The sequence below is a fragment of the Lemur catta genome, chromosome 18, assembly GCF_020740605.2.
Source record: "Lemur catta isolate mLemCat1 chromosome 18, mLemCat1.pri, whole genome shotgun sequence".
NCBI classification, from domain to species: Eukaryota; Metazoa; Chordata; class Mammalia; order Primates; family Lemuridae; genus Lemur; species Lemur catta.
Window position 1 is genome coordinate 42,458,390 of NC_059145.1, and position 120,821 is coordinate 42,579,210.

Below are 120,821 nucleotides of genomic sequence, written 5' to 3' on the forward strand. Positions count from 1 at the left end.
TACTTATATTTCGTCTCCAAATCTGGGTTTCCACAAACCAGTACCCAGGTCCAGGACCTCTGATCCTGCATAAATCAGGTGAGACAAGTGGACTGCTTGACAGAACAGATCCTTCCCCAGCTAATGACAGTCCTCTCTCTCAGTTCAATTCTAGCCCTCAAAATAAATCACAGCCCACTGTTTTCTTTATGACTTCTAATAAGGGAGGAGTGGCCACCCTTTGTCAGAGTTGGCTGTTTTGGGCCATCTCCCAGTCTCCCTTGGCTGGTCTTGCTAGGAGTGGTTGGGAACTGCAAAACCCCACTTTCCTAAGTTGCCAAGAGCTGTCAGACATAGCCATCAGACAAAGAGCTCTGTGCCAGCCCTAGTGATTGACATTAACAGTAAGGGCCAGGAAATCTGTCCTCACCTTCAAATGACATCAACAAATAAGTATTTAAGTGGAGCACAGTGATGCAGAACTGATAATGAAATCATGTACAGTTGCTTTGGGAACACAGGACATCATCAGCCCCTGACACATACACACACAACCCCCCTACCTCCCACCAACTTACATTCTCACTCTTAAACATGATTAGCCATGAATTCCTCCAGACTCAAGAAGTAACTTTGGGCAAAGCTAATTCTTCCTCTGTGCTCTGGTTCCCCTCCCTCCCTAACCCAGGCAGTTGTCCCTCTCTCACATCTATCAGTTCTCCACTTGCTCCTCCATCCGGTGTGCTTAACCTTTCTGGGGTTGCAGCCCCTTTGAGAATGAGATGGAGATTGTGGATCCTCTCCCTGAAAAATGTACATCACACATTTAATTTTGGGCTCATTTGGGGAGGTCATGCAGGCTCCCTGAAGCCAATCCATGGATCTTCTAGGGCCTAAAGTCTCACCTGGGGATGCACTACATGATCAACAGTGACATTTTTTAAAAAATGAAGTCAGACTATGGAATCTCTAAGAATGTTGCCTAGACATACAACCTAATACATTTTGCTTTTCCTGGATTCTGTCCCTCACCAAATGATGGCATTATTCCCACCACCTGGGATACCCAGATTGGCTACCCAGGAGGCATTTCTGGCTTCCTAAGCATCATTCATTATGAAAAGATTATGTGTTCCCTTTGTGGCAAACATCATGCTAGATTCTGAAGTCCCAGAGCAAACAAGGTCTGCTAACCCTATTCTCATGTCTGTCATGGGAAAAATGTCTGGATCCCTTAATGTGATTTACCAAGCTCTTCATAATCTCTTTGCAGCCTTATCTCTTCACTTTCCATGCACCTTTTACACTTGCCTAGAGGCATGTGCATGCTTTTCTACCATGCCTTTGCTCACACCTTCTTCAGTGCCAATAGTACCTCACCACCACTCCCCACCCCTCCTACTTTCCTAACCCTTGGATTCTTTTGCGATTTGGTTCAAGTCCCATCTGTGGGAAACCTCTGACTGCCCTATGTCCAAGGGCATACTGAAAAGTATATTTAGATGTATACAAGAGCATGATATGCCGTGTATCCAGAGTTTTACTTTGTGCTTTAAAGTGAAAAAAATCTGGATTAAAAATTGTGTATATAATATAGTTTTCATATAATGTTTCTGTTTCACGTAGTATATACTATTAAAAAGTATATAGATAAGTTTCCTGAAGGAGATAAAAGAAAATATAAGTGGTTAATGACTTGTTCACAGCCATATAGATGGTAAATTCCAGAACTTAGACTCAAACCCAGGTCCTCTGGGTAATAGAATTATGGGTGATTAAAAGAGTTTTTGTTTTTTAGTCATTTTCATATTTTCTATAAGGAGCAAAAATTTTATAATCAAATAGTAAATTATTATATTTACATATCTGCTTCTATTGTATTAACTATAACAGTATCTCAGTTCCCCCTTTTGTAAGATGTTGGATACACCTTCCCGTCCTTTCTCTTCTCCCTTTTCACCTCCCTGCTTCTGACATTGTCAAGTCTGATAATTCTTAAATTCTATCCTGTAACCAGTTAGTCTTTTATGGAGTCATTGTGAAAGCTGAAAATAAACAGGATGAACATTATTATGACCATGTGAATATTATTCACAGCAGATCTTAGCTTGATGTGTTTATATTTCCTTTTTGGAATAGCTTTTTGTTTTTACTGAAGTTTCTAGTTGCCTTTCTTTTCACCTTGTACTGGTTGCTTTTAACACACCCTTAATCATTTTCAAATTCTCCATCCAATTAGATACTCTGTTAAGTCCCCTTCTTTTTTCCTGCATATTTTCCTTCCAGGGACTTCCATCCTCCTGTACTAGTCTGTCTTTGATGCCGTTTCTGCCTACCATTCTGTTATACTGGGCTTCATTGCTTCCTGAATTCTGTATCGTCCTCTTTCTTTACTTCCTCATTGTACTGCAGCACATCTTCAAGTCATTTGCCAGGAAAGAGTATATGGAAGGCAAGATTGTTGAGGCTTATATATCTAAAACATCTTTCTCTGACCTCACACTTGATTGGCAATTTGACTGGCTCTGGAATTGTAGGTTGAAAATTTCCCCAGAAGGTCATAGCCATTGCTTCAGTGACTTACAGCATCTGCTGTTGGTAATGAGATGTGATTCCAGTCTGACTTTTACTTCTTTGTCACTCAATAAATAGTATTTACATTATGGTGATCTATTCTCCTACCTCTACATCTGGAAGCTTTTAAAGTTTCCTCTTCATCCTTGGTGTATTCACTTCCGTAATGCACTCAGTGGAACTTTTCAATGTAGAGACTCAGGTACTTCCACTCTTGCAAATGTTCTTGTTATTTATTTGACGATTTCCACATCCCATATATATTTTTTTTTTCTGTTTTTACTCTTTCTGGAATTCCTGCCAATCAAATGCTGGACATTTTGGATTGATGCTCCACTGCTTTCTTTATTTCCATTTCTTTGTCTTGTGCCACTTCTGGGAGAGTACCTTGATTATTTTCTAATGAACTTATTTTAACAGTAGCTAGTTTAATTTCTAAGAGGCCTTTCTTAAAAGTCTCTTCTCTAACATGAATTATCTCACTCCCTTCATGCCCCTTCCTCTGGGTTCTTTTTCTCTCTGTTTATCTCCTTTACTCTCATTAGACACCTTCCTCAAATACGTTGTGATTCTTCCTCACACACACACATATATATATATATACACATGTATATCAATTAAAAGCCCATTGAGACCTCTGTGTGTGGGAGTGCGATTTGCCCACTCAAAGGCTTCTTTCTAGAGTGATTGGTAGGGAGCAGGCTATTTCCCTGGAGACCTCTAAAAGCCAGAATGCAGAATCTTTTGCCTGGGGCTCTTATATTTCTTTAGTGAAAAATCATCTGATATTTTTGTTTGGGGTTTGGATGCTGTTAAGCGCTTCTCTAGAAGTGGGAGAGAAGGGATTCAAGTGTTATTACAGACTTTCAGTTAATGCCCCTATTTTTAGCCTCCCTTATGCCTCTCACCCTTCATTGTACCTGGCATTTCTAAGCCCCACGTCTGTGGGGTTTGGCAGGGTACATCAGCTACCTCCTTTCATTGTATCACCCTCAGCAAGTGTCCCAAGCTGTTACTCCCTCCACCCAACATTCTCAGTCATCACATCATCCATTTCCATCTTCTAGAAATTTGTTCCCTTTTTCCCATCTCATTGTTATTTACCCTTTGATATAGTAGTGCCACTTTTAGAAAGCTATCTTGAAAATGAATATTTGGACAATGATTTATATACATGTCAATGTTACTTTACAAAAAATAAGTGACTAACAATAAAAGAATGATTAGAATAACAATAAAAGAAAGAATAAAAGAATGATATAGAATATTATGCAACCCCTAAAAATCATAATTGAAAGAGGAATATTAAATGAATAATGCGAAGTACAAAATAAAACTGTGTATAGAGAGCCCAGTTTTCTAAAATGTACATGCGTAGAACAGACTGGAAGGAAATAAACTGAGTGTTAAAAGTTAAATTTTAACAGTTAAACAGTTATATTTTTCTGCATTGTGTACAATTTTCTACAATGAGCCTGAATTTTATGATCAGGAAAGGGAAAGTTAATAAAAGAAAGGTCATGGTTTGTTCAGAGTGGTGAGACTTTCTTATGGAGTATGGGTTGGGTAATGGGGAACAACAGAATAAGGGTCTGGAGGAATAAGCGTGAAGGAGTTCAGTGGAGGAACATATGTTTGTGACATTGCTGTTGCTGGAGTATGGAGGCACAGCTGGTGAGGGGAGAAGGGAATCCTGAAGACCATATTTGACAGCTTTTTTCAGAGTCCGAGAGAGACCATGTGATTCTGACATCCGGCCACTGGCAGGGGACCAGAAGGGAAGGGACAGATGTTACATTTATTTTTATTTTTATTTATTATTATTATTTTTTTTATTTTTTGGAGACAGAGTCTCACTCTGTTGCCTGGGCTAGAGTGACATGGCGTCAGCTTAGCTCACAACAACCTCAAACTCCTGGGCTTAAGCAATCCTCCTGCCTCAGCCTCCCGAGTAGCTGGGACTACAGGCACGCGCCACCATGCCTGGCTAATTTTTTTCTATATATTTTTAGTTGTCCAGATAATTTCTTTCTATTTTTTAGTAGAGATGGGGTCTGCTCTTGTTCAGGCTGGTCTCTAACTCCTGACCTTGAGCCATCCTCCTGCCTCAGCCTCCCAGAGTGCTAGGATTACAGGTGTGAGCCACCACGCCTGGCCAGATGTTACATTTAGAAGATAAAATGAGCAGATCTTAAGGTACATGGACGATGAAGCCGCAAATAACCAAGCCAGGAGCCTGGGCCTCTACACTCTGGTGAGACCTGTGATGGGACAAATGGGGACTGGTTGCCTTGCGGCTCCCTGGAACTACCCTGTGTTCATGGTGGCTAATGCCTCTCTGGTGTTGGGGAGGGGTGAGGGCAAGGAGGACAGAGAAGGCAACCCTAGCAAGCTAGCTGGCTACCCAAGGCCACCTCAGTATGGATTAGGTTCCCCACTTGGACCATGTGTGATTTTCCTGGATGTCTGCGATCTCATTCGTATTTTTCCTCCAAGGACTTGGGTTCCCTCAAGGCAAGTCCCTGTCCTGGACCAATAACAAGATTTTAATCATCACCACTACTGAGAGGTTCCTGTGTGCCAGGGACCATACTAAATGCCAAGTGTGTTCTATCTCATTTAATGCTCACCTGAGGAGGGAAATTCTCTTATTATCCTCATTTTCAAAGCTAGTAATCACAGACAGGGTTTGAACAACTCTGATGCTAAAGCCTATGCCCCTTTCTTTCAGCTACTTTCTCAGTGAATCTCCAGGGGTACCTCTTCTCATCTAGTAGTTAAATTGATGGAACAAAGATGGAACAGTGGCTCATCATTGTTGAGCCACTGTTCCATCTCATCTTTGTTAAATTGAAAGAGTAGTGCTTGCCTGTGGTAAAAAGGTCAATGGTACAAAAGCATGCAAAGAAAAGTTAAGACTCCCCCACCACGGTCCAGACCACCAGTCTCCTACCCTAGAGGTAAGCATTGTTAAATTTCTTGAGAGTCCTTTCAGAGATAGTCCATGCATTTACAATCTTGTGTATACTCCTTTTAAAAAAACAAACGAGAGCTTAGGATACACACTATCTATATCTTGCTTTTTTCACTTAGTGTGTCCTGGAGATGGTTCTGTATAAGCCTGTAAGATCTACCTCATTATTTTTTTCACTACTGTGTGATATTCCATTGTATGAATGTACCATAATTCATATAGCGAGTGCCCTGTTGGTGGGCCTATAGTTTCTTTTCTGTCTTTTGCTGTTACAAACAATGCTGCGCTGAGTATCCCTGCACACTGTCCTTAGTATGTGTGCTACTTTATCTGCAGGGTAAATTGATAAAATCAAGGGGTAGGTGCATTTAATATTTTGATAGAAATTGGAAATGCAGTTCCCAGTATGTGTATGAAAATGCCCATTCCCCTGAATCTTCTATGAAATTATTTTGTCTTTTCTGATCTCACAAATAAAAAAATCTCTCATGTTTTAACTTGCATTCAGTTATGAGTGAAACTAGATATCGTATCCCGTGATTAAAAGCCATGTGTATTTCTTTCCTATGAATTGCTTACTCATGTTCTATAGCGGTATTTCTGTTGATCCTTTCTAAAATCCATTTGTACAAATTCTCTATAAAGAAATTTTGCTTATCTGCCATATGTGTTGCAAATATTTTCCCCAGTTTATTGTCTTATTACTTTAAATTTTGCTGTTCGGATATTTAAGATTTAATCAAGAACTTCCCCTTTTTAAGGTGATACGTTTTCCGATGATTTCTAGCCCTTTGAGATGGGCCCACTTGAAATTCATTGTGGAGGAAGGACTGAGTTGCATCTGGGCCTGCCTCTCACCCCTTTCCTCGGGGATCCAGCTGAGGGAACCAGGCTGGAGAACCACAAAGATGAAGACACTTCCGACTTCCCAGAGCTGCCGGGCAAGAACTTTGCAGTAGAAGCCTTCTGCCCCAGCCAGGTTTACTGAGCAGCAGATAGATGCAGAGGGGCAGGGTTGGGGGGTGGGGGTATGTCCAGGCTCCACATGGTGAGCCTGGTGGGGAACAGCCTGAAGGAGGGAGAGCTGGAGGGGCAGGGCTAAGGGGAAGGGCTTGTTGGAGATGGAGGAGACTGCAGTATGGAGGCTGGGGACTGGGAGGGGTATGTCAGAGGAGGGGAAGAAGAAGGGCTACAGCTTCAGGCCTGGGAAGGGAGGGAGGAGGCTGCAACTGGGGCTGGGGGTAGGGGCTAGTTTGGGGACAGCAGTGGTAGAATCAGGAATGGGCAAGGGGAAGAGTGATACATGAAGGCAGACAATAGGGGTGGAGGTTGGGAGGTGGGGGGTCAGAGTCAGATGTGGTGGATTGGAGAAGGAGGGGCCCAGTCCAGGGGAAGGGCCAGGGAGGAAAAGGGCATCTTCCTCCAGGACCTGGGGCCCTGGTCCTGCCCAGCTGCTTTCTCTGGCCTTGGGTGTGCAGAGCATGAACATGGCCGTACTGCTGAGGGCAGGTGGGGAAGAGAGCGTTCAAGGCCCCCCACTTACCTCCAGCCCGGGACAAATCCCTAACCTCTCTGAACATCAGTCCTCTCTTGCCTGCCTTGGCCCCCAGAGTGAGGCCGGCATAAAACAAGGGCTGTGAAATGGCTTTGTAACCTTTGAAAGGCTGCCTGGTTGCAGTCCTTCCGTTTCCTGCTGGAGGTCAGGGTAGTCATGGATAAAAAAAAAACCAAGCCTTACTTGACTGGGAATACATTTTAACTCTCACAGTTTAACATGGGGTGCCCTTCCTTGACTGCCTTACACATGGACCTAGAAGTCATTGAAAGGAGCTGTTGAGCCACTGTTTCCAAACCTTGTACGTTTTTTATAGCCTTGTCCTGTCACAGAAGCTTACAGAATAATAGGCAGAGGCCTTGACTGATGAGGGGACAAGAATCAATTTGGGGAGGAGAGATGTGAAGTCGTGACTCAGGTCCCAAGAAGTAGAATCTGTTTAGAATAGAGTTTAAGGGGCCATTGTGCTGAGGAAAGGAGCCAGATAGTTCTGTGACCCCATGGGCCAGAAGAAGCCATGAGGGGATGTCTCAGGAAGAAAGAGTCTCTGGCAGGGTCTGAACCATTCCTGATACCTCCACCCAAGCCCTTCCTGAGGAAGGAGCAGGCTGAATGGTATCTGGTCCCAGAGAGCAATAGGGGCTGGAGTGCTTTTCCTTCCTTCCACCCTTCTGGCACTGCTAGGCCTTTGGAACACCAGGTGCCCACTGTCATGAGTTACATTCACAGGGGGTCCATTCCCAAGGCGGCCCTGCCTCCTCAAGTTGCTGATGACCCTCCTGGGATGGGCCAGGTCTCTGGCAAACAGTATTTACTGTCCCTTCAGGTGACAATGAGCCCAAAGAACCCACCATCAGGAACATATCAGGGCTTCCTCTCCTCTATCACTTAGGGTCGAATGACAATGAGACACACACAAATCAGGGTGAGCCCTGTGAACCTGAAGGGGGAAGAGCCCCAGCCAGTGGCTCTGGCCTTGGAAATACTCTTACCAGGGCTGAGGGCTGGCATTTCACATGAGCACTTGGTGGGCCACAACTGAAGGTGAGAAGTGGGAATATGGCTGGCCCTAGAAGAGGGCGTGAAAGGACCAGGGGTTGCCTGGGTAGGTCTGGGCCTCATTTTCTGGTCCTCTCATAAACATTCTTTGTTCCCTGATAGGGCTGGGCCCTCAGAAGTGAGAGATGCACCAGGTCCTCTCTCTCTCACTGACTTCATGTCCAGGTGTCCAGCTGCTACCAAGTGCCAAGTACCAGGCAGCCATGAGAGGCTGTTAAAGACCTGCTGTGCCTCTGACTGGTTAGGTCATTTTATAGAAGTCACAAACCTCACCACCTGTCAAGGGAATCAGCATTTCCTGCCCCATGAGCTTCACTGGGTGGTATGCATTGAAGGAGCCTGGGGACAGGACAGTGGTGTCCTGTTCTGTCACATGACATGTCTGTGGTTATGAACCAGGCTGGGCTCACTGTCCAAGAAGAGGAGGGATGCTCTTTGGGAGGGATGTTTCTGTGGGCTGTATGGAGCCAGCATCCTCTCCTAGAGATGAGTCTTCAGTATATGTCTTTTTTGCCCTCAAATGCCAGACCTTTCCAGAGACTTTACCTTCATTTATTATGTGCTCTCCCCACTGCGCACCAGCAAAAGGAGGGGGAGAAGGTAGGACCAGCACTTTGACCTTCTTTCGTTTCCAGCAAAAATAGCATGACCTCTGGGATGACGAAGCCACCCTAAGAGCCGGGCCAGGGCTTCCTCGGACTTTAGTCCTCTGAGGCCCTGCCTGGAACCCAAGTTTCCTGCCCTGAGCACCGCTGCTGGGAAAGTGCTGCTGGGACTGAATCCAGAGGCCTCAGCCAGACTGGGTAAGGCAACTTTCCACTGGGCCTTGGTCTCCACCCCTCAGAAATGTGGGTCTCTGATGCTCTCAGCAAAATATGCCTCTTGGAAACCAGGCTTCAGGGCCTGGCCTCCACCAAGGCTGCCAAACCAGATTTGTGTGTCTCAGGAAAGGCCATATTTGCTAAGGTCACTTAGTAAATATTTCTTTGTAAATTACACAAAGGTGCTAAGCTGTCTGTGGAGGGAAGCACCAGAGAAAATGTGTCCCAGATGAACAGATCTGGCTGCAGATGCCAAACGTTCTGTCTACCAGACACTACCAGTTCTTCGTGGCACCATGATTTCACATTGATTAACTTGCAAGGTTGCTTTCCTGGGCCATGATCCCAAGTCCTTTGTAATAACCCCCAAACAAAGAACCAACCCCCCAAAATTTTCACCCTTGGTTAGCTGTGGCTGTCTGGCAGGCATAGTGGTCCTGAGGATGACCTGCTCTCCAAAACCAGTCATCCAGATCCTTCCCAAGCACTTAGCCAGATGTGCACTAATACTAGGATTTCTGGGGCCCAAAGGAGGCAGGACAGAAACATATTTCACTTCTTGGCAGATAGGAGGGCAGGAACTGTGCCAATCAGCATTGTGCCTGCACAGAGACTAGCACAAGTGCACAATGTTAAGAATGCTGCAGGGCATGATAGGATTCAGCTGTTGCCCTGGTGAAACTCACAGCCTAGTTGGGAAGATAAGATGGACACATGGGAAATAGAAACCTAATTTGCCAAAAAATATGAGATCGTTGCCAAAGAAATGGGGATGGATGGCAGAGGTGGTCGAGGACAGAGAAGGGAGCAGTCATTGAGAGCTATGGGAGGGATGGAGGAAGTCTTCTTGAGGGGATATGACCTGAGCCAGGCCTGGATGGATGGGTAGAGGGACAGGTGGAAGGATGGATGGGTGGATGAGCAGTTTTGGTAAGTAGGAGGACAAGGATTGGGTGTTCCAGGCCGTGCAGAAGATAAGAGGAAAGACACAGAGACAGGAAATATTTGTTGAGGAGCGTGAGTATGAACAGAAAGCTTAGGGAAGCCAAGAATGGGGTTGGGGGATGGGAGATAAGACCAGACTGGATCTGCTTATTTGTGGATGGAAAACCAACAACAACAACAAAATAAAAACAAACTGGGCCCAACTATAGTGGACAGTGGCTATCTCTGCCCTGGGCACAGTACTCCACTAATTAGCATTTCCACACTCCCCCACATCTTCAGCCCTCTTGGGAGCAAAAGCCTGCACCCTCTCTCCTGAATCTCCTAGAACAGGGATCTTTCCTGCTTTATTTCCTATAGCTTCTCAGGAGAAAGGGACCTGCATGGGTCCTTCTCCATGCTTTGGAAGGTTGGCTTGCCCTGTTTCATTGTGCTAGTGCTTCCGCTTCCTGCCTGGACTGAGCTTCTGGATTGTGAACCATACCTCTCTCCCCACAGCCAAACCCAGCACTGGGCCTTGGCCGCACCAGGCCTCCCCACTCTTCCCTCCAGGCAGTGCCCTTGTTCTCCCCTTCTCCACTTTACCTGATGGAGCCCTAAGTTCTTTCTCAAGAGTGGTGAGTTTTCATCCTGCCTCTCCCCAGGCAGGAAGGGGACTTGGTTAAGCTTTATAAGTCCCAGGATCCCACTATCCAGAGCCCAGCCCTTCTCTAACCACCACTTGCTATCTTGGCTAGTTTCCAAGACGCCTCTGTCTTTCCCCTCTCAGCTTGGTGGTGTTCACATGTGCAGGCATTGCTTTTCTTGGACAAATGTTTGGTGAATTGCCATCTCTGGCTTTTTTCCAGAATACATGCTGTCCCTTCTGCCTTTTTTTTTTTCCGTTTTTTTTTCCCCCCTCTGCATGTGCTCTGAAGCCCTGGTACACATACAGAAAGATTGTAAAATAAGTCTGCTGCTCCCCACCCTGATGTTTTAGGAAGTGAGCTTCCTGGGACCTCTCTCTGATCCTTACTCTTGCCACAGGATGAAAAAGGATTAGATTTATTTGATTGTTGAGTTTCCTTTTCTCTTGCCTCCTCTTCAGCTCTGCGTTCCTGTTCCATTTCCAACAACTCATTAGTCAATTCCTCCGGAATCACCTCTAGGAACCCCTCAATATCATCCTCACCTACACCCAGGTTAAAGTCATTTGCCATCTCAACCACAGCCTTGTTGATTTTTGCAACCTCCTTGTCCTTGGCAAATCCTTTGAAGCCATGGATGAACCTCCTGAGTGTTTTCTCCCAGGTGCCATTCATACTCCTTGGTGACGTCCCAAGCCCAAGCAAGGTTATTGATGCAGTCATAGATGTAATCCTTCCAGAATTGCTTCAGTGTCTTAGTGTCTTCCTCAGTTGCAGCAGTAGCCTGGGCAAAGGTCCTCGTCAGGTAATAGGTCTTAAAACTGCTATACCTCCTTGATCCATTGGTTGGATCGATGAGGTGGTGTTTAGAGAGAGAAACGCCACTTTGTTATTGGGATGAAGATCGCCAATAAAAGGATTGTAGGAGCATTATCAAAAATAAGCAAAATTTTGAAAGGTATGTTATTCTCAAACTACTTCTCCATTTCATTGGCATAGCAATTCAGGAGGGCATCTTGGAAGAGGAGCTGTGTCATCCATGACTGCTTATTGCTCCTGTAGTGCACTGGCAGTGTGTGTTAATTGATATGTTTGAAGCCCTGGGGTCCTCACTGTGCCAGATCACAGAGGGTTTCCATTTGTAGCCTGCAACATTGCCCTCAAGCAAGACTGTTACCCTGTTCTTAAAAGCCTTGAAGCCTGGCGTTGACTTGGCCTCCTTATGGATAAAAGTCCTTTGAAGCATCCTATGCTTTTAGGCCTAGGTTTGATATCCCCTCAAGTAAGCAAATCATGAGTTTATTTTTTTTCCAGGCAAGGAAACATACACTAGTAAAAAAATTCTCTGAGTAGTTTCCTGAGAGATTTTCTACGTTAGGTTCATGGTGGAGGTTCATGGTGATTATGCTAATTAAGGATTGAAGCTTGCAACCTAGATAGGGCTGAATGAGCCCATAAATGGGTACATGATTAGTTGAAACAAATCCCATTGTTCAGAAAAAATCTTCATGGAGGTAGGTGAATATCTGGACTGGTGAACTGCAGTTGCTCAAATTTCCTAGTCGTTCATCGGCTTTGACAGGAAGGTGATTGAAACTTATGATTGTTTATCAGCTTCCATTGCAGTGAAACACAGCAGTCAGTATTGTGTTAACATGCCCTAGGTAGGGGCTATTGCAAATGGAAAGTTTAGAGAATATTTGTGTCTTTGAGAAATAGAAGGCCCAACTCAAGATGGCTTAATCAATAAGGAAATGTTTTGGCATGGGTTACTGGGTAACCGAAGGTAGAGTGGGCTTCAGGGTTGACTTAGGGTAGTAACTCTGACTCTGTTTCACTTTGAATTCCTTGCTTTTCCATCTTCTGTGTATTGGCTTCATCCTCAGGCAGAGATCAAGATGACTGTGATGTTCTGGTTCTTACAGGTACTCACAACTTTGTCTTCCACAAAGAGAGAACTGCTTCTGGATGCTTACTCAGAATGCTAAAGCCTCCTTTCTCTCTCCATAGCCTAAAATTGGTCATATGTCCTGGATAGATTACAAACATGGCTATGTATTCTTCCCACCTCTGTATGCACCTATGCAACATGACTTGCAGGCCTTCCTATTAAGTGGTAGAGTCTGTTTCTCTACTCCCTGAACATGTGAGTTGTTTTGTTTTGTTTTGTTTTGTTTTGTTTTTGAGACAGAGTCTCGCTGTGTTGCCCGGGCTAGAGTGAGTGCCGTGGCATCAGCCTAGCTCACAGCAACCTCAAACTCCTGGGATTAAGCGATCCTACTGCCTCAGCCTCCCCAGTAGCTGTGACTACAGGCATGTGCCACCATGCCTGGCTAATTTTTTCTATATATATTTTTTTGTTGGCCAGATAATTTCTTTCTATTTTTAGTAGAGACAGGGTCTTGCTCTTGCTGAGGCTGGTCTCGAACTCCTGACCTCGAGCAATCCACCCGCCTCGGCCTCCCAGAGTGCTAGGATTACAGGCGTGAGCCACCGCGCCCGGCCCATGTGAGTTGTTTTGGTCAGTGAAATATTAGCAAACCTGATGCAAGGGGAAGGCTTAAAGAATGTTTGCACATTGGGACTTGCCCTCCTCTGCTGCTCTTTGGAACTCTAAGGCTACCATGTTGAGAAGCCCATGATAGATTGCGGGAGTATGAGAGGCCATGTGGAGTACAAACAAGCCATCCCAGCCAAGCCACTGCCTTCTCTCCTCCAAACCAGCCTGCCAGTGACAGGACATGTGAGTTAGGCCATCCCATCCAAAACCCACCCTGAGCTTGCTCAGATAGGAAAACCACTTAGATGACCCATAGAATTATGAGTAATAATGAATGTTTGTCATTTGAAGCCACTAAGTTTTGGAGTGGTTTGTTAAGAAGCAAAAGCTAACTGATATATGCACATTCCTGAGGCAGTCATAGGCAACGGGAATTATATTACTCTTAAGTGAATCAAGAGATCCCTTTGGAATTGAGATTAGGGTCTGTTTTCATGATATCCATGGCTGTATGGAAGAGGGGTGTATACCTAAACAAAACCAAGTTTTAACAGAAGTAAAAGATAAGAAAATGCATGATGAGTTTAGCAACTAAAAGTGTCTACTAAGTACTCTATACCAAGCTTTGTGTTGTTTCTCTATATAAGAAGGAAACCAAGTTACCCCTGGAAGTACCACCCATAGGAAGCAGCATATATCTCTGTGCAGTGTGTGACGTAGCATGATTTGGGAGAGCAGCTGAGTTATCAAAACTTGAATTTCACTATAGTGGGTGGGAGTGGGGATTGGCAAACTTTTTCTGTTTGCCAGAGAGTAAATTTTATAGGTTTTGTGAGCCATGTGATCTCTGTCACAGCTACTGAACTCTGCTGTTACAGTGTGGAAGTAGCCACAGACAGAAGGTAAATGAATGGGTATGATTGTGTTCCAGTAAAACTTTATTTTAAAAAACAAGCAATGGGCCATATGTATATGGCCTATAAGCCATATTTTGCCAACCCTTCAACTGGAGAAGCCATATACAGTGCTGTATACAGTGTGTATTTCATGTGATCTGGTGTCACTCAAAGTACACATTTATATTGTATATTTCATATAGCTTTGTTGGGGAGGAAAGCTGAGTTACTACCAGTTCTATTTCCTGGAGAAAAGTAATAATACAGTGTCATGCATTGAGCATTACACTGATATGGGAAGACAAGTGTGTTAATAGTTGCTTAGTTTTCAGAGATAAACATACAACTCTGTGTCCTGCTTTCTTACATAACCCTTTGAGGGGAATAAAGTTAGTTGTATTTCTGGCTCATGTTAGAGTAGCAACAAACATCTTTGTGGATTATGTAGTTCTCATAACTTTCTTGGAATGAATGCTGAGTTATCAATAATGATATTTCACCCAGAAAAGTAATATTCTTCTCTGTGCATTGTGTTCAGTGCTTGATTGTCAACCCAAAAAGTAGATCAAACATGTTTTTAGGAGATAAGCAAAGCATGAGCCCAAAAGAAAAAGAAAAGAATGAAAAATATTTTAATATTTCAAAAAAATTCATTGAAGTAGTTAGGAGAAAATGCAAAACTTGATTGAATTCCTTACATTTATGGTTATTATTTTTAAAATTATGTCTTGAGGTTGGGGTGGCTCAGTATATCTTTTAATTCATAAAGCCTCAAAAAATCTTAATCTAGCACTGACTGTGTATACTATGTTAACTTCTTGGAGAAGAGAGCTGAGTTACCAGCATGGATTGATCACTTATATGAATACTGTGTATTTCTAAACAGTGTTTTCTTGATTGTTATTAGGATTCTTAAAAATACCAACCAACCAGTGTTTTCTTCACATAACCTGCTTTGGTGAAAAACTGTTTCCAGTAGTTATACATAAAAGAAAATGAAAATTTACCTCTGTGGACTTTGTATTTCCTATAATCTGGCTAGATTGAGAAGATGAATTACTAGCAGTAGATTGTACTTTTTCATACATTCTTTTTGGAGAGGTGAGTCAGCTGGGAAAGCATTTGTATGCATGCAACAAAAACAAGCTAAGGTGGATGCTCCAAAGGTTGTTTATTTTTTATTATTTAGCAAGGTGTCCAGGGGAGGCAGTCCAGGGCTGGTATAGCAGTACCAGAACCAGGCTCCTTCTTTGCTCTAGTCATGCCATCTTTATTATGTGGTCAGCATCTTTGTGTTTGACACCTCATGTTACAAGATGGCTGCTACAACACCAGCCTCATCATTGTGGTCTAGAAAGAGAGAAGGAGGAAATGCAAAGGACAAAAAGAATTTTCCAACTAAGCCTGTACTTTTAATTTAGAAAAACAGCAGCATTCCTGGAAGCCTCATCTATAAGCTCTAGGCCAGAGCTGTATCATATGGCCAACCTTAGCCACAAATGAACTTAAGAAATCTGGACACAGTGTATCTAAATTTGGTTTGGTTAGTAAGAAGGATGAGGAGAATTTTTTGGACAACTTGCAGTGTTTGCCATGATATCCTTGCAAAACTGGTGGACACTGGATCTAAAATTTATGTGTATAGTTCTGGCCCCCCTAGAGATGGTGTAAGGAAAAAGGAGAAAATCTAGACAAGGGCAACTGAAATGTTGGAAAGGGAAGAGGGGATGATCTGTTGCTGCAGCCTACAAAGGGTATTGTGTGTGGAAATCAAAGTTCCAGCTTTCTGACCTGATTCTTTACCTTATTATACAAACTGTGTGACATTGGTTTAGTCAAACTCTATAAACCTGTTTGCCTTGTCTATAAATGGGGACAGAGTGTTAGAAAGAAAGGGAGAAGTGGATTCAGGGAAAGCCAACGTGGATGTACTAGGAGCTGCATCTTGCACAGAACAACAACAGACTTCCCTCTGGCATTTTCTTCATGTAATCTCTTTTGGGGAGGATGGGTAAATATTATTTACCAGTTTTTATTTCCTGCAGGAAAGCAACATTCATCTCTCGAGTATGTACTTTAGGTAATATGGGGGGAGAAAGATGATTTCTGAACAGTCTTAGCTCTCATATAGAAGCAATAAACATCTATGTGGAGTAACTACATGATGTAACTTCTTGGAACATAAACTATCACCAGCTGTCATATCTCCTATAACTCTAGGTATGTTGAATTTGAAACTCTCTCATGTTTTTGAGTTCCTCAAAATTTGTATGATTTTTAGTGATATATTTAGAGAGGAGACTCTAGTTGGATCAGTGTCAACAATGAAAGTGAAATTCCTTGGCTCAAGACATAATTCTGATCCTGGTGACTTAGTCATTCACCAAATGTCTATTGAGTGCCTACCATACATCAGCCAGTGCTCTGGGTGCTGGGGATACAGTATGAACAAGACAGAGAAGGCCCCTGCCTTTTTACAGTTTACATTCTACTGAGGGAGCGAGCAGTTGCATAGAGTGAGCCAGGGAGATAGGAATATGCTAGCTAGGTGGTACTACCTTTCAGATATGCAGAGAGCTTGTTTTCTGGATTTAATCTATGGCATCTGCATTTTTCAATTTATCAAAAATGCAAATGGTCTGAACTTTACTTTTGTGTCTGATTAATGAATCCAGAAAGTATTTATTGAATATCTTTTCTGCCAGATACTGTGCTAAACATTGGTATATAATGGTAAATAATAGCTCCATATAACTGGATAGAATCATATAGAGATGAATTTGGTCCTTCACAGTTGCCCTTGGGTGGGATGTTACTTGTGTATATCTTTGAAAGTGGACACGTGTGTATTTAGGGGGCCATTGAATAGAAAGTCAGCTGGAGCTGGAATTACTCATAAGGAGTGATAATGGAGTGTAAAGACCAGTGGTCGGATCTTGACTAACAGTCAAGGTGGTCAAGTGAGAGTTGGCACTGAGTTTTAAAGAACCAGTATATATTGGATGGCCAAAGTCTGCAGAAGTAGGTAGAGGGGAGGGAGAATATTCGAGAGGGAAAATCCTGGAAAAAATATTCAGGGTCAGGAATGGGTAAGGGATTTCGGGAGGCCATTGGGAATTCAGTAATGTTAGAGCAGAATGTACATCACAGCACAATAAGAGATGCTTATGTAGAGGGTCAGTTTGTGTGGGCCTAGGTTGGGAGTTTGTCCTTTATTCTAACATGACAGAATGGTTCAAAATTCCTAATGGGGGCTACTTTAAGTAGATGGAATATGTTAGTTTCTTGCTGAGACGGCCCATTCCGACTCCTATCCAGCACCCTTTCCATCCCTAACGTTCCTCTCTACAGTCCTCCTAAGGAAGGTGGTAGCCACGGTGTTCCGGACACAGGTAGCGTCACGGGACACGAGGAACGCGGCTGGGCTTCGAGGGAAACAGGGCTGGGCTGCGAGCTGGGCTCGGAGGGGGCGCCTTGCTTTGCGGCCCCATAGAGATGCTCCTCCCGCTTCCTAGAGAGTCCGCGGGTCCCGCGGGAGCCCGCCGTGACGCGCTACCGGCCGCGCCGCCGTTTCCCCGGCGCCATAGGTTAAGGCCTGTGTCGTGGGCTTCCGCGCACCTCCGGGACCGAAGGCCCGCCCGCGGGGAGACCCCAGATCTCACGGTGAGCTGCTGGGCCCCAGGGCGGGGAAAAGACAGGTTCGCCGCGCACCTTGGCCGAGGCGGCGGGCCGGAGGCCTATTTGGGAAGTCAGCCCTGGCCTTGCTTCCCCCCCGAATTGCCGCCTGCTTGAGCCGCCGGGCATCGGGGCCACTACTGTGGGTCCAGCAGGGCCCAGCTTGCAGCCTCAGCACTGCAGACCCCAGAGCCCAGCACAGGGCCATTCTTCAGTGGCGGAGTGAATGAATTAACGAGTGAGTGATGGATGGATGATCAAAAGCTAAGACCCGTGTCCAGAAACGCAATCCTGGGGCTCTGAATTCTCGGTCCCGATACCAGCTACTTTCCCCATCGGATACTGTAGCTCAGAAATTTGTTTACGGACTGTCTTAATAGAAGACAACAAATAGTGTAAAAGTACACTAGTTGGGGAGTCTTGAGATTGGAGTTACAATTCTGGAGGGTTAGAGGCTGTTTCTTGATCTCTAAAATTGTACTAATAGTCTGTACCTTGCCTTCTTCAGAAGGCTCAGTTAACAGCATGTATGTGACAGCTGGTTTGCAAACCTTAGTGTCTCCCAACAAAATGTTGGTATCCATTACATGCCACGGAGTTCAGGGGTGAGGCTACAGAGCGAGTGACATTGGAGCCTGCCACATGGGAAGATGCTTCCAGTCTAGTGCTGGGAGATAATGTGGGCAGATTTTAGTGATGATATTTTAAGCTACATTTACTTAGCACTTACTGTATACCAGGCACTGTTTGAAACATTTGTGTTAATTTATCTGTAGTTTTGAAGTGAGGAAGTTGAGGAATAGAATAGATAACTTTTCCAAGGGTACATTACTACGAAGTGACCCCAGGCTGCAGAAGAGATAGAGACTGTATTCTGCTGCAGCCTGGGTGAATGGGTTATCTGGTGCCCACAGGCAAGCCAAGAAGGGCTTCAGAGGGGAGTACATTTCTATGTAATCTTACTGAAGGAAGAGTGGTTTCAGGTTCTTGAACAACCCCAGCTAGCTTGCCCAGACCCCTTTAGCTAATTGAAGGGTAAGGAGGTGGCATCAGGGAGAAAGCTTAGAAGGTCTGAGGAGGAAGCCCACTCTCAGTTAGGTTAGCAAGATGAGGCTATTAAGAGCCTTTTTCTTTTTACCCTTCATTATAATACCCATCTCCCCCTAGATCTGCAGAAGAATCCTTTTAACATCTTAAAATAACTAATAGTCAGATTATTCTACAATAGGCATTTGTAGAAGCACCTACATTCTTTTCTGGGCAACTTATAGACCTGAGGGTCAGCAAACTATGGGCCAAATTTGGTCTACCACTTTTTATTTTTCAAAACTGTTTTACTGAAACATAACCAAGCTCATTTGTTTACATATCATGTATTTCTGTTTTCAAACTACAAAGCAAAGTTGAATAGTTATAGCCCATTTAGCCCAGGAGAACTAAAATAATTACTTTCTGGCCCCTTACAGAAAAAGTTTGCTGAGAGTTCAGATGATCCATGATTGGAGCAGAGTGGGCATCACCAAAGATGCCTTTGCTTTTCCATAAGTTGTAGCATCAAACATGATAGCATCTAGGCTGGGCGTGGTGGCTCACACCTGTAATCCTGGCACTCTGGGAGGCCAAGGCAGGTGGATCGTTTGAGCTCAGGAGTTCAAGACCAACCTGAGCAAGAGTGAGACCCCGTCTCTGTCAAAAATAGAAAGAAATTATATGGACAGCTAAACAATATATATATAGAAAAAATTAGCTGGGCATGGACTACACATACCTGTAGTCCCAGCTACTTGGGAGGCTGAGGCAGAAGGATCGCTTGAGCCCAGGAGTTTGAGGTTGCTGTGAGCTAGGCTGATGCCAGGGCATTCTAGCCAGGGTGACAGAGCAGGACTCTGCCTCAAAAAAAAAAAAAAAAAAAAAAATAGATGGCATCTCACTTTGTTGCCCAAGCTGGAGTGCAGTGGTTCAATCATAGCTCACTGCAGCCTCAAACTCCTGGGCTCAAGTGATTCTCGTGCTTCAGCCTCCCAAGTAGCTGGGACTACAGGTGTGTGTCAACCTAATTTTTGTATTTTTGTCTTGCTATGTTGCTCAGGCTGGTCTTGAACTCCTGGCCTCAAGCGATCCTCCCACCTCAGCCTCCCAGAGTGCTGGGATGACAGGCATGAGCCACCGTGCCCGGCTAATTTATTCTATATATTTTTAGTTGTCTAGCTAATAGGTGGACAAAATAGGTGCTAAAGCAAAAGTTTACCATTATTAGATTTCTCAGAGATGATCACAATTAATAATTTGATATATATTCTTATAGATTTAAATTTGTCTTTTTAAAAGTAAGGCAAAATATGGATAATAGAGGAAGTTGGGGAAAATCATTCATAATTCATTGTATCTCCACAGTGATGATTAGTTTTTCTTTTTGATCTTACATACATATTTTAACAGCTATATATGATATTATGTTATACTTGAAATTTTAATATCCTGGGTTTTTTTCCCACTTACATGTAGCATAAATCTTTTCCCAAATAGTCACATATTTTCATTTTAGTTTGTCTTTCAAACAAGGTCTCTGTTGCCAGGAGTAGAGTGCAGTGACATTGTGATAGCTTACTGCAGCCTCAAACTCCCATGCTGAAGCGATCCTCCTGCCTCAGCCTCCTGAGTAGCTGGAACTACAGGTGAGTGCCACCACACCTGGCTAATTTTTCTATTTTTTATAGCGATGAGATCTTGCTATGTTGCCCAGGCTGGTCTTGAACTGCTGGCCTCAAGTGATCCTCCCACCTTGGCCTCCCAAAGTGCTAGGATTGTAGGTGTGAGCCACCATGCCTGCCCCATGTTTTCATTGTTAATTATCTTTATGTCTGTATAATTTCCACCAAATGGAAGTACCATAATTTGCTAAGCCTCAGTGTCCACCAGTAATAAAATTGTTATTTCCAACAACAAACAGAGGATATTTTTTATAGGTAACAAAAGAATTGCATTTTTTTTTCCTCTCTGGGAAGTTACTTCTTTATGAGAAAGTTCTAATAGTAGAATTACTATGTCAAAGAATATAGGCATTTACTGATGGCTTTGAGGAGCTTCTGAGATACCCTGCAGGTGCTGTATATACGGAATGAATATTCTGTTCTGAGTTCCTGTATCCAGAAAATGGTGATTACAACATTCTAACTACAACTGAAGCTACAACTTTCAGACCTGATGTATATTGCCAGATTAACTACAGAAAGATGGTACCAGTTGACATTCCCACCAGTGTGTATGAGAGCTCTGTTTTCTTGCACCTTTGCCAGTCTTAAGTGTTAAAAATAGATTTTCCTATTTGATGTGAAAATTTATTCTTCATTCTTTCAGTGTCAATTTCCTTGGTTACCACAGAGATGGAACTTTGTTTTCATATGTTTATTAGCTTTTTGTAATTTTTGCTATATTTGTTATATGATCTATTTTTCTCTTAGTTCATGTTTTTTCCTTACTCATTTGTAAGAAATCTTTGTATATTAGGTTTATCTATCCCTTAGTACATAAATCAAGAATACTTTTTTTTTTAGCCTGTTTGTCTTTTAATTTTATTTGTACTTTGGATATAGAGAATATTGCTTTTCTGTGGCCATATTTTCCCATTTTTGTCACATGGCTAAAAATTTATCCATTTTTTTCCTATCCATTTTTGTATCGTGCTTAGAAAAGTCTAACCCTAAAATCAATCATTTGTCAATATTTTATTTTGTAGGGTTTTTTTTTTTTTTTTTTTTTTTGACAAGATCTATTGCCTGGGCTTGAGTGCAGTGGTGTCATCATAGCTCACCACAGCCTTGAACCCCTCAGCTCAAGCAATCCTTCTGCCTCAACCACCTGTGTACCTGGGACTACAGGCATGTGCCATCATGCCTGGCTGATTTTTCTATTTTTTTATAAAGACGGAGTCTGGCTATTACCCAGGCTGATCTTGAACTCCTGGCCTCAAGCAATCCTGCCTTGGCCTCCCAAAGTGCTGGGAGCCATGCCAATTTTGTGGTTTGACTTTTTATATTTAACCTTTAATCAGTTTATGTTTATTTTTGTGTGTAGTATGATATAGGAATCTCACTAAATGTTTTTTTCCAGGTAGTTAGCAATAGCCCTAATATAATTTACAAATAATCTATTTTTTATGATTAGAAATGTTATTTTTGTCATATATTTAACTATTTTTATATCTCTTAGAGTGTTAGAGGTCTTTTGTAAAAAAAATTGTTTAAAAAATAGCGATATGGTCACACTGTGTTGCCCAGGCTGGTCTCACTCTCCTGGCCTCACACAATCCTCCTGCCTCAGCCTCCCAAGTACCTGGTATTACAGGCGCAAGCCACCATGCCTGGCTTAGGGATCTTTTAAATGTATAGGCCTACTGTTGAGATCTTCTTAGCCACATTCCCATGATTTCAATTACTCTTTTTATGTTAAAAACTCTGAAAATGTTTTCAGCTCACACTTCTCTCCTCTATTCCAGATATGTATGTTGTACTGTTTGGATATTTTGAGACTGAATGTATCTTCTTCCTCTCCAGACCAATGTTCTTATTCTCACTAAAGGTCATTGTCATCATTCAAGCCAAAAGCTGGCCAATTATACTTGACTTCTCGCCCTTTCATCCCTCCCCCCATCTTCCTCCAATCCTGTTGATTCTGTCTCTTAGTTAGTCCAGCCCCCTTACTGGCTGTTGAAACAGGCTCACAAGGAATCTTATAGCTGTCACCTTGAACTCCCACCCTGTACCGCTACATACACTCTCTCTCTGCACTGTGGGCAGAGGGGTATGTTTTTTTTAAAAGAGCAGATCTAATCATGTCACGTCTTTTATCAAACCTTTTCAAATTCATTTTATGGCTTTCTGCTCACTGTAGTATAAAGTCCTTAAAATGGTTTACAAGGTTCTGATGATCTGGCCTTTGCGTACCTCAGCCTTTATGTCTCATTTCTCATACTTAATACCTTGACCTTACTAGTTTTTCTTCATTCTTCTAAACTACTGAGCTTGATTTCTTTCGTATGTTTTGTTTCATCTCACTGGTATATTCTTTTCCCTTTTCACTTGTCTAGTTCCTGTTTATCTCTTCTTCATAGAGGCTATTTTCCCAGACTAGATTAGGTCTCCTCCGCTCTACATTCCACAGCACAGTAACTCCCATACTTGAAATTATTGGTTTAATGTCTTTGTCCAGGTATTACATAATCTCCAGTCAGGTGAGGGGCATTGTCTGACATTTTTTTCCAGCATTTAGCACTGATTACACCCAATCCCGACTCTGTTGCATAAGTCTCTGTGGGACTGTGTGATAGCTGAAACGGTCTCCTTAGTACCCCTCCTGTGAAAAAGGAGGAGGAAAACCCAGATAGGATCATCTTAACCCCTCAAAACCCAATGCAGAGGGCACAGACCGCGATGAAAAGCCCATAGGACCAACTTTGTTATGTACTTCAGCAGACTTATTCTGTCCTTTCATACCTCTGGAGCTCTTCACGCTGGTAAAACCAACTCTCCATCCTTTTTTCCTTGAAATAATGCTGCCAGTTCTGTTTCTCACTTGAGGATTATGTGGAGAGAGATTTTTTGGGTGAACAGTTGTGATCTTCACATTTCAAACTGCAGGGTATAACAAAACTCTACTATTTTTATAATCTTTTTTTAAGTCAAAACCTATTTTACAACATTTTTTTGTTTATTTTTAAACTGGAGGCTATGCTCTTATATTGAGGTGTGCCTAGAGAAAAAACTGTTTAATTGATATGACATCTAGAAGAAAGGAAAGTGTATCTCTAGTTTGTATCAAGTTAGCATTTTCTAACTATATCCAGGCTCTTTGACATATGGTAGAAGTTTCATGAATCTGTTTTAATACGTTAGCCATTCTATGAGGTCATTTTCCCCATGCAACTTTTTTTTTGAGACAGGGTCCCGCTTTGTTGCCCAGGGTAGCCTACAGTGGCACAATCATAGCTCACTGCAGCCTCTAACTCCTGGGCTCAAGGAATCCTCCTGCCTCAGCCTCCCAAGTAGCTGGGACTACAGTCATGCATCACAATGCCTGGCTAATTTTTTAATTTTTTGTAGAGCTGAGGTCTTGCTATTGCCAAGGCTGCTCTCGAACTCCTAAGGTCAAGCAATCCTCCTGCCTTGGCCTTTTAAAGTGTTAGGATTATAAGCATGAGCCACCATGTCTGGCCCCATGCAACTTTTGCTTATATTAACTGACTTTTTATGTCGATTGGGGTAGGATGAACAGAGAGTACTAATTAACTTGGGTTTTCCTATTCATTTAATCTTTGTCTTTATCATTATAAAGCAATAAATAGCATTCTGATTTATTCATCAAGTGCTTGAATGTTTGTCAGTATGTATGTTACTTCTTAGACAGCTGATAAATGGGGTTTCTGAATCTGGAAGTCTGCAGCCAGTGCTGATTTTTGCTGATACAGCCACATTGATACCCTGAAGAGGTATCGTGTGAGTTATTAGATAGTATCCCTAGGCAACAGCTGCTCTTTCTAGTTTGTTTGCTTGGCCAGTGATATCCATTCCCCCACCTTTTTTTCCCCTCTATGAGCAGGGCTCCCAGTTTTCCAAACCTGAGTGTTTTCCATTCAAAGCAAAGAGAAGATTTGTGGATGTTGAATATGCAAGGACATGAAGAGAGAGAGATTGGAAGAGAGACTTGTCCAGGTGAGTGAGCAAGGGAAACCAGTGGAATAAATAGGCAGGCAGTAGGAAGCCTTTGAAAATTTTAAAAGAGAAACTAAGTGAAGCTCAGAAGATCAAATTACTGTTATCTTATGGGGGTGGTTGGCGCAGGTGTGGGTGAATATCTCTGGGGCCTACTTATCCCCAGTATGTATTTTATCTTTCTCTTTTCTAGCATTTGTCTTTTTACATTCTCCCACGTTTCTGAATACAAATTATTCATGTTTCCTGTCTTGCCTTAATCTTAACCTGTGTGTTTTTTGTTGTTTTCCATTTACCTCAGTTGTCTGTCATTCTCTCACTCCCTGAATATCTATAGCTGCCCTTTTCATGGGGGTTGCTCATTAACAGTGGTAAAATTACTGTGATGCACATCTCTTCTACCACTTGCAGCTATGAATTGCTTGCCATGCTTGATTTTATTGGCCCTAACTCATAGGCTATTACTGAGTCCTGTTAGTGTTAGGGTTCTACATTGTCAGGGGCTTCAACTCTGTCTTACATAAGAGATATTCACTCTGCTGTTTTCTTTCAGGATGGACGAACAAGCCTGTTCTAGAGCAGGATGTCTATGATATTGACTCACCAGGAACAGTAGCAAAGAGATTCCATGAGGGTGAATACCAAGATTGTACTCTTGGAAAAAAATATGCATGTGAGGGCATGAAGGAAAACTCTCCTGGACAAGTTCCTGGGCCATGCCTTTTCCAGGAAGGAAGTTTTGGGGGAATAACTTTCATCCACAAGAAAGCACCCCCTGAAATGATTAGTCAAGAATACAGTTTTGAGAAAAGCTTGCTTTTGACCTCAAGACTTGTTACACATCTCAGAGTTTCTACAGAAGAGAGCCTGCATCAGTGGGAAACAAGTAATATACACACCAATGAGATTTCAGACGAGAGTAAATGTTCAACTCTCTCCACACAGAAAAAATCTTGGAAATGTAATGAATGTGGAAAAATCTTTACTCAGAGCTCATCCCTTACACAACATCAGAGAACTCATACTGGAGAGAAGCCCTATGCATGTGAAGAATGTGGGAAAGCCTTTAGTCGAAGCTCATTCCTTGTTCAACATCAAAGAATTCACACTGGAGTGAAACCATATGGATGTGAGCAGTGTGGGAAAACATTTCGATGTCGATCATTTCTTACTCAGCATCAGAGAATCCACACTGGAGAGAAACCTTATAGATGTAATAAATGTGGCCATTCCTTCCGCAATCACTCACATCTCACTGAACATCAGAGAATTCACACTGGAGAGAAACCTTATAAATGCAATAGATGTGAGAAGGCATTCAATCAGAACACACACCTTATTCATCATCAGAGAATTCACACTGGTGAGAAGCCTTATCTATGTAATGAGTGTGGCTCTTCTTTTCGCAAACACTCAAATCTTACACAACATCAGAGAATTCACACCGGGGAAAAACCTCATAAATGTGATGAATGTGGGAAAACCTTCCAGACAAAGGCAAACCTCTCTCAGCATCAGAGGATTCATACTGGAGAGAAACCCTATAAATGTAAGGAATGTGGCAAAGCGTTTTGTCAGAGCCCATCTCTTATAAAACACCAGCGAATTCATACTGGAGAAAAACCCTATAAGTGTAAGGAATGTGGCAAAGCTTTTACTCAGAGCACTCCACTCACTAAACATCAAAGAATTCATACAGGGGAGAGACCCTACAAATGCAGTGAATGTGGTAAAGCCTTCATTCAGAGCATTTGCCTTATTCGGCATCAGAGAAGTCACACTGGAGAAAAACCCTATAAGTGTAATGAATGTGGAAAGGGTTTTAATCAGAATACCTGCCTCACTCAGCATATGAGAATTCATACTGGTGAGAAGCCTTATAAATGTAAAGAATGTGGGAAAGCCTTTGCTCATAGTTCATCTCTTACTGAACACCATAGAACTCACACTGGTGAGAAACTCTATAAATGTAGTGAGTGTGAGAAAACCTTTCGGAAGTATGCACACCTTAGTGAACATTACAGAATTCACACTGGTGAGAAGCCTTATGAATGCATAGAATGTGGAAAGTTCTTCAGGCATAGTTCAGTCCTTTTCAGGCATCAGAAACTTCACAGTGCTGAATAATGCTGGCATTTAGGTTATGACAGTTTATAGAGTGACTAGGAATTTGGCTGGAAGGAGAGGAGCAGTTAGAGTTCCTGGAGGGAAGGATGAAGGAGCCTTGGCTACTGCATTCTTAGAAGAGTGTTTCCAGAAATGGAAGTGGGAGCTTGGAGAATCCAGAACCTACTAGTCCAGGTGGGCATCTGGGAATATAGGGTAGAATGGAAGTCCTGCTTTTCAGATAAAGCCTACAGGTTGCCACTCCTTCACCCCTGTGTGACTCCTACACTTTGAGGAGGCATTTGTTAAGTTAGCACTGTGTTTCCTTTACTACACCCCACCCCACCTTCTGACCTCGTCACACTTGTTCACTGGCTTGTAGGTTCACGTGGTATTCCCAACACTGCCTGTCAGTGTGGAAGTGGCACAGTTCTGATATAGTGCTAAGTTTAAGTAGCCTCCAGACGTTTGACGCATCTCTGACCATGCTACTGTGGGGAGGCTCTCTGATCTGTGCAAGTGGTCCTGTGAAGGGAAGACACAAACAAGTGAAAAAGAATCCATATTCATTCATTCAAAAAATAGGAAATTAAGTGGCAAGAACTAAGCTGATCCCTACAATGTGCTGGTGAAGAAGGCTTTTATCAGGGAAAAGGTTTTTCCTGACTCTTTCAAGCTTTTGGGAAACTTGGGCTAAGAAGGAACTAGGAGATCTGTAGAGACTTCGTGATGCCAGTTTGTGGGAAAGCAGCCAAATGTGCTGAGAGAGCCAGGGACAGGAAGACCCAATCTCTGTCCCAGAGGAATATTGGTTTACCTAGGAGAGAAATGGTCTGTGCTAGATTACTGGTGATACGAGGCCTCAGAGAGGGGAGCCTGCATTGTGACTGTCAAGTCACCTACAAAACCCTGCCTGGACTAAGGTGTACACCTGTCTTGTAAGTTTGACTGGGCCACTGGTTCACAGGGACCATGGAAGAGGGACCCACTAGGAGTGATAGTGACCTAACAAAATGGGACTTCTTTGGGAGAAAGCATTAGTGAAGGAAGACAGCTTTTTAGGTTGGCTGGAGTTTGGGGCTACTGGTCTAGTTAGTCCTTAAGAGTGTTAACATTTGTAATGGAATGACTTTGGAAAGAGCTTGAAAGGGAATAACCTTTTTTACAAATACCCTGAAAATCAAAATTACACAGTTTTCCACTGACTGTGATGGTATTTTATTCTTTTGAGAGAAACAACATAGTTTTCCCTTTTCTCCCCAATCCCTTTCCTTTTCTCTTTCTGTTTTTTTTTTTTTTTTTTTTTAGACAGAGTCTCGCTCTGTTGCCTGGGCTAGGGTACCGTGGTGTCAGCCTAGTTCACAGCAACTTCAAACTCCTGGGCTCAAGCAATCCTCCTGCCTCAGCCTCCCAAGTAGCTGGGACTACGGGTGCATGCTACTACATCCAGCTAATTTCCCTTTCGTATTCTTAACTGCTGCCCAGAAATTGAGCTCCAAAAGATTGAGGATAGGTTTTGACTGGTACATAGTTTCTAAGCTCTGAAGCTTATATATTTAAAAAATATGACTATTAAAAACAACTGAAGTAAGTTGATTCTGGAATGCTTGATTATTTGGAACTCATCATTGATTTTTGCAGAGCAACCATCTTGTAAACATCTGTTTGGGCCATGAATTGCCATTAATGGGAATGTAGTGGAAATATCACATATGCTCTTCCCTCTCTAGCAGTGAAGAATATTTTTTTAAAACCTACCACAGGGGATTTCATAATTGAGGATCTTACCCATGATTTTATGGGTAAAAATAACTCTATGAAAGCTTTCTAAATATTTTATGCTCATGGAAAAATACATATTTTACCAAGAGCTAATGTCAATGTATTTATACTTCCTAAATGAAAAATAACACTTTAGATTTAATTGTTGGTACATAGTAAATGTTCAATAAATATATATTGGGTGAATTAATATATTTTAATGAAACTTTGCCCACTAGAACTACAAAATTCCTGGTGTGTAGATATTTATAGTAATATTTGTATATTGCTATCTTTCGAATCTTGAGTGGACAGTAGAGAATAGAGAGAGTTTTCTTGGAAAAAAATGAGAAAACCATAGGGTGAAAGATACCTCTGAATTCTTGTGAGGAAGGTTTTCTTTCTTTCTTCAAAGACAAGTCTCACTCTGTTGCCCAGGCTGGAATGCAGAGGTGGGATCGTAGATCATAGCTCACTGTATGTAACCTTGAACTCCTGGGCTCAATTGATCCTCCCCAGCTAATTTTCAAATTTTTTTGTAGAGATGGGGTCTTGTGATGTGCAGACTGCTCTTCAACTGCTGGCTTTAAGCAATCCTTCTGCCTTTGCCTCCCAAGGCACTGGGATTACAGGCATGAGCCACCATGCCCAGCTAAGAAAGGTTTTCTAAAATGGAATGGCCATGACCCTGGATTGTTAATCCTCAAGCTAACACTCTGGTACATTTTCACTTTCTGGAGATACAAAAAGGAAAGGAACTTATTACCTTTCCACTACCCTCACCCCATATTCTCACATTTACACACACTTGCTCCTGATTTTCAGTTGCTGGCCCATGATGTGTCTGAGCACTCCAGTATGACACCAAACCTAGCAATTGCCCTCTCTCTCCATTTTCCCTCTTTTTCAATCTTCATATCCATCCAACCACTATATTCTGTTGAAATTATCTTCTAAATCTGGAAGCCATCTCCACTGCTATTGCTATAGTCCAGTCCCCAGTTTATTTCGTAGACTATTTTAAATTTTTCAGTTTGCCAGTATGTTGCCCCTCTAGGCCATCTTTCACACTTCTGGATGATCTTTGTAATAAAGTCCTAGCCCTTTAAAGTGGCATCTCTTTAAAGGCCCCTCATCTGGCCCATGCCTACCTACATTGCCATCCTCAGCCACTATTCCTTGCCTGGCACGTTCTGTTTTATAGAGCAGATTCTTGTGATTATACAGTATCACCATTGGACCATTTGGCACCTTTGCACATTCTGTTTTATTGTCCCAATTCTCTTCCCTGCTTCTGCTTTCCTGGAAAACTCCCATTTGTCATTTATGAATATGTTTAGGCAATGTCTTAAAGCTGTCTCTAACCTCGTGTTTTTGTTTTTTTCCATTGAGCCTTGCTCTGTTGCCTGGGCTAGAGTGCACCATGCACATCATAGCTCATTGCAGCTTCAAACTCCTGGGGTCAAGCAGTCCTCCTGCCCCAACCTCCCAAGTGGCTGGAATTACAGACGCACATCACCATGCTGGCTAGTTTTTCTATTATCTTGTAGAGACAGGGTCTAGCTATGTTCCTCAGGTTGGTCTTGAACTGGCATCAAGCAATCCTCCCACCATAGCCTCCCAAAGTGTTAGGATTACAGCCATGAGCCACCACACCCGGCCCAACCTCATGCATTTATTTTTATTGTCTTTATATTTTGTATTTTTCATCATTTTATATGTTACATTATAATGGTTTATTTGCAAATCTTTCTCTTCCCACTGAACTGTCAACTCTACCAGAGCAGGAGGAATTTGACATTTTTTATTTTATTTTTTACTACGATTTTTTTTAGATATGAGGTCTCACTATGTTGCATAGGCTGGCCTTGAACTCCTGGGCTCAAGTGATCCTCCCCACTTAGTCCCTGATTATCTGGGACTACAGGCACACACCACAGTGCCCAGCTTGGAGAAATGTGATATTTATTCATCTTTATGTCTGCAGTACCTGATACTTAGGAGGTGCTCAATAAATATTTGTTGAACTCAAATATTGAGTCAAACATGCCAGACTGCAGGTTGTGACTTAGGTCCCTAGTTACCAGCAGAAAGGAGGCATAGTGTGTGTGTCTGTGTAGTGTTTGTCACGAGCAAGAATTCTGAACCTTTCCCCAAGATACAGAGTGTGTAGTTGTATTAAACAGAGGATCCCATAAGAAAAAGTAATATTTTGTGGCTAAAGAAGTTTTACAAATTAGGTATTTTAAGAGTCCCATCGCTGTTTAATAAAGTACTTTCAATTATATTGGTGTCAGACTTGACAGAAAGAGGACTATGCATGTGCTGCAGAGGCACACCTATGTCAACTGGAATATCCATGAAATACTAAGATAGGTAGGAACTGAAGAGCAATGCTGGCCTGACAGAAGAGCACTTGGAGCTTAGAAATCCCAAAGTGGAAGCACTTCCTGGGCTCATAGCCTCCTTTGGGCTCTGGGATGATGAATTGGAATTTCTTGCCTATGTTCAGTGTCCTGAAATTTAACTCATAATTTCAGAAGGACATGGTGAGATGGAGCTACATCAGGTCCTCAAGGCAACAAAAAACAGGTGATTGTAGTTGCCCAAGGCCACGGAAGCAGTATGCATTAGGTGAAGTTTAAACCATGATGTCTTTGCATTTCATTCACTTTTCTCTTTGTTAGTCTCACCTCTGTTCCATACACCTCTTTACTTTGTCTCTTATAGAATTGACCACTTAAGCCTCCAACCTTTCCATCTTGAGGATAAGAGAAACTCACTTCATAAGATGAAGAAGCTTTTTGCCCTCAGAATATCAAACTTTCTTGGGTGTGAGGATAAGAAATAAGTTGATTTTGCATTTTGACCACACTTCCTACATAATGTGGAAACCTAACTTTGACCCTAGGTGGCTCCAGTATCACTTCCCTTCGTGTACCAGCCACATCAGGGCTAAGGTCGTATTTGTTTTACGGAATGTTCTTGGTGGCCCTACCATCCATTTTCCACCTCATTGAAAGAAGCTCAGCCTAAATCGCTGTCAAAGCGCAAGTTACTGTTTCTAGTAATCTGCTGTACCTAGGGTACCCTACTCCAGGCTTAATTTTCACACGACAAAGCCTGCCAATTTAAAGAATCTTTGAAGCCTAAAAGGGGGAAAAATGATTAGGCATAGGCTTTCTAGCCTGTGGGACATCTTAGGGTTGGGGACAGAAGTTGTTACTTGATTCCAAAGGAGTTCTGAGAATGTGATAACTGGTAAGTAAGGGGAGCTCAACATTATCATTACCTGGCATGTCAGCTGACAGTTTTAGAAAGGGTCCCTTTTTAGCTGAAGACGGTTAGTGATGGCCTCAGTGCGTGGCACCTCTATGCCTGATTTCAGTCTCTTAAAGGGAGTCCCTTTGGGGAAAACAGCCAATCTGGAAGTTTGAACAGATAATTTTTCTGCTGCATGGCATTCATTTATTCAACACGTGTTTACTGAGTGCCTCCTATGTGTTGCACACTAGGGATGTGATGGTAAGCACAATCCCATTGTCCTGAGCTTGCAGATCAGGAGGAATGCCTAGAAGTGGATCATTGCCCTGCTACCCATTCTTTTGTCCCTGGAATACACCTGTCAGGATGAGCCATGTGTGGAAATATTTCCTGACTGACGACCAGCAATATCTCAAGTTTTGCAGAATGTGGGTGAGGGTACTACTTTGCTGGAAAGGTCACTGAAGCCAAGGCAGAACAATAGGGACTGCAGCTGGGATGAGGAATGGATAACACTCTTAACATTTACTGAACATTTTAAAAGTGCCAGACATTCTTAGTAATTTATATGTGTTAACTTCATTTAATCCTCACAACAGCGTTATGAAATTTGGTACCATTATTATCTCTGTTTGATAAATGAGGAAGCAGGCACAGAGAGGTAAAGTAACTTGCCCAAATTCACACGCTAACAATCTGGGATTTAAGCCCAAAGCAGAGCTCTTGTTCTTTTGGCTACTTGTTGAACAAAGATCTTAAAAAGCTAAGGTGTTTGAGGTTCCTGTGACGAGGTGAGTTTTCTTGCAGGTGAGAATGTGTGTGAGGAAGTTTGAAGCCAGCAAATAGTTGCAAAGGAAGATAAATGTGGCAGGGTTGCAGGATGAATTGACACATCCCCTTCCCCTCCGTTCGGCTTCCTTATACCGAGAAGATGCATTTTGAGGTGGGTTTGCGGGCTGTTTCTGGGGCCGGCACCCCCGGACAGAGCACAGAACCCCGCCATTGTGAGGCTGGGGGAACCACCGAAATGACGCCGCTCCCGCCTTCCTAGAGAGGACTGGTTGTCCCTGTTGGCCCTGGCGCGGGCTGGTGACGTCATGCCGGCGGGGAGCGTCTGGGATTTGCACCCAGCGGCCTGGGAGCGACCAGGAGTCTAGGGCGGGGAGACGGATGGGGTGTCGCTGCTGCGGGGAGCGCCCGGTGAGCGGTTTCTGCTGTGCCCGGCTGCGGCGGGGTCTAATCCAGCGCCTCCCGGGGACCCGGGGCCGGGCCAGCCGCAGAGCCGCTTCCCTCCCGGGAGCCTTTGCGGCGGAGGCCGGGGTCTGAGGCCAGCTTGCCCGGAAGAGAGGAGGGCGGGGCTGCCCGGGAGCTCAGGGCTGGGAGCTCGAATCCTGGGACCAGGATTTCGTTTGTATGTACTTGGGCGACTCAGCGAACTTCTGAGCGCTTCAGTTTTCTGATTTCCTGAAGTGAGTACTGTTCCTTGCTTGGCCGCTTCACAGAGTTGTGTGGGTTGAATATGGGAGAGTTACTTCCTTCATTTCATTAAGTACTTTTTCTTCTCTTTCAGCAACAAAATAAGTACTCTATGAAGACACAGACTCAATAATTTAACAGCAGGTACTGTTTACTGAATGCTTACTAGCTGGCACTCTTCTAAATACGTCCCATATATTAACTCATTTACTCATCACCACAACCCTGTGGAGTAGTTATTGTTATTATCATTTCCATTTAACAGTTGAAAAAGCTGGAACACTGAAACTCACCGATCACTTAGCTAATAAATGGTGGTACAGGTATTCAAACCCAGAAAATCATAGCCCCGGAGCCCATGCCGTACTGGTCTTCAAGGTTAGTGGAGGAAGACAGTGTAATCAGAGTAGAAAGTGCTATAGTAGAAGCATATGTGAAATTCTTTAAGAATGTAGAAGAGAAAATGCCTTGGAAAAGTCAAGAAAATTTTTCCACAAGTGATTCACATTTGAACTGAATATTAAAGTTTGACCAGAAGTTCAAAAATGATTAAATAATTTGTTCAGTGTTAGGTAAGAGGTGCTAGTGGATTAAAATGAATTAGACTGGAAACCAGGCCTCTGCCTTTTAATAAAGTGTTCTTTCTATTAGGAGGGGTTCTTAAAACCCTTCCCTTAGGAGGAGTCCATAACATCTTACCTGTCTTTGGAGATTCTGCGTCACACAGAGGCAATCATTATTTTCCAGAAATGCCTCCATTTCTGATTGTGAGAGGACAACTGACAGGAAGTTTCCCTGATGTTGACTCAGCCTGTTATTAACAAGAGCTTCTCCTCTCACTGCTTGCTCAGTTACTAAAATGAATAAGCAGCCCCAATCAAAGATGGACTGGAAGGGCTTAACATGAGGTTTTTGCTCTTTTCCCATCTGTTTTTGGAATCAGAGAATCACTGAATGTTGGTACTAGAAGGTTTAGATACGATCTAGCTTCTCACTTTGATTTCACAGACAAAAAAATAAATCATGGATGAGATTGTATGATTTTCTTCAAGTCACTGAATAAGTTTATTAATGTTTATTAATTGGCAGAGCCAACACTAGAATCCAGACCTCTTAACACAGTCTGTTCCTTGTCTTCATGCCCTCTACTTTAGCCCCACTGTCTTTGATTTTCGAAGGCAATGGCTTTTCCATTAGGCTTGGGGGCCTTTGGGCTCCAACCTTATCTCCTATAGAGGAATTTCTGTGCCTCAATGCTTAGTTCTTAGGAGCACCTGCCCTTGTTCTTTGAGCTTCACCGTGTCTCTCTAAAGTCTACTCACTTACTTTTGTCATAGGTGATACTCTTCTAGGATAATGATGATACTGTTTCATTTAGACTTAAAATAGCTATTTGGTTAGGGATGGCTTGTTCCTGAGTTCCCTTGAATCTGGAGTATGAAGGAAGTAGGCTGACAATTTATAGATGGCTCTTTTTCCTCCCTCAGTGCCTCAGATTCTTGCATTTCCTCAAGAACAGAGTCCCTAGGAGACAAACCAATATCGCTTGTGTTCCTAACAGCTTGTCTCTAGGTAAGTGAAATCTAACTAGAGAACCCAGGATTGGTTATTATGGGGGCACTCATTCAGAAGTGGTGACAGACCTGTAGTGGGACCTACCAGTGACCACTATACCTGGATCCAGCAGACTGGAAACACAGAGCCACTCAGAAATGGGTACAATTTTACTCAAGTCAGGGAGAGTGGCCCATTGTGAAAGACAACTGTGGAATAATTGGTTATAGGACAGATGAGAGAGTGCACCAATTTCTTATCAAATGTACCTGAACTATAGCAAGACTAGTTATCCCTTCGGCAGTCATCTGGTGGCACATCTTGAAACCACTTGTTGAACTACTAAATATGATATCTTAATAGTATAATGATCAGATCTAGGAAAACTGATAGTAAATTATTGGAAGACTCATTGGAAAGGTGATTGTTTCCTCAGAGAATATAGAATGGGCCTCTAGCCCTGTTCAAGAGCTTAGGTAATTGCAACTGCCATTGTTACTGGCTGTCAGAAGGCAACATGGAGCCAGCCTGTCTGTCAAACCCAGTAAAAAGAATACTGGGTGAACTGCATATTCTTAGGTTATGGGAACTGTGTGAATAGATCATGACTATTTATGTTCTGAAGAATTTGGTCTAGTCTAATATGTGTGTGTAATATATGTACACTTATGTGTCTATATATGTTTATATGTGTGTATGCATTGACAGATACCTATAAGAAAGTTCATCAAAATACCAACAGTATTTTCTGTGGGTGAAAGGATGTCAGGTGATTTCTGTTTTGTACTAACTGAGCGTTTTATAGAATGAGCATGTATTCTTTGTATGATAAAACCTTTTTATTTAGGGAGAATAAGAGTAAAGGAAATAAAAATGTGGTTAGTGCTTTAGTTTTGCGTTTAGCTGCTTAAACCACTTGGAGTTTATTTTTGTATATAGTATATCTATACTGGAAGTTAGTGCAGCAAATAAAAATAGATAGGTACAAGAAAGATAGTAATATATTTAACAACCAGTGTGGTACAGGCATTGTCCAATCATATCAACCTCCGGCCATAAACAATTTGTGCAGGTATACAAGTGTGTACCAGCTGACTCTCAACCCCATTAGATCCATATATACCAACATGAAATGATCTCTAAGATACATTCTTTAGTGAAAATAAAAAGCAAACTTCAGAGCAGAACCTATAGAAGAATTGTATTTATATAAATAGAATCAAATGCTATATGTGTGTAGAAAATTATGTAGAAAAAAGGACTGAAAAATTATACTCCAAACTTGATAATCTCTGAGGAAGGGAATGGGTTTGTTTGAGTAGGGTGAAGTAATGATGGCTATAACAATGACTATTTTATCCTATATACATCTATATTATCTAAATATTTTAAAGTGAGGATATATTCATGAGTAACTTGTATGATAAGAAAAGTAAAATAAAAAGGGGTTTCAGAGACTAAAAATGTCTCTGATTCTTTATACCCTTATTCAGGGCATCAGGGCTTCAAAGTTTGATGCCATTATTATCACCATATTCCTCTCTTTCTCCAATTCTTTGCTTCCCAAGGAGTGTCCTGATGACAATGATTTGGTTTCCATACAGTTTTTCTGTATGAAGAGAATGTGTTAATCAGCTGGACATTGAGCACAAAAATTTTTCATTGTAAATTAGCAAAATGACTTTGTTTTTTACATCATTCCCCTTGTAAATTTTATTAACATACTTCAGATTCCAAAGCATTTCTTTGGCCACAAAGGTAGGGCCAGATCCTGGACTATGATGCTAGAGTCAAGTTACTGTCCAATGAACACTTCTTCCCTAACGACCACCTCTAACTTATTTTTCTGAAACCAAATAGTGATATCTTGTTATCTTTCAGTAAGCAGAACTGCAGTTTTCAAACCTATAGATTTTCCAGTTGGACCTAGGGGGAGAGCTATTAATGCTAAATATTTTGGAGAAAAAGAGAGGTTGAAAGAGACACTCATAAAGATGACTGAATAAGGAAGGATTGGTGAGATGGGCCTAGTGAAAGTTACAGCCTGGATCACCTTTGAAATGTTGGAAGGGACACTCTTGAATTATCACTAGTCTGCCAAGATATTGCTTACAGGCAACTTAAGGAAATATAATTACTATGCACCTATTTTTTGAGGAGTAGAGACTATAGGTGAACAGTAAATTTCCCTAATACTTAATTTACTCAAGTCTAGGATACTTAATTCTTTCACTTTTTCCTGTTTTTTTTTTTTTTTGAGACAGAGTCTCGCTCTGTCACCCCAGGGAAGAGCGCAGTGGCATCCTCATAGCTCACTGCAACCTCAAACTCCTGGGATCAAGCAATCCTCCTGCCTCAGCCTCCTGAGTAGCTGGGACTACAGGCATGTGCCACCACACCCAGCTAATTTTTCTATTTTTAGTAGGGACAGGGTCTTGCTCTTGCTCAGGCTGGTCTCAAACTCTTGAGCTCAAGTGATCTTCCTGCCTCGGCCTCCCAGAGTACTAGGATTATAGTACTAGTGAGCCAACACACCCGGCCTCACATTTTCCTGTTATTTATGGATCATCTATGGATGAGCCCAAATTCCCTGGATTAGGTTTTAGTATTTGTTTATTTCAGAATCAGTCATGATAAGGAATTTTATAGAATTCCTAAGACCTGTCACTATTTAATCTCATTCTTCAGAGAGCCTGGTCATTGGGGGTTTCCTTTTGGAGAAGATGAAAATGCAAGCTGCGCAAGGAAAAGGAGTAGAAATCCTGCAGAATGATTGAGAGGATGGCACATACACACACATGTGCAGTCACACACACACACAAACCTTCCCAGGAGAACACTGTTACTTTAATGATAATCATCTTTGAGAAAATACCTCATAAGTATGAATTTGAGAAAAGGTTTCATCTCAACTTGAACCTATTGGACAGAAGCCACTTCAGTGTGTTACAAGCAGCATGAGCCAGATTTCACTCCAAATGAAACTTCGGAGAGTTTACATACAGAAGAAACCTTCAAAGTGTAGTGAATGTGGAAAATTCTTCACTCAGAGATCATCTCTTACCCAGCATCAGAGGATTCACAGAGGAGAGAAGCCCTATGTGTGCAGTGAATGTGGAAGTTGTTTCCGTAAACAGTCAAATCTTACTCAACATCTGAGAATTCATACAGGGGAGAAACCTTTTAAATGTCATGAATGTGAGAAAGCCTTTCAAACAAAAGCAGTCCTTGTCCAGCATCTGAGAATTCATACGGGAGAGAAACCCTATAAATGCAATGAATGTGGAAAAGCCTTTTGTCAGAACCCATCCCTCATTAAACACCAGCGAATTCATACTGGAGAGAAACCTTATAAATGTGCGGAATGTGGCAAAGCCTTCAGTCAGAGTATATGCCTCACTCGTCATCAGAGAAGTCATTCTGGAGATAAACCTTATAAGTGTAATGAATGTGGGAAAGCCTTTAATCAGAGTGCTTGCCTCATGCAGCATCGGAGAATTCATTCAGGAGAGAAGCCCTACACATGTGCGGAATGTGGTAAAGCCTTCACTCAGAACTCTTGCCGTGTTGAACATGAAAGAACTCACACTGGAGAGAAATGTTATAAGTGTAGTGAGTGTGAAAAAACTTTCCGTAAGCAAGCACACCTTAGTGAGCATTACAGAATTCATACTGGAGAAAAACCTTATGAATGTGTTGAATGTGGGAAATCCTTTAGGCACAGTTCAGCACTTGTTAGACATCAGAAACTTCATGCTGGAAAGTAAAATTTGGAATATAACAAGTATGGAAAGGTTTTTATGAAAATACCCTTTTCCCGCCCTAAATTCTTGGGAGTTTAAGACTCAATCTGCAGCTGGGATGAACATTTTGTATTTTGAACAGGCATTGTGTTCTAAAAGTAAATAGACCTCAAAACTAGTTAGTCTTAAGTTTAATGCCTTCTCTGACACTTAATAGGTGTGACCTTATTATTTCCGAGCCTCAGTTTCCCCATCCTCCCCCAAAAGAATAATAGGGATATTTCTTAGATTTGTCTTGAGAATAAAATGAATTGTATATGACAGTTAACTTCCACTAGTCAGCTGTTTTAAACGTTTATAAAAATATCTAAATCTGGCATTAAAAACAAGCAAACAAGCATTTGGTTTTTTTGGTTTTCATAGTGCATTTTTTTCTTAAAAACATTCTTGTAATCAGGTTATGATTTTTTGCTTAATTTACAGAAGCCTATTTAAACTATAATGTCTAGGTTTAAGAGGAGAATACAATTGAAGACTGATTTATCCTTCAGAAACTTCAGATTTAATCAGAGAAAAAACAAATGATTGGGATATTAGTGGACATTGTGAAGTGTACTTCTGGATACCCCCAAAATCTTTATTTAGATTTTGATACTTCCCATTATTGGCTCTAATTTGACTTTAAACTCTAGGTTTTGTTTTTCCATGCAAAAGGAAGCCTCACTGACAGTGGATAAAACCTCGTATTGTGATACTTTTGTGTGTTTTGGGGGAAGCAGTGGGGAGGTGGCAGTTAGGTAGCACATGATGGTAGAGGGCGTGGAATATAGAGAATATAGCATGTTGGTGAGGATGTGACTATACTAGTTTTGAATTCCAGAAGCACAGCACTAAAGATGGTCTCCGGGAAGAGGAGAGTAGGAGATCTTGAGTCTTCAAGTGCCAGCATGTGATGCCACTGACCAACAGCAAAGGAAGGTGAGAACAGCATCCTGGGGATGTGTATGGGTCAGGGGTGCCTCACCTGCTACAAAGAATGACTTGTTAACGCTATAAAGAAGCAAAGAAATCAAAGGATACTTTTGATGGTGCTTTATGCAATGCCAAGCCCTTTAATGTAAAGCACATCTAATGCTAAAAGTACCATTGCAAGAAAGGTAGGAGTTATTCACATTTCAGAGTCAAATAAAAGGAGAACATATTTGACTTGCTCAAAGTCAAACAGGTAATGTCAGAGTTGAACTTCAAATGTAGATATTTTTACTCCAAGTGTAGTCCTGGATTTGTAGTACCAAACTCACATACAGGTAATTATTGAACCTTTCCATTGAAGTGTGAGATGCCAAATTTGCAAAAGCCATTTTTTAAAAAATAAATTTTTTCAACTTAATTTGTGCTCATTGAAATGCATTTATAAAATTAGAATTGAAAAATTAAAATTATGTGCTTTCACTATTCAAATATAGTCATGTTAGTATGTTTATTCTAGCCTTTCTTCTCTTCATAGCTTTTCTTCTCTTTTAAAAATAGTTATAATTGTACCACATACAGTACCATATCCTGCTTTTTGGTTTAACATAACGTTTTAGCAATATATTATAAACTTTCTATATATTTCATTTTAATGGTTGCCTAACATTACATTGGCCTGTTCATAACTTATTGACCTATTCCCTAGTGTATATTTACATTAGTACCATTATTTCCTTATAAATCAGATAATCCACTTAATGCAGTTACATGGTATGTGCTTCTGTTAGTGATTAAGATTATTAACTCAGCAATGAAACATCTTTGTATATAAAGCTTTTATCATTTTAAATTATTGCCCTAGGATTTTCAGAGAGTATGATATTTTTATCTTATGTTTTAAATTTCATTTAATCTTGTTGACATGATAATACAAACTTATGGTTTAAAATTCTAAAAGTACAAGAATTGGCTCACGCCTATAATCTCAGCACTTTAGGAGGCTGAGGTGGGAGGATTGCTTGAGCCCAGGAGTTAGAGACCAGCCTGGGCCACATGGTGAGACCTGGTCTCTACAAAAAAATTAAAAAAATTAGCTGGGGATAGTGTCACACACTTGTAGTCCCAGTTACTTGGGAGGCTGAGGCGGGAAGCTCACTTGAGCCCAGGCATTAGAGGTTGCAGTGAGCTACGATCATGCCACTGCACTCCAGTATGGGTGACAGAGCGAGACCCTGTCTCAAAAATATAAAAATAAATTAAAATAAAAGTACAAGAAGTAAACAGAAGTCTTTCTCCCAGCCACCCAGTTGTCCCCCTAGTCCACTCCAGACAACCAATATTATCAGTTTCTTGTTTTTCTTCCAGAGATAAGTATAAGCAAGGAAACATGTTTCCCTTCCTTAAAAAAATAAAGACTTTTTAAGAGCAGTTTTGAGTTCACAACAAAATTGAGTGGAAACAACAGAATTCCTATATACATCCTGTCACCATACAGGCACAGCCTTCCCTATTATTAACATCCTACACCAGGGCGGTACAACGTACATTGATACATCATTATCACCCAGAGTCACAGTTTACATTAGGGTTCACTTTTGGTTTTGTATGTTCTATGGATTTTTTTTGTTTGTTTGTTTGAGACAGAGTCTCACTCTGTTGCCCAGGCTAGAGTGCCCTGGCATCAGCCTAGCTCACAACAACCTCAAACTCCTGGGCTCAAGCAATCCTTCTGCCTTAGCCTCCCAAGTAGTTGGGACTACAAGCATGCACCACCATGCCCAGCTAACTTTTTCATATATTTTTAGTTGTCTGGTTAATTTCTTTCTATTTTTTAGTAGAAACGGGGTCTCGCTCTTGCTCAGGCTGGTCTCGAACTCCAGACCTTGAGCGATCCTTCCACCTCGGATTCCCAGAGTGCTAGGATTACAGGCGTGAGCCAACATGCCCGGCCTGTTCTATGGATTTTGACAAATGTATAATGACATGTTTCCATCATTATAGTATCATAAAGAGTATTTTCACACCTCTAAAAAGTTTCTGTGCTCCACCTAGTCCTCCCTCCCTCTCTGCTAACCCCTCGCAACCACTGGTCTTTTTTACTGTCTCCATAATTTTGTCTTTTCTAGAATGTCATATAGTCGGACTCATGCAGTATGTAGTCTTTTCAGATTGGCTTCTTTCACTTAGTAGTCTGCATTTACAGTTCCTCCTTGTCTTTTCATGGCTTGATAGCTCATGCCTAATAATATTCCATTGTATGGATATACCACAGTTTATTTACCCCTTCTTCTACTAAAGAACATTTTGGTTGCTTCTATGTTTTGCCAATCATGAATAAAGCTGCTATAAACATCTGCGTGCAGTTTTTGTGTGGACATAGTTTTCAACTCATTTTGGTAAATTACTAAGGAGGGAAATTGCTGGATCATATGGTAGAAGTATGTTTAATTTTGTAAGAAAGTACCAAACTGTCTTCCAAAGCATCTGTACAATTTTGCGTTCCCACCAGTGATCCATTATAGTTCCCACTGTTCCACATCCTTGCCAGAATTTGGTGTTATTAGTGTTTGGGATTTTAAATATTCTAATAGGTATATAGTGGTATTCATTGCTTTACTTTGCAATTCACTAATGATATATGATGTTGAGCAGCTTTTCTTACGCTTATGCCGTCTGTGTATCTTTGGTGAGCTGTCTGTTCAGCAGCTGTTTAACCCATTTTTTAATGGGATTTTTCATTTTCTTACTGCTGAGTTTTAAAGGTTCTTTGTATATTTTGTATAACAAACCTTTATCAGATAGGTCTTTTGCAAATATTTTCTCCTATTCTGTAGCTTGTCTTCTCATACTCCTTGATTTCATCCGTTTTCTTTTTTCCTTTTTTTAAACAAATGGTAGTATAATATACAATTGTCTATTTTGCTTTTTACTTATAAGGATTGTTCTATATTGGTAAATAAAGATCTTCCCTCTACCCCTGCCCAATGTTCTGAATAGACCATTATTTATTTAATTAGTGCCTTACTGATGGACATTTAATAGCTTCCATTTATTTTCTATTATAAGTAATAATGCCTCTTGATTTCATCCCTTTTCTTTTTTCCTTTTTTTAAACAAATGGTAGTATAATATACAATTGTCTATTTTGCTTTTTACTTATAAGGATTGTTCTATATTGGTAAATAAAGATCTTCCCTCTACCCCTGCCCAATGTTCTGAATAGACCATTATTTATTTAATTAGTGCCTTACTGATGGACATTTAATAGCTTCCATTTATTTTCTATTATAAGTAATAATGCCTTTTGATTTCATCCCTTTTCTTTTTTCCTTTTTTTAAACAAATGGTAGTATAATATACAATTGTCTATTTTGCTTTTTACTTATAAGGATTGTTCTATATTGGTAAATAAAGATCTTCCCTCTACCCCTGCCCAATGTTCTGAATAGACCATTATTTATTTAATTAGTGCCTTACAGATGGACATTTAATAGCTTCCATTTATTTTCTATTATAAGTAATAATGCATATACAACATCCATGTCTTTAGGTACATGTGCAAGATATTAGAGGATAATTCCCAGAAGTGACATTGCTGGTTAAAAAGAAGTGTATGCCTTCGTAGTTTTGATAGATACTCTGACCTTTCATAGAGATTGAACCATTTAATCCTCCCACCAGCAATGTATGAGAGATGTGATCATTTAAAGAGCTATCAAAAAAATAAAGCATATTAACAACTGTTCAACAATTCTGTTTTACAAAAAAAATTTTTTTAAATTTCCAAGTCACCCCATGTTGCTGACAGAATTTCCACCTGTGCTTTTAAGTAACCAACACAACACACTTGAATCCTTCCACAGTGTAGTTGTCACATTCCTAATGATTCTGCATAGGAGCAAGGATTTTACTGCCTACATATTCCACTGCAGTCGTACCCAAGCCATAGGGAAATATATATTGTTTTGTTATAAATTATATTATCTAAGTTCTCCTTTATATTTAGGTGACTTATTGATTTTTAAAAACGTGTAGGTAGTGTGTACTTCCTAGGACTGTCATTTCAGGGTAGTAAAGGTGGTGTTATAAAAATATCCGTGTAGCATGAGGGCACTGGATTTGATGGGGTCTTAGTAAAAGCTGCATGTCATATATTAGAAAATGCAGATTTGCTGTCATAAGACTAGAGTTTAAGTGCCAGAAGTATGGCCTTAGGTGAGGTACTAAACCTTGCCTCCTATTTATTTGAAATATGGAAATCATACTAATACTCCAGGACTTCTGTAAAAAAAGAAATACACAATAATAAATTTGAGATGGACCACAGACCTATACATAACATCCAGAATCATAAACCTTCTAGAAGAAATTTTAGAAGAATATCTTTAAGAACAGTAGTTAGGCAAAAATTTATTGGACACGATACAAAAAGCATTAACCATAAAAGAAAAAAGTTGATAATATTTTCCTAAAACTGATAAATTAACGAGAATGAAGAATATCTGGTCATCAAAAGAAACCTTTAAGAAAATTAGTAGACAGGACACAGACTTGGAAAAATATTTATAACACATTTTGAGAAAGGATTTGCATCCATGATTTATTCTGATGCTGTTGGCCCAGGGTCCACACTGTGAGAACCACTGGTCTATAAAAAGAAAATTAGGGACAACACTCTCATTCATATAACTATATTTATTGTGCACTTAATATGCCAGGTACTTTTCTAGGTACTGAGGATACAGTGGTGAATAAAACAAATTCCCTGCCTTCAAGATTCCCACCTCCAGATACTAAGACATATTAAAATTTAGAGTAATTAAAACAGTGTACTTTGGTACAAGAATAGATATAGTAATGATATAAATTAGGGAAAAAAATCCCTTGGCTTATGTAACAAGTAAGTATATATTAAAAACAGTACTGCAGCATGGCTTCAGGACTAGTTTAAGTGATTTAGAAAGAGCCTATTTTAATGCTCCCTAGCCCACACACATACATCACATTTGAGTATTATTTATACTGGGTACTTAAAATGGGGGAAACATAGATGTGGCACCAAATTTATGACAAGATGATCTGAAATTCATAATTTCAGGTGGATGTGGCTGGTGAAGGATGGGATTTTAACAAGCCCCCAGTTTTGGTTCACTTTTACTAATGAGGAAAATTGTTAGGATTAAGCAGGGTCTGGAGGAATCACCTGGAAAGGCTCAGACTTTACGGCACTTCCCTTCCTTACCCCAACACCTGGCAAACTCTCTCATTCAGATGGCCTTTCAAATGAGTGAGAAACAGATATGGTTCTAGGACAATTGATTATTCAGAAAAAAGTATGCCAAAATAAATTCCAGATGGAATAAAATTTAAAATGTAAGAAATAAAAACAAAGAACAAGGGAATATAGGTGATTATCTGATACAGAGGTTGGGAAACAGAACAAAAATAATTGATTAACTAACTTACAAGTTAGAAAAACGTGATTATACTAATGGAAAATGAACACGTTAATTCAGAAAAGAAATATAAATGGTCTCTTAACATTTGAAAACCAGTTTAGCTTCCCTGGTAGATCAAAGAAAATCCCAATTAAATTTAACCACTAAACACCATTTTCAATACATCAAATTGACAAAAATTAAAAGCCTGGTGCCACCCCGAGGCTGGTGCACTATTATCATGCATGAGGTGACGTGGACTCTTATAGATGGTAAATGAAATGCTAAAAGTCTCTCTAGAAAACAATTTGAAAGTAAATATCAACAGCTTTAAAAATATTCAAATACTTTGATCCAGTAATTCTGCTTCCAGCAATTCATTCTAAGGAAATCATCACATATACTCAGAGATGCCTATACAAGCATGTTTGACCAGTTATTGTTATTACTTAGGCCTGCATTTGGCAGAGAGAAACCTGACAGAGGCTTAAATAAGCATAGTGTTTATTCCTCTCATGTCTCAAGAAGTTTAGAGGTCAGCAGTCCAAGGCTGGTACAGCAGCTCAAGGCATGCCATCAAGGATCCAGGCTCCTTCAGTCTCTCCACTTAAACCACCCAAAGCAAATAGCTGCCTTCCTTATGCCTAAAAATGGCTCTGGTCCTTAGGTTTCATGTCTGCACTTCAAGCAGGATGAAGAGATAAGGGTAAATGTTCATGCTTGCCAAGTCTGTCCTTTTGCATCAAAAAACTCAGCAGCTTTATTAAGCAGAATTCCACTTGCTAACTCTTAACTCGCCAGAGCTGAGTCATGGCCACCCTTAGCAGGAGCTGGGTAGGTATTTTTAACTAGACACATTATCATCTCCCCCACCCAAAGTGGGGTTCTCCTAATGAGGAAGATACAACAGGGGATCTGTTTAATTGTAAAATTCTCTGCAGCTAAGAATGTCAGGTTTTTGAAATTTACTGACCTGGACAAATGCTCACAATGTAATGTCAAGTGAGAAGCAGGACAGAGAACATATACAATTGTATTTATACAATTTTGTTTATACAAACAAGATGTAGTTTGTTTAAAAATATATAATTTACATACACACCCAAACACAGGAAATAACAAAATGGTAATAGTAGTTAACTTTTACCAAGTTGGCATTTCAAGTCAGACAGGTATTGATGGACAGATGTAGTTTATTTTATTAAATTTTTTCCTGTATTTTCTAAATAATGAACTCCTTATAATAGGAAAAAAATGTTATTTTAAAAAACACCCCATATATTTTCCAAGGAGACTACGTCCAAAATGTTTACACTTACTCATTTTCATCTTCATTGTCAAAAGAAAGGAGGCTACTGTTTTTGATTTGCTTCTGTGAGTTCTTTCTAACTGAGTCCCGATTTATTTCATCTTCATTTGGCTTTTTCTTTTTTGAGCTTGCTGTTAAACCTGAATATTTTTCATCTGAGGGTCGCTTGACTGGTTTTCGATACATGATTCTTCCATCAGCTGAAGCTGGTTCTTCCTCTGAGCAAAAACAAATTTTTAATAACTTTCTTCTCTCCTCATTATTTTGTCTTTATCAAAGAGTCAAATAGCAAGAAAATCTCATATTGTATTTAAGGATCTCCTTGAGTCAATTCAGTCTGGTCTCCACTGCCTCTAGCTATAGGCCCTATAAGGCCCTACAGGCAGTCACTCAAAAACTCACTTACTGAAGTATTCCATAATACTGCCAGTCCCAATTAATTACAATTAGGTTGTATTTTTAAGTACTTTGAAAAGTGATTGTTTGGAACTGCAGCATTTCCCCCTAAAACAATGTAATAAATGTTTAGCATACCACACTTTAGGCACTAATTAAACAGACCTTTGTTGACTGGTTATAAACCTAAGCACTTATTTTTTTTAAACTGGATATTTTTACTCAAATTAACACTTAATCCTCATAACAATCTAATAAGGTAGGTACAATTATTGTCCCTATTTTTTTGATGAAGAAATTGAGACTGAGAAATGAAATAACTTGCTGAAGGTTACACATATGGTAAGTGTCAAAGCCAAGCCCTGAACCTAGAAATGTCTCCTTCAAACATACCATACTATTACATAAAATAAAACAACTTCATACTCCAGCCTCCTTAAATTGTTAGAAAAACCAGATTACTTTCAAATATACCTGCTTTGGCAGCCTTTATTTCTGCTTTAATTTTCATGACTTCTTCAGCTGATAGATCTCCTTTTTTAACAACCACCACTTGGGGCTGTTCATCTTCTTTGTCACTGTAATCACCATCTTCATCTGGGAGCTGAGGCTGGATTCTCTAGGGGAAAACACAAATATGTTAGGGCAGTGACTTTGAATGAAATACAACGACTGCCTCTGTGAAAAACTGTATCATTGAAATGGGAAGGGTAACTTTATTAACTAAATGTGTTTGGCCATGAATTTTTAAGTAACTCCAAAGAGACTAACCTTACCATGTGAGGGAACAGGTCTGCCTGCCTGTCATGCTGGGGTGCCTGTCCAGTGGGATTTGTTTCTATCTCTGTAGGACCCAGCTTGCAGTTGCTGGTACCTGGGGCCCTCTGCTTTGGCTACTGCTGTCATTCCTAGCCTACTCAGGGCAGCACTGAACCACACCTGTTCTCGTTGCTCATCAACACGTTTCACCTTCGTCTCTTCTCAAATATGCAAAAGTACAGATGTGGCAAGCATAAGCCTTTGCCTGTATCCCTTTATCCTGCTGGAGTGCAGACGTGAAGCCTGAGCACCAGAGCCATTTTTAGGCATAAGGAAGACAGCCACCTGCTTTGGGTGGCATTAATGGAAAGACTCAAGGAGCTTGGATCCTTGCTGGCATGCCTTGAGCTGCTGTACCAGCCTTGGACTGCTGACCTCAAACACCACCAAAGTATAGAAAGAAGGAAGTAAAAGGTACTTTCTCTCACCTCTGCTCATCACTTTGCCCTTCTAACAGCTTCAGTTTGGTGGATATCCTATCAGCTATTTTCCAAGTGTATACAAATGTGTAGGTACAGAAAACATTTTGTATACAAAATACTGTACATATTACTCTGTGACTTGGTTTCTTTTTTCTTATTAGTTCAAATTATGAAATTTCTGAAGCATAAATTGCAGAGAATAACAGAAACCACATACTACTCACTGTATACATATAACAAATGGTAACATTTTGCCAGTTGATTCAGATTTTTTAAAAATGTCAGGCACCATAAAAGTCTCACTCTGCCAAATTTTGTTCTCAAAAATAGCTTTGTACAGTACTTTGCGATACATCTAAAATTATCTGACTTTTAAAAATCACTGCCTTATATTTAATTATACATAAGGTTATCTAATGATTTATTTGACCACTACCCTGTAAATAAAACCCTGCATGACCCGGCCTCAGCCTATAACCACAGCTTTATCCCATATCACTCTCTCATGGTGTCCACAATCCAGCTGGGTTTGAGTATTTGGAGCCAATGAACAACATAGCAGCTCCTTTGCCTTCCCTGTCTCTGAACAAGTTCCTAGTGCCTAGAAAACCCCATTGTCCCTGGCCAACTCCTACTTAAGCTGCCTTCAAGACTTAGATCCTCTAGAACTGTTTAACTAACTTCACCTCCTCTTCTTTCTTAAATGCACAGGTAGCATGTATTACACTGTCTTCTCAATGCTTTTCTGTTTGTCACCACTAGGCAAGCTCCTTTTTAGAGAGGTACTGTATGTTTCATCTCTGTATCTAAAGGCAAAGAACCTAGAAAGTATCAGGGAATCAAAAATTATTTGTTGATCAACTCATGAATGACCAACAGGATGAAAAATGATGAACTACCCAGAGCCTTGGCAAGTTACTCACAAACATATTCATCCATTTTGTTTATATCTCCAGTTCCCAAGTCTGCTCTGTCACTCAACAAGTGAATTCTCTTTAATGATATCCATGTTAGTTCACTGATTATTCATCAGTTCCTGCCTGTTTTTCTCTGAAATTTTCCAATAAATGACCACAAACAGTAAGTATTTTTATGTAATTAATAATTATTTTTAGCCAAGGATATGGCAAAGTGAAATATAATCATTCCTGGTGTTCATTAGCTTAAGAAATATTAATTCTGACTCTCTTCTCTTTTTTTATGTGACTGGCTGGAAGAGAAGCAGTCTAGGGACAGTGGCAGTAGCCACTGAGGACTGTTCAAAGCCATTCATGAATTAACTCTCAAGAAGGTGAATGAGATGAGCTTAATTATATAATGATTTCCCATGAAACTCTTTTCTTTTTGTTAATAGATCACTAAAATGCTGATTACAGTAGTCCCCCCTTATCCTCGGTTTTGCTCTCCATGGTTTCAGTTGCCTGCAGGCCACCTCAGTCTGAAAGAAGGGCAAGTACAATATTTAGAGAGACAGCATGTTCACATAACTTTTTTTACAGTATACTGTTATAATCATTCTATTTTATTATTAGTTATTGTTAATCTTTTACTGTGTCTAATTTATAAATTAAACTTTATCATAGGTATGTTATGTATAGGAAAAAAACAGTATATATAGGGTTCGGTACTATCTGTGGTTTCAGGCATCCCCAGGTGGTCTTGGAACCTTTACTCCATGGATAAGTGGGGGATACTGTATATTGCCAAACTGATTAAGAATGAAGTGGGTCTCTCAAACTGGAACATGGGGTACCCAAGGAAAACTCTCTTGATTAAATAAATAAGCCAGAATCACTGATATTGATTAACTGGAAAACTTTCTCCGAGTTCTCCTAAGATAGCATTATAAGCTATAACCCTCAAGGTGTCAACTATGTGCATATGATCATCACCAGAACCTCAAGCAATGTAAAGTTAGGTCTCATATTCTCCTCATTACTGAATCCATGACCCTTTTCTCAAACCTCATCCTCTTTGTCATTATCACTATTTTTGGTCATGGGGAATAGTCACTTCCTGATCATGTTTCCATTTCTAGGAAAAATGGCTCCTTTTTAACTACTGAGTAGCCATATATGGCCTCATCTCTATAGATAGAGATGAGGGACCTCTATCACTTCTACACAAAGTCCATGACTCCCATCTCTACACCTTTACCCATGCTGTTCCCTCCATCTCTACCTGCTGACCTACCCATGCTCAAGACTCAATCTAAGTATCTCCTCCTCCATGAATCCTTACACAGACAAGCATAGTCATCCAACCAATATAAATGTCACCCAATACTTACTGCCAGGCACTGTGTTAGGTGCTGGGAAAACGGCCGGGTGTGGTGGTTCACACCTGTAATCCTAGCACTCTGGGAGGCTGACGCAGGAGGATCACTTGAGCTCAGGAGTTCAAGACCAGCCTGAGCAACAGTGAGACCCTGTCTCTAATAAATATACAGGAGAGCAAGTAGTTGCAATGCAAAATGAGTATTATAGATGAGATATGGATAAAGTGAAGAACAGAGGAGTAATCGTTTGGGGAGCTTCAAAGGGGTTGAGAAAGGTGGTGACCTGTGAAAGCAGAGAAGAGGTGGGGCAGGAAGGTGTTAAAGAACGTGGCATTTTGGAGATCCATCTCTTTGTCCTTTCAGAGCCTTACACAATGTCTGGAATTAGTACGTCATACTCATTGTACTGGTATACCTTGGAGATACTGTGGGTTTGGTTCCAGACTACCTCAATAAAGCAAATATCGATAACAGTGAGTCACACAAATTTTTTGCCTTCCCAGAGCATATAAAAGTTATGTTTATACTACATTGTAGTCTATTAAGTGTGTAATAGCATTATGTCTAAAAAGCAATGTATATATCTTAATTTAAAAATTCTTTGATTAAAAAATGCTAATGATCATCTGAGCCTTCAGGGAGTTGGAATTGTTTTTCTAGTGGAGGGTCTTGCCTTGATCTTGATGGCTGCTGACTGATCAGGGTGGTGGTTGCTGAAGGTTGGGGTGGCTGTGGCAATATCTTTTTTTTTTTTTTTTTTTGAGACAGTCTTGCTCTATTGCCTGGGCTAGAGTGCTGGGATTATAGGCGTGAGCCACCGCACCCAGACCAATTTCTTAAAATAAGACAACAATAAAGTTTGCCTCATCTATTGTGTCTTCCTTTAGTAAAAGATTTCTCTGTGGCATGTGATGCTGTTTGATAGCATTTTACCCACAGTAGAACTTCTTTCAAAATTGGAGTCAGTTTCCTCAAACCCTGCTGCTGTTTTACCAACTAAGTTTATGTAATATTCTAAGTCTTTTTTTTTTAAATCTTTCTTCTTAGCCCATTTTCTACAGGAAGACCTAAGTCTTTTGTTGTCATTTCAACAATGTTCACAGAATGAAAGAATTGGGGGCAGGAAGAAAAAAATAAAAAGAAAACAATGCTTACAGAAGCCACTCCTCATCCATTCAGGTTTGATGAGATTGCAGCAATTCAGCCACATCTTCAGGCTCCACTTCTAGTTCTAGTTGTTTTGCTATTGGTACCACATCTGCAGTTATTTCTTTCACTGAAGGCTGAACTCCTCAAAATCATCCATGAGAGTTGGAACCAACTTCTTTCAAATTCCTAGTAATGTTGATATTTTGACCTCCTCCCATCAATCACAAATGTTCTTCATGGCATCTAAAATGGTGAATCCCTCCCAGAAAGTTTTCAATTTATTTTACCCAGATCCATCAGAGGAATCACTAAGCATGGGAGCTGTAGCCTTACGAAACATATTTCTTAAATAATAGGACATGAAAGTAGAAATTACTCCTTGATCCATGGGCTATAGAATCCATATTGTGTTAGCAGACATAAAAACAACATTCATCTCCTTGTACAACTCCATCAGAGCATAAAAACAACATTCATCTCCTTGTACAACTCTATCAGAGCATAAAAATAACATTCATCTCCTTGTACAACTCCATCAGAGCTTAAAAACAACATTCATCTCCTTGTACAACTCTATCAGAGCATAAAAATAACATTCATCTCCTTGTACAACTCCATCAGAGCTTTTGGGTGACCAGGTGCATTGTCAAGGAGCCGTAATATTTTGAAAGGAATCTTTTTTTCTGAGCAGGTCTCAAAGGTGGTCCTAAAATATTCAGTAAATCATACTATAAACATATATGCTATCATCCAGGCTTTGTTGTTCCATTTACAAAACACAGAGTAAATTTAGCATAATTCTGCAGGGCCCTAGGATTTTCAGAATGGTAAATGAGCATTGGCTTCAGCTGCATTAGTCACCAGCTGCATTAGTCCCTAAGAAGAGTCAGCCTGTTCTTTGAAGCCAGGCACTGACTTCTCTTTTCTAGCTATAAAAGTCCTAGAGGGCATCTTCTTCCAATACAAGGCAATTTCGTCTACATTGAAAATCTATTGTTTTGCATAGCCACCTTCATTGACTATCTTAGCTAGAGCTTCTGGATAACTTGCTGCAGCTTCTCCATCAGCATTTGTTGCTTCACCTCACACTTTTATGTTATGGAATCCAGCTTCTTTCCTTAAATCTCATGAACCAACCTCTGCTAGCTTCAAATTTTTCTCATGAAGCTTCTTCACCGCTCTCAGACTTCATAGAATTGAAGAGAGTTAGTACCTTGCTCTGGATTAAGGCTTTGGCTTAAGGGAATGTGGCAGGTGGTTTGATCTTCTACCCAAACTACTAAAGCTTTTTCCCTATCAACAATAAGCCTGTTTCACTTTCTTATCATTTGTGTATTCACTGGAGTAGCACTTCTAATTTCCTTTAAGAACTTTTCCTTTGCTTTCACAACTTGGCTGTTTGGCACAAGAGTCCTAACTTTTGGTTTCTCTTGGCCTTTGACATGCCTTCTTCACTAAGCTTAATCATTTCTAGCCTTTGATTTAAAGTGAGAGACATACGACTCTTCCTTCCACTTGAACATTTAGAAGCCATTGTAGGGTTAATTAGCCTAATTTCAATATTGTGTCTCAGGGAATAACACAAGAAGAGGAAGAGAGACAAGAGAATGGCTGGTTGGTAGAGCAGCAAGAATACACAATATTTATCGATTAAGTTCATCATCTTATATGGGTGTGGTTCATGGCACCCCAAAACAATTAGAATAGTAACATCAAAGATCACTGATCACAGATCACCATAACAGATAATAGTGAAAAAGTATGAAATATTGTGAGGATTACCAACGTGACAACAGAGTCACGAAGTGAGCACATGCTGTTGGAAAAATGGTGCCAGGAGACTTGATGAAACAGGGTTGCCACAAACCCTCAATTCATAAAAAAATGCAATATCTGGGAAGCTCAGTAAAGCAAAGCACAATAAAACAAGTTATGCCTGCACTGAATAATTTCATGTAAGTCAATCTTGTCTCTTCTACTAAGTGCTACTTGAGTGGTAGTTCTTAGTGCAAGCACTAGACAGTGATAAATAAATTTATTTCTCCACACATCATCTAAACATAATGGTCTGTTCCTATTGAAAGAGGGAGGGCAAATTTTGGTGTGAACCAGTCAGGATTGAAGCCTAGGAGGCTCAGAAGTTGATTCCCACTGATCCCCAGTCCCCAAACTACAGTAGTCAGGTTTTGGATCTTTCCTGAAGCTCCTGTTCTGTTTAGATCCAAGATATTTAACCCTTTTGCCTACTCTTTTTCTTTTTAAATTTGCTTGCTTTTTTTTGTAAAAACAAAGCATAGAAATAGATCCAGACATTCCTCCAAAGACGTTCCAGACTCCGGTCCTAGGACACTGGGTCATTTGATGAGTGGCCTGTTTCCTTATCTGGAAAGCAGGACGTAGCCACCACTTACCCTGCTAACTCACAGGTTTCGAGAAAAACAAGTGGAAAGAACAGACAGGAAAGTTATCTTGCTTTACCATTTACCAGAGACGAGGAGCTTTACCTACATCAGGTCATTTTCACAAACCCAGCGGCGCTCTGATAAACGACACAGAGCGAGGTTACTGGGCGCAAACGTCTGCAGTCGCTTGAAGAGGACCAGCTTGGAGTCAGCGCTCCATGCGAACCGGGGGTCGGGAGCGTTGGCACCTGGCTTCCAGGTCACGGCAGAAGCCGGAAGTGGCGGGTCCCTAACGCCACTGCCCCGGGCTCACCTTGGTCTCTACGGTGGGCCCTTCCCTGTAGCCGACCCGCTCCTTGAAGCGGGCCAGAAACGCCGGCTCCGCCGGCCGCACGTACGACACCTGGTTCCGCTTGCTCATAGCAGCTCTGGGGAAAGACGGGCTCCCGTGCCGCCACTGACAGTACCGAGGCGACGGCGCTCGCCAGTGACGTCACCGGGGCCACACCCCCGGTGCGCAGGCCGGGCAACATGGCGGCCTCCGCGCCGGCGTCAGCGTTTGGTCCCAGCGCCAAATTCAAATCGCCGCCATCTTGAGCGGGCGGGATCCCGCGGCGCGGCGCGCCTGGAGGTGGGGACATCGGTGGCGTTGGTCTCGGGGTCCGGAGGTGAGGGCGCTATGGCACCCGGCTGCAAAAGTAAGTCAAGAGTCCCGACTCCGAGACCCCGTCCTCCCCGCCCGCAGGGTTCCCTACTGGGCGTGAGGGGCAGGCGCTGACTGGGCGCCAGGAGCGTTTGGAGTCTCTGTCCCTCGAAGACAATACGCTGGAGGAAGGGCTTTCATCCCTGGGAGCCTGGCTCCGTTCCAGGCGCTCAGAATGAGCAGTGACCTGCTGTTCTTCCTTTTGTTTTCTCGGTTCTTCCGTTTCTTCGCTCGCCTCTTACCACGTCCCGGTCAGGGCTGCCTCTCCGGGTAGCCTTGCCTGGGGGTCCGCCCGCGCCCTCGCCACCGCCCGCATATTTACACAGTTCTGACCTTCCTGAGGGAGGGATTTGTTCATGTTCCAAGCACCTTTTTCTCTTTTGAATAGTCTCTCCGTAGATAAGGGAATTTTAAAGCACAGATTTTAGCAATGTCTTTATATTCTCACAATATCTATTTTCACCTAAAGGAGACCTGTTCAGTTTCTTCCTTTTTTCCCCCCACGGAGGAGAGCACTGTCATTTTTGCTTGTGATAAGCCCTTCAATTTTCACTAATTTCTTGAAATGTGCTGTTCTGTGTACGCGTGCCACTTACATTGCCCAATCTCTTAAGCAGTCTTGTTTTTTAAAGCTGATTGTGAGCTTGTCACGGTCCTGTCCATGGCTGGAAGTGTTTCCCCGGTTCTTGAGCTCCTAGCTTGGAATCGCAAGTCTTTGCCCAGGTGACGGAGAGAGATGACAGACACTCAGCAAGTATGCCTGAAGAATTTATCGTAAGGAAAGTTTAAGGGTGCAAAACGAAAGTGCATTTCCTAAGGGGAAATGGATCTGTCTCCATGAGTGGAGAAGACACTGTCTTCTTCTATATTTTTCCTTTTATATGCTAGTATCATATGTTGATGTAAAGGTCAGGTATAATTGCTTATGATTATATGTCACAGGTTTTGGGGTCTGGATTTTTCCAGATGTGGACATAAAGGTTGTGTTCCAGGCATTCCCTTCTCCTATACGTGTGATGGGGAAAGTCACCATTTATGGTCTTTGTCTATTTTTTGATTGGTGCTCACTGTTCCATGGTCTAATTACACAATTCTTTAAGACTGAAATACTGTTTTCGTTGGTTATTTTTCTGTAAGTATTTCCTTCTTATTGTTTTTCTTTAACTGTTTCCTCCTCCTTGTTTTTCTGCTCCTATCTGCTCCTAATGGAATCCATTATCTCTTGATTTTCTGTCCATAACATTCCATTACCTCTTGTTTTTCTGTCCCTAACAAGCTGACTTAATGGAGTCTTCATGAAGGGTTTGAAGAGTAATGAGGAGATGCCTATGTTAGATGATTGAAGAAATTGTGACCTTTTGGCATTTGCACCTTTCATCAGCGTTAAGGTTTCTAGCTCTCTGTCAGTTGTAATTGTGGGGGAGTATAGCAGCCTGGGATCTTCTCAACTTTCCTTTCCTAGTGTGGAACCACTACCTCATGAACTGGGCCAAGGATGATTAGGACCCCAGTGTACTCAGCATGCAGCAGCCAAGGTAGAGCCTCTGTTCCACAAATTAGGGCTGAGTCAGAGAAGGGAGCCCTCACCTCTCAATCAAACTTGTCTGGGACTTAGCCTCAGCAACAGGTAGGTAGTTGGAGACAGAGCGAGAAACTCTGTCTTCCTGCTACTCCTGGGAAGAAAGCCCTCTAACTGGACCTGAAGGAAGAACAATCCTTGTGTTCTTGGGTGCTGCAGTCTGGAGTGGAATCTCTACCTTGCTGAGCTGGGAGGGAGAGAGTGAACTTGGTTCAAATAACAGAATTGCCTTTCTTACTGAATTTTCATAGATTTTCTTGAATAGATGTTTCTTCATATGCTGTTGCCTCTGGGAACATATCCAGAGGCTTTAATTTTTTTTTTTAATTTCACCAGTTTCACTGGGGAAAATGGGTCAGTGGCATTCCTCGTTATGTCATGACAGAAGTTGACTTCTGACTTCTTTTTTTAACAGAATTATTCTGTCTGCTAGGTTGAGAATAGAAGGGGATGGGAGAAGCAGGGAGACTTGTAATAATCCAAGTAAGAGTTGTTGCTGACTCAATTCCATGGTGGTGGCAGTGGATTTGACAAGAAGCTGTAGGATTCTGGGTATATTTTGAAGTTAAGAGCCAAAGATTTTCTGACAGGGTGGATATGAAGAGTGAGAAAGAATGGAGTCAGGGATGATTATAGGTTTTTGGCTTGAGCAACTGGAAAGATGGAGTTGTCATTAACTGAGATGGAGAAGCACATCCGGGGTGAGGCTAGGATGATCAGCTCAGGTTTGGACATGTTGAATTTGAAACATCACCCACTGGACATCCAATTGGAGATATCAAGTAGACAATTAGATATGAGTTTGGGGCTCTGGAGAGCAGTGCAAGGAGAAGGTTTAAATTTGGCAATCATCAATAGGTATTTAGCATTTAAAACCACAAGACTGGATGTCATCACCAATGTAATGGGTCAGGATAGAACAGAGAATAGGATCAAGGCCGGGGCCCTGGAGTGCCCCACTGTTCATGTCAGGGATCTGAGGAAGCTGAGGCATGTCAGCAACTGAGGAGTATGTTAGAGAAGAATAGCATTTCTGTATTGCAATTTTAATTTTTATCTTTTTTTTTTTCTAGCTGAGTTACGCAATGTGACAAATTGTCAGTCTAACCAGCCCAGGTAAGACAAAAATCTTGTTGATGAGCCTCAAAGAATTAGGGATGTAATATTTTTAAAACAACCATTTAGCATAGTAATGGGTACTTGTTTCAAAATTTAACTTGGTCCTAGACCAGCTGGAAATATGGGAAAATCATACCTTCCCTGCCCTCTCGCTTTCCAGGCTAAGCAATGGAATCAACAGCATAATTCTCCCTTGGAATGACTTATTTTATCACTGGTGTTAAGAGGAAAATGAGAGACAAGCAGTGCTTGGAATCTCTTGAAATGAACTCCCTTTGAGTTCCTTTCAAGTAAAAGGTTGTGAAGGTGCCACAACCCTTTTACTGTGAAGTATATCAGTAAAGAGTGTGGGTTGTGTGAGACTTTTAAAAGAGGTAAATTTAAGTGGGGTAGGTCTTGGGCTTTGTTGGGGAAACTCTCATTATAGAACATTAGAGGCAATGTGAGACTCACATCCTTGTTCAGTTTTCTTTTCTCCGGTAAACTTAGCTGTTACATGTTTTTTGTCTTTAGTAACGAAGGTGATGCCATCAAAGTTTTTGTGCGAATTCGTCCACCTGCAGAGGGTTCTGGGTCAGCTGATGGAGAGCAAAGCTTATGCTTGTCTGTGCTGTCCTCCGTGAGTGTCCGGCTGCACTCCAATCCTGAGCCCAGGATCTTCACATTTGATCATGTTGCAAACATGGACACCACTCAGGTAATGATAATTGAAAACTTAACTTTTCACTTGGAACATGGAAGGCTTTGTTATTTGTAAGGATTTCATTTCTGGTCTCTTTTTAGTTTGGCAGATCTCAGATAAGGAAGCTGAAACATTCTACACATGTACTATTAGATTTTTTTTTTTTTTTGGAGACAAGGTCTCACTCTGTTGCCCAGGCTAGAGTACCGTGGCGTCTGCCTAGCTCACAGCAACCTCAAACTCCTGGGCTTAAGCGATCCTTCTGCCTCAGCCTCCCAAGTAGCTGGGACTACAGGCATGCACCACCATGCCTGGCTAATTTTTTCTATATATTTTTAGTTGCCCAACTAATTTCTTTCTATTTTTAGTAGAGAGGAGGTCTCACTCTTGCTTAGGCTGATCTCGAACTCCTGACCTCAAGCTGTCCTCCTGCCTAAGCCTCCCAAAGTGCTAGGACTACAGGCGTGAGCCACCACGCCTGGCCCTACTATTAGATTTTACATCTAATTTTATTGACTGGTTTTCTTCGTTCTTCAAATTTTGTACCAGAATGACACAAGCCTGCCTTACTTTCCCTTTCCATTCAGTGATGGAGGTCAGTGAGTATGTACTTTTCTGAGGCACTTGAATGATTGATTAATAAGTACAGCTGAAGTGCCTAGTTTAAGGATATAGGATTACTATGATGTTAAAACTGCTTTTCTAATTAAGGACAATTTAATTGAGATGTAGTTAGTGCTATCCAATAGAACTTTCTGCAATGAGGGAAATGTTCCATATCTATCCTGTCCTTTACTGTAGCCTCTAGTTAGCCCCATGTGACTATTTAAGTTTAAATTAATTAAAATTAAATAAAATTAAAAATTCAGTGTTTCAGATGCACTAGCCACATATGGCTATTGAGCACTTTTAATGTGGCTAGTGTGTCTGAGGCACTAATTTTACATTTTATTTAATTTTAATTAATTTAAATAGCCACATGTAGCTAATGGCTACTGTGTTAAACATCACAGATCTTGATTATTCCTGCTATACACATGAATGTTTTTGGTGAAACATTTAGATATTTAGATCTTTTTCCTTTTCATCTGGGGCATTGCTGGTCGATAGAAATATAAAGTGAGCTACATATATAATTTAAAATTTTCTAGTAGCCTCATTAAAAGTAAAGTAAAAAGGACCAGATAAAATTAATTTTAATATATCCAAAATATCATTTCAACAGGTAATCAATATGAAGTAAAATTATTAATGAGATATTTTACACTTTTTTAATGCTCTTCCAAATCTGATATGTATTTTACACTTATGGCACCTCTCAATTTGGGGCTATGTATTTTATGCTAATACCAGTATAATGCAGTATGCTATATAAAATTCTGTGTAAGGTTTAGATGTGTGCTTTAAATCTATAATTGTATAGGAGATTAATTGACATAGTTATGTTTAAAGTTTTATCATCTTACATGTTTTAGCCATTTTTCTATAATGGACGTAATCTTCATATTATCACAAGTGATTAAAAATCTAAGCACTCAATTTTTATTGTTATATTGTAGAGTGTAGTTTAGGAAAAATGTTTTCATTTTTATGAAACGTTAACAAGTTTGTTGCTTACATTTGTAGGAGTCTGTATTCTCAACTGTGGCTAAGAACATCGTGGAATCTTGCATGAGCGGTTATAATGGTACCATCTTTGCATAGTAAGTTGTTGACTGTCCTTACGCAAGGGTACAATAGTAAGTGCTTATATTAATTTCCTATTGCTGTTGTAACAAATTACCACAAACTTAGTGTCTTGATCAACACAAATTTATTATCTTACAGTTTTGTAAGTCCAAAGTTCAGCATGAGTCTCACTGGGCTGAAATCAAAGTGTCAGCCAGGATGCATTTCTTTATGGAAGCTATACAGGAAAATCTGTTTCTTTTCTTTTTCCAGCTACTAGAGGACACCCACATTACTTGGCTGACAGCCCCTTCCTTTTCTCTGTCTTCAAAGCCAACAACATGCAACTCTCTGGCTCTTCCTTAGTCATGTTTCCCTCTGACTGCAGTTAGAATAGGTTCTCTCATTTTAAGGATTCATGTGATTAGATTGGCTCCACCCGGCTGACAAGGTAGAGGGGTGGTGGAGAGGAGAGCTTCTATTATACATATATTTGAGATTCTTCTGTAAGAAAGATTTGTCTGTTCTCCCATTTACTTACTTCAATTATTTATATGGTGTGGACTCCTACATATTTATTTTTTACTTTGGATTATAGTCGAATACTACATTATTTATCTTTTTGCTTATATTGTTCTAGCTTTGGTCAGTTGGGAGCCTTTTGAGGTTGGTTTCTAGGTCTCTTTGATATATCCCATGCTTTTGTTTTTTGATTTCTTCCTTCCTTTATGATGCTACAAGATGCTCCAGGCTCATCTTGTATTTCCCCTGCCCTAGGCCTAGAATCAACCATTTCACCAAGGAGCTCTGGTTCCTTTTATTGGAGAGTGGTATTTAGAAACCACAATCTGGGCACTAGATGTGTTCGTTGCTATTGGAATGTCATTGTGTCTAGGCCTTCTCAGCAGATAGAGCTAGGTAATATATGTATATATACTAAATCATGTATACAGACATACCTATAATTGTATACCTATCCATTTATATATATATACACACACACATATATATGTATATATATAAAAAGCTAAACATGAGTTCATACTGATGTCTCTGACTCTAATCTAGTACCACAGGGTTATTCTAGCCTTCCTTTCTTATTTATCTGTAACTTCCCTTGCTAACAGTGAGAAACCTGCCATCTATCGTCCATTTACTAACTTGTTTAACCCCAGTATATGTGTAAAACAGTTTCAGAATTACCTGTATCCCTGTGAGAAAAAGATTTACTGAATTCAGTGTTTATGTACAGTTCGTTTTTTTTTTAACCTTATAATTTGTAGGCAGAACCTATTTTCTAAAGTTACTTAGGCCAGCTCCTTCCCGCCCACTCCCTTCAGTGCAGTTATACCATGCTCTTGTAATATAATGTAGTTAGATGCTTTCCATCCTGGGATTCCCCAACATCCTAATTGATGTGTTTGTTTGTTTAGTTTGTATACTTTAAAGTTCACCAGAGGCTCCTCGACTTGTGATGGGATTATGTCCCAATAAACCCATTATAAGTTGAAAGTATTGTAATTTGAAAATGCATTTAATACATCTATTGAACATCATAGCTTAGCGTGGCCTACCTAAAACCTGCTCAGAACACTTACATTAGCCTACAGTTGGGCAAAATAATGTAACACAAAACCTGTTTTATAATGAAGTGTTGAATATCTCATGTAATTTATTGAATACTGTTCGGAAAGCGAAAAACAGAATGGTTGTGTAGGTACTCATCATTAACATAAACAGCTGAAAGCACCATTATAAAGTCAAAAACTCTTAAGTCCTAAGTTGAATTGTCATTAAGTCAGGGACCTTCTGTATTTATTGTCAGAGTACCGTAGAGAAGAGTCCCTTCACTTTCAGGGATCCCCCTGTGCATCCCCATCCCCTTTGTAGCCAACCGCTACCCGCTCCTTCCAATCCCTGGCATCCCCAGTATACTAATATATTTTTCCATTCCTATAATTTTGCCTTTTCCAGAGTGTCATATGAATGGAATGATACAATATGTAGCCTTTTGGATCTGGCTTCTTTCTCTTAGTAAAATGCATTTAGGATTTGTCTATATTTTATGCATCGATAATAGCTTACTCCCTTTTTTTGCTGAATAGTATTTTATTGTGTGGATGTACCCTAGTTTGTTTATACATTCACTCATTAAAGGATACCTTGCTTGCTTCTAGTTTTTAGCGATTATGAATAAATCAGGCATTCGAATATCAGTTTTTGTGTGAACATAAGTTTTCATATCACTTGGGTAAACACTTAGGACTGTAATTGCTGGGTCATATGGTAAATCTGTAATTAACTTTATAAGAAACTGCCAAGCTGTCTTCTAAAGTGGCTGTAGTGCTTTACATTTCCACAATCATGTATATTTAAAGTGAGCGATGATCCTGTTTTTCTAAATGTTGACAGCCTGAAAACATTGCTATACGTTTAATGTTGGAATGTCAGCTATGGGTCCAGAAGGCAGCATGTTAGGATAATTTTTTGTTTGTTTGTTTCTTCTTGCAGTAGGCTTTCTAATTCTATTTAGAGCTAGAGATTTTTAATAGGATGTAGTGAATTATACAAATTATTTTGAGCAGCTTTTTGTTTGCACATATATCCCAGTTCTATAATTTGCTAAAAATATGAGAAAATAAAAATGTTTTAAGAATATATATAGGTCAGACGCGGTGGCTCATGCCTGTAATCCTAGCACTCTGGGAGGCCGAGGCGGGTGGATTGTTTGAGCTCAGGAGTTTGAGACCAGCCTGAGCAAGAGCGAGACCCCATCTCTACTAAAAATAGAAAGAAATTATATGGACAGCTAAAAATATATATAGAAAAATTAGCCAGGCATGGTGGCACATGCCTGTAGTCCCAGCTACTCGGGAGGCTGAGGCAGGAGGATGGCTTGAGCCCAGGAGTATGAGGTTGCTGTGAGCTAGGCTGATGCCACGGCACTCTAGTGTGGGCAATAGAGTGAGCCTCTGTCTCAAAAAAAAAAAAAAAAAAAAAAGGAATATGCATAAAATATATTAAGTTCAAAGCCTAGGCTCATATTGCACATAAATTCCACTGTGAAAATTTGCCTTTGCTTTTTATGCTTATAGTCAGCAGAACTAAATGCTCTTTCTTGGGCAGTGAGATAGAGTAAAAATTTTGTTTGTAGAATATTTTGTGGTGAAGTTCAAAAATGAATTTGAAATAATAGCCACAATTGCCAGAGATTATATATCGTCAGAACTGTTTTCTTTGAAGACCCTGTAGACATACTACCTGTAATGTTTAGTTCATCATATATTCATTAATAACTTAATGAAAATTGCTTTCAGTAGTTGTGGGTAGAAGTAACACTTGGAGAGAAGTGAGTGTTTGATTTATTGGTTGGGTGGGCATACATTCTGGTTTACCAAGGACAGTACCACTTGTAGAGTGATTGTTAATAGTGTACCCTTCACACTCAAGTGCCTGTTTGGATAATAATTTATAGAATTACCCTGTTTGTAGGGGACTCAATAATACCCATTTCTCATTAGTAAAGAATTTTTTTCTTCTACTTCCAAAAGAAAGAGGTAAACAACTGGACCATACTGTTTTCTAGTTTTGGAGGGCATTTAACCAAAAAGTAAATTCAAACTTTTATATTTTATTGTGAATCTGAGCTAAAGCCACTTAACACCCTGATTGACATCTATCTTTAATATACAAGTTTCTTCTTTTTTTGTTACTCTTGTTTCTGTTAAAGGGGATAGCAGAGATGATATGGCATGGTACACAAAAATCAAACCTATAGCATAAGGATTTTTTATTGCTTTATTTTTAAACAAGGATAAATGTCTTTAGACATTATAATATCTTTTAAAGACAAAGAATTTAGGAAGAAATTGCTCTATTTAGAATAACAAAAATTGGAAATAGAAGTTCAATTGATTCTAGTTAAATAAATTATGATGCTACAAGATTCCATATCCATGGAATACTATACGTAGCTATTAAAAATAATGAGGCAGACCTGTATTTACTGACTTAGATGTCTGAGATAAAATTAAAGAAAAACAGGTTGCAAAGCAGCAGCATCCCAGTTTTTGTAAATAAAAATTAAATGAAAATTCTGATGGCTATGTTTGTATTAATGTAGAAACATTTACCAGACAGTTAACAATGGTTAGCTCTTGATAGCGGAATTGGAGGGAAAGAAGGTAGATTGTTCGCTTTTTATCTAATATAACTTAAAAATAGAAAATAAGCTAGCTTTTTGTAGGGAACATTTATATACTAATAAACCATATTAAAAATAGGAAGGTAGTCTTCTAAATTTTATGTGTAAAAATAATATATAAACCATTCTTTTTTACAGTGGACAGACTGGCTCAGGGAAGACATTTACTATGATGGGTAAGTATATTAAAGATTAACTTTTGCTGACTTAACCTACCCTTTCTGCGATGACAGCAACTAGTACATTTTGGGGGAAAGCATAATTTCTACACATCATGTTGATCTCATAAAATTTGGGATATTCCCCAGGCTTCTGCAAGATTGTGAGTTCTTTGATAGCAAAGTCCATGTGTGAATCATGTTTGCAGCTATATTCCCCAGCTCAGTGCTTAGCACAGAGTACGTGCTCAATAAACAGTTTTTCAGTGGGGCTTAATGAATTTTTATATATTTATATGCCTGTACAGCCTCTACCCAGATCACGATTTTTAGTCAATAACTATCCCACCCCGTCCCCTGGAGTACCTATTACTCTGACTTCTATCTTCATTCATTTTGCTTGTTTTTGAACTTCTGCAAATGAAATTTTATAGTATGTATTCTTTTGTTTCTGGCTTCTTTTAGCATTAAGTTTCTAAGATTCACTCATGTTGTTGCATGTAGTAGTAGTAGTTTATTTCCATTACTATATAATATTGTATGAAAATACTACAAATTTTCCATTCTACTGTTGATGATATTTGGATTATTTCCAGTTTTCACTCTCAAGTATGTGTAGTATTACCTCGTTGTGTGCTTATTTGCACCTCCCTGATGTCTTTTGACAACTGAGTATCTTTCATGTATTTATTGAATATGTCAATAACCTCTCTGTTGAAATCCCCATTCAGACTTTCTTCCCATTTAAAAAATTAGCTTGTCTTTTTCTTGCTCATTTGTGGGGATTCTTTATAAAAGAGAAAGCTTAGTTTTTTGTCTATTATATAAATTCCAGATTTTTTTCTAAGTTTTTCGTTTGTCTTGAGTTACTTAAGGTTTTTTGCTATGCTAAAGTTTTTTTATTTTTATGTGGTTGGATTTCAGGTTCTTTTCTTTTAATGACATTGTGAGTTGTAGTAAGAAAGGTGTTCCTCTCTCTGAGGTTATAATAATAACAAATAATTGAATACCTGTACTTATAATATGCTGGCCGCTCTCCAAGACATTTTTGTTCTATTTGAATACAAAGCAACTTCCAGGCTCTTGTGGAGCTTATATTCTCAGGCAGGGGAGATGTACAATTAAAAGCAAATAAACTCTGAAAATTATGCCAGAGATGATAAGTGTTATGAAGAAAAATAAAGCAGTGTAGGGGATGGAAAAAAGAGTAGGGAGTGCTATTTTAGGTAGGTGGATCAGGAAAGACCTCTCAGGAGGTGACATCTGGGGAGAGTTACTAAGTGAAATGAGAGTGAACCATGAGATTGTTCCAGAGAATCATCTTCCAGGCAGAGGGACAGCAACTATAATATTTTAAAATTTATTGTCCGTATCCTTCTTGAACATACCAGAATTTTGTTAGTTCCTTTGGTCTCTAAGACATACTTAACCAATATTTATAGTACCTTCTAGGGCTTTTCTATATATATATATATAGATAGATAGATAGATATAGATATATAGAATCTATATCTATATATATGTAGAATCTATGTCTATATATATTTTTTTCTGGTTAATATTGCTGTACCTTGAATTAGTATTCTTTAAAATCCTGCTATTTACATATCCACTGATAGCTTTTCCTTTCTCCAGTGGAACAAAATAGAGATGGGGCTAGTCTGCATTTTTCTGTCTGCATAGAAATCTTGTAAGGTATCTTTTTCAGTATCTTTTTCACCAGCTTGGGTTTTACTGCCTGATTTAAAAAATGCTAGCTAATCCTAATTTTTAGTAATAATGTGTTTAAAGCACTGCTCTGAGTGCTTTACCTTTATACTCTCACTCAATTCTTTCCATCAACCCTTTGTGGTAGTTATTACTGTTATTTTTCCCATTTTATAGTTGAGAACTCTGAAGCTTACAAGGGAGTTATTAAGCCACCCATAGTCACACAGTGTGTTGCTATGGCCTGGAGCATCAGTGTATGAAACCAAATGTAATATGCAATAAGTAAAGTACAATTATTTGGTATTTCTGCTGATTTTGGTACCAGGCAGTTGGAAAAATTTCAAGCTTAGTACCTAGATGGATTTGTTTGTTTATCAGACAACAGCTACTTTTAAAAATTGGTTGGTGACCACTGTGAGCCTTTCCTTCAGTCTCATTGATAGACAGGTTCTATGATGCTATGTCTCACAGGCCTAATTTTTTTTTTTTTTTTAATGTGGAACACTTCACAAATTTGCATGTCATCCTTGTGCAGGGGCCATGTTAATATTCTCTGTATCTTTCCAACTTTATGTGCTGCCAAAGCAAGCAAGCACCACAGACCTAAATTAAACTTTTTTGGGGCACAAGTAGGAAACTGATTATACAATGTATCATCTTATATCATTTCTGTATAAATTGCCTTTTAGTGCTGTCATTTTAAAAGACTTGGAATAAAATAAAACTGAATAGGTTCTTTTTGTTTCTTTTTAACTTTTTTTTAGGACCATCTGAATCTGATCATTTTTCTCATAATTTGAGAGGAGTAATCCCACGAAGTTTTGAATATTTATTTTCTTTAATTGATCGTGAAAAAGAGAAGGTAAAACTTACTATAAAAATAAAGTGGTTCCATGAGATGTCTAATTTTGAGTAGTTAGCTACTAATTAGCTCATGATACATGGAGGAGCGTGGATGGTACTCTACAATTCTTTCAATTCTTAAGATAAAATTAAGGATTCTGAGTTTTTTATTTTCAATTTAATTGAGTTTTTAGTTTATAAGACATCCATTATCTTTTAACCCAGATTGCTGGTTTACAAGAAAGGAGTGTTTCTAGGTTCTCAAAAGATTTTGCAAGTGAGAAAGTATAAAGACAATCTCAACCAAGGAAAACAGATACACGAATACATTAAGCCCCATCATCTCCCTGTACTTAGGCTCACAGGTGTCCCTGCATCCTCATGATGTTCAGTGGTGATGGGTCCATTCTTACCTTCCTTGTAGCACCTGCTACCACCTTACCATGACCTTGTTGCTCCCCATGTGGTATGCATCCATCGTCCTGGACATATGGTCTTTCCTCTTTCATTGGTTCCCAGGTTGGGTCATTCTCACCGTTGTGCTTCTGAAGCTTGGTGAATGCCAGGCTTAAGAACCATTAGTGTTATATGTTCTATTACTTGTGTACTAAGGAAACTGATATATAACTTTGCTTTACCATTTACTCTTTTGCAGAAACTGTCTATCCCTAACATTGGTGTTAGACATACAAATTGCCTGCCAGGGAAATAATTAAGCTTAGGGCTATGCATGCATTCTGTGGTTAAAAATTCTACACAGAGTCTCTTAAATTATTTTCAGTCTTTTAAAGAGCATAACACTTGTTTCAAATAAAACTTTATGAGGAAGTCTATATATAAGACAAAAAGGGAATTGCCCAACTGAACTGCTCAATTCCTATCTCCCTGTGTTGGCTCTGAGGCACCTTTGGAAACTCCAGGGCTCCTGGGACCACAGTTTGATGATGCTTTAAAATATAATGATGTGTTGAAACTAATTATTTAGATTTTTTTAACTGACTTTTAGGTATCTTGTATTAAAGGACGATAGTATAGGCAATTTACATCTTGTGAAGCAAATGCAAGATTCATGCTCATTAAAGCTAGGATTGAACACATAAAAATAATGTATCTAAACAAAGCTTCTCTTTTTTCAGGCTGGAGCTGGGAAGAGTTTCCTTTGTAAGTGTTCTTTTATTGAAATCTACAACGAGCAGATATTCGATCTACTAGACTCAGCATCAGCTGGACTGTACTTAAGGGAACATATCAAGAAAGGAGTCTTTGTTGTTGGTGCGGTAGAGCAGGTGGTAACCTCAGCTGCCGAAGCCTATCAGGTACACTGCCGTGAATATTTATTTGATGATTAGGTAACACACATGCTGTGAAAGCACCCCAGTCTCGCAAAAGAATTGAGGTGCCAAAAATATGTCATAGAGGCATAATACAGAATGTTCTTGAGAAGTAAAGAAATATTGGCAGTATTTTATAGATCTCTCCTTAAGGTAAACTTTGAGCTGCTTGATTTTGCATTATTTTGGTGCCATTCATTCTAATCAGGTACTCTTAAAAACTACCCTGTAGGTAACAATTCATTAGTGCCCATGTTTCTTTAGTGGTTCCTCCTGGGAGCTGCCTGTTTGAGGAGCTCCTAGGACTGTAGCCTTAAACCAGCTGGCTGTTCTGTTATTTCTAGCTTTGCTTACTTGTTAAGTGTCAAAAGCCCTCGTAGTGTAAAAGGCCAACTTCTTGAGCATCCAGCTCAGGAAAAGCAAACCTCTTGACAGGAATTTACAAAGTATTCTGCTTACATTTTTATGGAATCTGATCTGACCAATTGATTTTAAATAATTTCTTATTATGTGTTATTTGATACATACAAGATATGCACATGTTACAAAACATAATATTAAAGTGAATTTGCAGGAGCCCATTAGACGATTTAAGACCAAAATATCACCAGTACTATCCTATTTACCTGTGTTCTCCTCCCTATCCTGTATCCCTGGCTCCTCCTCAAAATTAAGCACCTCTTATTGAATGTCATCATCATTTTCTTCCACTTTTAAATCTCGTTTAAAACTCCACTTTGAGTTTTAAAAAGTATTTATTTAGTTCTCTTTGACTTTTTAAACTCAACATGGTTTATGAACTTCATCTATGTTGCATTTCATTTATTTTCCCTGCTGTATAATATTCCACTATTAATTTATTCTTTCATCTTCAACAAGTCTTTTGATTCAAACTTTTTAAACTGAGCCTCTCCCAGTAAGGGATATATGTGACCCAGTATGTATGTATGTGTACACTCAAAAAATCATGTTGGGATTTTGACTGGAATCACATTGTAGTTATAGACCAGTGTAGAAGAATTATCAGCTTTACAATATTCAGTTTGTGCGTAAACATCATATGTCTCTTCATTTATTTAGGTTAATATCTTACAATGTAATTTTAATAACTTTCACCACAAAAATCTTATGTATTTTTTGTTAAATTTATTCTAATATACCTTATGTTTTTAGTTGCTGTTTTTTTTCTTTTTTCTTTTTTTTTGAGATAGAGTCTTGCTCTGTTGCTTAGGCTGGAGTGCAGTGGCCCAGTCATAGTTCACTGTAACTTCGAACTCCTGGGCTCAAGCTATCCTCCCGCCTCAGCCTCCTGAGTAGTTGGAACTACAGGCACATACCACCAAGCCCAACTATTTAGTCTTTCTTATTCTCTCTTTTTTAAAATTACATTTTCTGTTAGATGTGCATAGAGATGTAGTTGATTTTTATAACGTGCTTTTATAATCAGTCATCTTGCCAACTATCTTATAAAATCAAGAATATGTGTTAAATTTTGTCCAATACTTTTTTTTCACCTCTATTGAGATAATCATATGATTTTTCTCCTTTAACTTGTTAACCTGATAAGGTACTAGATTAGACTTGTTAATATTTTGTTTAATATTTTTCATCAATTTTAAAGGTTGATATCAACCTGTCATTTCTTTTTGTCTTGTTCTCCTTGTCTTATTATCACTTTTATCTATTTTCTGGAAGTTTTATGATTGGAATGACCTGTTCTTAGGTATTATGGTAGAAATCACCTGGGCTTTGTATTCTATGAGACTTTTAACCACAAATAAAAATTCTTTAATAGAGTTTCGCAGGCATTTTATTTCTTCTTGGGTCAGTTTTTGTAAGTTATATATTCCTAGAAAAATTTTAGTTTGCTGTCAGTTTTCAAATATACTGGCATAAGGTTATTCCTAGTGTTCTCATTTTTTAAATCTTTGCTGCCATTTTGTTTCCATTTTACATATTTGATATTGTTTATATGGCCTTGCTCTTTAATATTTTCTTCATTTTTACTTTATTATGGGTTTATCATGGTGCTCTTTTTCCAGCTTCATAGACTGAATGTTTATCTCATTTTGGCCTTTCTTTTGTGATAAAATATTTGATACTTTAAATTTACTTCTTAATACTAAATTCATACAAGTTTTAATATTTTAATTATTTAGATCTAAATATTTTTCTATTATAATTTTTTTGACCCACGAATTACTTAGAAATGTGATTTAAAATTCCCAAATGTATGAGAATTTCTAATTTATTTCTCACATTGATTCTTTTTTTTTTTTTTTTTTTTTGAGACAGAGTCTCACTCTGTTGCCCGGGCTAGAGTGCCATGGCGTCAGCCTAGCTCACAGCAACCTCAAACTCCTAGGCTCAAGTGATCCTCCTGCCTCAGCCTCCGGAGTAGCTGGGACTACAGGCATGTGCCACCATGCCCGGCTAATTTTCTCTCTCTCTCTCTCTCTCTCTCTATATATATATATATATATATATATATATATATAATTTCTTTCTATTTTTAGTGGAGACGGGGGCTCGCTTTTGCTCAGGCTGGTCTCGAACTTCTGAGCTCAAAGGATCCGCCCGCCTCAGTCTCCCAGAGTGCTAGCATTACAGGTGTGAGCCACTGCACCCGGCCTTCACATTGATTCTTAATTGCACTGGAGTCAGAGATTGTGGTCTTGTGTGACTTATAGCCTTTGAGATTTATTGAGGCATGATTTATGGATTAATACAATGGATTAATAGAATAACTAATTTTTATAAATATCATGTGCTTGAGAAGAATGTATATCCTTGGGTATAAGATTTTATGATGTTATTCATTTGTCTCTATAATCTATTGATACTTCAGAAAGATATATTGATCTCCCAATAAGGTGTTGATTTTATTAATTTCATCTTGATTTTTGTCTATTTGAATATATACTTATGGAAATACAGTAAGTTCTCACTTAATGTTGGTAGGTTCTTGGAAGCTGGCTTTAAGCGAAACAATGTGTAATAAAACATAGGCTAACTGATATAAATAAGAGTTAAGTTTCTGTGGCATATTTCTGGTCACAAAAACATCAAAACTTTCCAAATAAAGATGCAAGACACTTCTAATATTAAACATGAAATAAAAGCGACCTATACATGCATTAAAGAAAGATTAATAAAAACAAGTAAGATAATTACCCAGGATTTGGTACATCGGTGAGTGATGGCAGTTGTAGTGGTGGTGGGTTAAATCAAGGAATAAATGTTTGCAAAATGAAAATTGTCATTAGCCCCGCCTACTACCGTGCAGTTCAGAAACAAACAGTAACAAATATGATGGGCTCGCTGAGCGCTTTTGTACCACGTCATTTATTGTTATGCATTTGTATGATTATCCTGTATTTTGTGGCTTTTTATTTGACAATCATTTGTATTCATTTTCCAATCTGTTTATTTCAGTTCAGGCTAGGGGTGGCTAGAACTTATCCTGACAGCTCAAGGTGCAAGGCCAGAACCAGCCCTGGACAGAACCCCATTATCTCATACGGCACGCACACACACACACACACACACTCAGAGTATTTATTTATTTATTTTTAAATAGGGTCTCATTTTATCACCCACGCTAGAGTGCAGTGGCATGATCATAGCTCACTGTAATCTTGAACTCCTGGGCTCAAGTGATCCTCCTGCCTCAGCCTCCTGAGTAGCTGGGACTATAGGTGCATGCCACCATGCCCTGCTAATTGTTTTCATTTTTTGTAGAGACCAGGTCTCTCTGTGTTGCACAGACTGGTCTGGAACTCTTGGTCTCAGCGGTCCTCCTGCCTCAGCCTCCCAAAGTATGGGATTACAGGTGTAAGCCACCACACCTGGCACACTGGCGATATTTAGACACACCAGTTCACTTAATGTGCACATCTCTGGGATGTGGGAGGAAACTGGAGTACCCAGAGAAACCCATGCATACATGGAAAGAATGTGCAAACTCCACATAGTAGCCCCAGCTGGGAATTGATTTTTTTCCCCCTCATCAGCATCATCACAAAATAACATTGAACAAAATGATGTTATTTGAGGGCCTGCTGTAGACTGTTTTATTAGGCACATGTACAATGATAGAATTAGTATATGTTCCTTTGATTTGAATATATAATTTTTTTATTGACTCTATGCTTTCCTATCAATACATTTTGCTTTACAAATCTATTTTGTCTGATATTCATATACCACTTAGCATTCTTTTGATTAGGATTTGCCTGGTATGTGTTTTCTCATCAGTCCTTTTGTGTTTTATTGTTTTAGGTGTTTCTTGTAAACCCCATAGGTATATTTTTCTTTTTTTTTTAAACCACTCTTGACAGTATCATACCTAATTTATTTACACTAATAGGATCATTGATATTGTTGTACTAGTTTCTACCATCTTCCTTAGTGTTTTTGTCTGTTTTATTTAGTACTGTTTTCTTGCCTTTTTGTTTTTGATCCAGTATACAACATGATTTGTTGGAAAAAAACTTTCTTTTTCCCATCGATTTGCCTTTTTAATTTTTTTTGAGATGGGGGTCTTTTTATGTTGCCCAGGCTGGCCCTGAACTCCTGGACTCAAGCAATCCTCTGACCTCAGACTCCCAAGTAGCTGGGACTATAGGCATGTGCCATCATGCCTGGCTGTCCCATTGAATTGCCTTTGCACCTTTGATGAAAATCAATTGACCGTACATGTATGGGTTTATATCTGACTATATTCAGTTCTATTGATCTATATGTTATATACCAGTACAAAACTGTCTTGATTATTGTAGCTTATTGCTGAGTAGAATCTTGAAATCAGGTAGGGGAAGTCCTCCAACTTTGTGCTTTTTGGCAATGATTTTGGTTATTCTTGGTCCTTTGCATTATTATTTATATAGAATCAGCTTGTCAATTTCTACAAAAAAGACTGCTGGTATTTTGAATGGGATTGTTTTGAGTCTATTGATCTTTTTTGGTAGAATTTAAATCTTGGCAATATTGATTCTTCCAATTCATGAACATTCATCAAGTATTTTTGTTTATATTTTGATTTTTGTATAAGTATTCAAGCAAACATGCTTGTATTTGCTTTTCCCCCTTATGTTGCACAAGTGATAGCATGCTGTGTGACTTTTACACCTTGCTTTTTTTTTTTTTTTACTTTTTTTTTTTTTTTTTCTGAGACAGAGTCTCACTGTGTTGCCTGGGCTAGAGTGAGTGCTGTGGCATCAGCCTAGCTCACAGCAACCTCAAACTCCTGGGCTTAAGCGATCCTACTGCCTCAGGCTCCCCAGTAGCTGGGACTACAGGCATGCGCCACCATGCCCGGCCAATTTTTTCTATATATATATATTTTAGTTGGCCAGGTAATTTCTTTCTATTTTTAGTAGAGACAGGGTCTCACTCTTGCTCAGGCTGGTCTCGAACTCCTGACCTCAAGCAATCCACCCGCCTCAGCCTCCCAGAGTGCCAGGATTATAGGCGTGAGCCACTGTGCCCGGCCACACCTTGCTTTTTTAAAATAATAATATTTTTTGGTTTGTCCTATGTTTGAGGAAGTCTCTTTTTTTTTTTTTTTTTGATACAGAGTGTCGCTTTGTTGCCCGGGCTAGAGTGAGTGCCGTGGCGTCAGCCTAGCTCACAGCAACCTCAAACTCCTGGGCTTAAGCGATCCTACTGCCTCAGCCTCCCCAGTAGCTAGGACTACAGGCATGCACCACCATGCCCGGCTAATTTTTTCTATATATATATTTTAGTTGGCTAGATAATTTCTTTCCATTTTTAGTAGAGAAGGGGGTCTCGTTCTTGCTCAGGCTGGTCTCGAACTCCTGACCTCGAGCGATCCACCCGCCTCGGCATCCCAGAGTGCTAGGATTACAGGCGTGAGCCACCGTGCCCGGCCTGTTTTGTTTTTTACAGCAGTATGAATGTATCATGATTTACTTACTATTTAATACACAATATTTAATGTTTTGAAAAGGAAGCATAAAATACTATTCAAGAAATATAAAAGATACAAATAATTTCAGTTTTATACTGTGGCTTGTTAATAAAGAGGATTAGAACAGTTAGTATTTATTGAGTGTAGGTATGAAGCACTGTGTTAATTTTTTTTGTGTACATTATTTAATTTTGAATATACTCCTTGAGGTAAAGATACTAATTTCCCCATTTTACCCTGTACTTATTATGATCTTGCTACTCAGAATATGGTCCTCAGAACATCAGTGTTACCTGATAGCTTGTTAGAAATGCAGAATGTCAGGCCCCACCTCATACTGAATCAAAGTCTGAATTTTAACAAGATCCTAGGTGATTCATATGCACATTTAATTTAGATGTTCTGTCCTAGGGGTAGGGACCCATATTCCCATTGCATGGGTATGGAGGCTGAGCCTTGAAAAGGTTCAACTGGCCCCAGACCGTGCTTAGAAAATAGTGACCAATCACGTTCATCAGATTCCAGAGCCTGCAGCCTGAACCTTCATGTATTCTGCTTGCCATAGAGAATAGAGGGGAAAAATGCTTTGTAGACTGAAAGAGCCAACAAAACTTTAGGCTTGGAGATAATTTAGAGATTTTTATTGTCCAACATTCTCATTGTCTAGTAACTCTACTTAAAAAAAAGGAGTTCAGAGAGGTTTTATGATTTACATTAAATTAACACAAATAGAGGATGGCAAAACCAGTTCTAGATGTTATGCCTTCTGATTTCCTGCTTGTTCTCTTTCTGTAACATGGAGAGGGAACACAAAGGAAAGAAAATAACTTGAGTATGTTCCTTGATGGACCAGTAATTTTTCTTACCACCATTTACAGATTTCCTGCTGATGTTGGTGGCTGTTGTGTACCACTTGGAAATTATGATAATATAATTTCTCTTAAAAAGCTAGATAACAATGCAAAGGCCATAGCTGTTCCTCACTGCTGTTCTAGAGAGAAAAAATACTTTGTGTAAATATTTTAAAAGTAGGTAATTAGCTATATGTTAGTATTTTTCTTATTAAAATGAGTGATTCTCAAGTGCTTATTTTATGTTTTAAGTTTGTCTTAAGTATACCTACTGTTGCCTCTTTAATATATTTTCCTTTTGCCTAGGTGTTGTCTGGAGGATGGAGGAATAGACGTGTTGCATCAACATCAATGAACAGAGAATCGTCTAGGTCTCATGCAGTCTTTACAATTACAATAGAGTCCATGGAGAAAAACAGTGAGACTGTGAATATACGGACCTCCCTACTCAACCTGGTGGATTTAGCAGGATCTGAAAGACAAAAAGATACCCATGCAGAAGGGGTGAGGTTGAAGGTAAGATTGAAATTATTATCTTCAACTTGTATGTGAATTCTTCCTAGAAGTCAGTATGGCCATGTGACACTTAAGGATGTTTTGGTCAACGACGGACCACATATATGATGGTGGGCCCATAAGGTTATTATGGCTATACCATACAGTCTAGATGTGTAGAAGGCCATACCATCTAGGTTTGTATAAGTACTCTCTATAATGTCTGCACAATGACAAAATTGCCTAATGATGCATTTCTCAAAATGTATCCCTATCTATCATTAAGTGATATATGACTGTACAAAGTTGAGAGTTGTAAGGGCTGGAAATAAGTAAGAAATTGTTCTTATCTGAAAGGAATAGACATTTTTGTTGTGGGGTAGGGATGGTAAACATAAATGGGATAGGGCAGGTCTGTCAATAGCAAGAATGTTTAAATTCATGCCAGAGAGGATGATGGTACAAGAGGCAGCAGGGGCCAGAAGAAGAATGCGACATGGACTGCTTGGGAGGAGTGTGGAAAAGAAGTAGTTCCGGAGTTGTCTCAAAGGCTTTGGTAAGGAGAGAGGAACAGGGAATGCATGCTGGCAGCGGGGCGTCTCAGAGATTATTATGGATGCAGAACAAGTGTGGCATTTGGCATTTCAGCATGGGTCACTGGATTGATTGATTAGAGAGGCAAGTAGGTTCAGATCACAAGGACCCCAGTATTGCCAGGCCGAGTTTGTGCACAATTCACCAAACACTGGGAAACACTTAAAAATTTTGAGCAAGTGAATGATTTCATAAAGAAAGTCTGTTTTTATAAAAACTTAGCCATCTGACCCACCACTGTCAGATTCAACAGGGGAGAGCCTAAAGAGAAAGAAGACCAGTTATGCTGCTTAATATTTCAGGTGCAGAGGGTTAAGGACCCAGTCCTAGGCTAAGGTATTAGCAGTGGTACCAGAGCTTCTATGTGATACAGATTGTCAGTATGTATATGTGTATTATAATATGAATCACCAATAAAATTTGTGGATTCTGTAGTTTAAGATATACATGGACTAGGGGAGAGGAGTTGAAAGTGGTAGGGGAAAAGTCTACTTTTTGCGTTAAAAGTGAGGATTTGCACCTCCTAGGCTCTCGGGCAGTTTTGGGCAATCTAAAGCTCGTGTTTCTATTGAGATTTGAAGCATAATAAACATAGGATATACTTATTAAAGGACATATGCTAATCCTATTGTAAAATGCTTTACATATATTAACTCATTTAACCTTCCCAACAACTCTGAGAAGTAGATGCTATTATCCTTTCTATTTTACAATTAAAGAGATTGTAGTAAATTGTCCAGTATCACACAGCTAATAAGGGTAGAGCTGAGATTCAAACCAAGGTAGTCCAGCTCTGTAGGCAGTGCTCTCAACCACGCCACCTAACCACCTTCCTGACTTACTGTGTGATACACATAGTAGCAACTCTGAATTCAGCACATCTTGCTTTATAATTTTCACTCTTTCACTTTTTTTAATATTCCCATCACTGCAGACCCAGTTATCAAAATATGCTACCTGCAGTAAAAATCCAGCGTAACATATTTAGCTCAAACATTTTTCTTTTCCCCTTAAACTACTGTCTATTATCCTTTACAGAATTAGACTGAATATTCTGTTGTAATAAGTTCATCAGTGACTTTGAGTTATTAGTTATCATATCCTTAAACTGTTTAGCATAAATGGATTTTATGTCCTTTTTTCCCCTCTTGTTTTCTGGCTTTTATCTCTACCTATAGGTCAATTTTTAACTATTACAATCATGAAGTGACATTAATATTTTTTTTCTTTGCATGATTTTTGTGTTTGTCTTCTAATACTGCAATTGTAGTGTACGTCAAATAGGAAAAGGTTAGGGGATATTTGGGCACATTTTCTTTGCTTAAAAGTTAGTTGTTTTTTATTAACATTGTCCCTGACTTGCCTTTCCATCCAAAATTGTCACTCTGCTAGATATATTTTCACTCAAAACACCAAAAAGTAACCAGTACACTTAAATTTTTGTTCTTTTTCCCCAACACCTTAGGAAGCAGGTAACATAAACCGATCATTGAGCTGCCTGGGCCAAGTGATCACTGCACTTGTCGATGTGGGTAATGGAAAACAGAGACATGTTTGCTACAGAGACTCCAAACTTACCTTCTTACTACGGGTAAAGTAGATCATTGGGTTCTTGGGCTCTTTTTGGTTATGCTCACTAAGGTTGATAGTGGGACAGTCTCTGAGCCTTAGCAAGAGAATACATTTCTTTGCTTAGAAAGATCTTGTGATTGCTGACTTGAAAATATGCACCATTCATGTCATTAAACAGGATTCCCTTGGAGGTAACGCCAAAACAGCCATAATTGCAAATGTTCATCCTGGGTCCAGGTGTTTTGGGGAAACCCTGTCAACACTTAATTTTGCTCAAAGAGCCAAGTTGATTAAAAACAAGGTAAAATACTTGCTTATATTTTATTAAATAAATTAGAAAAATAGTTAAGCTTGTAGTATGCCATTTTTGTGATTGCTCTAATATTGACATTAACTTTTATTTATTTCTCTGTAAAAGATTTTCTTGCTATATGCAATATTTTTATTCCATTTTTCCTAGCCTTCTATATCACATATGCAATTAAAAATCTAGGTTAGATCTTATCCTTATTGTTTGGCTAGTTTTTTTCTTAAGAGCGGGCAAAGTTTTTACTTTGTAATTGGGTTGGAAACTAATTTGTCTGAAGCGTGCTAGCAGAGAGGTGTGTGGTGTGAGTATGTGCATGCATGTGTATGGTGGGGGGGGTCTGCTATGAAAGTAATTTGAGAACCTTGACAAACTTTGTCTTTTGAATTAGCTACAACTCTAATCTGAGGATATAAGAAAAAAATAGTGTTTTTTCTATTCTCTCACTCAACAATCAACACAGAAGACTTCTGTGACCTCTGGTCACCAAAAGTGTTTGGGGATTTCTTTGCACCAAAACCAATCAATCAGTTCTGCAATGGACATCACCTGGGTGTCCTTTAATTAAATTTCAATTCTGATGTTATCTACCTGGAAGTAGTGTCAGGTCCCACAGGTTGAGGGCTCAGTCCCACAAGACAACCCCCCACTTCCAAAGCCACTTGCAAGCCCAGGTTGTTTCACCTATGCTTCAGACCAACTGGCTATAGATCAGGCTCCCACAACCCCCTCTTTGGGTTGGATGAATTTGCTAGAGTGGCTCACAGGACTCGGAGAAACATGTGTACCGGTTTATTATAAAGGATATTACAAAGAATACAGATGAAGAGTTGCATAGGGTGAGGTATGGGTAGTGGCCCTCTCCAGACATACCACCCTCTAGGAACCTCCATGGGTGTTCAGCTCTCTGAAACCACACACCCCCACCCCTGCCACACAGTCCTTTTGGATTTCTGTGGCGGCTTCATTACCAGGTGTGATTGATCAAATCATTAGCCATTGATGATTGGCTTAACCTTCAGCCCCTCTCCCCTCCCTAGAAGTTAGGGGTTGGGGCTGCAAAGTCCCAACCCTCTAATCCTGCCTTGGTCTTTCCTGAAACTGGACCCCATCCTGAAAGCTACCTAGGGGCTGCCAGCCACCAATCAACTCATTAGCAGGCACAAAGACATTTATCATTTTGGAGGGTTCAAGGATTTTAGGAGTCATATGCCAGAAAACAGGGCTAAGACCAAATGTATATTTCACAATTTCATATCCAAGAATTCCCCATTTTACTTCATGTACAAGAAGCTTATTTGATATTCATGTACACCAGTGGTGAGAAAACCTTTATTATAAAGAGCCAGATGGTAAATATTTTATGCTTCTTGGGCCACATGATCGCTGTCGCAGTTATTCAACTTGCATTTGTAGTGAGAAGACAGCCATAGACAAATGGGATTAAATATAATAATATAAACAAATGGGCATAGCTCTAGTACAACTTGATTTAAAAAAACAGGCAGTATTTGGCCCATGGGCAGCACTTTGCCAACCTTTGGTGCAGACTGTTAAAAGACCAAGGAGTTGCCTACTTACTTTGGAGAGGTGGGAGACCCCTTGGTTCCAGACAAAAGAATTGTAGTGCCATAAATTGGTAGATTAATTTCCTTTCTCTTTCAAGGGAGAAATTGGTTATTCTTACCCCCTAAGTAGATGCCTTTATCATAGAGTGAAGAGATCCGTGTTGCCTCTTCCTCTTCCTCTCGATACATCATAACAAAATAGGTCTAGTAGTCACTCATTTTACTTCCTTGGATTATGACCCTCTGGGGTATTAGAGATATGAGGAGGAAAAATCATTAGAGCTTCCTGACCCTAAGTCTCTTGAGACTTAATAAAACTCTTTAGAGAGTATAGAAATGCAGTGATAATTAGAATTATGATGTCACCAATGTGACAGTGATGTCAGAAGTACAGTAGTGCCTTGTAATGAGCCTAGCCGTAAAAATCAGAAGCAATCAGATATGGCTTGTTAACACACAAAACAACAAAACCAGGAGCCTCGTATTAGTCACTATTAATGGTGAGTCCCCCTGCTGCAGCCTGTTAGTGGAAAGTGCTAGGGTATCTGCGGCTTAAGGATGAGCTATTTAAATCTTTCCCAATGAGCAGGCTGGGCCTAAGACAAAAACACAGGGGACCTTGGGGCTGTCAGAGAGTGTTTTTTCTTCACTGAAGTATTGTGTATTTCACAACTGGGTCCCTTTGACCTAGTAGGTGCTCAGCTGTTGGCACTTTTTGTCATCCTGTAGGTTTTGTGGGTCTTGTTTAAAATTGATGTTTTTTTAATTAATAAACTATTTTTTATAGGCATTTTAGGTCACCGCAAAATTGAACAGAAAAGACAGAGATCCCACATACTCCCTGTCCCCACACGTGTACAGCGTTCTCCACCATCCCACACCTCGGTGGTACATTTGTTTGTGGGCCTTTTTAACCTTTTAGAAGTTGTCTTAAGTAAGACATTTCTTTAAGAAAATGAAATGGTGAAAAACAGAATGGAGCTGTCAACCCAACCCCTCCTTCCAGGAGGGCTGTTAAAACATAAAGGGTTGGATTCCTCTGGAGAGGGTTGTTTCTACCAAGCTGATGGGGCTCAGGCTAGCCTCGCAAGTTGTCGTGTACTTACAGGCTAGGCTCCTTCACCGTAGGGAACTAGGACAAAGGGGAAATGACACCCACTGAAGTGTTTGCTCCTCTTCATTGGGAGAGTGGGGGGAGGCTGTCATTCTCAAAGGGAAGGAAGTATTAGGTGAACACACTCTGATGCTAAGGGTGACCCCGTCTAAAGGCCCAGGGCTAGTCAGTAGAGCTAGGAAGAAAGTGGGAGCTTGAGGGAGGAGAGCCTGGCTGGTGCTGGTCTCTCCCTGGCTGTAGGTCTGAAGGCACAGGAAAAGGAAGCTTCTTCCCCACTCCAGCACACTGTCATTCTGGTGGCCTTTTGACTGTTTGTGAGATGGAAGTGACATTTTATTTGCTGTTCATCCCTCCAAATCATACCAAAAATATAAACACAGGACTATACAACTCAAAAAGCATTCTTTTAATGCTTTTTAAAAAAATTCTTGAACAGGCAGTGGTAAATGAAGACACCCAAGGAAATGTGAGCCAGCTCCAAGCTGAAGTGAAGAGGCTCAAAGAACAACTGTCCCAGCTTACTTCAGGGCAGACGTTACCAGAAAGCTTTCTGACCACAGGTAGGATGAGCACAGTGTCCTTTATCTTAGAGAAGACTGTGTACAAAGAATATTATAAGAGCCCTCTGATGATAGATAGTCACCACATAAGGCTACCCAAATTTTTCTATAAGTATTTCTTTCTGTTTGTTTACCTCTGTTTATTTCACCTATATAGGAACACAGTATGTTGTTTATAATCAGATACAGATACCATAGGCACTGAGTTCTGTGAGATATGGTGGAAAGGGGAATTAAAGTAATTTTGAATAGGCCTGATGTGGTGGCTCGAGCCTGTAATCCCTCACTTTGGGAGGCTGAAGCAGGACGATCTCTTGAGGCCAGAAGTTTGAGACCAGCCTGAGCAACATAGTGAGACCTCATCTCTACAAAAAAATTAAAAATTGGCTGAGCATGGTGGCATGAGCCTGTAGTCCTAGCTATTTGGGAGGCTGAAGCAGAGGATCACTTGAGTCCAGGAGTTCAAGGTTGCAGGGAGCTGTGATCATACTACTATACTCCAGCCTGGGCAGCAGAGTGAGACTCTGTCTCTAAAAAAAAAAAAATAATAATTCATCCATTATAAGTGCTAAAAAGTGACTAATTTCAATTAGATCTACTTCTAAAATTCTGTTATAGTACATGTAATCCTATATATGTTTACTAAATAGCATAAGAGAGACTTAATTTTCTTCAAAGAATAGCTAGTAGAGAATGAATTAATTTGAAATCCATAAAATCAAGAGAGTGAATTAGATCTCAAGAGGTGCACGTCTAATTTTTTTAGATCCACTTCTAATAATTCTGTCATACCATATATAATCTATTATGTATTAACTAAAGAGAAACTTATTTTTGTTTGAAGAACAGCTAATATGTAGCTGGGTAACTTGAAATCCATAATCTGCTGATGAGAGTGTGGTTCTTGTAGGTTAGTTGAAAGCAGTCAATTAAAGGCTGTCTGTTTTAGCTCATCTCTTGGTTTTAAAATTTGAGAAATAAATATTTTTTTCTCTTTTTTACTGGATCAATTACAGGCAAAGAGAAGACTGATTACATGAAGTATTTCCAGGAGGCAATGTTATTCTTTAAAAACTCTGAGCAGGAAAAGAAGGTAGGAAACTGACTTAGTAATAAAAGGGATTCAAGATATTTTAGGGGCTGGGCGTGGTGGCTCACGCCTGTAATCCTAGCACTCTGGGAGGCTGAGGTGGGAGGATCCCTTGAGCTCAGGAGTTCGAGACCAGCTTGAGCAACAGCGAGACCCCATCTCTACTAAAAATAGAAAAATTAGCCAGGTGAGGTGGCATGTGCCTGTAATCCCAGCTACTTGGAAGGCTGCAGCAGGAGAATCACTTGAGCCCAGGAGTTTGAAGTTGCTGTGAACTAGGCTGACGCCACGGCACTCTAGCCCAGGTGACAGAGCAAGACTCCGTCTCAAAAAAAGAAAAAAAGATATTTTAGACTTTCGCTATGTGGTTTTTATTGTCTTACTGAGTGAAATAAATGGCACCAGGTTAATAAATAAAGGAAGATTGTGAAAAATCTCATTTTGCCTTTAAGATTAAATTTTTTCTCTTTTTTTTAAATGTTCTCTCAGCAGTATCACTTTAAGATTGAATTTGAAGTTAGTATTTGTTGCTGGGTTTATGAAACTTTAGGGAAGCTGAATTACTTTTCATGTTTAACCAAATTACAAATTTCTTAAGTCTCTAATAGAAAAAATTACCCAATTAGAAGACCTCAACCTCAAAAAGGAAAAATTTATTCAATCTAATAAAATGATTGTGAAATTCCGAGAGGATCAAATAATACGCCTGGAGAAGCTCCACAAAGAATCCCGGGGAAGTTTTCTGCCTGAGGAACAGGATCGTTTGCTCTCAGAATTAAGGGATGAGATTCAAACTCTGCGAGAACAAGTGAGTACATGGCATTTGTAGTATTAATATTTCTAAACCTAAAAGAAGTTCAAAGCAAATATAAATTTGTCACAAAGTGCTTATTCTTTAATGCAGTGGAAATTGTTGTATATGAATTCAACTGACAGTATGATTGTATAATTTCTTCCCCCTCCCCTCTTTTTCAAGATAGTTAAAGGGAAGAGAAAGGAAAAGGGAAGAAGTTGTGGTGATATTGCTACATAGCACTCAACCCCAGCATGCCAAGCGAAATAGCAACCCAGTGGGCAGTTGTGGTTGTCTGAATCAGTAGCCTCTTTATAGAATTGAGCCTTTTAAAGTTTGTATTTTTGTTGTTGTTGTTGTTGTTGTTGTTCTTTCTTTTCCCTAGGGAGGATGGATAGGTAATACAGGCACATTGTGGGGGGAAAAAACCCAAATCTGTTATCAGCTTTTTGTGTATCTTTCCAGAGTTTTTAAAGGATATTCAAACTATTATGGATAGGTGTTTTTACTTTTATTTCTCTTGTACACATTTCTGCACCTTGCCTCTTTCAGCTAACGTATCTTACAGGGCAATTTAACCTTGGTCCATAGTTTCCTTCTTTTCGGTGTATTGATTTAACCTATCTCCTTTGCATGAAGAGTCAGCCATAATATACACCCTTGTGCTTATCTCCTTAGGTGGCTGGGTGAAAGTTTCAAGGGTCTAGACTCCAACTTGGAGTAGTAGAGTTGTAGGATATTCATATTTTCAATCTAATCACAAATGCCATGTTGCTTTCCGCAATAGTTGCAGCATGATACCGCCAGTAGTGCCTAAAGTTTTCTAATGGCTTTTTAGAGAGACTAATTTACTAAGGAAATGTTTGTAAATATATAATGCGTGTAACTCTTCTCTGTTTACAGATAGAGCACCACCCCAGAGTTGCAAAGTATGCTATGGAAAATCATTCCCTCAGGGAGGAGAATAGAAGACTGCGATTATTAGAGCCCGTGAAAAGAGCCCAAGAAATGGATGCCCAGACCATTGCAAAACTAGAAAAAGCTTTCTTAGAATTATGTGGCACAGAGAAAAATGACAAAAGTAAGACATGATTGTTGTATACATGCATTGTAAAAAGGGTCTATTTTTTGTTTTTTTTTAAGAGACAGGATCTCACTTATCACCCAGGTTGGAGTGCAGTGGCGCAGTCATAGCTTTAGCCTCCCAGAGCTCTGGGGTTACAGGCATGAGCCACTGGACCTGGCCAGAAGGGGCTGTTTAACAAGCATGTGTAGTGCCTTGGAGTTAGGGTCTTCATTTTAGCCTCCAAACCTGCTGTGCTAATTTCTTGTACACATACTTATTCTTTTATGGTATAAAAAGGCATTCACTAAACTTTTTTCTCAAAAATCACAGAGTGGTAAACTATGCAGGCTAATAGACATAGCAAGAAAATACTGATATTTCTCTATTTTATTGACAAAGATTTATTCAGTTGTTACTTTTAATTTTTATTAAATGGAATTTTCCTGTTTAAAGTATTTGAAATGGAAAGTGCTTAACTAATCAAATATGAATAAATGTAGCAGTTGAAATGTTTAATCAGTGTGGCTAAGGGCTATACAATGTAAGAGATGTCAGAGGGGTCAGACTCACCATCCACCCAGCATAGTGTTTTGGTCCTTGTGTTGTGGCTACCAATGTACACAGTCTGTTGGTTACGTGTTATTTTCATGAGATTGCTTTTACTCTATGAAAAGTGGTTTGGTAAGTACTAATCCTAACTTACAGGCTTGGCAGCTATTGGTGTTAATTCCCTGGAATTTGGTAAGAAAATCTGTGTTTGCCTCATTCTTAGAGTTAGTATTTTAATGGTCTTTTATCATACTCATTCTCATCCTTTGTTTCTTGTTAGGTTGAAATCTCAAACATTCTAATCTTTTTATTCTGCATTCATAAAGAACACCATCTTTTTGCTTTTAAAATTTTTCTTTTCTAAGCCTTCTTCCATTGTGTTATGACTAAATGAAAGAATAAGATGGGGTCACATATTTGGGTTGTGGTGAGACTAAAATTTTATTTTTATTATTATTTTTTTCTTTTTTTAATTCCAAAATATTAGGGGGGGTACAAATGTTTTTGTTACATGGATGCCTTGTATGATGCTTAAGTTGGGGCTTTTAGTGTGCCATCACCAGAATAGTGTTCATTGTATATGATGGGTAAGTTTTTACCTCTCAACCTCTACTCCCCTACCCCCTTCTTGGTTTCCAATGTCCTTTCTATCTCTTTGTACCCATCATTTAGCTCCCATGGTGTTTGTTTCTCTATTCCTGAGATACTTCACTAAGGATAATGGTCTCCGTTTCCATCCAAGTTGCTGCAAAAGACATTATTTTGTTCCTTTTTTATGGCTGAGTAGTACTCTGTGGGACATATATGCCACATTTTCTTCATCCACTCATGAATTGATAGGCACTTAGGCTGATTACACATCTTTGCAATTGTGAAAGGTTAAGATTTTAGATGCAAAGCTGAGATTGGGTTTTCTGTTTTATTTCAACTACTTTTCTCTATGGTGCTCTGCATTTTGTTGACCATATTGGCCTTGATAGTACCTTGACTTTACTACCTTCAAAAGATACTAACAGCAATTGTGTTTTTAACTTCACCAGTGTTTAAACATCTTTCATTCTCTAAACACCTTTTACATGATAAGGTAATGCTGAAACTAGGTGGACTCTCTTCAATATATTCAGTCTTCTAAGCAATACCTGAAAATTTATATTTTCTCCTTTGTTGATGATACCAAGTTCTTTCAACTTGCTGCCCTTGTTATTTGTTTCCTTTTCTAAATAGTTCGCTTACTGTTAACATTAGCTGCTAGCACTAATTCCTGAAAGATTCAACTACCAATGTTTCTAGCATTATGCAAATTGTTCTTTCCCTTAATGGAAAAGATGTTGGCTTAAATTAACTATGCCTCTCCATCCTGTGGCCTCTGTGCTTTTTAAACATGACTTCGAATCCTCTTTGGTGGACTATGTTATATCCTGTGTCTCTTGCCGAGTTATAAGCACTTATATTTTAGGGCCCACCTTCCAATCCATTTGTTGTTTTATCTGGCAGAGAACTTAGAAAACTTGTTCTGTTATTTTTGTTTTCCAAAGATTAAGGTTGTAATGCCGGGCACAGTGGCATGCACCTGTGCCCCCAGCTCCTTGGAAGGCTGAGTCAGGAGGATCACTTGAGACCAGAGTCTGAGGCTATAGTAGGCTCTGATCATGCCTGTGCATAGCCACTACGCTCCAGCCTGAGCAACATAACAAGACCCTGTCTTTAGGGAAAAAAAAAAAAGACTGAGTTTATTTCCTTATTATCAGGTCAACAAGGATTTTCTCCTAAAGCTCAGAAAGAGCCATGTTCATTCACAAACACTGAGAAGTTAAAAGCACAACTCCTGCAGCTTCAGACAGAGGTGAATAATTCGAAGCAAGAATATGAAGAATTCAAAGAACTTACTAGGTAAAGTGTGAGTACACGTGTAAGCGCACTTATTTTCTTTTAGGGTTCATTTGCTATAGTGTTAATATTGATCATTTAATTGGGCATTTTATTATACATATTAAACTCATAGTAGCAATTATTTTGACATGAAAAAGGGCTCATTTCTAGCTCTTTAATAATATATTTAGGCCGGGCGCGGTGGCTCACGCCTGTAATCCTAGCACTCTGGGAGGCCGAGGCGGGTGGATTCCTCAAGGTCAGGAGTTCGAGACCAGCCTAAGCAAGACCCCGTCTCTACTAAAAAAAATAGAAAGAAATTATCTGGACAACTAAAATATGTATATAGAAAAAAAAAATTAGCCAGGCATGGTGGCGCATGCCTGTAGTCCCAGCTACTTGGGAGGCTAAGGCAGAAGGATCGCTTGAGCCCAGGAGTTTGAGGTTGCTGTGAGCTAGGCTGATGCCATGGCACTCACTCTAGCCCGGGCAACAGAGCGAGACTCTGTCTCAAAAAATAAAAAAAATAATAATATATTTAATGATCTAGATGATACAAATGTTTTAAGCAATACTCTCCTGTTGAGATCAGTATCTATTGAACTTAAGTTCTTCATCTCGAATTCTTTGGTTGCTAAATTTAAATCACAGTTGTTATGAACTAAATCAGGATTTTTAGAAATTATAGGTTTATTAATACTCTTACTTGATTCTAATTGTGTAAAAGAAAACAAAGATAAATTACATTTATATTACAACTAAGATTAATCCTACCCTAAAATAAAATGAAATATTTGTTTTAAAAATAACGTCACATATGGTATCATCATGGACTATTAGGACTTTTGAATTTGAGCTCTACCATTTGCTAGTTGAATACCTTAAACAGTCATCAATCTCTGAGCTATATTTTACCCAGTTGGAAAATGAGGGTAATAATCTGAGAGCATACCTCTGATTTAAAGAGATAACTAGACGGTTATTTGAAAGCAGAATCTGTGAATTCCTCTACAAATATTTGACATTACTTATTACCTGAAATACTCAGTTTTACAATATCTCTTAGGAAAAGGCAGCTAGAATTGGAATCAGAACTTCAGTCTTTGCAAAAAGCAAACCTTAATCTTGAAAACATTTTGGAAGCAACAAAAGCCTGCAAGAGGCAAGAAGTTTCTCAGCTGAATAAAATTCATGCTGAAACACTTAAGGTAGGTAATGTGAAACAATACTTCCATCTTATTTTTATTTATTTATTTATTTATTTTTTGAGACAGAGTCTCACTCTGTTGCCCAGGCTAGAGTGCCATAGCATCAGCCTAGCTCACAGCAACCTCAAACTCCTGGGCTCAAGCAATCCTTCTGCCTCAGCCTTCTGAGTAGCTGGGATTACAGGCATGCACCACCATGCCCTGCTAATTTTTTCCATATATTTTTAGTTGTTCATCTAATTTCTTTCTATTTTTAGTAGAGACGGGGTCTCGCTCTTGCTTAGGCTAGTCTCGAACTCCTGAGCTCAAACGATCCACCTCGGCCTCCCAGAGTGCTAGGATTACAGGCGTGAGCCACTGCACCCAGCCAGTACTTCCATCTTAAATCAGTTCTATCTCATTTTATTAATAATGGACAGAATCTTCATGATTTATCTCAAGCACAGAGTCCCTTGCGGGCAGTTTATACCAGGGTCACAGTGGTCCTAGTGTTCTGATGGCAGAGTGGGGTAGGAAGGAAGTTAGCATTTGGAATCTAAGTCTAATCTGCTAACCTTAGGCCAGGTTTCCTAACTTCTGAACCTTATCATTCTTTTCTCTAAATTAGGGGTGAAGGTAATTTAATTGCAGGATTCTAGAGCTGTAGATGAGATAATTGATAAAAAGTGCCTGGAACCTGGTAGATCTCAGTAAATGGCACCTGTTGCTATAATGTGACATGTGCTCAAAGCTTACAGTGGAAAAATAGAAATGCTAGATCACAGGTGACAGTGGGAATAACAGGAGTGGTTTTTTTCCCACTAAATAACTGTAGCCCTCATAAAAGAAGAAAATGTGTGAACATCTAAGGATGGGGAGAGAGAAAGGGAAATATATAAAGAAAGTAAAAGGATGAAGAGTTGATGCTGATGTTGATGCTGATGATGGTGATTTTAACTTTTGTATCAAATTCTCTGAAGATTTAAAAAGCCTTTACTTAGCCAGATGTGGTGGCCCACACTTGTAGTCCCAGCTACTCATGAGGCTGAAGTGGGAAGACTGAGCTCAGGAATTCAGGTCTAGCCTGGGTGACATAGCAAGACCTCATCTCTTAAAAAACAACAACAAACTTTCCTTATACATCTTAAACTTAAAAAATAAATAGGTGTTGGCCGGGCATGATGGCTTACACCTGTAATCCTAGCACTTTGGGAGGCCAAGGTGGGAGGATTGCTTAAGGCCAGGAGTTTGAGACTAGTCTGAGTAACAGAGCAACACCCCATCTCTACAAAAAATAGAAAAATTAGCTGGGCATGGTAGTTCACGCCTGTAGTCCCAGCTACTTGGGAGGCCGAGGTAGGAGGATTGCTTGCACCAGGAATTTGAGGTTGCAGTGAGCTATGATCACGCCACTGCACTCTAGTCCAGGCCACACAGCGAGACCTTGTCTCAAATAAATAAATAAATAGATGTTTATTTGTAATGGTTATTTTTAGCAGTGATGCTTTTTGTGTCACTTAATAGAAAACTACTTTGAAAAATAATTTTATTCATTTTGAATAATTCACATGACTGAAATTTTTAAAGGGTATCCATTCATTGACAAGTCTCTTTCTTTCTGCTATCCTTCCAGGCAATCAAGACCCTCTTTGGAGGCCATCAATGTCACCAAGTGTTTGCTTATTTTATACAAATAGTAGTATAATATACACATCATTTTATGGTTGGGGTGTATGTGTGTTTTAAACATAAACAGTATTTTAGAGTTTGTCCCATGTCTGCATCGAAAAAAGAAGTTTCTCTCCTTTTTTGTTTTTTTTTTGGCTTTTGATTTGTTTTGGCAGCTGCACAAGAATCTATTGTATGGATATATCATGATCCATTTAACCTAGAAAATTCTATTTTTCTCTTATAAAGGTAGAATTTTTTGTCTTTTTAAAAAGATGAGCTTTGAAATCTTTGTAGGAAATTATTTTAAATACTTGCAGAATATTGCCAAATGTCTTATAATCCTGTGCCTATAGCCCCTTAGCACAATAGAATTATAGATCTTGAAGCACCGTGGCATTCTAGTTCTTCTTCTTCCTTTTGTAACAGAACAAACAGGACTAAAAGGATTAGGAGGTTTACCAAGAATGGCATCGCAATTCAGATCCTTTGTTGTTATTGCTTGTGTTTAATTGTATGAGTACTTTATGAATACCTTCTCTTTGTTTAAAAAAGACTCATAGACAGTTAAGATTAAAATTCCTTTTGAGCACCACTGCCAATCTAGGTCTAATCTAGCTTTTTATCCCCCATCCGTAAAGGTAATTTAATCTTTTTTGTTAGCATTTTTGTACAGTAAATATGTACAGACAGAGAAAAGACATATGGTTGTTTCATAGATTGGTTATTGTTTTGTTTTTATTTTAAAAAGTGGAGTCATCCTGCATATGTTATTCTGCAGTATGGTTTTGTTAACTTGGGGTTATGCCTTGGATCTTTCCATATTAACTGGTACCTAGAACATTACCTCATTTTAAACCTAGGCTTCTATGTTTTGGATGACTCATGGCTTATTTAGATGATTTCCAGCATACGCATTCTCTGGGGTAGCTTCTGTTAAAGGAGAAGTTGTAGTATTAGGATGTTTTAGCGTTTGAGCCAGTCCTGTTGAAGTTCACTCCTGGGGGCTGCACCACGTGCCTTGCTAGGTTTGGATACACTTCTTTCCCTGCACTGTCCCTGCTAACTGGCATTGTCAGGCCCTTTAATGCTTGATAATCTGATGGGTGAAAAATGTTCTTATGATTTTAATTCTCATTTCCCTCATTTCTAGTGAGGTCGAACATCATTTCATACATTCATGTCCATTTGTATATTCTTTTCCTATTGGTTGTTTATCTTTTTCTTCTGATTTGTAGTTTTTATGTATTAATCTTTTGTTATGTATATTGCCAATGTATCTGTCCATCATGTTGCTTGTCTTTCATCTTTGCATGTGATGCTTTTGTTATATAGAAGTTTAAAATTTTGATGTAGCCAGGCTTACCTATTTTTATCTTTGTGACTTTTATGCCTTTAATTTTGTTTTTACATTGAAGTGTTTGTGCATCTGCTATTTTATTTTTGAATAGTATGATAAAAAGGGATTTAACTTTTTAAAAAATATTTTATGTTCTTCTCACTAATTTGAAATTTCCATGCATAAATCTTTCTGTTTCTGGATTTTATATTTCTTTCCAATGTTCTATTTGACCAAACATATGCTAATAATGTACTGTTTTAATTACCATACCCTTGTAATGTATTTTTATATCAGATGGAGAAGTTTCCCTAATTTGCTCTCTTGTTAATTGTCTGGCCTCTTGTACATTTATTCTTTGTATGAAGTTGGATATCAGCTTATCGAGTTTCATTTTTTAAAATCGTATTAGAATTTTGCTTGCGACTGCATTGAGCTGGTAAATTCATTTCCACTTGGGACATTTCTATGCTGTTTATCAAGGGCACTTTCTCCTTTTGATGTATAGAATTCCAATTTTATACTCTCTGTTCACAAAATTACTAACTATGCTCTTTTTTTTCATGTGTGCTAATGTTGTTTTCCATAATCATTTTTGATGCAGATTATAACTACACCAACCAAGGCTTATCAACTTCGTTCTCGACTGGTACCAAAATTAAGCCCTGAAACGGGGAGCTCTGGCTCTCTACATACTCAGAATTCTAGCTTATTAGATAATGATATATTAAATGAGCCAGTTCCACCTGAGATGAATGAACAAGCTTTTGAGGCCATTTCCGAAGAGCTTAGAACAGTGCAGGTAATGTATAGTTCTAGAAAAAATAGATATTCATTTAAATAAATTTGCTTTGTTTATCATTTTAATTCCTATAGAGTTCAAACCTGCTTAATATTAAAATCTTATCTTTTTAAGTGTGAGTGTGTAAACATCTCTGGCTTAGAAATCAGCCTACTCTTGTTTTTTTATTTGCTTTGCCGTCTTTAGCAAGTCATTCTCCAGTCTCCAAGGGCTTTGGTTCTCTCTGTGTAAAATGACCAGTTTGCTACTAGCTTCAAATTCCATACCTGGTTTATATGGCATAGTACTATATCTGCTAAAGAAAGTTAAAATAATCTTATTACAGATCAAATTTTAGACAACTTTTAGTGTATTTGCAATAATGTGAAATTTGAATGTCTCAGAATTCTAGTGGTTTGGTAATTTTTCAAAAAAGGTTTTCTACTGTTCAGTAAAACTTGGAGTGGGCCAGACCACCCCAAATTCAATAATTTGCCTTTTCCAGGCCATGGTGGTCTTTCTGGTGAGGTGACCCCATGCAGCCTGAGGAAGCTTCTTAGAAGTCTTAAGAGGGCTCTATGATTGAATCTAAGATTTAAATTTTAACAATTTCTTTCCTTTGTGTTTCAAATGATCTCCTTTGATGGACCACAAGTGTAATTCTAAAACATGAAAAATCATTAGTACATAGTCTTTTGACATTGTTTTCTGGCTCCAAATAGGCCTTTGATACCTTTGTTCATATGAGGTTTTGAGTTTGTTTTGTTTTGTCTCTTTAAAATGAAAAAAGTGGTGGAACATTTGGGAATTCCATTAAAAGAATTTTTGATGACTGAAATTTTTGTGTTGCAGGAACAAATGAGTGCTCTTCAAGTTAAGTTAGATGAAGAAGAGCACAAAAACCTAAAGCTTCAGCAGCATGTTGACAAACTGGAACATCATTCTACCCAAGTGCAGGAGGTAAGACCAAGAGAGCATGGCCTCAGAAAATGTATGAAACATGCTCAAAGTAAGAGTATTAAAGGAGGAAAATGCCTTCCCACAGACTTAGTCAAGGCTTACTTGAGTTGTATTCTCTACTTTGTTACTTAGCATGTTTCTCTGATAATGAGGCAGACATGCATAGTTTGAATTCTGGTCCACTTAGTCTGTAGTGCAAATGGATCCCTTGTTTTGTGTGCAGAAGGAGGCAAGATGGCAGTCTGTGTTCTTGCAGTGATCCTTTACTTTGTTGATCATCTTCAGTATAGTTCACGGGGACAGCCAATTTTGAGAGACCTTAAAACTAGACTTTAAAAACAAAGAAATTAATGATTTGGAGTGCATCTTAGCATGCTAGAATTCCTTTTCCAGTAAATGTATCTCTTTCTCAAAGCTTTTCACATCAGAAAGAACTGATTGGACCAAACAACAGCAAGAGCTTCTCTCACAGTTGAATATCCTTGAAAAGCAGCTTCAAGACACTGAAACTAAGAATGACTGTAAGTTTAAACAATTAGGAGCTTTGTGACCTGAAGGAATATTGTAACTCAGGATCTTTTTACTCATATAAAGAAATGTTTTTCCTGTGTTTCTGTTTGGTTGTTTTCTTGTTGGTAGATGACCAGACTTGAGTTTGTATGGCAGTGGTGAGTAACAATAATATACCATAAAATGTAATTTTCTCCAGGGTTTCCCACAAACAAATGATATAAATGTTTGCTTAAAGTTTTAATTAAACTGCTTTAAAAATGAAGTATCCTAAATTCATAAGCTGAGTGTTTTAATATTGACAAAATAAAGCATAAGTTATATGTTTGTACACCTTTGTAGATGTGGGAGTATCATTTGATCCCTAGTTTTTTCAGTTTATTTCATAGTATTTGCAGTAGCTTTAATAAAGCTAAAACAAAAGACAGCCATTCTATTTTCTTTGATCTAAAAAATTATTTAATTTTATTTATAGTTGGGGTTTCCTTAGAAAACCAGAAGTATTTTAATCTGTTATGGGATTCGTTGAAAAAAAAGAAAAAGACCAGAAGTATTTAACCCATGTTGAAAAGTTCTGGTACATTTCCAAAGTATTTTCAATAATTAAGATTAGGGCACTTAAAGTATGTTAAACCTTTTGATTTTTTTTCTTTATATTAAGAGTTTTGATGCACATTCTACAGTAGAAGTCTAGAAATATCAAGTGACCTACAAGTCAGGGAGAAATGTTAACTCATCCTTTTTCAGTAAAATTGTACTAAAAACCATGTACAACAGAGACGAAGAAAAAAGAAATGTCAGTGCTCCTAGGTACCTGCCAATTAGTTGTACAGCATCTTTACTTAAAATGATCTCTTCAACTTGTTTTTGCTGATTGTGGGAATAGTACCTATCAAATTTACTTGCCTGCTTTTTTTTTTTTTTTTTTTTTTTTTTTTTTTTTTAAGAGACAGGGCCTTGCTCTGTTGCCCAGACTGGAGTGCACGATCACAGCTCACTGCAGTCTTGAACTCCTAGGCTCAAGAGATCGTTCTGCCTCAGCCTCCTAAGTAGCTGGGACTACAGGTGTGCACCACCATACCCAGCTAATTTTTTATTTAAAAAAGTTTTTTTTTAGAGATGGGGTCTCACCATGTTATCCAGGGTAGTCCCAAACTCCTGGGTTCAAATAATCCTTCTTGCCTCAGCCTCACAAGCTGCTGGGATTACAAGCATGAGCCATTTTGCTCAGCAATTTGCTTATTTTATAAAAAATTCTTATAACATGTTAAGAATTTATTCTGTTTGTTTTTTAGTTTTGAAAAGCGAGGTGCATGACCTGCGAGTAGTTCTTCATTCTGCTGACAAGGAGCTTACTTCAGTGAAATTGGAATATAGTTCATTCAAAGAGAATCAGGAGCAAGAACTCAACAAACTTTCCGAAAGACATGTGCATGTACAGCTTCAACTAGATAATGTCAGGTAGAGTTCTCTTACAGTTTCAAGTTTCCTGATTTGCTGTAACCTAGGACTACTTCAAGTTGCAAGTGTTATAAACCCAACTAAAAGTAGTTAAACAAATAGAAAAGGTAATTTATTGGCTCCCAATATTGAGAAGCCCCAGAAGTGATTTTGGTTTCAGGGACAAACTAGACTGAGTCTTAAACAATATTGTCAGTATTCTTTCCCTCTCTCTCTCTCTCTCTCTCTCTCTCTGCCTCCTCCCCTCACCATGTTGCTCTTATTCTCTACTACTATTGAGGACATTCCTTTTCTTCTATGTGACAAGGAACTCCTGCAAAGAACCCCTCTCTCTCAACAGCCAGATATTAATCCAAGGATAATTTGAATTGGTTTTGCTTGAGTCATCTGCTCACCTTTGGCCCAGTCACTTACTGAGGGTTTGAGATGCACTGGGCCAACATAGTAATGTGCCTGCTCCGCAGGGAAAGATGTCTTTTTAATAGAAAAAGGGACAGTGCAAGGTAGACCAGAACAATAGTTGTTACCATTGTGCACAGTAACTCGCCAGAAGCTGGCTGGCTAGTCAGGTGCTGGTAATCTTGAAATAGAAGTAATCTAAGATGTGAAGGGGGCAGTGGTTCACGCCTATAATCCTAGCACTTTGGGAGGCCAAAGAATTCGAGACTAGCCTCAGCAAGAGCGAGATCCCGTCTCTACAGAAAGATAGAAAAATTATCCAGGCATGTTGGCGCATGCTTATAGTCTCAGCTACTTGGGAGGCTGAGGCAGGAGGATTGCTTGTGCCCAGGAGTTTGAGATTGCAGGAGCTATGATGATGCCCCTGCACTATAGCCTGGGAGGCAGAGTGAGACTCTGTCTCCAAAAATAAAAAATCTGTAGCTATTGAGTGTTTTTGGATACAGAACAAGGAATTGAAAGAGAAGAAGAAAACTTGAGATTTGCAGACCCACTTCACTTATACATATGTTTTTATTGGGCCTGCCCACTGTGGGTTTTGCTTTTTTCTTTTTTAAGAAACAGGGCTTCACTATATTGTGTTGCTCAGGATGGTCTCAAACACCCGGCTTCAAGTGATCCTCCACCTCGGCCTCCCCAGTAGCTAGGATTAGAGGCATTGGCCACCTTGCCCAGCTCCAGTGTGGTTAAAAAAAAAAATCTCTGTCAAGTACAATGTGCTGTTATGATGGGTACACTGGAAGCCCTGACTTCAGCATGATATAATTTATCCATGTCACACTAAATTGTACTCCATAAATTTTTTGAAATAAAAAAATTAACATAGCATTTTAGAAATTGAGTATTTTCATATAAAAATCGTATTTCAGCATCCTCTTGAAAAATCGGACAATTTGGTGGCACTAGGCCCATATTCCTGCCTGGCAACCATCAGCCACTGTGTAACTTACTCCTTTCTCTGTAGAGAGCGGATGTGCTGTCTGGGTCAGCACAGCCTCCTCCACCTGCTCCATTTCCCCACCACAGGCATTGCCCTCAAGTGACTTGATTGGCCTGTAACCCAGGACTACTCAAACTAGTTAAAACAAACAAAATAGATAATTTATTGGTAATTTACCACAGGTGCACTATTGTATTTTCTTATACCTGGCATTTGTTTCAACCTCTGAATCACTGAATCTAATCTTGGCTCCACCACAAACTGGTTTTGTGTGATTATTTTGAAGTCTCTTCTCTAATCTCATTGGATCTTAATTTCCTTATGTTTGCATGTCAGAGTTGAACTACATCAAAAATGTTAAGAATCCAGTATATTTAGCTGTGCTTAAATTCTAGGTATTAAGTACCTCCTAACTTTTTAAATACACTGGACACAATTTAATGTTTCTCAGTGTCTCTGGTTTAACATTGAGTACATCACTTATTGGGCTGCTTGTGCTCCATCATGATCCTCAAAGGCTGTTAAGGCCTCTGAAAGAAACAGCACAACGCTGCGATGTGTTTCTTGAATTATTTTGCCTACTTTTTGTATATAGTTTATACCATAAATACATATATATGTTCCTCTTTCCTACCTTCTATTGTCTATACATCTATCTTTTAGCAACTGATTATACCACTTTGTAATTTGCTGCTTCTGCTCTGCTTTGAGTTAGTACAGCAGGTAGTTCTATGTCTAATAACCTTCTGTATATAAGCTAAGACATCTGTTTTGGATGGTCCAGAGGTCAGACTGATTGTTTGCTAGTTCTCTGAGCTTTGGGTGCTTGGGGGTGCCACATTATATTGGGAAGGAGAACAAGAGAATGAAAACCAAAAAAGCAGTAGATTGTTCTTTGCCAAGGCAACTTTCTCTCTTGCTCAAATCGAAGCCAATTTACCATCTTCAAAAACCTCCCTAGAGCTGAGAGCATATGTGATGAGTGGCTGGAGTTGAGCTATGGACAAAACTTGGAAATTAACTACCAGTGCCTAGCTTACATGAAGGCTAGATCTGGAAACCCATAAATGAGTCTAATCTGTAAATTGCCAATCAATTAAACAATCGATTGCCAGTTGAAACTGTGGTAAAGGGAATGAGGAAGTGATGGCTACAGGCTAATGCTCCCACCTGCCTTTTCCATCAAACTCCTCTGTGATCCAGTATATCTCGTGTATTTGTGTACTATGGACATTTCACACAAGTCCTTGAGAAGTATTACATCAGTCAAGGCTTAGGTAAGTTTGGAATGGGCTATAGATGGGATATAGTTTACTGAAGATGATCTGACTAGCAGAAATATATTAAATATTTACATTTACCATTGTAAAAATATTTTTCTGGTAAAGATTAGAAAATGAAAAGCTTCTTGAGAGGAAAGCCTGCCTACAGGATTCCTATGACAACTTACAAGAAGTAATGAAGTTTGAAACTGACCAACTTTCAAAAAACCTCCAAAACTGCAGAAAAGAAAATGAAACTCTGAAATCTGATCTGAATGTAAGTTAAGAGGGATTTTGGTAATTGGTGAATTTGTCCTGGGTCTATGATTGTTCTCCTGAGTGTAGGGCAAGGACTGTTCTGACCTCTCCCTAACTTTCCATACTTGCCCACAATGCCTGCCACATAGAAGGTGCATGGACTACACATTGCTAGTAACAATTACTTAAAGTCTAATATAACCTTGTCTTTTAGAATTTGATGGAGCTTTTTGAAGCAGAAAAAGAACGCAATAACAAATTATCATTACAGTTTGAAGAAGATAAAGAAAATAGTTCTAAGTGAGTGCTATTTATCTTTTCCATTAGTTGACTATTGTTTACTACCACATTCTTTATCTTGGTTTTTTTATTGTTAATACCCTGTAAAGAGTTATTTTTTAAAAGCATTCCAAAATGAATGTCAGATTCTTTTGTATAAATGGTATGTAGAGAAACTTAATTCTTCAAAACATCCAGCAAGTAGCTATTGTGCTTTTAAATGAATAGTAGTCAGTGGTGATCAGAACTCAGGGCCTTCTGTAAATAAATCACAGTCTATATATAATAAGATGACTTCCAAATGTTCCTTTTATTATTGAGAGGTAAAGACTGATTTTTATTTCTGTCTCTACTATTCTTTTTCTAGCTGCTCTATTTTCTTCCTGGTCCATTATCTTACTTTCCCTCTCTCTTCAAGTTCTTTTCCTTAGTAACCTCAGTGACTCTCTTAGCCTCAGCAAATAGGCTGTTAATCACTCTAATGAGAAGAATTTGTTTATTCAATAGATATTTATGGAGTTCTTACTATGAGATAGATTCTCCTCTAGGCCTTGGGTATACAGTGGTGAACATAGAGTGTATATCTGGTTGGGAGACAGGCAATTAACATTTTCTCATTCATTCAAATGTTTAGTGATATCCAACAATCCAGGCACTGATCTGGTGAATGCCAGCACATTTAGAGGTAAAACAGTGAATAAAACTTCCCTGTTACATCATTCACACACACACAAAAAAACTTCCCTGTTCTTGTGGGTTTTACATTCTAGCACAGGGAGATGGGTAATAATAAACAAATACTGTATTATATATGTTAGGGAATACAAAACACTCTGAAGAAAAATAAACAGTTATGGTACAAAAATAAGTTCTCATTAAATAGTTGTTGAAGAAATGGATTCAAATTTCTGATCTCCAATGGAATATAATGTCTCACACCAAGTAGGTGTCTAATAAAGTTCATTTACATTGCATTTAATCTCTTCTGTACTGACTCAGTTCCTGTTTCCATTTCATGAAGTCAGGGGTAAAAGATAATTCTTCTCTTCCAGAGAAATCTTAAAAGTTCTTGAAGCTGTACGTCAGGAGAAACAGAAGGAGATGGCCAAGTGTGAGCAGCAGGTAAATTTCCTATTACTATATTTCAAGAATTTGAAGTAACTTTTATTCCTGATGTCTAAAGAAGTTTATTATAAAAACGGTTTCAGCGTTTGGATGTCGGAAGTTAATTTTTTTAGAAAAGGTGGAATTCGGAGCTGGTTTTATTATTTTTCAACTGTTGTTTTTCTAACTCCCAGATGGCTATAAGCATAATTTGTTGGTATCTCCTGGTAGAGACCACAAAATCATTGTCTTTCAACCCAATTTATCATTTTCAAGTATTCATCCTAGTGTAATCTCTATAATATGAAAATCAGATTTCAGTTTATCTATGTGTGGTAAGGTTAGCTTTGTGATTTAATTGTTTTTCTAAAAATGTTTATTTTTCCCCATAGATGGCAAAAGTACAGAAACTAGAAGAGAGCTTGCTTGCTACTGAAAAAGTGATCAGTTCTCTGGAAAAGTCTAGAGATTCTAACAAGGTAGGTGGAGTTTGAAGCTAAATTCTTCTGTATTTTTTTAATAAATGCTAGTTTAACTTTCTGTTCTCCTGTCCCATCTTGAACCTCCAGGGTGACTGATAGCTAGCATTTCTATATGTAGTTAGGCCTTGTTCATCTTCCAAGGTTGCTAGAGAATGAAGTCTTCCTCTTAAGTTCATTTTCCACATAACTTCAGGTGCAAACTACTATATTACTCAGGATGGTATGTTTCTATTTTTTTTTTTTTTTTTTTTTTTTGAGACAGAGTCTCACTTTGTTGCCCAGGCTAGAGTGAGTGCCGTGGCATCAGCCTAGCTCACAGCAACCTCAGACTCCTGGGCTTAAGCGATCCTACTGCCTCAGCCTCCCGAGTAGCTGGGACTACAGGCATGAGCCACCATGCCCAGCTAATTTTTTTGTATATATATTTTTAGTTGGCCAGATAATTTCTTTCTATTTTTAGTAGAGACGGGGTCTCACTCTTGCTCAGGCTGGTCTCGAACTCCTGACCTCGAGCGATCCACCCGCCTCGGCCTCCCAGAGCTAGGATTACAGGCGTGAGCCACCGCGCCCGGCCCAGGATGGTATGTTTCTAAAACACATCTTAGAGTACTGTTTACTACCACATTCTTTACCTTGGTTTTTTCATTGCTAATACCCTATAAAGAGTTATTTTAACTCTTTTAATTAGGATGCTGTTATTAGTGTGACCCGTTCTTATTGACTCTAAGTCCCATTTTATAAATTCTCAAATGCCTGGAGTTGACTTTAACAAGAATAATACAAATAGGCCAGGCACAGTGGCTCATGCCTGTAATCCTAGCACTCTGGGAGGCTGAGGTGGGAGGATCGCTTGAGATCAGGAGTTCGAGACTAACCTCTGCAAGAGCAAGACCCCTTTTCTACTAAAAAAATAGAAAGAAATTAGCTGGGTGTGGTGGCACATGCCTGTAGTCTCAGCTACTTGGGAAGCTGAGGCAGGGGGATTGGCTTGAGCCCAGGAGTTTGAAGTTGCTGTGAGCTAGGCTGACACCATGGCACTCTAACCTGGGCAACAGAGCAAGACTCTATCTCAAAATAAATAAATAAATAAATAAATAAAAATGTGTAAAATTTGGTATAAAATCCTTTTATTCATTCATAAAACCAAAGCACATGATTAGGGAAAATAGCATAAAGCCATTAAAATATAAATTGATAATAATGAGACATAGGATGGTTTGCTAAAATAAAATTGACTTCTTATGTTGCCATTAGTAAAGGTAAATGATTTATCATTTAAAAATTACCTCCTTTTGACTGTCCTTGGACATGAAAATATTGTTTCTGTGCTCATCAGGAAGTTGTGACTGACCTTATGAATCAGATCCAGGAGCTAAGAACATCAATCTGTGAGAAAATGGAAACTATTGACACCCTAAAGCAAGAACTGAAGGACATAAATGTAAGTTCAGTCAAATTTAACAAGATGTTAAATTTAAGGCATAGTATGCATTTCCGGGAGGCAATGCAAACTGCAGTGTTTCTCAGATTTCACTGACCTGGGACAATGTTCTCTGTGTACCATGTGGGAATTGCTGATATAAACTGAATAAGAAACAGACTGGTTGTTGGCTGTGACAGTTAAGGCTGATGTGGTCTTCCTTAGTTGCTTTGAGAAAAAAATAACACATTTTTTAAGTTAAGTTCAGAGACATTAATCATATAGAAAATGAGTTTATTTCTCCAATAATGGATGTGATGTGATTTCCTAAAGTAACTACTTATTTTGCCAGCATATATCTATGTTGAATGTTGATGCTTCTCTTCTGCTTGGGTCAAGACAAAGGTTTTTGTCAATGTTCCTCATTCTTCTACTCTAGGAGATTGCTGTTCTCCATGTTTATTTCTGAAGGCAGTCTCCTACGATGGAAAAGTCATCACAGATTTTTTTTTTCATTTTTGTTCACCATTCATGCATTTGTTCTTACATTCTTTCATTCAGCAAGTATTTATTGAATTAACTTGTGTTAATCTAGTCATCAGCTTGGAACTCAGACTCATGCTTGATATTTTAATCTACAAATAAACAGATAATAAAACAGACAGCTCTTGTATCATGACTTTCTTTTCTACAGTGCAAATACAACTCTGCTTTGGTCGACAAAGAGGAGAGCAAAGCATTGATCAAGAGCCAGGAATCGGACATTCTGAATCTGAAAGAAACCCTTAGGCTGAGAATACTCTCTGAGGATATAGAGGTAGATGTTAAGAATTTTTTGTTTGGCTTTTTACTTGTCAATATATTTATTTGTGTGTAAAGGTCATTAGTGAATAAATAGAAGATTTTTAAAGGAGTAATTAATAATTAGAGCCACTTTTCCTTAGGGTAGTCAGGCAATTAAGAGTTAACACTAAAATTATTATTTTGTATCTAGTTAATCTATCTTTATTCATTTGTGCTGACAGCATGTTAAGGTTCCTATAATTGACCACCCTTTATGTAAGGGGAGCAGAGTGGAAACTACATTTACTTGGATATTTAAAAGTTTTTCTTTTTGTTGTTGTTCACGTAAATTTACCTTTTTAAAAAATTAAGCAGTACTGTCACATGGTTCAGAAGCAACATACATTTCCTCCTACCCCTCCCTATCCCTAACCACCCAATGTTACCAGTTTCTTGTGTATCCTTCCAGAGATACTTTAGGCAAATCCTGTATACTTTTAGTCTTCCCTTTTTTCAAACAGATGACAATCCATTATTAAAACTGTTCTACATTTGTTTTAGATATAAGGGGTATTTGGTTGGTTGGTTGGTTTTTTTTGGTTTTTTTTTTTTTTTTTGGCTAAAGTATGCTACCCATAAAACCAACAAGTATTTATTGAATCCACCTACTGTACAACCTGTACCTGGCCAGGTATTTGGGAATGGAAGAATAATTGAAACACAATTACTTGTGTAGCTTAAGAAATATATGTATTATGATATAATAAATGACCTTGAAGCACAGAAAAGGGAGGCAGTGGAGAAATTCTGCTTGGGGAAATTCCAAAGAGCTTCCCAGAGGAGATAGTATTCGTACAAGACTTTGCCAGGGAGGGAAGCCTGGCAGTGTGAATGTGTGTGGAGTGTCTCTAGCACAGTAAGCAGTCAGGGTGGCCAGCTTGAGACCCAGGAGCTGAGATGGAGACAGGCTGAGCCTGTGTAGTAAGCTTCTTGAGGAACATCAGCTGTATCTTTTAGGAAACTGGAGCTGCATAGACTTTGAACCCAGACAGGAGATGTTGAGATCTGAGCTAAGAAGTGCTAGTGGGGATAGTGAGTGAGATAGTGAGATAGAGTTGGGAGTATTTCAGAGCTACCATTGACAGTTGTTGGTGTCCAGTTGGATATATGCTGTGAAGGGAGGAAGCAGGCAGAGTGGGCACCAAGGTTTCTAGCCTGAGAGACCAAAGGTGGTTCTGCATACATCTAAGATGAAGAGAATAGAGGCCCAGGGAAAATTGATGAGATGCATTTTATATATGACCAGTTTTGAACTTAGAGAACCTGTGGGAATAGATATCCAAGGTGGATATACCCAATAATTAGTGCTTATATCCTGCTACATCCTAGAAAGGATTTGAAGGTGCTAACATATATGCAATGTAAGAAGGGTAAAATAAACAACTAACATCAGAATAAAAGGAAAATAAGAGTAGAATAGTAACAAGTTATAAAGACCACATGCTGTGGAGTTGGAATTCTGGCTGTGACCTTGGGGAAGTTAAATTTTTTCTCTGTGCTTCATTTGCCACATCTATAGAGATAACAGTACTGCTTATTTCATAGGGTGTTGTGAAGATGAAATGAATACATGCAAAGTGCCTACAACACTATCTGACACCTTGTAAATTGCTCAATGCATGTTAGCTGGGACTAGTTTTAGGAGGCCAGTTGAAAAGTTAGTATGCAAAAGCCACAACCTAAAGTCTTATACAATGTATAAAATGTGTAAAATTCAGTTCTACATTGCCTATTGCCAAAATAAAAAGAGAAATCTAGCTATTTGAGTGGGAGTAGCTGAATGATGAAGGAAAACTCGGCAGTTTACTTAAAAGCTCTTCCTTCTTCCATCTTCATATCCTTCCTTCTCTCTCTCTCTCTCTCTCTCTCTGTCATTTCTTCCTAAAAAGATTATGACTAGGAATATTGAAGTATTTTAGATTCAAGTGGAATCGATTTGTAAACAGCCAGTTCACATTCCCTTTGTACTTCTTTTCTGTCTTTATTAGCTAAAATTTACTTTTATGACAATGGTTTGTGAATTGTCATTTTAATTGTTTATACATCAATGTTTTTCAACAATATGAGTTCCCAGCCAGCACAAGATGAGAACAGTGAAACCCAAATATTATAAAAACTGAGAGAAAGTGTACTGTTATTTGCAGTTGGGTATGAATGTCTGTGTGGAAACTCCAAAATATTGCCTGAATATCTATTAGAATAATGAGTTTAGTAATCAGTTATAATTAAGTCTTAAACATATATTTACTGTATACCATCAATAATCATTTAACAATATAATGGAACGAAAAAGTTCCATTCTCAAAAACAATCAAAAGTACAAAAACCTTAGGGAAGAATATATAATAACTGTTAAGGACATAAAACTTTCCTAAGGAATATGAAAAGAAATTAAGTATTAAAAAAGAATAGCTTTGCTATATATCAACAATAACCACTTTAAAAACATAAATAGGATTTTTAACGAATGATATAATAAAAGAATGAGTACAGGGAAAACTGTTTGTGGTATATCAAATTTTAAAGTGTGTGTACACACATACATACATAAATTTACATTTGTAAGGGAAAGGGAGGATAAACAGATTCTGCTCTAATTTTGTAGGAGTTACATACACTGCATCCATAGGAATTATGTATGCAACCTACAGGACTTCTAATTCTCTGTGTCACTTTTTATAAAACGACTCCCTGAAACTTTGATGGCCTATGACAGTGTCACAGTCTGGGGAACTGCCGAATCCCTCCCCAACTGTTTATAGCTGTTTACCTTCCACTGTAAAAGGACTCAACTCGTGAGACAAGCAGCTCAGGCCCTTTTCCCGGAGTCCTCCCCAGGAAAGAGAGATGAGCTTTTAGATCTGGGAGTGAGAGGAGAGTGTAATTAAACTCTCAGTTGCGATACCTATATGAATTTACTGTAATCATGTTAATCTCTAAACCTGTTCACCTAAATATTAACTCGCTGGTTTGTCTTTGAATGGATTAGGACACAAGCCAAAAAAAGGAGGGAGGATTTTACATAAAACTTCCCTAACCTTTTAAAAATTGTACTTAATAATGACTTGGAAATCCTTATTGGAATACTACAATTAAGAAATTCTTCCTTTGTGGGGATTGTCCCCCAACAGAGGGATATGCTCTGTGAGGACCTGGCTCATGCCACTGAGCAGCTGAACATGCTCACAGAGGCCTCAAAAAAACACTCAGGGTTGTTGCAGTCTGCCCAGGAAGAAGTGACCAAGAAGGATGCCCTGATCCAAGAACTTCAGGACAAGGTAAGATGCACTGAGGTGTCACTCAAGATGGGGGACAGAAGGGATTCACAGTTAAGGTTGTCGCGACATTCCTGCCCTGGTTAATTTCTCTATGTTACAAGAGGCAGGCTAATGGAATGTTTAGGCAATCTGGATTATAAACTTGGAATCAGAATGACTTGGGTCTGTGCACATGGTGAGACTTGCTTGGCTGCCTCCCCACCTCCTCTGGGTCTTTAGCATGTGGCAGCACATCCTAACCACTGTGGGGATGTTGTGGCTGACGTTTATCTTCTTTTTGGCAGCTGTTGTTTTATATTTCATATTTTTCTCAAATAACTCTTTTATTGTGAAACTTAAAAGAAAATTTTAAAAGGTATAAATTTATGAGAGAAAAGGAGATGATTGGGTTATAGTAGCAACCAAATTAGACATACACAAAAAGCAGCCCTGAGTTCAGATTTTATTACTTTAAAAACTGCCATGGTTTTGTTTTAATCTTAATGCTTTTCAAATTATTAATCAAGCAATGAAAAAGCAATGTAAAAAGCATAATTCTGTATACCACGGGAAGCTTGTCTTTTCTTTTTTTTATACAAGTAGCATTCTATGAAACGTCTCTTTTAATTGACAAATAATAATTATATATACTTATAGGGTATGGTGTGATGTTTTGATATATGTATACATTATGTAATGATTAAATCAATTTAGTTAACATATTTGTTGCCTCACATACTGTTGTTTTGATGGTATGAACATTTAAAACTTCTCTGAGCAATTATTATTAAATATAGTTATCATGTGGTACAATAGATCTCAAAAACTTAAGCCTCCTAACTGAAACTTTGTACCCTTTGACCAATATCTCCATTCTTGTTTCCTCCCAACCCCCCACCCAGCCTCTGGTGACCACCATTTTATTCTCTACTTCTATGAATTCAACTTTTTTTAGATTCCACATATAAGCGAGACTGTGTAGTATTGTCTTTCTGTGCCTAGCTTATTTCACTTGAGATAATGTCCTCCAGGTTCAGGTATGGTGTTACAAATGACAGAATTTGCTTCTTTTTTAAAACTGAATAGTATCCTAGTGTGTATATATAGCACATTTTCTCCCATTCATCCATTAGATGGACACTTAGGTTGTTTCCATACCTTGGCTCTTGTGAATAATGCTTTAGTGAACAAGGGAGTACAGATATCTCTTCAACACACTGATTTTAATTCCTTTGGCTATATACCCAGAAGTGGGATTGCTGCATCATATAGTAGTTCTACTTTTAGTTTTTTGAGGCATCTCCATAACCATTTTCCATAATGGCTGTACTAATTTACATTCCCAACAAGGGTTTCCCTTTTCTCCACATCCTCACCCACACTTATTTTTCATCTTTTTTATTAGAGCCATTCTAATAGGTGAAATGTGATGTCTCATTGTGGTTTAATTTACATTTCTCTGATGATTGGTGATGGGGAAGCTTATCTTTTTTAATTGGACCATGTGCCCCATCTTATTTTCTAACTTGTAATCTTAATTTTCCCAGCTAAACCAAAAGAAGGAGGAAGTAGAACAGAAGAAGAATGAATATGACTTCAAAATGAGACAGCTAGAGCATGTGATGGATTCTGCTGGTGAAGCTCCCCAGGTACTTTTCAGAAAAAGCATTTCAGGAGGAATGAACAGTTTGTGAATGATAAAAATTTGGAAATTACTAAGGCCATAGCTTTGTTTTTTTAAGAAAAAGATTTGCACAATACCCTCTGTCTGCTTTTTACTTGATAATGGTGCCAATCTTTTGTTTGTTTTACTTGGACAAGAATTAGAATAATAAGCTAAATAGCCTGAGTATTTTCTGTGTGCTTAGCATATACTTGTACATTTAAAATGAAACCTTTCTAACATCACTTAACACCGGGTATTTGGATGAGATATGATTTTATTTTAGAGTCCTAAAACACCACCTCATTTTCCAACACATTTGGCAAAACTTCTGGAAACACAAGAACAAGAGATAGAAGATGGAAGAGCCTCTAAGACTTCTTTGCAACACCTTGTAACAATGCTAAATGAAGACAGAGAAGTCAAAAATGCTGAAATCCTCAGAATGAAGGTAATTGGGTAAAATTATTTCTTTTTTTTTTTTTTTTTTTTTTTTTGAGACAGAGTCTTGCTTTGTTGCCCAGGCTAGAATGAGTGCCGTGGCATCAGCCTAGCTCACAGCAACCTCAAACTCCTGGGCTTAAGCGATCCTACTGCCTCAGCTTCCCGAGTAGCTGGGACTACAGGCATGCGCCACTATGCCCGGCTAATTTTTTCTATATATATTTTTAGTTGGCCAGATAATTTCTTTCTATTTTTAGTAGAGACTGGGTCTCGCTCTTGCTCAGGCTGGTCTGGAACTCCGGACCTCGAGCGATCCACCCACCTCGGCCTCCCAGAGTGCTAGGATTACAGGTATGAGCCATTGCGCCCGGCCAAAATTTTTTCTTTTTAAGACACAGGGAACTCTTGGGCTCAAGCAATCCTCCTACTTCGGGCTCCCAACTAACTGGGACTACAGGCATGTGCCACCATGTCAAGCCAGTAAATATAATTTTTAAAAGTAAGCAGCATCGTCATGTAAACTTAATTTTTAAAAATAAGCAGCATTGTCATAGTTACTGAGAATACAAAATTCAAAAGGCATAGAACTGAAGAGTAGACAGAGAAGAGTCTTCCTCCTAGCCCAGATACCAGTCTACCAAGGTTGCTGTCCCTGGAGGCTCCCAGGGTAGCCGGTTCTTTTAGAGCTTTTCATTGCATACATAACCAAGTCTGTAAGCATTCTTCTCTCCCTGCTCCATTCACTTTTTACATGCTGATGTCTTATCATACAGGCTGCAGTGACTACGCTCTCAGCAATGAAGGAGAGAGCCTGTTTCCTCAAACCTCACCTCATAGTGCTGTCTGACTTTTGGGTCTTTGTCAATTTCATAGTTAAAGCATGTTGTTTTCTCAGTTAGTTTTAAATTTGTATTTTTCTTATTAGGAGTAAAATTGAGTATCTTTTGTTTTTCTCTTTCTGTGAACTATATCCATTACCGATTTTTCTATTGTTAGATTTTTCTTATTGATTTGTAGGCATTCTTTATATATTAGAGAGATTTGTTTTAGTCTATGATAAATTCAAAATATTTTCTTGTTTGCCATTTCCTTAAGCTTCCTGTTAGTGTTTTTACCCAGTTACTTGGGGTTATGGTGTTTGTGAGTGGCAGGGTGTGCATATGGTTTAGGGGTCGGGTGTGTGGTAGAGTGTCTGGGTAGGTGTTGTGTAGGTGTGTGGGAATTGGGAGAACGTGATGCTCCACAGAAGAGAGCATTTAGCCTGTGAGGTCATTGCTCTGCACTGAGTTTTTGTTTAGGAACGTAATTGGCTCACTTTATTTTTTTTTATTTTTTATAATTATTTTTTTTTAACATAAGCAGAGAATTTATTTGGGCCAAGCTGAGGACTGCAACCTGCTAGATTCAGGTTGCATAGATTCAGGTTGCCCAGAATATGTACTCCATTAGCAGCAGTTACAAGTAGATTTTTAAAGAAAAAATTTGCTCACTTTAATCAAGTGATGTGAAGTATATAAAGAAAGACAGTGTCATTCTTAAGTTTTGTTTCTCATGGAGAGGATCATTCCTGACCTCTTTTATTTAGGGCAGTTCTCAATATGCTCTCAGGAATGTGGCTGCTATCAGATTGGCATGATCTTGAAACTTAGAAGAAATTGGATCAGGTTAAAAGAAATCAGTCAGTAGGCAAGTGAATCCAAAAGGACATTCCTTGCAGCCAAATATTTATTTCTTCTGGATGGTTATGCTTATGATTTTCAAGTTATGATCCAGTTAAATTTTGTTTGTCATTTTTTTTTTATTATTTGTTTGTTTTGAGACAGGGTCTTGCTCTGTCTCCCACGCTGTAGTGCAGTGACTTCATCCTAGGTCACTGTAACCTCAGACTCCTGGGCTCAAGTGATCCTCCTGCCTCAGCTTCCTGAGTAGTTGTGACTACAAGTGTGTGCCATCAGGCCTGGCTAATTTTCATATTTTTGTAAAGGTGGGGTCTCACTATAGTGCTCAGGCTACAATTAAGTATTTTGAGGGATGGGCTGTGGCATCAGTTTTTTGTTTATTTTTTTTACTTAGAATCTATTAAATAGAAACATAGTCGAGAATATTTATCAAAGTAGAGACTTTCTATCATCTTTTCTCATAAAGGAATTTTAGTGAATTATGTGATATTGATAAGAAACTATATTTGAGACACTATGAACATGATCATGAATCACCATTTTAGGCCTCCAAGAGCTTGTCGCACAGTCTGCTTTTTCTCCTGCAATACCCAGTGTAGTGTTCTGTATAGGAGCTTAAGAGAGTAATACCTGTCTTGATCATGGCCCTGGGGAGCTAAATAAAGCCTACTATAATGTGTTTTGTTTTGTTTTGTTTTGTTTTATTTCAATAGATTCAGGGAGTTCAAGTGTTTTGTGTTATGTGGATGAATTGTATCATGCTGAAGTCAGGGCTTTTAGGGTACCTGTCACCAGAATAGTTAACATTGTACATGATAGGTAATATTTTATCCCTCACCCTCCTCTCACACTTCCCCCTTCTTAGTTTCCAATGTTCATGACACCACTTTATGACCATATATACCCCGTGTTTAGCTCCCACTTATAAGTCAGAATATGTAGTATTTGTTTTTCCATTCCTGAGATACTTCTTCACTTAGGATAATGGTCTCCAGATCCATCCAAGTTGCTCAAAAGACATTATTTCATTCCTTTTTGTGGCTGAGTAGTACTCCATGGCATGTTTATACACACACACACACACACACACACACACACACACACACACACACACACACACATTTTCTTGATCCGCTCATCAGTTGATGGGTGCTTAGGTTGATTCCATATCTTTGTAATTCTGAACTGTACTGTGATAAACATTCAGGTGCAGGTATCTTTTTTATAAAATGATTTCTTTTCCTTTGGGTAGATACCCAGTAGTGGGATTGCTGAATCAAATGGTAGGTCTACTTTTAGTTCTTTATGGAATCTCCTTACCATTTTCCGTAGAGGTTGTACTAGTTTATATTACCACCAACAGTGTGTAAGCATTCCCTTTTCACTGCATCTGCACCATGTATTGTTTTTGCCTTTTTAATAATGTCCATTCTGACAGGGGTGAGGTAGTATCTCACTGTGGTTTTAATTTGCATTTCCCTGATGATTAATGATGTTGAGCATATTTTTATATGTTTGTTGGCCATTTGTCTATCTTCTTTTGAAAAAACTCTGTTCATGTCTTTGATCTACTTTTTGATGGGTTATTTGTTTTTTTCTTATTGATTTGTTTCAGTTCTTTGTAGATTCTAGATATTAGTACTTTGTTAGATGTATAGTTTACAAATATTTTCTCCCATTCTGTAGGTTGTCTGTTTACTCTGTTGATTATTCCTTTGATGTGCAGAAACTTTTTAGTTTAATTAAATCCCATTTATTTATTTTTGTTGTTGCTGTATTTACTTTTGGAGTCTTAGTCATAAATTTTTATAATGTGTTTTTTGAAAAGACATTATTTGATATGTTATCAGGAGCAGTTGTGTGAAATGGAAAACCTACGCCTGGAATCTCAGCAGTTAAGAGAGAAAAACTGGCTCCTGCAAGGTCAGCTGGATGATATCAAAAGGCAAAAGGACAGTAGGTGAGAAAGAGCCACCAGAACTATGGGCTAAATATTGACCTGCCTGGTATAGTTAAATGAATGAGGTTAGAATTGGTTTCACAATGAATAGGATATTTCTCACTAATCCAGGAGATGCTCCATTGGTTGATTTTGAATCTTGTCTGATCTGTTAACCATTGCAGTGCTCTGCAGTGAGTTTTTGCATTGTTGCATTTATTGTAAAGCTACTGAAATGAATTTAAAATGTATGAAATACTTGAGCCAAATGACTTCATTTAAAAAAAAATTTTTTTTAAAGAATAAATAAAGTCAACAAGACAAGAATTCAAGAATCCCTACAGAAAGGGGGGAAATTTCTTATCAGTTGGCTTTGCTTTATAACTCATGGTCCAGGGAAAGCTCCTGTGCAGGACAAGAAGAAATCCTTAGCATTTTACAGAGGAGCATTCCCTTGGCTTTAGGCATCTCTATGTGTGTGTTTTGGCATCAGCTAAGGCAGTTTTTTAGTTGCATAACATAGTGTCAGGAGCAACCACATCCAGACTTGGTGTCCTGTCTCTTACACTTAAAAGTTTTATGATTTTGGACACATTTTTTAACCTCATAGTTTCTCTGTTTTCTTAGGAATAAAATGAGGAAAATGGTAATTTCCTCACAAGGTGTTTTAAAGATTAAAAATAACATGTATAAAATACCAGTTACAGTGCTTGGTAGAGGGGTGTTCAATAAAAGTTATTAAGCACACAAAGTAGAATTATGATTCTGCCTATTGTTAACTTTCCAAGTGAGGGATTGGAGATCAGAGTAGCAAGTAAAATTTTGTGGAAAGTTGAATTAAAGAGGGAGTCTCTGGGATAGAACCCCTTATTGAATTCCATTTCCCAGATTAAGGGTGTCTGCTGTCAGGTGCCAGAAAGTGACAGAAGCTTGTCCACTCCTGCAGCTCCCCAGCTCTGTCCAGAAGCATCCTTAAATGCACTGTTCAAAACCTAAATGAGACAACAGAGATTTGAAGATAGTAATGGCAGCTATGCTAACAATCTCTTCCTAAATGGTTCTCTTCAAATTTTAGTGAGTATCAGAGATCTGTTTTAGTAGGGCTGGAGTGAAGCCCAGAAATGTACATTTTAACAAGCAACTCCCTCCCCTTCTAGATGATTCTGATGCAGATAACCCACAGTCTGCTCACCTAGTTTCCATATGCTCCGCCCCCATGGTCCAGTCATATTAAAGAAAAGCCTTGTATTTAATACATAGTATACAGAAGAAAAATACTGTCTTTTATCAAGAGTTAGTGTGAGCATAGAACATAGAATGTTTTTAGATCATTTGTAAAACCACAATTAGAAATACTTTATTTCAGAGATATGTCATTAGCTTGCTACTTCTGCCCACGGATGCCACAAAGGAAGCATTATTAAAGTATCTCTTCACACTGCTGTCATGTCTAAGTCGGAGTCTCTTAGCCCAGATAGCTGCAGAAGCTCTACATGGGACAGTTGAGCTTTGAAACAACTGAAGAGAGTCTGAGGAGCCATGTTGAGCAATGGGGAACACTCATGGACTGTGTGGTAATGGGACACGAAAACACCAAGCACTCCAGAGGCTTTGTCACTATGCCACTGTGGAGAAGGTGGAGGCAGCCAGGAATCAAGGCCATACAAGGTGGATGGAAGACTTGTGAAACCAAAGAGGGCCGTCTAAAGAGAAGATTCTCAAAGAGTAGGTGCTCACTTAACTGTGAAAAAGATCTTTGTTGGTGGCGTTACAGAAAACACTGAAGAACATCACCTAAGAGATTATTTTGAATAGCATGGGAAAATTGAGGTGACTGAAATCATGACTGACTGAGGCAGTGGCAAGAAGAGGAGCTTTACTTTTATAACGTTTGACGATACAACCACGACTCAGTGGATAAGATTGTCATTCAAAAATACCATAAACTGCATGGCTACGTCTGTAAAGTAAGGAAAGCCTGTCAAAAAAAGAAATGACTAGTGTTTCATTCAGCCAAAGAGGTTGGGGTGGTTGTGAAAACTTTGCAGGTGGTTGTAGAAGTGGTTTTGGTGGGAATGACAAATTTGGTCATGGAGGAAACTTCAGTGGTTGTGGTGGTTTTGGTAGCAGCTGTGGTGATGGTGGACATGGTGGCAGTGGGGATGGCTACAATGGATTTGGTAATGATGGAAGCAATTTTGGAGGTGATGGAAGGTACAATGATATTGGCAATTATAACAATCAATCTTCAATTTTGGACTCATAAAGGGAAGAAACTTCGGAGGCAGAAGCTCTGGCCCCTGTGGTGGTAGTGGCCACTACTTTGCCAAACCAGCCATGAAACCAAGCGGGGCTAAGTCGTGTGAAAGTTGCCATTGCCAAAATGGAATCATTTGTGTCAAAACTCTAATAAAATGGAACCAGGAGACCACAAAGAAGCAGCTCTCACTGCACATGCCTATAACATACCTTATCACAAGAAACTCCTGCAGGTTCCACATGCCCCACTCCTGCATGAACCCTGTAACAGGGCTTATCACAGGAAACTCCTCAGGGCTACAGTATTTCAGAAAAGCTGCTTGCACCCCGACAGTTGCCTAGCAACAGCTGTCTCCACCGATGAACAAATGCCAACTTCTGCAATGAGCTTCTGTGACCAGTGAACTTTATTTTAAAGCTTACGTGGAATTCTTCTTTGTCTTTAAAAGCTCTTCCCCTTTGCCCCAATTTCCTCCCCCCCAAATACACTGATGGCCCACCCTAGCTTGCATACCATGGAATTGCAATCCCGCTGTTATTCCCATTTGTTCTGGGAATAACCCTAACCCTAACCCTAACCCTAACCCTAACCCCATTTGTTGTGGAGAGGCCGTCCTGAGTTTTTTTTTCAGGTTGACAGGTGGTTCCAGCAGCAGTAGCTGTAGCAGTAGCTGTGGCAGTGACAAAAGGTTTTAACTACCGCCAAGAAACAAAGCTTAGCAGGAGAGCAGAGCCAGAGAAGTGACAGGGAAGCTACAGATTACAACAGATTTGTGGACTCAGCCAAGCACAGTGGTGTCAGGGCTTAGCTTCTACAAATAAGACATGTTTTAGACAATACTCATGTGTATGGGCAAGAAACTTGAGGACTATTTGTAACTAATGATATACTAGGTTATTTTAGTTTCTGTTCTGTGGAAAGTGTAAAGCATTCCAACAAAGGGTTTTAATGTAGTTTTAGGTTTTTTGTTTGTTTGTTTTTGCACTCATTCTATTGATTGCTAAATATAATAGTCTGATCATGATTTTGAATAAAGATGTCTTTTTAAAAACAAAAAAAAGCTTTATCTTATAGCCTCGTGTCCCTTATATGAAGAGCTACAGAATCTTCTTTGTAAAAAAAAGGTGGGGGGGGAGGCGAACTATAGCCCAGGGGCCAAATCCAGCCCATGGCCTATTGTGTAATAAAGTTTTATTGAGACATAGTCATGCCCCTTTATTTAAATATTGCTATGGCTGCTTTTGCAATAGCCAAGTTGAATACCTGTGGCAGAGACCATATGGCTCCCAAAACCTAAAATATTTACTATCTGGTTCTTGACAGAAAAGGTTTATTGATCCCTGGATTAGTACATAGAAAACACATCTTTCCCTAATGATCTGGGGTGTTTCCCTCATTAAGATCTCATTTCTATTTTTGTCTAGGCTGCCAGATCTGTTGAGAGAAAGAAACTTTACTGTAACTTCTGTTTTCCTTCAAAAAATGTTCTTTTACTTCCCAGTGAGAGATTCCTAAAGAAGTGTACAGCGTTCAGACAGGTTCTCTAGGGGTAATGTGTTCCTGGTCCAGGGGCTGCCCACAGAAACTCAACTTATGTGGTCAGACTCAGAAATGGATGTATCATCCAGAATGTATTTTTCTTGCTTTATATATGGGAGCATTCTTTTTCCATGAGGACATATCTGGTGCCCAGGGAATCTCTTCCTGGTGTCCACATACTTGGGAAGCCAAGGTGGTCATCAGAAAATGCCAACTGACTATGGAATCCAAGCAAAGGAGGAGTCAGGCTCAGCGGAGGCCAGAGCAGCCCTCCCCGTCCTCAAAGATGCTCCCTCTCAGCTAGTTGCATTTGTACCAGGTTCTGGGACCCTTTCTGTCAGCCCCTTTTTGCTCACATTTGATCTTCAGATGTTACCTCTTAACTATGTCTTGGACTTTATTTTACTTTCAACCAAGCCTTGATTATATTTCCCAGCTCTGCTTTTGGGGTTTTTTTATTTATTTTTATTTTTTTATTCTTTTATGTTTTTTTGTTTGTTTGTTTTTTTGAGACAGAGTCTCACTCTGTTGCCCAGGTTAGAGTGCTGTGGCGTCAGCCTAGCTCACAGCAACCTGAAACTCCTGGGCTCAAGCAATCCTCCTGCCCCAGCCTCCCAAGTAGCTAGGACTACAGGCACAGGACACCATGCCCAGCTAATTTTTTCTATTTTTAGTAGAGATGGGGTCTTGCTTTTGCTCAGGCTGGTCTCGAACTCCTGAGCTCAAGCAATCCTTCCACCTCAGCCTCCCAGAGTGCTGGGATTACAGGCATGAGCCACTGTGCCCGGCCTCATCTTGCTTTTGTATTAGGAGGAATCCTGAGTTCTGCAGAGGTGACTTATTTCATCCCTATATGTTGATCACATTATTAACTGTGCTAATTTGACCCAGTCACCATAGTTACCTTTTCTTTACACAACTTAGCATTGCTGCATGTAATAGCTTTGAAATTGCTGCTTGAATATACTTGACATTGTTTTCCTGTCCCTCCTCTGAATCCATGTAGTGATCAGAATCATCCAGACAATCAGCAGCTGAAGAATGAACAAGAAGAAGAGATTATCAAAGACAGACTTGCTAAAGTATGATTTTTTTTTACATAGTAGTTTATTATCTGAGCAATGCGTTTATAGTTAGTAATTTATGGTTATATATATTTTAAGTAACCATTTTACTATTGAAATTCCTGTCTTTTCTACATTCCAACTGTTTAGCATGATATTTACCATCAGTATTTAGACATAGCTGAGAATTGAACTTGTCTCCGTTGCTAGATGGTGAGCCTACTGCTTAGCGTACTCACATGCAGTTCTCCATTTATTTATTTATTTATTTATTTATTTATTTGTTTGTTTGTTTGTTTGTTTTTGAGACAGAGTCTCGCTTTGTTGCCCAGGTTGGAGTGAGTGCCGTGGCATCAGCCTAGCTCACAGCAATCTCAAACTCCTGGGCTTAAGCGATCCTACTGCCTCAGCCTCCCGGGTAGCTGGGACTACAGGCATGCGCCACCATGCCCGGCTAATTTTTTTTCTATATATATTTTAGTTGGCCAGATCATTTCTTTCTATTTTTAGTAGAGACAGGGTCTCGCTCGTGCTCAGGCTGGTCTCGAACTCCTGAGCTCAAACGATCCACCTGCCTCGGCCTCCCAGAGGGCTAGGATTACAGGCGTGAGCCACCGCGCCCAGCCCAGTTCTCCATTTAGAAGCAAGTATGAAGGCCTGTTTGAGGCCTTAGAGGGCATGTGCATGAAGTCTTGTAAATAGGTATTTCCTTTATGTGTATATAGCTGGTATTGTGGAAAAGGATATTGGCTTGATTTTATTAACATGACAGAGAGTGGGTTGGTTCCTTTCAATCTTTTTTTTAGCAGTGTTATTTAAGAACCTAAGCCATCTTTTTCTTTTTTTTTTTCTTATTATAGAGTAAAATAGTAGAGGAAATGCTGAAAATGAAAGCAGAGTAAGTGTACTATTTTGTAATTCAAATTCTTGATAATTGTTTCCTTTTCTCCTCTAACGGGATAAAATATTTATATCTACAAGGTAGGTAATGTTTTTCCTTCTGTAGTAATATGTGAACATAATAGATGTTTGCAAAATTATTTTCCTAACAACACTTGCTAAAGGGATTTCTCATGTGAAGCTACTCCAGAAGAAATCTTAAAGAGATAAATGTCAGGAAAAGCTTAGCTGCCCTTGAGGAACTGAAGAGTTTTCTTCTCATGGACAATGAGAACAAGATAACTGACCAGGTTTTCCTTTTCACTTCTACTTCTGGTTTCTTCTGATTTAAAACCTTGAGGCCCTCTGATTCCCATAGATAATATTCTGATTTCTTCTGGTCCAGACCTTGGGTCTCTTTAATTTATTCATATAGTTTCCATATTAATTTATATAACCTTATAAGTTGCCTCATTCTTTGATGAGCAAGGTATATTGTATTTTCTGCCGAGTTCAAAATAAGTAAACTGGTTATTAACAAATATAATGATAAAACAACATGAGGAAGATATTGGACTCTCTGGATAGATGCTCCTCATCAGGAATTGAGGTCCTCAACCATTTTTGCTTATTTATTATACCTCCTAAAAGAATTTTGAAACACCATATACTCTCTTACCTATTTTTGAAGTTGACTTTATAGCTAGAATTTTTCATTATAAGTTTAAATTGTTGCAAAGGATAGACATTCTGACATATTGAAAATAGTGACATTTGAAAATAAAGCTCTTAGTCTTTTAAAAGTAACTAATCTGCTAGTTTCTATTTTAAAAATACATGAATGGATTCCTAAGTCTGGAATTTTCCATTGTTCCTTTTTCCCTTGAAACTGAGTTTCCATTCTATACCCTGTAGAATTTTATCCTAATTTATTTTTGGAAAAAATTTTATTGATTATGCTACCATACTACTTAGCCATGAAATATGTATACAAACTGAAAGTAATTTGTAAAAATTTATTCATGTGGCTCCAAGTGTTATTAATATATTTCTTCCCAATTGAATTTTCATTATAATTATTATTAATTAAATTATCCTAAATTTATTGTAAATTTTTTTCAATAATTATTATACTTAGGAAAATTTCAGTGGACATGCATTTCTCAGTACATTTTATCCTAATACTTTTTTCTTCAATTAGTTCATTATTTTATTGTACTTAATTCTGGAATGAGACAGTATTCAGTATCAATTCTATTCCTTTTTCCTGTTTTTATAGTAAATGCTGAGAAATCTTATTCACATAGTAAGTAAATGGCAATGGAAGGAGTTTTGTTACAGTACTGTCATCCAATTTTTTAAACTCTGTCCAAGTTAATATGTCAAAAATCACATGTTGATGGATCATTAAAAATTCTTTTTAATGATCAGCTGACAAAGACCACCCAATCTGTGAAAGATTTGTCACCTGGCCATTGAGTCATTTATTTCATAGAATCAAAGAGTATACATGTGAAAACAACCTTTTCATCTACATATGAGCAATTCGGAGACTGGCTGCCAGTCAGATAGTGGTAAAGCTAGGATAGAAACCCAGATCACTTACAGCATCTTGGAGAATGCAGCTACATAGTTAGTCGAATTGTAGCTATTTTAGAATTAACATCCATTTGAGGATATTTTCTAACAAAAAGAGTAAAAGCTATTTAACTTGGCATGTAATTTATTTCAGTCTAGTAACCAAGCGTCTACAGTGATATGCTGTCTCTGGAACATACAGAAGCCCGTACTTCACTGTGGGCAAGTGAATCACATTCCAGCACATGGCGCACACTGTTTTCTCAGTCCCAGCCTACAGCAGTGATTTTAAACATTATGTTATCCATATATATAAGTAAGGCAAGTGCTGTTTAATTTCACATAACAAGAGGTCTGGAGGTGCATTGACTCAGTGATGCCATCAGGGACCTAGACGCTTCCCATTCTTCTCATATCCTTGGCCGCAAGATGGCTGTTGCAGCCCCAAATATTGTGTCTCCACAAGAGGGTCACAGCTTGCAGTCAGGTGGGTTCAAGGGGCTTTCTTTTCTCAGAACACCCCAAGAATCAGCATGTGTTCTCGGCCAGAATAGGCACACATGGCACACCTTTGGGACAAGCTGAGAAAACCAATATCTGGCAGTGGGATATAGATGACCATGCTCGGTCACTATATTTACCTCTTGGGAAGTGAATGTGCTTCCTCCCCCCCCATATCTTTCTCCCTCAAATAAAATTGAGTTTTTATAAACAAGGAAGAAGCAGGGGACTAGCTATGGGGGCAGCAACTGCAGCATCTGCCATGTCACAGAGCCTTTCGATCCAACTAAAGCAAAATACCTAAGACGAATGCAGAGCTGCTCCAAATGAACTGGGAGAGCATCGGTGCCCTTCTCCCTACCCTGTGCTTCTGAATTCCACAGAATGTAGTCTGAAAACAACTTGCCTAGAAATTAGCTGGCCTTTGGTGTATTAAATTCTTTGTATTACGGTAATCAACAGCTATTAGCTGGCCTTAAATTAGCTGGTATTAAATCTATGTATTACGTCATTTCAATAACCAACCTTTCATATGCATTGTAAAATAAAAAGCATTTGTTCTCTTTGGGAAACTTACAGGATCCAAACAATTTTATAAAGTCAGTGAAATTTATATAACTATAGTAACCTTGTTTTTTACATTTCTTTTCAGTTGATAGTTACATAACCTTTTTCTTATGTTTCTTTTCAATTGATGGTTACATAAAGTGTATTAATTCTGAATAGCACGTCCTTGAAGAAATAACTAGTGTCCTACTCTCTCGAGGACTGGTTTTTTAAATCAGAAATGGTTACTCTAAGATAGGGGACACTGAATAAAACCGTGCAGACTGTAATGATACTTAAATTACATTTGCTCCAAGTAGAATGAATCTAAAAGAAACTTCATTCTAAATTTTATTATTTAAAAGCTGATTTGAGTTTTTCCAAAATGAAAGTCTTGGGTAAAACAACAAGAAAAGGCATATCTGATATACAGCACTTTCTGTCTTCTTGCCATCAGTAGGGGAAGACTGAAGATTAGTGATACTTTCAAATAAAAATTCTGGGCTTGGGGAACCAATATCTAACTTTGAGTGCTGTTTTGTGATTATGGTCCTTTGGCATACTATAAAGTGATATTTATTCTTACAGCCTGGAAGAAGTCCAAAGTGCCCTTCACAACAAAGAGACGGACTACTTTAGAATGGCTGAGGAAGTTGAAAGAACCAGAATTTTGGAGTTTAAAGCTTTCCAGGAAAAAGAACAACTGAGATCAAAGCTGGAAGAAATGTATGAAGAAAAGGAAAGAACATTCCAGGTGCGTTAGTTTGTTGGTTTTCTTCACAGTTTTTTTGTTTTTTCTAAGTGTACTTAGAACACGTGAATGAATAGAACTAATCAGCTTAAAAGTCATTTCTGTGAAAACCCATTTCTGTGACTGGGTGTCCTATACTAGAGTTACTTTAGTGTATACAGGAGGTGTATGATCATGAAAGCTGGGATTCAGGACTGTAATTTCCTGTGCTGTTGGAAGGCAAGAAATAATGTGATTTGAAAAGAAAAATTAAAGAACTGCTTCTTATTTTCCCCTCCTTGGATTTCCCCTCATTTCTGATTTCCCTGCAGGAGTTGGAAATGTTAAGGAAGCAGGTGGAATATCTCGCTGAGGAAAATGGAAAGTTGGTAGGTCACCAAAACCTACATCAGAAGATTCAGTATGTAGTGCGGCTAAAGAAGGAAAATGTCAGACTTGCTGAGGTAAACTCTGGAAAGTATTCTGAATAAATTCACTCTGGTTTAAAAATTATTCTTTTATTAAAACTAAATTAAAATTTAATTATTGAATCAGCTAATAGCTTATTTCAGGGAACTTCCTGAATTCAAAAAAATTTTGGAGCCACGTGTGTGGCTCACACCTGTAATCTCAGACACTTGGAAGTCTGAGGCGGGAAGATTGTTCAAGGCCAGGAGGTCAAGACCAGCCTGGGCAACACAGTGAGACCCTGTCTCTTTAAAAGAAAAAAAAAAAAGAAAACATTAACTGGGCATGGGGGCACTGGCCTGTAGTCCTAGCTACCTGGGAGGCTGAGGTGGGAGGATCACTTGAGCCCAGGAGTTAGAGGCTGCAGTGAGATATGATCATGCCATATCACTCCAGCGTGGGTGACAGAGCAAGACCGTATCTCTAAAATTTTTAAAAAAACAATTTTTTTGGTCATCGCTATTCCAAGTATAATTCAATCAGTTAAATTCTTTTAGATGTCAGATTCTTATTTAATGTTACATAGATTGCAAATTAAAAATTTTAGTCTTAATTTGAAATATATACTTAATGAATGCCAGAAAGAATAACTTTTTCTGTAAGAATTAGAGCCATAATTTTTTTCCTTTTCTTTTTCCTTTTTTTTTAATTACTTACCAGGAGACAGAAAAATTGCGTGCTGAAAATGTATTTTTAAAAGAGAAGAAAAAGAATGAATCATAAAGATTCTGATCAACTACCTAGACATCACCTTGTTTGGAGATTTTTTTTCTCTCTTTTGAAAGTAAGACCTACTCTTGCCCACTTAATATAGCTGAATTTAAGGACCTTAATTACTAAATGTGGTTGTGGTGGCCCTCAAGTTTCTAATGAACATTTAGCATCTGTATGTGCCCTGTGACATTCAGGAGTCTTTTATTAAGTGGCTACTACCCCATTTCCAGGCTTTAAATCAACTGGAAAAATCTATTGCCTTTTTAAAAATAAAAGCCTGTAGCTAAGGTTTATAGTGGACGTTGATCAGATCATTTTCTTAGGTATTGCCATAATCTCCTTTGATTCTTATAGAAGCTTAACAATATATGGTGCTTCCAAAACTTGCAGTGAGTTTGATGGATGATTTAGTAGCATGTATGTGAAGCAAACTTGCTAATATAGATTATTTTTGTATTCTTTTAAGTGTTCTCATGAGCATATTCTATGACTGTAAATAAGGCCATTTTTTTAATAATAAAATCTTTTAAAAACAAGCAACTAAATGAAGTGATTTACATTGTTTATTCACTTGTTCATTCAACATATACTTAATGAAGACCTACAAAATGCCAGGAACTAGTCATCAGTGGGCAAAGGAAATAAAAGCTTCTGTCCTCAAGGAACTTCTGTGTATCAGAACTTCATTCTTTTTTATTGAGAATAATATTTCATTGTATGGATATGCCACATTATCCATTCACCAGTTAATGGACATTTGTGTTGTTTCCAACTTGGGAATATTACAAATAATGCTGCTGTAAATATTTGTGTATAAGTCTTGGTGTGGACATGTTTTATATCTCTCGAG

General features: G+C 39.0%; 4 protein-coding genes, 1 long non-coding RNA gene, 1 other non-coding gene and 1 pseudogene across 14 annotated transcripts; 5 read left to right on the top strand and 2 right to left on the bottom strand.

Annotated features, from left to right (window-relative positions):
• The first annotated feature begins 8,652 nt into the window (after nt 1-8,652).
• ZNF502 (zinc finger protein 502) lies at nt 8,653-27,696 on the top strand. 5 transcript variants are annotated; one of them, XM_045530989.1, is made up of 3 exons: nt 8,653-8,944; nt 24,199-24,311; nt 24,865-27,696. In XM_045530989.1, exons 2-3 carry the CDS (start codon nt 24,257-24,259, stop codon nt 26,436-26,438), a joined length of 1,629 nt encoding a protein of 542 aa, XP_045386945.1. In that variant the 5' UTR covers nt 8,653-8,944; nt 24,199-24,256; the 3' UTR covers nt 26,439-27,696. The 5 variants fall into 5 exon arrangements, with proteins under 5 accessions (XP_045386945.1, XP_045386943.1, XP_045386946.1 ...); XM_045530987.1 differs by lacking the exon at nt 8,653-8,944 and adding an exon at nt 17,523-17,592; XM_045530988.1 differs by lacking the exon at nt 8,653-8,944 and adding an exon at nt 20,257-20,279.
• ZNF501 (zinc finger protein 501) lies at nt 17,564-38,639 on the top strand. 4 transcript variants are annotated; one of them, XM_045530994.1, is made up of 4 exons: nt 17,564-17,592; nt 33,013-33,062; nt 34,406-34,490; nt 37,161-38,639. In XM_045530994.1, exon 4 carries the CDS (start codon nt 37,430-37,432, stop codon nt 38,237-38,239), a length of 810 nt encoding a protein of 269 aa, XP_045386950.1. In that variant the 5' UTR covers nt 17,564-17,592; nt 33,013-33,062; nt 34,406-34,490; nt 37,161-37,429; the 3' UTR covers nt 38,240-38,639. The 4 variants fall into 4 exon arrangements, with proteins under 4 accessions (XP_045386950.1, XP_045386949.1, XP_045386948.1 ...); XM_045530993.1 differs by lacking the exon at nt 17,564-17,592 and adding an exon at nt 32,559-32,642; XM_045530992.1 differs by lacking the exon at nt 17,564-17,592 and adding an exon at nt 32,563-32,911 and having other exon boundaries at nt 32,993-33,062.
• Nucleotides 38,640-43,864: 5,225 nt separating this feature from the next.
• KIAA1143 (KIAA1143 ortholog) lies at nt 43,865-53,891 on the bottom strand. Its single transcript, XM_045530995.1, has 3 exons — nt 53,714-53,891; nt 46,805-46,949; nt 43,865-46,152 (listed from the first exon to the last, which is right to left on the bottom strand). Exons 1-3 carry the CDS (start codon nt 53,819-53,821, stop codon nt 45,941-45,943), a joined length of 465 nt encoding a protein of 154 aa, XP_045386951.1. The 5' UTR covers nt 53,822-53,891; the 3' UTR covers nt 43,865-45,940.
• Nucleotides 48,338-50,322, top strand: LOC123623657. Its single transcript, XR_006729956.1, has 3 exons — nt 48,338-48,651; nt 48,789-48,862; nt 50,213-50,322. It is a non-coding gene; the product is annotated as an uncharacterized LOC123623657 (long non-coding RNA).
• A 39-nt stretch (nt 53,892-53,930) lies between the features above and the next one.
• KIF15 (kinesin family member 15) lies at nt 53,931-120,493 on the top strand. 2 transcript variants are annotated; one of them, XM_045530996.1, is made up of 35 exons: nt 53,931-54,098; nt 56,756-56,798; nt 57,315-57,498; nt 59,110-59,186; nt 63,494-63,531; nt 65,988-66,085; nt 67,203-67,382; nt 74,487-74,696; nt 76,735-76,860; nt 77,020-77,142; nt 80,267-80,390; nt 81,407-81,483; nt 82,079-82,288; nt 83,177-83,354; nt 85,637-85,778; nt 86,824-86,965; nt 90,556-90,753; nt 91,585-91,692; nt 92,108-92,213; nt 93,498-93,663; nt 96,451-96,601; nt 96,797-96,882; nt 97,914-97,983; nt 98,358-98,444; nt 99,784-99,888; nt 100,562-100,684; nt 103,842-103,988; nt 105,515-105,616; nt 105,917-106,081; nt 109,604-109,713; nt 114,498-114,573; nt 115,416-115,453; nt 118,648-118,813; nt 119,122-119,253; nt 119,918-120,493. In XM_045530996.1, exons 1-35 carry the CDS (start codon nt 54,080-54,082, stop codon nt 119,978-119,980), a joined length of 4,170 nt encoding a protein of 1,389 aa, XP_045386952.1. In that variant the 5' UTR covers nt 53,931-54,079; the 3' UTR covers nt 119,981-120,493. The 2 variants fall into 2 exon arrangements, with proteins under 2 accessions (XP_045386952.1, XP_045386953.1); XM_045530997.1 differs by having other exon boundaries at nt 109,604-109,698.
• LOC123623664 lies at nt 65,714-65,817 on the bottom strand. Its single transcript, XR_006729958.1, has one exon. It is a non-coding gene; the product is annotated as a U6 spliceosomal RNA (small nuclear RNA).
• On the top strand, nt 111,139-112,524 carry LOC123623659 (annotated as a pseudogene).
• Nucleotides 120,494-120,821: the final 328 nt, after the last annotated feature.

Coding starts and splice junctions, on each gene's coding strand:
- KIF15 (XM_045530996.1), top strand. Junction 77,143..80,266: donor CCAAGTTGATTAAAAACAAG/GTAAAATACTTG, acceptor ATTCTTGAACAG/GCAGTGGTAAATGAAGACAC. Junction 100,685..103,841: donor TACTCTCTGAGGATATAGAG/GTAGATGTTAAG, acceptor GTCCCCCAACAG/AGGGATATGCTCTGTGAGGA.
- ZNF501 (XM_045530994.1), top strand. CDS start 37,430: ATGAGCCAGATTTCACTCCAAATGAAACTTCGGAGAGTTTACATACAG.
- ZNF502 (XM_045530985.1), top strand. CDS start 24,191: ATGAGCAGGGCTCCCAGTTTTCCAAACCTGAGTGTTTTCCATTCAAAG. Junction 24,312..24,864: donor TGGAAGAGAGACTTGTCCAG/GTGAGTGAGCAA, acceptor GTTTTCTTTCAG/GATGGACGAACAAGCCTGTT.
- KIAA1143 (XM_045530995.1), bottom strand. CDS start 53,821: ATGAGCAAGCGGAACCAGGTGTCGTACGTGCGGCCGGCGGAGCCGGCG. Junction 46,950..53,713: donor GGCCCACCGTAGAGACCAAG/GTGAGCCCGGGG, acceptor GTTTTCCCCTAG/AGAATCCAGCCTCAGCTCCC. Junction 46,153..46,804: donor AATAAAGGCTGCCAAAGCAG/GTATATTTGAAA, acceptor GTTTTTGCTCAG/AGGAAGAACCAGCTTCAGCT.